Source organism: Haliotis asinina, chromosome 8, assembly GCF_037392515.1.
Source record: "Haliotis asinina isolate JCU_RB_2024 chromosome 8, JCU_Hal_asi_v2, whole genome shotgun sequence".
NCBI lineage: Eukaryota > Metazoa > Mollusca > Gastropoda > Lepetellida > Haliotidae > Haliotis > Haliotis asinina.
Window position 1 is genome coordinate 38,523,373 of NC_090287.1, and position 144,179 is coordinate 38,667,551.

The 144,179-nt window shown below is 39.9% G+C and overlaps 5 protein-coding genes across 7 annotated transcripts; 3 read left to right on the forward strand and 2 right to left on the reverse strand.

Moving 5' to 3' along the window:
- Nucleotides 1-3,202: 3,202 nt before the first annotated feature.
- On the reverse strand, nt 3,203-7,212 carry LOC137295266 (uncharacterized). Its single transcript, XM_067826583.1, has 2 exons — nt 6,202-7,212; nt 3,203-4,933 (listed from the first exon to the last, which is right to left on the reverse strand). Exons 1-2 carry the CDS (start codon nt 7,210-7,212, stop codon nt 3,203-3,205), a joined length of 2,742 nt encoding a protein of 913 aa, XP_067682684.1.
- Nucleotides 7,213-19,762: 12,550 nt separating this feature from the next.
- Nucleotides 19,763-35,984, forward strand: LOC137293845 (transmembrane protein 62-like). Its single transcript, XM_067824616.1, has 14 exons — nt 19,763-19,970; nt 24,019-24,130; nt 24,551-24,688; nt 25,103-25,148; nt 25,593-25,740; nt 27,810-27,934; nt 29,191-29,313; nt 30,227-30,382; nt 30,941-31,100; nt 31,926-32,036; nt 32,977-33,070; nt 34,046-34,159; nt 34,573-34,691; nt 35,244-35,984. The coding sequence occupies exons 1-14, from the start codon at nt 19,788-19,790 to the stop codon at nt 35,559-35,561; spliced, it is 1,947 nt and encodes a 648-aa protein (XP_067680717.1). The 5' UTR covers nt 19,763-19,787; the 3' UTR covers nt 35,562-35,984.
- A 3,137-nt stretch (nt 35,985-39,121) lies between these two features.
- Nucleotides 39,122-59,733, reverse strand: LOC137293846 (zinc transporter 6-like). 2 transcript variants are annotated; one of them, XM_067824617.1, is made up of 13 exons: nt 59,586-59,733; nt 59,130-59,167; nt 58,424-58,507; nt 55,867-55,951; nt 54,915-54,957; nt 53,984-54,049; nt 53,158-53,238; nt 52,659-52,694; nt 51,790-51,933; nt 51,224-51,343; nt 44,851-44,953; nt 44,312-44,428; nt 39,122-42,189 (listed from the first exon to the last, which is right to left on the reverse strand). In XM_067824617.1, exons 1-13 carry the CDS (start codon nt 59,647-59,649, stop codon nt 41,806-41,808), a joined length of 1,365 nt encoding a protein of 454 aa, XP_067680718.1. In that variant the 5' UTR covers nt 59,650-59,733; the 3' UTR covers nt 39,122-41,805. The 2 variants fall into 2 exon arrangements, with proteins under 2 accessions (XP_067680718.1, XP_067680720.1); XM_067824619.1 differs by lacking the exons at nt 58,424-58,507; nt 59,130-59,167; nt 59,586-59,733 and adding an exon at nt 57,750-57,789.
- A 659-nt stretch (nt 59,734-60,392) lies between these two features.
- On the forward strand, nt 60,393-65,990 carry LOC137294880 (protein CEBPZOS-like). Of its 2 annotated transcripts, none has more exons than XM_067826024.1 (4): nt 60,393-60,534; nt 62,092-62,225; nt 63,261-63,305; nt 64,429-65,990. In XM_067826024.1, exons 1-4 carry the CDS (start codon nt 60,506-60,508, stop codon nt 64,512-64,514), a joined length of 294 nt encoding a protein of 97 aa, XP_067682125.1. In that variant the 5' UTR covers nt 60,393-60,505; the 3' UTR covers nt 64,515-65,990. The 2 variants fall into 2 exon arrangements, with proteins under 2 accessions (XP_067682125.1, XP_067682126.1); XM_067826025.1 differs by having other exon boundaries at nt 60,424-60,528.
- Nucleotides 65,991-133,044: 67,054 nt separating this feature from the next.
- On the forward strand, nt 133,045-135,388 carry LOC137293757 (uncharacterized). The gene is made up of 2 exons (XM_067824470.1): nt 133,045-133,223; nt 133,740-135,388. The coding sequence occupies exon 2, from the start codon at nt 133,798-133,800 to the stop codon at nt 134,908-134,910; it is 1,113 nt and encodes a 370-aa protein (XP_067680571.1). The 5' UTR covers nt 133,045-133,223; nt 133,740-133,797; the 3' UTR covers nt 134,911-135,388.
- Nucleotides 135,389-144,179: the final 8,791 nt, after the last annotated feature.

Sequence of the window (144,179 nt, forward strand, 5' to 3'; positions counted from 1 at the left end):
GTGTCTCCAACCTCAAAGAATAAGAGGCAATAAATAATAAATGATATACAATAAAAAAAAAAGAATTTAACGATAATAAAGATATCCAAAAAGAAAAATACTTTTTAATACTCTTTGAATGAATTTACGATGTAGTACATATTAGAAACAATTGGTCGATAAACGTAGATCACGTTGACCTAAGTAAAGTAAAGTACTTTTTTCGTTTTTTTATACATTGCCTGAATGAAAACAACATACACTTTTTTTCTATAATCCCAATGGAAAGTCAGAGCGAGTGAGTGTGGGTGCGTGCGTGCGTGCGTGCGTGCGTGCGTGCGTGCGCGTGCTAGAAATGGGCTTCACACAGTGTACACACGTTTGGAATCTAATAAGAGAAAAACTAATAAGAATGTAAATAAGAGGACGGCAACTGCTTAATGTTTTCAGTTCTGTTTCAATCAAGGTTTAGTCATTGTACTCAAAGCCAGATTTGTCCAGGACTATTCCAAGACTTTTCAAAACTGACCGTCCGGTCGCCAAAGAGGCCGTCAAGGACGGTCGGGCAGGCGGGAAGTCGCAATGCTGAACTTATGAATCAAAAGGCGATCTAATATCAGTGATGAAGCATGGAGGCTTAGATTTATTACAGCTACTTTGAGGTTGCCTGTTAAAAATATGCTGACAACAAACGAACGAGTCAGTGCAGTACGGTAGCTCAGCGGTTACAGTGATCGCACTTCACGCACAAGGTCTATGTTCGATCCCCACATGGGTACAACGCGTGAAGCCCAATTCTGGTGTCCTACGTGATATTGTCTGAAGCTTGGTAAGACAAAACTCACTGATGAACTACACCCGGTACAATAGTATGTAATGTTCCCGGTTACCGAGCATTCCACTTAAACAATTGAGTTCCACAGCTTACCACATGTATTGATTGTAGGGCATTAATTTAAGCAAAATGTTTTCAAACTTTTGGAAACACAATTCACAAGGCATTAAAATATTCTACACTCGATAAAGTGATTGTTGCCAGGTTGTTGATTAATACTCTTTACAAGACATACTTGGTAAACAGGACGATACTAAATGTCTTTTGTTATAAAACCAGAATTAAAGATGCGTGGTGTTAATGATTAATGGATCTATTTGGTATTCTTTGACAGAAAAGAAGGGCAGTACATCATGCTTGCACCTGGTGAGTGAGTGAGTGGGCTTAGTTTTCAGCCACTTTTAGCAATATTCCAGCAACGTCACGGCGGGGGATACCAAAATGGGTCTCAAACAGTGCACCCCGGTGGGACACGAACCCGGCACTTCGGCGTTACGAGTGAACGCTTTAACCAGTAAGCTACCTCTCCTCCAGCTTGTGTCTGGAGCTGACTCAAAGTCACGATGTAGAAGGAATGTCGCTGGATGCGGTGTAAAATAGCATTCACGCTGTCAAAAAGTCATTGCCTTCTCGTTAAACCCTTCCTTAGAGTGGGTTGGGAACACCAGAAACGGGTTTTACACATTATATCCATTTGTGAAAACGAACGAGTTGTGAATGTCAGTACTAATTGTCTCATACAGACTATAAGAACCATTCAGTGAATTAAATATATCTTTATTCAAAGCACGTACTGAATATTTTACAGGATATAAGTAAATACGTATGCATCTACCAATCAAAGCTTTTCAGGATGTAAAAAGCAGGATGTAACGCTTTGACGCGAAAATGAAGCACATTTTACTTCAATTTTACTGTATTTCAATCGATCAAAATTCATCTACTTCTCAGGAAAATATCAAAATGGACAACAAACTTGCAATACTATTTTCATTTTCATACAAAGTGTCTTGGACACATAGAAGCTTACTTACATGAAACTGATGACATCTACACGCTATACATGTGTACAACCTGGTTCCCGGTGTATGCTGCGCTACGCTTCGGTACAAACGGAGCTGAACAAAGCAGAACCCATAACCAGGTTAACCAGAAGACGAATTTAATACACACTACAGAATATAGCATATCTACGTCACTGAAGATAAATGTCATTTCATATTTACCTGTCCATTAAACGAAGCTTACAGAAAAAAATCTATACTAGACAAAAATAGTTAGGGATATATGTCAATTTTGAAATTATGAATAATGATTTATGCATTCATTGACATGCTGATAAAATATCAGTCATTGAAATACCAATATCCTTAACTTATTTTGTTCAGTATATATGGATACAACTACCATAACAATAATAATACAATAATCAACATGAAACAATGGAAATTAGACATGAAAATCTGCAGCACATACATATTACAGTTTTGCCATCAAAAGTGAGAGAAAGAATGCAATTTAGATAATTTATGATTTACATAATTATCAGCATAATTTGTATTCAAATATGTTGTGATATTTATTGTATATATGACCGATTCATAATGCATGTACAGATTTAAACAACATATTTCTGTATTTATGATATCTATTATTGCGAAATTGTATGCTTGTACCACAATATGTTTGCCATGACTCTATTATTATGAATCTAAGTCAATTGTGAGATATGGGCTAGAAGGTCTACACTTCCGAATATAACATTGGTTGATTGAATAGCATAGTTGGAGTAATGATTCACTGGTTATCTAAAGAAATACATCCTAACATACGGGACACAGCTGGACCAGTTTGTCATCTTGCAGCTTGCAGTCAAGAGTTATGCCCCCTTGATACTACAGAAACCGGTGATCGTGGCATAGCGAGATACCGTTATATAAGGGGAAAGGTGTTCAAGGTGGTGTACCCACCACGTGTTGTTGTTGTTGTTGTTGTTTAACACAGGACTCAGCATTATTACCACTATGTGACTGCGGCCAGTAAATAATGGCGTCCGAGAAAGACAATCCGGTGATTGACATGATTTATGCAAAACAGAAACGATAACATATATTAACCAAGTAAGCAAACATGACCATCCGGACTCGTACGTCGCCTCTTACAAGCATGGGTTGCTGAAGATGACGTTCCATGGGTGCACCAACTCACTAGTCTTAATACAGCACAATACACCCTCGCTATCCCAGTGTAACATCTCCAGAGTCTGCCTCCCCTCGTGAATGTGATCTCACTGAAGGACCGATTCAGCGTCGTGTCTTCTGAATGCGGTTCAAACGAGGCAATTGCAAATAGTGAAGTGATGTTGATTAACATATGACTTACCACGCCCTACTTTGAGGTTATGGCTGAACCGGATGACGTGTTCGACGTCCCAGATACAGTATACGAAGTTGACCTGTCTCGTTTTGGACGACAACGAACAAGAACCAATTTAAAGACACGCTTGTTGAACACAAAGCTCAAGAAGATGAGAACACCCTGCCCAGCTGCAAGGACCACAAACGCGTATTTAAATGCTTCAATCGAAAACAATGACCCCAAAAGACCAAACACCCACGAGAGACCGGTGGCAGACGATAGCTTCACCAAATTAAGGATTGCATGTGTTTCTTTCTTCCCTACACTGGCCCGATCAGTGGAAGCCCGTCTAAGAGCTACGACTGTGCATGCGAAGAACGTCCCCGTACATACGACCGTAACGACAGCGGGGATACCGAACGCTACTAGAGTGATAACGCCAGGGTTCAGGAAACAGGATGCTTGACTGTCACTGTATCCAATGGTGGACATTCCAGACAAGAAATAATTCACCAAAATGGTAATGGTAACAACACCAGCTGGCACAACGTACGAAAATGTTCCATATTTCAGTAAAACTATTCTTTTGTCATTTGACAGTTTAACGGATGACAAAATATTTCGAAACACACGAAAAACGTGGAATGTGCAGACATTCATCCATGCAAAGGTGACCATCCAAAAATAGTGTATCATTACGCCGAGTATTTTGCATATCACGTGATTGCTAACTGCGCCTGCGCCAAAAAGAAAAAGTCCCTGTGCGAGGAAAAGGGAACTTATCAAAAACATCAAATTGTAACCTGGCAAGGTTCGTAACTCTGGTACCAAGACGTAAACAAGAAACGATAGGAACAAGAAGAACATACTAAAGACTAAGCAGACAGCAGTTAAAATGGTTAGGACGTCATACCCTTGCTCAATACTCGATTGCATTTCCTTTATGCGATCTTCGTATCTGCTCCTGAGTTCTTCCACTGTTGAGAGACATACCAAAACACCCAAATCTTCTGTAAGGGTAAAATTTTCCTCTGATATCAAAACATTTTCTTTAAGCAGGACACTGTTGTTCGAAATGAGTGTGTAATCTGACTGAGAATACAAAACCTGTGCACAGTTCCTTTTTACGTACTTTAGGGAGAATGGTCTAAAATCAATAAGATAACTAAAATTTTCACCCTGAAAGACAAACTCCGGGGGATTTTTAATATAGTGTACCAGCGGCAGCATTGAGGTATAAACAGCTCGAAAGGAGAAATTACGACCCTCAACAGAAACAGAAAATTCTTCAAAAAGCAGATTTGATAAGCTTTCAAAGAAATTGGCATAATCTTCACTTGAATAGGTTGCGTATAAATCAATGTCTATTCTGGAGATACTGTACTGATCTGGTGAAAGTGAAATGTTCTCGTGACCGTCGTCACTTGCAACTGCATCATTTTCCCCAAGTTGGGCATGGGTGTGTTCTTCGTTCGTTGTTCCATCGGCGGTAGATGAGTTGTCCCTGTACAAACTAACAATGAACTTGTCAAGGTACCATCTGTTAAGTGTCGCTTGCTGTCCGTAATAATCCCGAAGTCCTCTAGACAACAGGTCCAAGGTGCTATTTCCCAGGTGAAGATTGTCGGTGTCTGTCGGAATGAGGTGCAACTTGACCACATAGTACAGGGGCATATCACGGTCGACCATGCCCGTTGGAAATGTGCATTCTTTCTGATACAGTTGGTAAAACGATGGACACAGTATAGCGAGACACCTGCTCTGAAAATATAAAAGGGGAAACTGTAAATATTAGGTAACGTTTAATGCACGTCCCATATTTCATTAAATACCGTATTCTCAAAAATATTAGTTTCGAATATATTCCTGGACTTTGATTGAATGCAATTATACGTCTGGTGCCTTACGTGTGTTGAGTTCTCTATTGTTAACCCCTGCGAGAACTAAATAAGACTAAATGTCCCAGGCAGTTGAATTCGAGGTACAATCGAGCCCAGTTTACTCGGACCCCGGATATCGGTAAAAATCCGGACGAGTTTTAGATGAAACGAAACTTAATTCAGTAACTATATCCGCTTTACTGGACAACGCGCCCCCAGACGCGAGCGGAGAATTGTGAAATCAGTCCCTCTGATTTTGTTGTCGGACTGAAAGATCTGTACGCACGCGCTTGTGCATGTGTGATAGGTACAGTCTGAACCGACGATTATCGTAAAATCGTTTCGGAATTTGCTGCTTAACGCCGCACACAGCAGTATTCTAACTATTTGGCGGTGAGATGTAAATTATCGAGTCTTGACCAAACATTCCAGTGATCGACAGCATGAGCATCGATCTAGGAAGGGGATACGATGGCAGGTGTCAACCAAGTCAGCATGCTGATCACCAAACCATTTAATCGACCGTTTAATCTCATACAAACAATGCAATATTGCAATCCAAGGAAATAGCGTGAGGAAATATTTATGACAAGCCCTTATTCGTCAGTCACGCGAGTTTTGAGTACCAGTTTCAACACGCGTCTTAAAAAAAGATATTCAGAAACCGAAACAAACATTATGAGTGTTACAATAAACTTCAATGACACTTAAACCGCTTGTACGGACAGAAACCAGATTACATACTATTAAAAGTATGCATCATAAACGTTAAGGACATCCTGTGAACTGGCACGGACCGTTACGCCGAGTTATAAGGGGCGTCCGGATAACAAAGGGCCCGACATATTTAGCGTACTGGTAGACCAACGCTAAATACATATGCATCATTCTGATAGAAACAAAAAACTTCATTTAAACTGTGTAAGTGAATGTGGTTTTACGCCGCTTTTGGTAATATTCCAGCAATATCACGTATCACGGCGGGGAACACCAGAAAAGGGGCTTACACATTGCGTAGATCGATGCTCGTGGTGTCGATCACTGCACTGACTGGTCCAGGCTCGATTATTTACAGACCACCGCCATAAAGCAGGATTATTGCTGAGTGTGGCACTAAACAACAAACAAACAAAACATGGCCCTACTTACGGTGAATATGTCATCATATTCCCTTTTAGAACATTCTTCCCCGGACGATGACGTTCCGCCACTTTCGTCCTCAAACTGAAGTATTGCAGCAAATGAAACGAATGAAATGAACTCATAATCTATCATAGGACTCATGGACAACTGCCGTATTTCGTTCTCGTTACAAATATAGCAGAATACATTCCGGTAATAATCCCTGAAGACATGTGTGTACGCATGACAAGCAGCCTCAATGTCTGAATTATATTCTTGCCAGATACCCGTGACATTGCATTCTGATATCAGTTCGAGGACTGTACATGACCGAGTTGATATATTTCTGGGTTTGCGTTGGCCAACCATGCACGAGTATGAGTTCTGAAGCCTCGCAAAGATGACCGCCGGGTCGGAAACATCGTTTACCTCTTCTGGTAAATCCGTACAAGATACATCAACGGTCCATGTTTGAAGGTCCTTATATCCATGACACTGGGCGCAATACTTATTTCGGAACGTTAGGGAAGTCTGATTTTCTCTGTTTAAAGATACCAACACCTCTTCGTCGTGCTTCAGCCGGTTTGGCGTCGTGCATTTACGGGAAACTTCCTCCGAGTAGTTTTCATGCCCAGGCGTACAGTTTGCAACGAGAAATAATGTGTCTGATTCTCCTGTTCCCGAGTAGATTTCCTCACACTGAAATGACTGGTCCCCCTTACCAATATACAGATCGGAACAACAGTCACCAAAGCTTCTGCACTCGGAATCACAAAAACAAGTGCTGCAAGAAGGTTCAGGAGTATCAGGAGGAAAAGTTTCATTTGGAAAAGGATGAGGCATGTTTGTTGACGGAGTAGATTCCAAGATGTCTTCAAAGATGGAAGATGACGATGTGTTGTAGCAGGTCGAACCACAATACATTTCCTCGTAACGAAGGATCATTGAGGTGATATTCCCGGTGATGTTTACTTCTCCAGCTTCTAGAGTGGGACACAGAACTATCCACAGCTGAATCAGCAGCGTATTCAGCGTCATTGTTGTCCAGCTTTCTGTTGTCCTGCATTATAAAAAATGTTTGGTTGTCAATGGAAAAATCATCTTTGTGCCTAGTGGTTAAACTCATGCTGAAGACTCGAGTTCGATTCCCTACATGGATACCATCTGTGAAACCTACTTCTGGTGTTCCCGCCATGATTTTGGGGAAATATTTGTAAAGGCAACTAAAAAACAAACTCACCAAGTTCACAGAAAAGAACTTAGCATCTCTAAATCAACACCATCCCACCACCAACCACCACTTCCTCCCTCTCTCCTCCCCAATTAGTTCCTGGAACAATAGTGTAGCCACGGTGAGGTGTCCCCTAGGCCCTCTGAAAGGGAAATGATACCATAGCCCATCTTCGTTTGTGGGATTATCAAGACTCATTAATTCCCATACCGTTGTAATAACACAATAAGACTTAAGACTATTCCTCTCCATCTGATCCCCTTTCTGGTTCCTTTCAAGTGAGTTTGTTTGGGGCATATAGTGAGTGAGGAGTGTAGATGTTGTAGTAGCCTTTCTCCCACATGTACTTAACATTGATGATAAGTCCTGACAATGTATTACAGTTGGACTTTCAAACTTTATTGACCTGTCAGACAATGGGTTATGATGGAAACGTCTAAGGTATATGCAAGATTATATACAAGGTTATATAAATGAGAAACAATTGGAATATCCAACTTTATATACCTGTCGGACAATGAAATACAAATTGGAAAGACTAACACTCACAAACCTGTCACACATTGAGGCGTATCTGTTTTTGACGCGAGGAATATTTTTACCATCAACCTTGTTTTGTGTGTTTTATTATTGTGACGCGGAAAACGCGTGTTATGTTATGCAAATGGTTTCATCTGTATAAATCAGTCAGTGTGTTTGGTATCACAGCACAAGAGAGGTACTGTGACACAACTTACGTATAAATTACTATTTTATCGAGGTTTTTGCTTATGCATATGTGAGAAAATAGAATATCTGTCTGTTTGATAAATGTTCAGGCAGGATAAACAAGGCAACCTGCGGATGGCGTTAATGCAAAAATATTGTCATTCAGTGGAACTGGTTCTAATGTTAACGTTTTTCTCAAACACGACAGTGTCTGTGTTTGTAAATACGGGGTCGCTATGGGTATTGATTGACATTGTGCGTAGTCTTCGGACATTTGTCATAAATGTGAAGTTCCCTATATCTCAAGCTATAAATCGCGCTGTTGTGTTACATTTACACGAGATTACCTCGTCGGCGTTTTTCCCAACTAAATAAAGTCAGTTCAAATCTTGTTTCGAGGTTGACTGTTTGATAGTTGTTTTGGCATAAGTCTGGAAAACGTATCATCTCTGTTACATGTACTTACCTTTATTTCAGAGCAGCACTCCTTCCCGACCAATCCCTTCCTTTCCTTAAATGCAAGGCACACAGCAATAAAAGCAACAGTAGGTGAAATGATGTTTTTTTCTCATTGTAGAAACAATTCGTCGTTCGATGATTACATCTTGTTCAGTCAGTGTGACTTGCAAGCCCCTGATGGTTGTGATTCACCAATTAGTATAGCTGAAATATACACCACTATTACCAGGCTCAAACAAATACAGCGACTGCGGATGAATTACGTAATTGGCGAATTGTTTAAATCCTCAGCAGATTTTCGACTCTCTTTTCTGGAAATTATATTCAATACTCAGTATAATAAAGGAGAGTTCCCTTTGTCCTGGTCCAAAGCTATCATTATCCCACTTTATGAAAACGGGGATAAAACTTTACCTGCAAATTACCATGCCATATCACTTCTCGGTGCATTTGACAAATTAGTAATACATGTATCTTAAACAATAGACTTGTAGTCTGATCTGACTGCTGCAATGCAATTAAAGAGGAACAAGCTGGTTTCAGATCAGGATGCTCTACCATTCATCATATCTCTGCCTTACATGCCCTTATCAGGCAATACCTCTCAAAGAAGGGTGGAAAAGTCTAAATGCTGGTTTTGTGGATTTTCAAAAGCGTTCGATTCTGTCAACAGACGAAGGCTCTGGTATCTATTCGAAAAGATAAAAATGGATAAAGCTTTGTCTGTGTACCAAAACGTTAACGCGTATGTGCGTACATCGGATAACGGAAACACAGAAGTAGTTTCATGTGCTCTAGGGGTATGGCAAGGTTGTGTTCTTTGTCCGTTCCTGTTCTCATGTATCATTAATGAATTGGTGGAAATCATGTCCAGTTGTACAAATGGGGTTCAGTTATTACCTGACTAACTCGAGCTGCCCCTTCGTTTATTTGATGATAACGTTGTTCGACTGAACTCCCTAAGCAAATTGATATTCTTAGAAAATTGTACGAAACACCGAGTCTCCAAGTAAATTTAAACAAGACAAGTACTGCTGCATTTAAACAGACTTTCTATAACGGAAAAGTAGATTTGCAAATTGGCCGCGGCTAAAGTTTCATTATCATACAAATACCTTTGCATGTCATTTACCTGAAATCCCTGTTAAAGCTGTTAAAGCTGTTAAAGCTATGAAGGCCCTCATAAGTGTTCAGCGTAGTTCTTTAAGTTTGAAAATCCTTCATAGGAACCATATCTGTAAATCTTTGACAAAAGATGTTATTGTATTCTGCCAATTCTATGTATGGTTCTGATATGGGGTAATCAAAGATTTAATTGCATTGAAAAAAATCAGTTGCAAGCATGTAAACGTTTTCTGGACATCCGCAGATCTACAACTAGTGATACTGTATTAAGAGAATGGGAAGATAACCAATCTATATCTTGGCACTTCAGTTTCAAACGTTCCATCTTATATTGGCTGAGAGTAATCTCAGTCCGTCCTCACAGCTATCCCTTAAAAACCTATACGATGCTGTTGTGTTTGGTCGAAAATGCAAGTGGGGCTAGAAATAAGGATAACTGGGCTATGTTTGTTAAAATACATCGTTCCATCTTGGTCTTTTATATGCATGGTTCGGACAGGGAGTTGAGGATCCTAGAGACTTTTTGTCCATTGTTCATTAATGATCTAAGGATTGCTTCCAGCAAGAGTGGACCAGAATTGTTCAAACTGGAAAGGGTTTACTTTGGTTCTTTGTTTAAATAACATTTTATATGTCAAAAGTATCTATCAGTTGTATATGTAAGGAAATTAAGAGCATTGTTATCGCAGTTTCGATGTGGTTATTATGACTTCATGTACTTTGAAAGAATATGTCACGCTGTTAAGAACCAATCCTGCAAAACGTGTGACAGGGATACTGATACTGATACTGATACTGATACTGATACTGATTACTGATACTGATTACTGATACTGATACTGATTACTGATACTCATGATGGATATCATGTCCTTTTGATCTGCCCCCAGTATGAAGATCTAAGAAGGTGTTATGTACCATCTGAGTATACGTCTTGTCCCACATTTTACAAATTCTGTTTACTACTGTCAACCGAAAATGTGCAGCTCCATATTATTGCTACGTTTATACACCATGAACTGTTAAAACGCAAACGTGTTTGTACCACACAGCCATTATAAGCGTACCGGTACTAGGGGTCTCTGGTATCTCTTGTTCGACTGACTGACTGACTGGCTGACTGACTGACTGACTGACTGACTGGGTGGGTGGGTGGGTGGTTGTCCATGTACATTAGGTTTGGGTAAAATGTCAAAATTATAAGAGGGCGTCATGTGATATTTGCTGATAAGTTGTTTGATCTAGGCTACAACACCTCGGGACACCGGAAAGCTTTCATACGTTCGACGGTAAACCTGTTGAAATCATCATATTTGAGCATCTGTGGAGTGGTGACGGAAGAACAAGAAGCATATGTTCTATGTGTGATTTCTTGGACGCAACTGACTTGTTTCTTAGAGGTGCCTATTCGCGGACACCTACGTCGACACCTACGTCGACACCTACGTCGACACAAGGTTAAAGTTATTGGATGCTAACGTGTGTTACGTTGTCTCACGTTTTATTTCACGTTAATGGCTGAATAGTTTCCCTGCAGTGAACAGTACAAAAGAAGCAAAGCAAAATTTCACTTTAAAGTTTGTTCATCAATTTGCGTATTGTTTTGGTCGTGTGTTTTCTGAGGTCGTCGCTGAATAGTGAAAGAAAGAATCTCAAAGTCCAAAAGTTTTACGGACAACTCTCATGACAGCAAGTTTTGAGAAACTCTGTTATAACGCTGTGACGAGCCCAAAGCATAACGTTTCCTTAACGTAAATTTGCAACGTCTTTATTACGTTGTGACGTGATGTAAAATTGACGTAATACTTACGTTGTGACAACGTTGTCGTTGAGTCATGGCGTTACCAATCTACAACCTTCCCGCCACGTTTTGAACACGTGTAGTGTTAGCGTGGTAAACACATGATCGCAGCATGGACGGGCCATCAAAGAGACATTTCTTATGAATTCGGATTTCGTTATCTATATTTGCAAATGTTAGTGAGATATCTACCATTCATGGAATTTCCAGCGGAATCGTCAGGGTACACAAGAAAATGATATACTGTACCCACATGAAAGATTTGAATTGGAAATATCCTGGGAATAACTGTCCACTGTACCACCCCGTCACCATTAAATCGTACATTTCAAAGCTATATGGTCGAACACTACGAAAAACAGACATTCACCTTGCAGTCAATGAAGAAAGGACTATAGGGCCTTGAGTTATACGAAACGAAATACTGACTTTAAAATATAATCAATGAATAATTGTTCATACTTCTGAAGCGACATACCTTATCTCCTAACAAGACAGTTTGGTCGTCAGTGTTGTTGTGCGTACTCCCACCCAGGGTCTGATTTTATGTACCCGTTGTGTGGAGTTTAACCGAGTCCCGTTTCGTGACAGCTTTAATGTTCTACGTCCTCTCAGAGAATGAATACAACATACCAATGATCAATAACTGACGAGTTCCAAGTCGGATATTTAAACAGGATAGCGCTCTTTGTGCTACGTTCTTCAGATGGGTGTTTTTTAACAATGGACGACGCGGTCGAACGAATGTGCTTCATTGCAAAATTGCGTAATGACTCCACGGCCATAAAGTGTATGACCGACATTAATTACATAGACTCAACTATAACACTTACACCGGCATCACTACTTAGACTGAGTGGAGGCCCTCCTATCTATATAAAATATTATAGACATTCTGAATATATTTTCCATCGACTCTGACGAGCTGAGAACATACAAAACCATTTTTGGTACAATGTTTCAGTGTTATTCTTTTCTGGAATTTTGTGGGGCGGTGGCGTAGCCTGGTGGGTCAAGCGTTCGCCCGTCACGTAGAAGATCCGGATTCGATTCTCTATATTGGTACAATGTGTGAAGTCCATTTCTGGTACCCCTCACGGTGATATTGCTGGAATATTTATAAAAGTTGGGTAAAACTAAACTCACTCATTCTGGAGTTTTGTTCAGCGTATTTCAAAGGTTAATTTGGTCGGCTAAAGGGTTGAGTATCAACATCAATGACCTCGTCGATTGCGTGTCATCGCACTCTTTGGGTAAACTTTGCTCATAATATTGTTCACTGGTTTGTCTGTACTAGGACTACCATTTGCAGGTGGCCCTCATACAGTTGGAATATTCGTCCCAGATTTTCGAAGCTCTCTTTGAGCTAAGATCGTCATAAGTTAATGCTAATGACTATCTTAGCGCTAAGAGAGCTTCGAAAATCTTGGCCCAGGTCAGTGTTTCGGCGTCAAACACATAAAAGCAGCACGAACAAGTCACTGGCCAATGGAAAAAGAGGTTTCGTGTTGTGTGAATCAATTCAGGGTCTGGTATTCTGAGAGAATAACAGTTGCTGTATAAACATTTTATCATGGGGTATCAGCATGCAAGCTCACTTTTTGTACTGTGTTTTTAAACCGCTCCCACACAGTCTTTTTTGTGAGACAAGGCGTCAAACAGGGATGTATTTCATCTCCACTGTCATTAAATATCTACATCTCGTCCACGAGGAATTGGCGTGTCTTGTGTTGGCGACTCTATCAGTGGTCTTGTCTATTCTGATGAAGTGGTTCTAGGGAAATATGCGCCAAACCTATATGTTGATAGAGACACATGAAACGGCTGTGGACAGGTGTTGCTAAGCACTGGGCTATATTGACCGACACGAATAACAGAATCAATAAGATCATTTTTTCTGTTGACAGAGATCTCTTCAGCTCATCGATCCGAATCCGTAAGTTGGAAAAGGGACTCTTTATTAAAGCAGCACAGATGAGCGTCAAAAGTTAACAGGCATAAAACATGTCAGAAATGCATTGTTTTATAAATACATGGAAATATTTAAACAACGATATATTGCCGGTATTGCAGGGTTCATAAGTGGTATTGCCTAGTACTATTAAGCCAGAGAAGTCTATGGAGAGAAAAATACTTATTGCCTATGTTTTAGAACACGCGGACTGTTTCAAAGAACTGATTGTACCTGGATTCCTTGCTATCGCTCAACAGGGGAAAAAACTAGAAGCACGAATGACCTAGATCTGAATGAATAAACCTTAAAGGGGCACTGATGCGGAGCGAATAATGTGTCTCGCCAACGGTCTAATTACGAAATCAAACCGCACATTGGTCAGCGCCCGCTCCTTCGACCGTGATGGACGAAGGAAATGGGCTCCTGTCCAGATTAGCAGAATTTCTTCACCCTAAGAAAAGGAGGCCGGATGCCCATCATATACCATTATTTAAAAATATCCATGGTATTCCTTGTCTTATTGTAACAAAATATCCCAGCAGTGTATTTTTTTTTCCGGATGCTTGGATGGTATAGTGACTGATCCAATTTGATCCTGTCTTTGAATGTCATTTAGAAGTGAAAATCCTGATGATCATCCTATCATGCGTAATGTATCACCATTGGCTTCCATCCTTATCCCCCATCATGTACATCGTACTTACCCCGTATCTGTGTTATGTAAACATATCCAATCAACTGTAATGCATCACCATTGGCTTCCATCATTGTTATCTTAACTATCGGCTTCCTATCAGTGCTTGTTTATACTAGCTTTCGTTAACTCATTCCACTTGTTACTTTGTTATTGTTTTACCTGTACATATAAATACACCTCTGTATCCCTTTCTCTATCACCTGATGAAGGAGTAAGCATTAACTCCGAAACGTTGTGTTCTCTCATAAAGAAGTTGATATCCATAAAAATCTTCATTCTTATCAATTTGATCCTATTTCTGTGTTTTTTACCTCGATATTTAATGATGTCATGTGAAAATATGATCTCTGCAGGCACGTAGCAAGTCATTTCTTTCATACAAGTCCGAAAGATTGCAAAACTTTATGTTTAGATAGTTTTGAGGGTTGGCCGAGCTAGTGATCATACATAAATTTTGGTAGCTATGGTAGCTACACTGGTTTATTATTTATGACAATAAAAACACACAGTTGATTTATTTGAATTTTAAAACTAAAAACGACAACTATTTACCAAAGTACACAGCATGTATTTCTTATGTAACAACGAAGTTCCGTTGTTATCCTCAAAATAGTTTCGACCCATAAGTGTTTTCAGGCTGCATGCGACACAGAGATTACACCTTCCTTGCTGTAACTCGCGTTTGATGGTATAAACGTACACGTGTTATTTGTCATCATTCACTTGATGGTCAGTTAATGAATTTATGACAGGTATAATTTAGCTAGAATATTGCTGAGTGCGACGTTAAACAACAAACCAACCACTGTCCTCTACTCCTGGAAGCTGAATGCTCATTTAATCCTTCTATTAACGTTAATAGACGTAAAACAACAAACCAACCACTGTCCTCTACTCCTGGAAGCTGAATGCTCATTTAATCCTTCTGTTAACGTTAAAAGACGTTAAACAACAAACCAACCACTGTCCTCTACTCCTGGAAGCTGAATGCTCATTTAATCCTTCTTTTAACGTTAAAATACGTTAAACAACAAACCAACCACTGTCCTCTACTCCTGGAAGCTGAATGCTCATTTAATCCTTCTGTTAACGTTAAAAGACGTTAAACAACAAACCAACCACTGTCCTCTACTCCTGGAAGCTGAATGCTCATTTAATCCTTCTAATAACGTTAATAGACGTTAAACAACAAACCCACAAACAAACCAACCACTGTCCTCCACTCCAGGAAGCTGAATGCTTTACGAAAGTGCCTGTATGTCTCGCTTCTACCGTTATGTTTGAACATGTATACAGCTGTGTTATACTTTTACGAAAGTGCCTGTATGTCTCGCTTCTTAACATGTCAGTCTCTTGGACAAGATCAAGGTGTGTATGAAATGGAATTCGCTAATGGGATAGGTGTTTCTACTTCATACATGTACTTACAACGTAATCTTGAGGACATAAACCTATAGACCCTGAGGTTTATTGAGACAATGGAAACTGAACAATGTCCTTTAAAAATTCTAATTTATCAGAAACACTTAGTTAACGTGCTCCGGAGTCTGTCCCAGAGCGGACTCCAATCCTAATGATTGCGTAATCTAAAGAGCGGCATTTCAGAGAACACACCGATCCCAACACGTTACCTTATCTTACATGCATGCGTACATGGGGTCACGTGAAGGTCACCGACGCCACCCCATCGACTTCACGCATGTGCACCTGAGAAGAACGAGTCTTACTGGAGCCTTTGATCAGGAACATTAGACGTCTGGTCCTGGTGAGCACTCACTGATCCGATCACCATTACTTCGGCCATTTTCACACTTCATCAGTATGTATACCATGGTTGTAAAACCTCATCACTGAATTTGGGCTTCGAACAAATAATATGAACTCTTTGGCAGTTATGTCATTACGATATTTTCGTGTAACAAATTTGCACTGATTGTGTTTAATTTATGTGCATTTGTTTTAAAGAGTGTCATTACCGTTGCCCATTAAAGTATTCAACATCATTGTACGCCAGTAGCTATTTGAAGGGGTAGTGATTTCCAATTTCGCCTGTCTCACAGTTAAAGACCATATTATGTTCCTGACAACAAAACCCTTCCTGCAATGACAAGCCCTGAATGAGGCAAGTCTAGATTTCCCCTGGTTCAGGCTTGGGACTTTTCAGTTTAAATGGGTTTATTTGTTATAATCAATCAGAGACTAAGCGGTAAGTATTAGTCGTGCAAATTTGTTGCTTTGTTGCTGTTTTTTTTTGCTTTGTTTTGTTTTGTTTTGTTTTTTTGGGTTTTTTTGGTTCCATGTACACCCACATAGTATCACAGACATTTCTACTCTTTTACGATTTACGCTGGACTGGCCGTAAGCATACTAGAGAGAATAAGAGCATTGACTAACAAAGAACACATATACTTTGGTCTTGGAATGACAAGGAAACTGGCGATTGACTTGTGGCAGGCTGGTTTTTTTTCGCCAAATGGTCTTTGTTGTAACAAAAAGTAATGATTTCACCTGAACGTTGCAGACCTGAGATTGCGTGTAATCTGTAATAGTCATTTTGCAAAATGACTGAATTTGTCCGTTAGGGAATTGATGAAACGCTTTAATATTTAACATGTTGGTTAGAAACTATGTTAAGCTTGTTTATTACGTTCACGACACTAAGTGTCTTGAAGTTTAATTTCATCCCCTCTTGACTGAATGCGTGACGATAAAAAGGAAACAGAACTAGTTTTCAATATTTTTGGCCACTAATCTTAGCTTTTTCAAAAAAATGCTTTTGAACACTTTAAAAATCTTAGACATAATCGCAGGACGGAATAATAATTTACACGTAGATGTCAATGTGTTATAGGATATTCATTCAGTGTTTTGATTGTAACTAATAACTCCATGAAAAGGAGCCTCTGGAGACCAGAGAAGGGAAATCTAGACTTACTCCTATAGAGCTTTAAATAGCAGGGAGGCCAAGGCTGTAGGAAAAATAATATGGTTCAAGGACTGAGACAGTCTGTATTGTCTCTCTTGCTTCGAAGGCTTCTTTTCCATACTACAACAAATACATGAGAAACAAAATGCTAATATCAACACTGCAGCCGACAAAAATGCACCAATGATATCAAGAAGTTTACCTTTGTCCAGAAAAGCATCCATCAATATCCACATTATGCCATATGTCTGCATCGCGATATTAGAACTTTCATTCGTAACTGGTCAGGTAAGTTTCGTTCAGATGAAGTCTCATTGGTCAGTTTAACACACGTGACACGTATTGTTATGAATAGGTTCTAACGCAACCCCATTAAATTTGGTAACAATTAAATGTACCATAGGACTTTGAATAAAGTACTTTGTATATTTTAACTAATACTTTACTTCAGGGCATAACAATGATGCACATTGTAATGATGGGAGCTTGTAATGACAGTGGTCCCCTTGAATCACTATACTATTTACTATTTAATTTCAAAACTTGTAATGGCTATAATGTGATGTGTACACGTTGATCGTTATTGTATGCGATGTGAGCATAAAATAATCACTATATAATTCTGACTGTAACCTATTTTTAGTTGGGCAGACTATCTTACGGATACAGACTATAGTTAGTCTAATCTCCCGTTGTGTGGGGGATTGTCATGGCTGGGATTTCCATGCGTCAGACAATAGCTATTGGGATTTGTGTATCAGTCACAGACACGTGTACATTAAGCATTCAAACTTACTAAAAGGGTGTGATTTTACTACCCCAAAAATTAGAAATCGGTACGCAAATAAAATCTGTGTACCTGGGAGGCAGAATGGGTTGTGTTAGTATAATCCCTTTGTTGTGGTGGTAATGTGAGTTTAAGGGATTGAAACACTGAGTGATATACAAATCTGGAATGTGAAGCGAAATGAGGATTGACGTTTCAGTGAGCCAGTTTTAAGTTATGAGTTACTGCGTGATGTTCACTTGAAATAACTTATTTTCCTTGACTGACTGTATGTGAGTGGTCAGATTTAATTTGCACATTTAATTTACTGAGTTAAGGGCACATTGTCACTGAGTTAACGGCACATTGTTACTGAGTTAACGGCACATTGTTACTGAGTTAACGGCACATTGTTACTGAGTTAACGGCACATTGTTACTGAGTTAACGGCACATTGTTACTGAGTTAACGGCACATTGTTACTGAGTTAACGGCACATTGTTACTGAGTTAACGGCACATTGTGGTTCACCTTCACTTCTTTATTCATCGTATTACGATGCCTAGTTTCGATTCATCAATGCTTGAATATTGCTCAACACGGCATGAAAACCACTCACTCACTCACTCACTCACTCACTCACTCACTCACTCACTCACTCACTCACTCACTCACTCACTCACTCACTCACTCACTCACTCACTCACTCACTCACTCACTCACTCACTCACTCACTCACTCACTCACTTAGCATAATCAATGTTCACCTTCAGATTCAGTAATGAAATTTGCCACATCATTCTTCCATTTAACTAATAACACCAGTCCTGTCTGAAGCCACTGTTCTTCAACCACAGTCTTCACAGATATCCCTCTCTCTCTAACATTTCGTACTCCAATCCTTCATTCTCCTTTTGGGGCAGTGGGGTAGCATGGTGGTGAAAGCGAAAGCGTTCGTCTGTCACTCCTAAGACCCTGGTTCGATTCCACACGTGGGTACAACGTCTGAAACCCATTTCTGAGGTACCCTGTCGTGTATATTGCTGGAATATTGATAAAAAACGGCCTAAAACTAAACTCACTTATTCTATCTTCCACAGTGTTCAAGTGCCCGATTGAAGCCAGAGATTAAATTGTCCTTCTCAGCATTTAACTAACTTTGGTAAAAATATAATTTAATACCAAAAGACATAGTTACTGAATCACTTCTATTTCTAAAAATAGCTATATCCATATAAGATTCTAAGACAGACATGTTACTTCTTATTTTACAAGGATGCAGTATCAGGGAAACACCACTTCAAAACTTGGAATATAAATCGCTAACTTTGTTTATATCTTTGGAGAAATATACAATCAGCTACTTATGATACAAGAAACGCACACTCATTTAAAATTTTCGTTTCAGGACAGAAAGGAGCCACTAACAATGAAACACTGTAACATTAAATGTAATAAAAATATGCGTCTGTATATGTACAGAACTTCAAAGATAAGTAAGAGATTAAAATACCGGGGTCCTAAGGCGAGAGCCCCGAATGACTCCAGATTGGAACCTGTAGTGAAGACGTAACTGCATTTTGCCCCTCTCGAAAAAGTCACTGAAAACGATGCATTCAGACCTATATTTGTGTGATCTTTAGTGGTCAACGCGTGCATTTTTCACATGAGCCCAGTTTTGTGTGAAACTTATCTGTTTTATCGTGATATCGTGGCATGAGTCATAAAAGCATGAGTCATAAACCAGAGGTTGTTGGAATGTATGAGTGTACAATAATTCGGGACGACGACGTGTTTGAAACCACGTCATGTATTAGTGGCTATCACTTGTGTGTTCACTTTAGAATTACCGCCCTTTGATATGTTAGCAATGGTGTCTGCTAGACTCAGTTGACGAAAAATTAACCCATTAGCGCCCTCTCCATGAAGGGACTTACAAGTTGGAAATGCGACTGTTACATTTAATCGTTTTGTACTTCGTTGGCATAGCTGTTTTGTGTACGTTTATTGTGGATCTGATTGATTCAAGAACCGGCAACGACCACGTCACCAAACACAAACAGAGTGAGAATGAGAAAAATGAAGATAAAATGGGTGATAAGTATGACAGAGTATTTTGGATAGTACAGGTATGTAAATGAGACGTAATGCTTCAGAGCAGTTGCAGAATCAGCTGCTAAGAAATATGCGTAAAAAGTAATCATAAAACATTTTTTGTAAATAGAATTAACATGCTAAGCATAATGCAGAAAGAGAGTTAGTATCCTGGATGTTACTAAATAATAAAATATTGCATCAGATGGTGATGAGAGGAATAAAAGTCGTTTGACCAAGTCCCTCTTCAATAACTGCTAAGAGTATATATTTTTATCATTTATGGTTTAAACATACTTATTTTCTGAAACCTTGGTTGGTAAACAAGCATATTTCAACAATTCCAAGATCGTGATGGATACAAGTAAATGAATCAAAGATGCAATTAACAGTACAATGTGGTGACAAATGTTGTAATGATGGTAAACATACAGTTATAGATTTGCACATTTTTTTTGTTTAGATTTTGCAGTCACAATCATACGAGGCTTGCCTAAATACTTACAAATCGATTGCTTTTAGTTATGAAGTGATGAATAGATTTTAAAATATCAATTGCAACATTTTTGCTTAGACTCTTGTTATGATATATCCATGGATGTAAAGGACAGCATTTTTTCCAATTTCACTATACTTAGTACAAGTAAAGAAATAATGATATGAATTCTCGATTTGGTGCCCCCAAGAGCAGACCAGGTTTTCTGATATATATCTTTGAAATTTGTCCTAGTTAAAATCACTGTATCCAAGTCTCAGTCGACTGTGAATTATCTGATCATTTATGTACCTTGCTTCTTAAACCATATTGACATTTTATATCTAGATACTTCATTTGACACTATCATACAAAGTGGAGCCACTATAAAAAACAAGAAATACTTCATCATGTTTTCACATGTTGTTTTGTTAGCATATACAATGTACATGTAGTTGCATCTAATTGTTATTTGATAAGGTAGTTTTGATATCAAACTTAAAGTGTGGGTCTTTTGGTGGCAAATGTTTGCCTTAATCACAAGGCTACCATGCACCCCACAATTATAACAAACTAGAATTAATGGTCATTTTGGGTTCATTATAACAACAGTTAATTGTATACTTAATGCTTAACACTCTCACAATTGTAACGAACTAGAATTAATGGTCATTTTGGGTTCATTATAACAACAGTTAATTGTATACTTAATGCTTAACACTCTCAGTAATGTTATCATTTTCACCATGAGTAGGTGAAATTTATTGATTACATACTCAGAAAGAGTAATGGGTAATGGTATGTGTCTGATAGCATCACCATGAACATGTGTATGAGTTATTATGATGTATTGAATAACTTCTTGAAACTTATTACACATAGCAGTACAGCCATAGTAACTGAGAGGGTTAGGTAGCTGACTTTGTGCACTGGCTATGAGGAGCCCCAAACTGATCAAGAGTGTGGGTCCATTTCTGAATCAGATACAATATCATTTCTATAACTTAGTATTATGCTCCTGAGGTAGTGCTCATACAGTAGAACATGGATATAGCGAACACGGATATAGCGAACAAACGGATATAGCGAACAAATTTAAAAGTCCCGTCAATGGTCCCTTTATAATATCATTAAAATTATGCATGAATAACGAACTCAAGAGTAGCGAATTAATGGTTATAGCGAACTGATTTCCTGACCCCAAGCCCAATTAACGACATGAGTAGCGAACTCACTCAGTGTCAGCTCAGTGTCAACTCAGCGACTTAGCAGTATACATCAACCTTGTGGGCAGTGAATCAACTATTGTTTGATAGTCATTAATTAATTAACAAAAGAAACACATCGTGTTTAAAAGCTTGACTGATACACAGATCTTCAGTTCGCTCTCGTCGCTATGGCAGGCAAACGTAAAGCTATCACCTTTGACACAAAGCTTCAGATAATCCAGGCTGTAGAATCAGGAGTAAGATCGAAGACAAACATCGCTCTCGACTTTGGCATTCCGAAATCAACACTCAGTTCCATTATTAAGAATCGCGACTCGATACTGGCAAAATGTGTCTCTAGTGATTTCGGCCCCGCCCGCAAGAAGTTACGAACTGCAAATCACCAAGATGTGGAAGATGTGCTCTACAAATGGTTTCAAGGAGCGAGAAGTGAAAACATTCCCTTGAGACTGTTGCAGACTAAGGCAAATGAATTGGCATCCAAGTTAGGTCATTTAGATTTCAGTTGCAACAGTGCTTGGATTGACAGGTTCAAACAGAGGCTTGGTATTGCATGCAAATCAGCTCACGGGTAAAGTGCATCAGTTGACCCCATGTTAAACGCAGTTAAGTGTTATATTGTTGAAATTGTTGTGATTGTTAAACATGTTCTAGATAATGTATTTGAACAATGAAATCAGAATTTTAATGTCAATGTACAAGAATAAAAATATGTAGCCCATGTATATACGTGTCTCTTCATCTCTATAAGCCAATATGGCGGGCAAACGTGAATAACGAACAACGGATATAGCGAACTAAATCCCTTGGTCCCTTGGAGTTCGTTATATCCGTGTTCTACTGTATCTGTTTTCGCAAACCAAGATAAACACAAAAGCCATGGAGAATAATCATGTGATTAGTATTTTATTTCTGATTAGTATAATATTAAGCTTTGATGTCTGCATGAGTGGAAAGCCTTAGTGATTGACTGGATTAGGTTGTTGTTGTGTGCTGGTGATAGGTTGCTTTCTCAGAGAGATGTGTGTTTACACCCTGCATGGCACTCGAGCCCTAAAAGTACTTCTCATGTCTGTATTATATTTTGAGTCTTCAATATTGTTAATCATGTTTTCTTTGTAGCACCTCTATATATACCCCACTTGGTACTGCCTGCTATTCACATGACGAAGGAGCAAGTATACGCTCCAAAACATCATGTTATCAACAATAAAGAAGTTGACATCCATAAATCTGGGTTTAGTTAGTGCTAGAATTTCTATCAAGAAAGTGTAATCCCAAGTTTAACTTGTTACATTTTAAAACTTTCTTAACAGCATTAGTAAATAGTTGTGTCTGTCATTCGTCTGAAAATGTGTGCTTAGCATGAAATATTATAGTTAGAGTCATTAAATATTTTAATATTCTAACATTTTTAATAATATAACATGCAGTACTATCTTGCACTTTTTAACATTCAGAACTTTAGGTATTTTGAATAATTTGGGGAAAAATAGTAATTGTCTTTTCTCAAAACCATTTTGTACAATCAGCTGACCCTGTGATATTGTGGAAAATAAAAGAAAATACATATTGAAAGCTCCATTTTGTAATCATGTTCACATCAAAGATTGTCCATGCCAAATCAACAGATTCCATTGTCAAACCAATGAGCCAAGAGGAATAACCTCTCCCTACCAAGTTTCATAGTAAGACATAAGTAAAGGAACAATCTGAAATATATTTTAAAATGTTTTACCAAAGTATTGATCAATATTTCCCTCCCCAAGAAGTGAACTAAAGTCTGGCCTGATTGCATCAGAAAAGACTTGGCAATAACTGCAATGGGTTACATCAGGCATAAATGTACTGATGAAGGGTGAGCAATTTCTGCAAATAACACATTATATTATCATTATTCTCATGTGACATAACTTGAAGCATACAATCGTTGTAAGAAGGCTCAGGGTATATATTATAGTTGATCAACCCACGTCAGACTCCTGTATATATGTCTTCTAAATGTCAAATGTCTTGAAAGAGGGGGCTGATATGTTTGAAAAAAATGGTGCTGAAGCAGTTGTAACTATCAACAGTGCTGGTCAGTATTGAACCATTAAAAATGTATTTTCTAGTAGAAATGACACATATGAATGTATGACAAAGTAAACTAGTAACTGTAATCAACACAGTAATGCTTAATCCTTTTTAAGAAAGAGATATGAACTTTGATAACATGTGAAAGAGCATTAAATGCACTTATTTTCATTGTCAACAATTAAACTTGCAAAATATGTCCTGCAATAGTGTATTACATGTGTGTATACAATGATGTATACATCAATGCCAAGTTTGTTGGTAACCACAGTGCTGATGGTAAACACTGATGATTCTTTTTAGATTTCAGATTTCCACATAAGCAAGTTTTTTGATAAACAACGAGCACCAGATGTGGTGCGATTTTGCAAAGACTACCTAAGTGTGATAAAACCCGACATAGTGCTGGCAACAGGTGAGGATTTATGCTGGGGGTCAGACTAACTCTTCATTTCATTTATATCTTCATTTATATCTTGCTACTATACATATCTGCACAGACCCATGACGGTCTGGGGTTAACCTGGTCTTCAGCAACCCATACTGAGGCGACTGACAGGATCAGGTGATAAGTCACGCTGACTTGGTTGATACATGTCATCATATCCCAGTTGGGAAAGTTGATGCCCATGCTGTTGATCACTGGATTGTCTGGTCCAGGCTTGATTATTTACAGATCTCAGCAATTAGGCTGGAAATTTGCTCAGTGTGGCATTGAACCACAAATGAAGAAAGATATCTGTGCTGTTACACATTTTTCTTGCCACCCAGATATTGCATGAGTCAGTTGATCCATACCAGTAACACAGCTAAGGCACCATTTTCCATTTTGCAGGTGATCTTGTTGATGCAAAAGAGCGAAATGGCCGAGGGTCAGGCCAGTATCGGATAGAGTGGGAGGAGTATCACAAGACACTCAGAGAATGTAGCAAGTTCCACAACGCCAGATGGCTGGACATCAGAGGAAACCATGGTGATCACCACACATTGCAGTGTTGGAAGCTGCATTTGAATCTAGGCTCTCTCTCAGTCTTGACGTTTCACATGATTGATGCAATGAATTTCATTATAAAATCTATGGGAAATAAGATAACTCCTGTTATCTTAGCGCCATGTCAGAATGTTAAAATTTGATTGGTTCATCAATGTGATCTTGATATGTGCAAGCATGCCTCCTTTGAAGTGTAATACAAGGATAATGTTGAATATAACATTAAACCCTATTTCACCTTACCTCATTGGGCCATGGCTGCAAGTCAGAAACAGATTATGGATACATATATTACACATTATGAATGATGTTACCACAGAAAAGTGAACGATAAAGTGACTTTCTGAGTAAACATTATTGCCAAAAGTTGTTAAGTTTCAAATTTTCTCTTCTCAGATGCATTTGATGTACCAGATCTACAAAGTCAACAGAATTTGTACAGGTCAGTAAACATGTAAACAAATGTACATAGAAGGGACAATAGTTGGGATCATTTTTATTAGATTTCACAATTCCTTACAAGCCATGCACAGTAGAATACTACTTTGTTTGAAGATGAAGTCTGTGTCACAGTAGAAGAATCAGCTAGATGGTACCAGTCTGTAAGTAACCGCCTGGACCAGACAATCTAGTGATCAACAGCACGAGCATGGATCCACGTAAATGGAATGCGATGGCGTGTCAAACAAGTCAGCAAGTCTGACTCTCCGATCCCATTATTCGCCTCTTACAACAAGCAGCAGCTACTGGAGACCAATTCTAACCCCGAACTTCATGGGTGTCATCTGCAGGACTGTGCAATGATTAGTGCATGTTATGATAATGAGGCAGAGAGAAAAATGTAACAAGGTGTTTATTGCTTAATTTGTGAATTTTGTTGTTTCAGACAGTACTCCGCACAAGGCTTGGAGCATACAACATCGTACAAGTATGTTCACACCACCAAGTACGGCAAGTACTCCTTCATCTCAGTGGATGCATGCCCAGACCCGGGACCACGCAGGCCATTCAACTTCTTTGGTCAGCTCAATGATGTAAGTCTGAAGAAGCAGTCTGCTCAAGTACCAAGATTATTCAGGGACTGCTTGCATGAGCAAAACTTTATTCTTTTATTGAATGATTACAGGTCTAGTGTTGTTATTAGCATACCTACTGACGTTAATGTTAGGGGTGTGCAGGAGCCTATTGGTTAAGGTGTGCGTTCATCACACTGAAGACCTAGTTGCGATATTTGCCCCAGGTGATATTGTTTGAATATAGTTAAAGATGTTGTAAAACTAAAACTCATGCACATTAATGGTAGATTCAGTCAGGGTGTGAAGTTGAAGGGCTGTATGTAGATATGTTGTGTTATCAGAGGTTTGACAACCTCCAGGTTATGTGTGTACGATTGTTATGTAAGATCTTCCCATGCTGGCAATGTATGTTGACTAGCAATCAGCATGGTCACAAATCTTGACCACTCAATCTATTTTCCTCTTGTGACAAGTATGGGTTGCTGAACATTTAACGTGTTAAGGGGAGGTAATTTCTAAATGATGTGAGACAATTTACCAATTACCTGTACAGGTATCTGGCTAACTACCAACCGACAACTGCCCCCTGGCTATTTGCTCCGCCCCCCTGCATCAATCATGTAGGACAACTGCCCCCTAGGCTAATTGCCCCCTAGGACAAGTGACCCCGTCAAAACAAAAAGCTAGCATTCTATTTATTAAACTCAATCTGAAATTATATCCATCAACACAACCATGTGCTGAGTAGTGATTAAGATAACAACTTAATTACATAATATCAACTGGCTATCTAAGAACTGGCTTCCATCTTGATAGGATTGTTAAACTGAATTAAATGTGTTTCCCCCTAATGAAAAGCCTACAGTGACAGTGCCAAAAGACTTGCATGTGTTGTTGAAAAATATAACTCTATGGACATTTTGAAACTTTTAAGAGTAATCTCCCACAATCTGTCCTTTGAAGTGAAGTGAAGTGAAGTGAAGTGAAGTGAAGTGAAGTGAAGTGAAGTGAAGTGAAGTGAAGTGAAGTGAAGTGAAGTGAAGTGAAGTGAAGTGAAGTGATATTTTTGAAGTTTCTGATAAATGTGTTCTAACTGAATTTGAAGATTGATATGTTGTTTTGTATTATACTGCTTTAAAATTTAAAACTATTACTATTAGTTTGAATGTTTTTGTTTTGATTGGGGGCATTTTTCTGGGACCCAGTTGTCTGAGAGGCACAGTGGACAGGGAGCAGATAGCCAGGGGACACTTGTCACGGGGATGTTGTCCAGGGGTCATTTGTCCAAGGGGTAGTTAGGCTAGACCCCCTATGCATACTGTTAGCGAAGTTTTTCATTTTCTCTTCAATGCCATATCTAGTCGATGGAGGGTCTGGTTGTTTGACCTCATGCCAAGAGCCATTGAAAGATGCTACTTATTGTTGCCCTGCCTGTGGTGGGAGTTAACATGACTATGAGGCTTAAACAAGTATCCATGTTAACATGAGGCAAGGTATTGCAGTGCGAAAGCATTTTAAAACCAGAAGTGGTAAAAGAAACAGCTGCAATGCACACTAGTCATGTTCATCTTTGTGCAGTAATGCTGACCCCTTTTAACCCCATGCCATGTATTTCATCATGATTATTATTTTCTGTCATTGAAATATTGATAAGTCTAGAAGCCCCATTACACAAAACACCCTTGTGATAGTTGCAAGAACGAAAGACAAGACCATGGCACTTGCAGTTGTTCCTGTTTAAAGTACTGTCTTTGTCCTCTTTGCCTTGGAGGGGTAACCAAGTGGTAAAGCATTTGCTCAGCGTACTGAAGATATGAGCTCGATTCTTCACTTGGGTACAGTGTGAAACACCCATTCCTGGTGTCCCCTCTGTGATGTTGCTGCAGTATTGCTAGAAGCTGAGTAAAACCGAACTCAATTGCTTTGTCAAGGAGACAAATGCTTGAGTTCCACAAAAAACAGTACTTTGTTTCTTTCTTTAAACACACGACATAAGCTCCAGTGTAACTCTAGATGCACTGCAGCTTGGGGAGACAGTGACTTTGAGTGCACTATCAGGATTTAGATATACTCTGCTTCAATTTCAGGATCGTGTGACAGAGCTTCAGAGACACAGAGATGAAACAATAGACAGTAATCAAACAGTGTGGTTCGGTCACTACCCCACCTCTCTCATAGTGCAGGATCCACCAGGTCTCAAACATATCATGAGGTAACAGCAGCAGTGAGTGAATGGAACTCTAATTAGTTGAATTAGTGGAATGTACGGCAGAACCGTTGTAGTGTAGTGTGAGGTGGAATCAATGTAGTGTTAGTGCCGTGTAAGATGATATCGCCACAGCATTTGTGTAGTGCTTTATGGTATCACCTGAGTGTTGGTGCAGTGTAAGATGATATTGCCACAGTATTTGTGTAGTGCTATATGGTATCACCTGAGTGTTGGTGCAGTGTAAGATGATATCACCACAGTATTTGTGTAGTATAATATGGTATCACTTAGGGACCTTTCATTATTTATGTGGGGTATGGGGAAGGGGGCGATGATGATTTTAAAGGGGTCACCCCTTTTGTTCTGAGGAAATGCACTTATGTTGTACATAAATTTGTGTGGATGGTTTAATCACTTCATACATGCTCCTCCGTAAAAAATCATCCTTACCCTTACCCCTAGCAATAACTCATGAAAAATTATGAACAGTCTCTAATGTGTTACAATGTAAGATATCACTGAAGTGTTAACACAGTGTTAGGTGGAATCAACAAAGTGGTTGTGTTTAAGGTGAAACTGCTGATGTGTAGTGTATGGTGTAATGGCAACACTGTTTGTGAAACTACCTTAGTCCAGTGTACACAGCAGAAGATGAAACAGTAGAATCAGTAGAATCATCCTTTGATCATAACCTCATTTATGAACCTTCCATTACTATGCTCATTCTAAGACATTGTTTCTTTTAAATTTTTTCTTCATTGTGACAGTTCAAAACAAAAACTCTAAAAGACAGTCTTTCTTGAAGGCTTGAGTCTCTTTTTCTGTTAAATTAGATTTTGATTCTTCCAAATTCAGGCTTGAACATGTTTCTGGGTTTACTGGCACTGTAACTATGGTTTCCAAGATTCTGATACTGTACCACCATTGTTCTGTTCATTTGTTCCATAAGCAGACTTGCCTTACTATAATTGAGATCACATTTAAAGCAGCTTAAGTCTCTCCCACTTTTCAACTATAACATTTTTCACTTATACATGATGATTCTTGGGTGGGACTTTTTGATACCTTCATCCACATATACATATACTGAGGGAAGCACATAAGGGAACACCACTTCTTGTCAGTGTTCCTTTATTTATTCTTAGATTTCTTCCCACAGCGCTATTCATGATGAAAACTTGACAGTATGAAAGGAAATTTGAATTTTCTTGTGTTCCTTTATTTCTTTTTCTCAGTATGTGTTACTCTGTTGTATACAGGCAAGGTATTGTCTACCTGTGTGGCCACCTCCACACCCTGAATGGCCTGATGCCAAACATGTACACCCGACACAAGACTGGCATGCTGGAGCTAGAACTGGGTGACTGGAAGGACAACAGGATGTATGTACCAAACTCATGATGAACTTAGGTTGTAAATAATTAAATTTAAGTAAAATATTCTTTTTTAACAAATTTATATATATCCGATTAAAATAAGTAGTTAAATTCTTGAGAGGATATGATTTGATTCATGGAATAAACAAGTGAATCATTACAGCCCTATTGTTTATATATCTGCCTCAGCAAAATGTCTTAAAAATGGAATTTGATAAATAAACACACGTTTATACATATATTTGTTTGAAAGAAATGGGATAAGATATCCATAAAACATACTTTTATCAGTTCCCTGTATCATATACAATAGCTGCCTAACATAATTCTGTAGTCCAGATAGAAAGCTGAAGGTGGACTCTTAGACAGTGATACTAAGGAAATAGAAAATCCATTAAAATGATAATTACTGAATGTTAATTAAACACACTTATGTGGACGTTGCTATATGGGTTCTGATATCCTGCAATAAACTGCTGCTCAAAGGCACTTTTTAGTCATAGCCCTTATTAGGCTGATCTAAACAAAGGAATTCTTAGCAATGATTTTGAAGTCCTTAGTTCATTTGCCAGTCAGAGTTCTGGTCCATCAACAGAATATCCTGATTGTCTGATCGGTCTATTTTCCATATGTCCTTGTGAGTGAGTTTAGTTTTAGACCACACACAGCAATATCACAGCTATATTGCAGCAGTCTGTAAATAATTAAGAATTGAGTCTGAACCAGGCAATCCAGTGATCCACAGCATGAGTATTGATCTATGCAATTAGGATACAATGACATGTCAACCACATCACTGAGCCAACCACCCGATCCTATTAATCGCCACTTACAACAAGCATCTTCACAGGTAAATGTTACAGACTGTTGGTGTTGCTCTGTAATTCACAGTTTTGAATGCTGTGTGATTGTTGTGCAGATTCCGTATCTTGGTGTTCGACCATGACATCCTGTCCTTCCTGGATGCCAGCCTCGGGGAGTGGCCTCTCGTCATCATCACCAACCCCAAGAATGCCCTGTTCCAGTCCGAGTCTCACGAACCTTTGTACCGACAGAGGGAATCAACACATATCCGGTATCTTACAAAACCTGCTTTTTAGTCTTTTTCAATCATGATTATTGTGGAAAGAGACAATTCAGATGGGTTGTTTGTTTTTTTACACACCAAATTGATTACTTTACAATATTTCATAATGGCACAAGCAATGCCATTCACTCAATACAATGTGACATTAAATACTTTTTAAGCTCTCAAAACTGGCAGCACCCCCAATCTGACGCGGTCTCAATATCATCACTAGAATCTGATCCCGACAGAAGCTAGTTAATTTATGATCATTTACATGCCCTCTAACCCAACATCAGTCTACTTAGTATTTTGGCACAAAATACTCCCAACTGACTGTTCGTACAGTAATTAACACTCTCTAAACTGGCATCTGGTATCTGTATAAAAACCACCTTGGATTGCCATCAGCATTAAGCTCGTTGGTGTTGCCTGATAAATGGAGTATGGATAAGGATTCGGCAAATTAGTGAATGACACGTATCATTTGTATTATAAATTAATTGTTGTGTCAAAATTTGTCAGTCGCTCACCATGTCATGTTTGTTTGGTTCGTGTTTGTTTCAGGATTCTTATATTCCACACAGTGAAGATAGACTCAGTCGCAGTGTATATAGACAACCGTTTCCTTGGCAATGCCCATCATGTTGAAGGGCCTTTGTACGTCTTTCAGTGGAACCCCCTGTCTTACAGCACAGCCATTCACAGTATTAGAATCACAGTGGAGGTAAGGGCATCTCATGACTTCACTCTATTGATGCACATAAGAATATTAACATCAGGCTTAAATTAGTTCACCTGGCTAAAAGTCAAGCCAGTTTATGGAAGACTGCACCGTCTATCATCAATACATCTATAGTTACCTTTTGCATCTATAAATGTCACCCCAGAATTTACAAGGTCTGGAGCTGAAACTTTGTGTTGTATATTATTCATATATTATCTAAAAAGTGTTTCACAAAATTTGGATCGGAGTTGGCATAACTCAGCCCTTTCTACTGATATTATTATGTTGTTGTTTTCATATGAGGGGTGGTTGAAATATTCTGAACCTAATGATTGATGGAATTTTTTTAATTATTTGTGTTTGTAATAATCCCATCCAAGGTCCAAGTGCCTAAAACCCACATGTATAGAAGATTTTCTTGTGGCCTTTATCGGTAGTATTTACATAATGGTAGCCCATTTTGGAAGAGATGGGAAATTGACAGTGCCAAATATTGTGATGAGAGATTGTTCAATCAGGACAAGGCTAAACCTATACATTACAGCTGACAACTGGGGACTGCTGCCTTGTTGTAGGTCCTTATTCTGTTGGTGCCCTGAGCTTTAAAATTGTTCTGATAGGATATTCTTCTCATGCAGCTGCTGAGGCAGATCAACATCTTATTGGCTCTCAATGATGTGACGTTTTGAGAGGTAGTCCACCAGTAAGAAATTTCCTGCTTGACAATGGTACAAGAATCTGTACTGAAACATCACAGTCACGAAAGAAGTCGTTATGGATAAAGTTAATACTGAAAAATTAAAGGTGGTGAGTTTTTGTTTCTAGGATATCGAGGGCAAAAAGAAGAATGTTCAACAGCCATTTTCAATAGATGGCAGCCGGCCTGACTTCCTCTTAGCTCCTCGTTTTCTCCTCATGATGAATATATCATCTGTGGTGAGTCATCTCTAGATCATTGATCGTTTGTTTTCACTGTGAGATTTGAGATGCTCTTATAATATTCCAGTGCCTTTACAAAAGATGACACAAATATTGTCTATTTAATATTTGTGTCTGGGCACAGGTAAAGCTTACTAGTAAAGGGAGAAGGTGAATGAGATGAGTCATCGTAAGTCATAAATTATAGGTGCATGTCTCATAAGACTCAGTTCTGCTGTGTGGTAGTTAGAGTGTCCATCCGGAGAACTGAAGTTCATGGGTTCTATCCCCAGCCGCTTCATATCATTAGATGTGAAAATATGGTATTTGTTGATCCCTGTCTGGCACTCAGCATTAGTGGGTTAGCCAAGGACTGGTCAGCTTGGAGTCAGTATGATGTGTCTCAGTGGGGTATTCTTGCTTAGCTGCAACATGGTATCTCTGTGAGCTAGCACTATAAAACCAGCATATATCTGGTTTAGCACAAGCAGTCACACATACACATGCTTGTGCAGCGTCTTATGAGCATGATATTCTTAAGTACGGTGTTAAACCACATTGCACCTTACCTTAGGCACAATACTTTGATATCCAGTATGTTTATACCAAAACACAATTCGTGAAGTTCAGGGGTAGAATACATCTCCAGTAACCCATGCTTGTCACAAATGGCGACTATGTTTGTCATAAGAGGTGACTGTTGGGATCAGGTAGTCAGACTTGTTGTTTTGGTTGACACATCATCGGTTCCCAATTGCACAAATCGACGTTCATAGTGTTTATCACTGAATTGTATGATCCAGACTCGATTATATACAGACCATCAGCATATAGCAGGAATATTGCTGAGTGTGGCGTAAAACTATACTCACTCACTTATACCAAACACACTTATAATGAGCTGGATTTTAACCCTGTGCACATGCTGTATAGTTGAGTCTCTTTTTTGGTATTCCAGGGCAAGGTGGTATTTGCTGTTATGGTGTTTGTGTACATACTGTTCTTAGGCTTCCTACGACAATGCTCAAACATAAGGAACTTCTTTTTTGAAGGTGAGAAAACAGTCAAGTTTGTCATAACTTTCCCATTGATTCAATTTTCCAGAATGAAGTATCAGTTGCCTGTTGTCTAATTCTCCTCTGGGTTCTGTAATTTAGCTGTGCTAGGATCTACCACATTATACTTAATATTGTTATTAATGGGACAATGTTACACATTTTAGACAACATTTTAGCTAATATTATACATATTGGGGCATATGCTCTCACTTTAGCTTCCTATTGATAAAAAAAAGACTTATTATCCTTTATGACTTGCCTGAAATCGTTAATTGAAATGTCAAGGTCAACAGCTTCCAAACGGAAAACACTTGTATTACATGGAATGTACACAATTGCTCACTACACTGAAAACTGTCGCATGTGGTGTTATCAGTTTTTGCCTAACTGGTTTCAACAACATGGTTGTTGCGTTGGATAGTCATGAAGAGGGTTCCAAGGGAGATAACCTAATGGTGTTCACTTGCAATTATGTTCAGAGGGTAGAGGGCATGAGAGCCAATTTATTGCAGCATTTCCATAATTCATATGAACTTTTTCATTTAACATTGTAATCTGAGTACATAATTAATTGTTGTTTTAGTAAATTATATGGTAGCTTCTCTGAGAAAGAATAGCCATTCAAACAGTCAGTTGTGTGCTTGTTTCCTTCCAATGTATGTCATCATACTCGATGAAATAACTTCAGATTTGATTTTATGATCTTAAGAAATGCTGTGGATTTTTTTTATTGTGCTGTTTCAGGGATTGGGAAAGGCAGGGGTCAGGGGCCATTTTGCACATTAGAATAAAAAATGACCCTTTTAAATTTTGAAGCTTACTATTGATACAAGGGGAGTGGCCCTTTCTAAATTCCGAAAATGGCTAATAATCCAGAAAATGGACCATTGTCAGAGTTCTCTATCCCAATCCCCGCTGTTGATGTGAGTTTACAGACATGTGTTCATCAGATTGTGGTGTTATTTGCAGGGGAGTCCCTACTAGAATATTATGTGAACCGGTGGCTATGGAAGCTATGGCTGACAGCAAGAACTAACAGCATTTACTACCCTATACTTGGTGCTATTCTTTATGTAACATTTGGTAAGTTGTAACCTGTCACTTGCACAATGTAACATGTAATATTACAGGTACCTGGTTTGTGGGAATGGTATTTGACCAGTGTAGGATGTAATGTTACAGGTCCCAGGTTTGTTGGGTTGATCTTTGACCAATGTAAGATGCGATGTTATAGGTCCAAGGTTTGTGGGAGTTGTATATGACCATTGTAAGATGTGATGTTATAGGTCCAAGGTTTGTGGGAGTTGTATATGACCATTGTAAGATGTGATGTTATAGGTCCAAGGTTTGTGGGAGTTGTATATGACCATTGTAAGATGTGATGTTATAGGTCCAAGGTTTGTGGGAGTTGTATATGACCATTGTAAGATGTAATGTAACACATCTCTTATTTCTTTGAATGACATATGACCTGTGTGATGTTACTATGGTTACAGGTCCCTGGTTTGCAGGAGACTTCCTGGAGAACCACACCGGTGTGCTGTTTGTGTGGGGGCTGTTTGTAAATGGCTCCTTTATCCCAGGGAGTCATACCTACTTCTATGGCATTTTCCATGTGAGTTCAGACAACCCTTATGAAATACGAAAGTCTGCTGAATTACTTATTTACAACAGGACAGTTACTGATGAAACCCTCATAGTCACTGACCAGTATTTCAGTGTGGAAACTTAAGTAATCTGGGGCTTTCTTGAAGCTGCTATTCACTGCGAAGAGTTGCATTGTGCAGGCATGCCACATGCAAATGATCAACCTGTGATGATCTGGATTAGAACTGATCTTCAGTAACCCATGCATGCTGTAAGGGGCAACTAACAGAACAGCTAGTCAGGACTTTGCTGACATGATATTGGTATCCCATTTGTATAGATTGATGCTCATGCCGTTGATCACTGGATTGTCTGGTCCAGACTCAATTAGTTACAGACCGCTAGCATATAGGTGGAATATTGCTGAGTGCAACCTAAAATTAAATGCACTCACTCACTCAAATGATCACAGTACATCATCACATCACAATACATTGCAGTTGCACTCCTTGACAAATTCTTTATCATTATGGAGGAACAACAGGAATGATTATAACAATATTATTTCCCTGCTTTTCAGGTGATAACTTTCCATGTTCCCCTGCTCCTCCATCTAAGTCACTCTCTGGACCTTCTCTACATTGCAAGTGGAAACCTACAGGAGGTCAAAGTCCGCCGAATCACTCCATTCCAACGAATTACCCAGACATATCTTCCATTCGCTATTCTGTTCCTCTTCCAGTTATTTACGACCCTCACAGAGTTCCCTGGGGCGTACGGGACCAAGGCTATCACACTGGGGCCTGTACGGACAGGGTCATTGTTTCTTACCGCCTATCTACAGTACTCTTTGTTTCACATCCCCCTTCAGCGAGTACAAAGCGTTAACTATAGTTAATGGCGACTATTTTAGGGATATATTTGTGTCCATAGCAGAAACACTGAGGGACAGGTCATGTAGTTTCTACAATTGTGCACTGTTATCTCAGTGTTTTATACCTGATATTATGGAACATGTTTTTTAATTGTTAATAGTGATTTTGCTCAATTAATTTTTTTCATGGTTTGCAATGTTCTGAATTATCAGGGGATCCTTGAGATTAGCCTGTGTGTTTTAATTAAACGTTCCACTTATTGAAACCTTTTTAAAAGAAGAACTACGGCAAGGAGCCCCTGACTTCCATGGTGATTTTCAAACATGTTAGGGTGTACTCATGACCATACTGAAAGGGTGCAACAGGAGGACTAGAGGACTATGTCACTTCTCTTTAGGATCAGGTTTATGGATTTCCTTCTGTAGTGTTCTTCCTGTAAAATTTATCTAGACTTGGGTAAAACATTTCACAGGAAAAGTCCCTTTTGGACAATTTATCATCTGTATATGGTGATTTATGCATGTGTATGTTCACTGTGATCTAGCAAAAAGACAAGATGACTCTTTTTAGCTCACTCTAAATGTCAGATTTGAAACTTGTTGGAAACTTTTTCATACTTAATGGTTGACAACTTACATTTTTTCTTTCCATTTACTCCTCCATGTTTTAGATGTCTGTGTCTGTGTCTCCAACTTATATTTTTTGTATTAATGTCCTTGTATATACGTGCGTAATAGCTAATTTAACATATATTTACTACTGGTAAAAGATTACTTCCAACTTGAAACTAATCCTTTTCCCTAAGGTTTTCTTTCATATTCTGTCTTACCAAGAATGATTCATGCATCGACATGAATCTTTCTTTGTCAAAGGTTCACAATGGAATCACAACGATCAATCTCATTACAAAATCTTTCACTGTGAAATGAAACATGTCTGTGTTGAGATCTTAGGACTCCTCAATTAAGGTCAGATCAGGTGAACTTTTGAATCAGCCATTCAACATCATGGCTTCCAAAGTCTCGAAAAAAATACAATCTTGGAAATCTAAATGTGATATTCAAAGCTGTGCTATTTCATTGTTGTTGATAAATTCTAAACTACAACTAACAGGATCGGGTGGTGAGAAATGTTGATCACTGGATTATGTGCTCCAGACTTGATTATTTACAGATCGTCGCCATATATATGTAATATTGCTGAGAGCAAATCTAAATTCAGTCGATTAGTTGCATCAGTTGTGAACACCATGGTATCTACACCTAAAAGTTCACTTGTGGCAGGTTTCTTTTGAGGGACTGAAAATTCTCTATGGATGCAGAAATGATGCCAAACTGTGTTCTGACATCTGATTTGTTTAAGAACCCACAAAGCGTGTTTGAGCAATGGAACTGGATATTGTTGCTATACAAATGCGAGTATAGTAATGATACATATCCTTAAACTTGACTGCAAATATTGTATCAGATTAAAACAGTGCAAATAGATGAGATAACCATTTAATATCCATCAAGGCTATTGATGATGTAAACGTATGCCCCAGAAGAAAAATACACTATGGAGTTTTCTCTAATCTTTACATGCTTATATCTTAACTTAATTAACAAAAATACTGTCTCCCTTTATTTACTGTTTACAAGATGAATGAAAACGTTTTTTAACTTACCCTGCAATAAACTTGAAAGATACAAAATCTGTAAACTTAAAACCTGAACTTGCATTAAGAGGTTTGAAAGCAAAGCTCATTTTAAAAATAGAGTGCATGTGGATTGAATGATGCCATAGTGGAGCAAAACGTTGACCTTTGTGACCCAACACTGCCGCTGTTACAGGTCATTGACTCCCTCACTCTGCAAGCTGTCTGCGTTCTGCTGTTGTTGACAGTTACATAGACAGATCCTTCCATACAAATGCATAAAATGGATGATTTACAGTGTGATTAGGTTGTCTGACAAAACATCAACTTGCAAAGTTTGAGATCAGTTAGATCATGGGATGAAGAGTTATTTACAAAACAACGGGTCCACATGCATTTCATGTGAAACTATAGGTTTCACTAGCATCTTTAAGCACATTTATGAGACATGTAGTGCAGCCTGTAGCACCTTTTGCTCGCTCTCTCTCTCTCTCTCTCTCTCATATTTTGTTATATTGTTCTAGATGTAAGCAAATGCTGTAAACAAATGTTTTAATATGCTGTGCATTTGAGATGACTGTCTGACACTGCTTTTTGGCACTTTCACGTCGTCATATTTGTAAGGGGAGATAACTCTATCAAGTAGTTTCATCAAACTGAAAATGTTTACCAAAAGTATAACCATCAGCATAGCTTTCTTGAACAATGATCTGTGTGCAGAGATTGGGTGTTACTGAGTGAGTTTTAAGTGAATTCTAACACTCGAGGTTGACACTTGATATGTGCTGTTTACATCATAATATATATGTACTCAACCCCCAAAAATGCAAGGACCACCCAAGTTTCAATATTAAAGTATTTTATAATTCATATAATGTCCCATACAATACTGAAATAATGAATGTTGGGGATGTCCTTAACGTTGTTGGGTACCTTTAGGAATTCCAGGATCAGCCAATGTATTACACAGTACTGTATGTGTCATAACATTTTCTTTCTTTTTTGGTTTTGACTGCATTTCCAAGTCTCCTGTACCCTTATCCAGATCAAAACTGCAGAAGAACCCAAGCATACTGAGTATGCAAGTGATAAGGGTTTGCCAAAGTGTTCCCGGTACCTCATGTATTTTTATGACAATTCATACACATGTATATATATATTTATTTATTTATTTATTAATTTATGCTTTTTTTCAAGTGAGTTGAGATGTAGTGAGACAATTGAAATTTGAATTAACATGGTTGCCATATCTTTATTTTGTTATCTGTTTTGGTTGAATTTATATCCATTCCTGACTTGTAGAATCGGAGTTAACAGCGTGAAGCAGAGACCCAATTTCCAGTTTGTGTACCTATACCATTAAAAGAAGGAGGGGGATATTGGATGAAGGAAAGGATGAAGTCAAGGAGGAAACATATGATGAAGAGAAATTAAGGGAAAATATGACAATTTACAGTTACCTTTATAAACAAAGTCCGGACTTGCACATGATTGTATTTAAAAAGGTTGGGCAAGCCCTCAATACTATCTAAATATAAAGCTTTGCAATCTTACACACAAAAAAAACTGGCCTGATTTATTCTGTTTCTTTGGAACTGTTACATCTGTATGGATATATATTACTTTTTCTCATATGCATTGGCATTGGCTAGTGGTATGCTCGCAAAATGCAATATCCCCTACTCTTTTTATATGGTATGTTTTGGGAACTTAAAGGAAATGACAAAATGTGATAAGTGTGATAAAGTTCTAAAAGTAAAATGTTAATGCTGAGGAAAGACCTGTTCTTTTGCATGCATTGATTTTAAGACATGATGCAAGAAACAGTTTGGTTGTAAGATGACTTATGAATTATTAATTAAGATGACATGAATTATCAATTTAGGGACGTTGTCACTTTCAGTTGATTGTTCACCTATTTAATAATCATATCATATAATTTATAATTTTTGTGATCAGTGCTAGTCAGCACCAAACTTATCAATCATAAAGCACAATAAAAACAAACATAAACATCATGATTTTATTCAGTTTATTTTGACAAGATTGGCACCAGTATGTTGATGACATATCTGACCTGTACATCATACGTGCAGTCAATAAGCTGGGTCCTTATTCTCGAATCATTCTGAACTTTGAAGGATGAGGACAGTTTTTATGGATGTATAACTTCTTTATTCTGCATAGGTGACTTTTCCACATAGATTCCAGTGTCGTTGTCAAAACATCACTATACAGAATAAACAAGTTGTATATCTATAAAAAGTAGTCCTCATCCTTCATCTTCCCAATTTCTAGAATGCCAATCGAAGAAGTCATTCCTAACTTTAATCATTGCCAGTGTGTTGAGAATGGGCTTTAGAAGCTTTTAGGGATACAAACCTGTCGAGAATAGGTAGTCTGGTGAATATACATATGACATGCTTTCAAAATGATACCACCTAATGAAGAGGTGCAGTTTGTCACCATGAAGAACTATGTTCGATTCCCAGTACTGACTCATTTCTACTAAAATTCTAGTGTCCCCTCACTGCAGTATTGATCTCTCTGAGCAGACAAACCAGTGGTCAGTTGGATAAACAAGAAGAAATGATTTCATGATAAAATATCAGCCAGGTTTCACAACATAAATAACACTTAAAATGTTAATGTCAAATTAGTGCTTAAGGATCTATATTGTAGCTGAACTTGTGCATCATAAATCTGGAGTTATATCTCTTGACACCAGCTTTGCAGAAAATGATAACCTTATCTTTTGAGAAAAGCTGACATTTTGCAGAAGTTAAGAGATAAAAATGAAGGGTACCTTTTCAGACATGTTTGAGGATGGTATCCTTTCTCTTTTTTCTTTTCTCTTTGACATCCTCAGTTTATGGCAGTATAACATGAGTTTCAACAAATTCAGAAGATATTTTGCCATAGAAGATTGATCTCCACTTCATTATCACATAAAGGTTTACATCAAGGTAACCACACCTACAGAATGAAAAATGAGCATTTTGAGATAAATGCAATGTTTTCATATTGTCTTATTATATTTTTGCAAAATTTATCCATTATCAAACAGTAGTGTTTCCTGTTGCAGTAATGAGGTTAATTGCAGCACCTGATAGCTTGTGTTTAAGTAGAAGTCGTCTTTAATGAGTCAGAGAAGTGTTTTGTGATTGATTGTGCAATTGAGGAAACAGTAAATGTTCTTAAACATCCAAAAATATGTAACAAAGATACTACCTAAAGTTAAACATAGTGAACAGAATTATCATATTCTCCATTCCATTAGTTATCTTATGGCCTTCTTAATAAATTGGAGAAAGATGGGAATAATATTCCAGGTGAATGATCAACAGAGATTCCATCCCACCAAGGAACACATGTAATGGCAGACTAACATGGGGCCCTATGCCCACAGCCGACTGAAAGCCACCTGGGCCCACAGCTTTTCTTTTCTGCAGGTCCTTATGGCCAACACATTTTCATCCCCAATGACTAAGAGTGCTATTTCCATATCAAATTATAGGGCCTACACTTTCTGATCATGCCCTGATTTCACAAAGCAAACTTAGGTTTTGGGTTTTGACTTAAGCTCTAGTTCTTACTCAAATTTGAGAAAACGCAGGAAAATGCATTTCCCGGAATGAACTGAAATTGGTATTAAACTCCAGCTTAGTACTAAAATGAGTTCGGTAGATAGATTACTAAAGATGTTTGGGCCTTTATAATTCAGAATTTGCAGGTGAGTTAAAAATTCAGCTGTTTTAAACTGTCACACTCAGTTTGAGATTTGAGTAAAAACTTTGTTTCAAGAAATCAGGGCCAGGACTCACAGCTTCTTATGGGTGTAGATCCTTAAGGCCTGCAGCTTTCCAGGGATAAGGGAAAACACTGCATCAAGGTACACTGATGTAGAATCTGAAACATTTCAATGTTTGTTTCCTGCTAGAGCACACATCGAGTTCCATCTTGAACAAGACAGTCTGGTCTGCTAGAAGATGTGCAGATGGGTTACCCCATCGTATAATGGACATGATGCCGGTGACACCACTGACCTGCCTGGATAGTCTTCTGTCTTGTGTGGGGAGAACCAGTCCATTTTAAGTTCAGACAAGACTGTTGGAAGTCTTAAATGACAGTTATTTCACCCACAATCAAGTTATTTCACTCAAACTCCTCATCCCACATGGGTTGTGAATTAGTAGTTAGTGAATTCGTAGAGCAGCTAAGGAGCCGGCAGCGCAGTAGAAACACACATCCTCTTCAAAATCTGCACAATCAGACACTTGAAAAACATCCTCTTCAAGATGTTGGACATATGGTACATGAACAGAAACGTACAGATTATACTCTCCTCATTTGAGAGAGATCCTCTTCAAAATGTTTAAATGAAATCATCTACCAATCTTCCACATTCTCGAAATGGCAGACAGACCAACCCCTGACATCTAAGACCTTGTACCACACACATCCCTCTGAAGCTTCATCATGACGTGCAGAGGCAAGAAGTGACCCAATCCCCATGTAAAAGAGATCCTCTTCAAAATGTTCAGAGGAAAACATCTATTTATCTGCCGACTTCCACACTCACTATGTCAGACAAGCCAATTCCTGACACCTTAGACTTTGCATCACCTACATCATGACATGTGCAGAGACGAGAAGTGTGCAGCTCCCCGGCCTGCAGGGGGCATCGTGGGGGTAGACATCATGGATACACTGTCCCCAGCATGTAGCACTGATGGTGTGAATCCAACTGATGTGTTAGTCCTGAATGACTGAGGGGGGTAGGGCGGTGGCACACTGGGAGGGGACAGTGGCCGTGGAGGAGCAGAAGGGGAGGGTACAGGTGTATAGTTGAAGGATGGTGTTCCCATCATGGCATAAGCTGATGATCGTGTCCAGTCATCCTTGAAGATCTGTATGGTGAGGACTGACACTAGATTAGACAGACGGTTGTAGACATGTGCCAACACCATCTGCTCGTCAGCATCTCGCCGGACTCGGACTTGTACTGACCCAGCCTGGAAGCAGAAAAGCATAGTGAGTGACTCAAGCTGTCTGCCCTTGACAGCATTTTCTCCGCAATGTCAAGGTTCTACAATCAGTTGCTCCAATAGCTTCATGCATAGTCAAGTGCAGATAAAGATATCTAGCAGCCATGTTTGGGCAATATTATGTGAGATTACAAGAATGCAATCTAAGTAAACTTAGCCCCAGTGTTATTCATTACACTCCTACACTATTTCTAACAACACATAGTAGGAGGCTGCATCAGGTAACCTTTGAGACTGACCAATCCGAACAAAGCTTACCATATCGTGAAAGTGGACATTCGCACATACCTTTTGAACTTTTATCCGCGCAAAGGTTTGAACCTGAATGATTCCAAAAGCTATTTTCCCTACGATCACTTCCGGGTGATGCACATAGAGAACACCACAACAGTGAATAAACAATCGCTAAAAATTGCATTTTTGGCAATATTCAAGGATGTCACTGTCAGCTTGTGGAAATTTTAGCTAATGGTAACCATATCAACTGAAACCAAAAAGCGTACATACTGCAGGTCAAATACCAGTGTTATATGCAGACTTTCATTTGTTGAGAGATCATTGTCAGTGACCGGTGTATTTTATTTGATTGGACAGAAATAGGTTGCTCAAAGGTTACCTAGCGCGATCTCCTACTTGGTTTTGTTAGACCCAGTGTAGGAGTTTAACAGATAACACTTGGGCTATGTTTACTTAGACTGACAAGAATGAAGCCTGTGATCAGAACTGGGGATGTTACTACCTTCCTGTGTGAGAAACTAGCAAAGATCTACAGGTAGTTCAGTTTGACCAGGACTACTCGACATATGCATGTATGTACGCAGGAGGTAAAATGGCACAAATGGCTGGTCGAGTTACTTTCATTAAACAAGGGAGCAGAGAATGTTGTCATTGTTGCATTCATGCAAAACATGCATACATTGATTCGTAACAAAAGATGTCCTCGCAAACAACTTCTGAAGAAGAAACAATCATTTCATGTTTTAACTGAATTGTTCCTACAGTCATAAGCTATCGAGTTTGATATACTAACTTTACAACGTAAAGTCAGTTACTCCCAGAGACCAATTCACTGCGGCTACTCACTGCTGATAAGACCGAATATGAAATATTATACCATCTGTGGCTAATTGCTTAAAGAAAGTTAGGACATTGCTGACGATTTCTTGACACCAAGATATCAAACAGTGACCTTGTTTCGGCTGTTAAGACCCTGTCTCGGCAAGCTGAAAATCACCTGACACCTTCACAGTAATAGACCCTTCCAGTTGTGACACTCCATGGAATGCATAAGTGTTCACTTGATCAGGTCAAACTGAACAACCTGTAGTGGAGAGTTTGCTTACATTTTGTTTTTGCTGATTTACCTATGTACATGTAATTGATGATGAATGTGGAATTACTGTTTTTTTTAAATATATAATTTCAGAAGTCTATGGGAAATCCCATCCTTTTGAAGCACGGGAATAATTTCCGTGCTTCAAATACTCAACAACACCCAGAAATTGGGCAACACGTGATGTTTATCTCCTTAATGAATGTTTACCAGTATTACAGTTATCTATGAATACCATAAATCATAAAATCAATAAGCCTGCTAAGAACTGCTAAGAGTGCTAAGACCACATGTAATATTCATCACATGTCTAATCTTTGAAATTTAATAGCCTTACCTCTTTAACTGTAAAAATTCAAGGATACCATACACCATAATTTAGTTCTCAGCATTATAATGTGTGAGTCCAGTTATATTAGTTTACTTTTCTGACTGACTTCAGCTTAAAAGGACTGGGTACTCAGGCGCACTGGCAGCATTGACACATGTCATTGTATCCCATTTGTGTAGACTGATGTTAACATCGTTGATCCCTGGACTGTCTAATTATTTACAGACTGTAGCCATATAGCTGGAATATTGCTGAATGTGGAGTAAAACTAAACTCACTCACTCACTCACAGACTTCACCTTTGCTGTCCGTGATCTATCTTCCACCACAACAGCTGAAGGTGATGACTTCCATGTAATCACAAAATCCCTAACAGGAGGTAATGTACAGACTTTTGGGGAAATTCCTTCACCATGGTTACTTACCAGGATTCCAAAGGACAGTGTCCAGAAGTGCTCGTGCCTGAACTCCAAAACACCATCCAAGGTAGACGCCTCCCTTAGGACCTTGTCCAACTGTCCCAAGATGTGAGAAGGTGTTGTCTAAACAAGTAAAGAGAAGACAATGTGTTTGTTAATGCTCCACAGTTCATCAGCATCCACTTCCATATGTGTGATTATTTGTTTGATGACTAATGCCACGCTCAAATGCTGATTTTCAAACTGAATGATAGTAGCCTGTCAATAATTGAGTCTGGATCTGACTGGTTTTGTGAGTGATGACTGATGCTGTTTCACCATGATGACACGATATTAACCAAGTCAGTGAACATCACAATCCAATCCCATTTGGCCACCTGTTGTGACCAGCATCAGTTGCTAGGACCATTTCTTATCCAAATGCCCATGGATTGTTGGAAAAAGACATGTAGCTGGACGATGGAGTTGAAAACTGTTAATCTTTTAAAATTGAAACAGACAGGAGTAGATTACCTGTTACCATGACAACCAGTGATGTGACTTACCTGTAGCAGTATCTTGCCAGTGTAGACACTCATGGGGAACAGAGTGCCGCACGTCATGATGGCGATGCAGACAGCAGACCATGTGTCAGCAGAATAATACAGCCTGGAACACAAGTTAGGAATGTAAACAGAATTAGTATTGAAATACAGTTTCATGTGAACCTTTAATATATCAAAGTTAAAAAAATTCACTGTAATTTTAAGCGAATTATTAAAATCTAAATATTTTAGATATTTAAATACTTACCTTACCATAGGTCTTATGCATATTACCTCAAGCTTTGCTAGAAGAGATCAGACAGTCGTTGATTCGCCATTCCCTAGATGGCTACCTCATGTAATCTACGAATGTAGTCACGGAAGTGACGTGATCTCCCCACTCGCGCAAGCGCGAACAATCCAAAAATCACTTTTACTGGCAACAGGAAGGTCCGAAGAGTCCAGAGTGGGGAGGAGCATCCAGCGTTGGGAGGGAGTCACCGCCCTATGGTAAGGTAAGTATTTAAATATCTAACATATTTAGATTTTAATAAATTTTTAACTTACCTTACCATAGGTCTTATGCATATGGCTTCGACAGATGGATGGTGGTGTGGACTCCGGAGGACCATCCCTCAGCAACCAGTGCATATGCATTAGGAGAACCTGGGAGACCAATGCCAACAGTCACAGGACAAACCTGGAAGCAGGACAAAGAGTAACCCAAGGGAACGCCAAAGAAAAACCGACGCACCCTGAGGGTGAGGTTAATCTTAAGACCAACGGTAAGTAACAGTGTTATTACCTAATGGGCGGACGTCCGGGTAAGTTGCTGGGCAACCACCAACGGACTGAAAGACTGTAGTCCCTCCATGTCCTCAACTGCCAAGTCCCTCAGGTAGTGGGAAGCGAAGGCAGTAGACGATGACTTCCAAAAGCAGCCTTCCATAGTTTGTGGCACTGTGCAATTTCTACGGAGGGCCATGGTAGATGCCAACGCTCTGATCTCATGTGGGTTGTTCGCCACTGGATGAGGTAGACGCTTGGCATCAAAAGCCGCCAGGATCGTAGATCGAAGCCATAAGGCGACTGTGTTCCTGTTCACCTCCCCTTTGCAGGTAGTCGAAAGCGGGATGAACAGTCTTTTAGGGGAACGTCTCTTAGAAGCCAACTTCCGGATGTAACATCTGAGGGCTCTAACGAGACACAGCAGCTCCTCCTCCAAGTCAAGTTGTCCCAAGACTGCAGATGACACAGGAATGGAGAACAGCCTGTCTGGCTGTCCAGGGAGCTGATTCTTGGCCACAAAATCTCACAGGAGACCCAAGTGGGCTGGTCCATGCCTCGACTGATCCAAACGAACCTGCGTGACGTCCAGGGCATGAATTTCACTAGGTCTATCTGTGGTAGCTAACGCTAGAATGAAGACCGTCCTTTTTTTTTTTTTTTTTTGAGACAAATACACGAAGGAGGCTTCCTCTAAAGGCTTATACGGAGGTCCTCTAAGATGTTGTAGGACGATGTTGAGGTCCCAAACTGGAGGACGAAGCTTAACTTTCCGGTCCTCCAATTTGCAGGCCTTGAGTAGCGCAATAAGATCTGGTACCTTGGAAATCTGTTTATCTGCTTTAATCGAATAGAGTTCAAAGCCGACAGATAAGTCCCCAAGGTACTGCCTCTAAGATGCTTGCAGTTATGCAGGAACAGGAGGAAGTTCGCTAAATATTGTGGAGAAGCTGTCATAGGGTCTTGTGATCTTTGAGCGCAAAAACTCTCAAATGAGCGCCACTTGTCGTCATATAAGGACCTAGTGGACATTCGATGCGTACAAGCTAGGACGCTTGCCGCGCACGAGGAGTAGCCCTTAACTCTTACTGCCTTCTGCAGATGACCCAACTGTGAAGATGAAATCTCAGTGGGTCCGGATGCAGCTGCCGACTGTGCGGATGTCGAAGCAGACGTAACTAATCTGGGAGCTGGTACGACTCTCCGCTGGCGAGATGACGCAGGTCGGGGAACCATGACCTGGCTGGCCACCAAGGTGCGACCAAAAGCAGTCGCAGGATCGTGTCGATCGCCCACGCCTGCAGGTCCATAAAGTGACTGAGTGGAAACCCTGTGCTCCAGGGTGATTAATTTCGCCACTTGAGATGAGTACCCCTTGGCCCTCAAGACTATCACAGATGGTCCAGGCGCAAAGATGAAACCGTGACGGATCCAGGTGCAGTGTCCAATTGTGAGGATGGTACAACAATTGGTCCCACTCTGGAAGCCGATTATTTGAAACGTCTCTCGACACAACATATTCTCTGTTGGAGATAGACATAGGGGGCGAGATAAGGCGTCTGCCATGAAGATGCAGGCTCCTGGTATGTGAGATACTTTTATTTGGAGGATCAGACTCGACCACGTCGAAGGGTAGAAACGACAAGTGTAGTAGAGGTCGAGGCCTCCTTGACCCTTGTTTACCTAGAGGGCTACTATTGAGTTGACCGTATGGATCATCAGTAGCTTGTCTCTCGGTGCTGTCAACCAATAATAGACATGCATCACCGCTTTTATCTTCAACTGGGTGATGTGAAGAGATAGAGCTCCACTCCCCCAGAATCCTGCTGCAACCTCCTTGACTAGATAGGCACTCAATCCTGGTAGAGACGTGTCAACCTAAAGATGGTTGTTGAACGACGGCTCTAATATGCAAGTTCCAAACACTGACCAGCGAGTCTACCACTGGTGTGGAGTCAAGACGTCCAATGTCGTAAACCTGTCTTGAAATCATGATCAAGAAAACGCTGTCATAGACGTAATAGTAGACGTCTACGTCTGATCATATCCTAAGGTGACGTGAGCAAATCGAGTAGACATTATCACTGACATAGTGATAACGGACAGAGTACAGCTTGCTTTTAACATCGCCTTGAACTTCGACCCCCGAACCTGGGACGGCGATGTGATGAATCAAATCCCGCGGAGTTAGTTGAAGCTGACTTAACAGCCTGATAATGAAGTACAACTCTCTCAAGATAAGCTTGTATGCCATAAAAATGCGTCATTCTTCGACTTCAGAACAACCACGCTGTACATTATGAATGTGTTGACATTTCAAGAAGTCGACTTATAACTGGCCGTCTGTCCGATCAGAAACTGCCATACATCGCTGCACGCCTCCTGATAAGCAGCGTTGAGACTACTGTTAGAGGATTCCTATGCCGACTAGAGAAATCCAATGCCGCTGTAGACTGCTAGTCTAGAGTGTAAACGACATCTTTCCATTGTAAAATGACTGTAAGTCACTGCAGACAACTTCCTTACACTAAAATCATAACACATTCTGCGCAGGGCGTTGTCCCTCGATGACCAATCAAATTATAGATGTAACGACCCTGGGATCCTTTGCAGGGCGTTGTCTCTCGGGCACCAATCAAAATGTAGACGTGACGTCACCGGTGTAGCAGGTAACTGATCATCATGAAATCTTGTAAACGGTGATACCCTGCTAGCCTATAGGCTTGACCGTAACCATGCTGTTTGCGAGCACGTGTCCAAATGAGTAAAGCGCGCGAAAACCCTTCCGCCGCTTGAAACTGACGTAGACAAATTGTTTTTCAGATAGATGTGTTGGAATTTCCCCCGAAGATAAATGCCGTCCTCTCTTGTAATAAGAGGTGTAGTTAGGCGTGTCACTTTGTTGTTGTCTCGAAAAATCTTCGTGACGAAATGAGTAAAGCACGTGAAAGAAAACTTTCTCCGCTTGAAGTATATGTAGACAAATTGTAACGTAAGGATCTACGGGGATGCGACCAGTCCCTCCCACCTACCGGCGTAGGAATATCTGGTACGGTGATCGATCCTCGAGGCGTTGTCTTCAGACAAGTCCATCGCCGCCGCCGAGGTAGCTGACGCCAGCGCAGACAACGGCTTAAGCATCCGCTTGAGTTCAGTCTCAATGGCCACCTGCTTAGAATCCTGCACTCTATGAGAGAGCCGCGAGGAGCTCAATAACCGCTACAGAGATACAACCAAGACAGCCACGCTGTCCGCGAAAACCAGGCTGTCTATCTTGTAATCTGACTTCCTCGACTTACACGCTTAGAAATTCGGATTAGTTGACAATTTCGCATAGACCGCATGTAATACAACCATGGCGTCCGCCACCATAGGATGAGGCGGGATGAGTAGTTCCGGTGATAAATGAATTGCTGCAGGGTTGCTGGAATCAGCCGAAGGCGAAGGGCAGTCCGGTAACCTGTCAGCAATCCACTCGAAGACGACTGATAAGGGTAGTCAAGTGCCATCACCATCGCCGTCGCCTCCTACTTCCTCGTCGAAGTCCGGGCAAAAACCTTGTACCTCCAGGTCCTCCCAGGACATGGAATTCGAATCACGCCGCAGTGTAAGAGACGGAGTCGATGCATGAGCAGCAGATTCCTTGGACGGGATCCAAGGTGGTTCCGGTGACCGCAAACGCCGAGTTCTAGAGGAACGTCGAGGTGATATGGACTGGGAGAGCAAGTAACATCTTCACCTGGTAGTAAAGCGAGAGTCCACATTCAAAGGGCGTCGCGGGGACCGAGAACTCCGACAAAGACTACTGTGGAGGGTACAGGATCGCCGACTCCCAGGGAACCTGGAGCGCGATCTGCGCCGAGAGCTCTCTGCCTCCAAGCGCCGAGCGCGCCCTTCATCAAACTGTCGTTACAAAACCTCTTCCCTGGACAACGTATGCAACACCCTGGGTATACGGTAAGACGCAGGTGCTGGCGCTGGCACAGGGTCCGGCGTCGGCGCTGGTGTCGGGACAGGCGCTGACGTAGACATAGGCGCTGGCGTAGGCATAGGTACTGGCGCAGGCATAGGCACTGACGTAAGCGCTGGCGCAGGCACAGGCGTAAGCGCCGGCGTAGGCTTAGGCGCTGGCGTAGGCATAGGCGCTGGCGCAGACATAGGTGCTGGCGTAAGCACAGGCGCTGGTGTCGGCATAGGCGCTGGTGTCGGCATAGGCGCTGGTGTCGAGACAGACGCTGGTATCGCAGCAGCACCGGGTGTGAGGAGGGAGCGCAGGAACTTCTGGACCTCCGGATGAGACAAGCCTCCGGACGAAAACAGATCCACGATGGAATCCGAGCGAGGTGGTTCAGGGGACAAACGTACAGGCGTCATGGACGAACGCCCCATCCCAGGCGTCGGCACAGGCACTGAAGGCGGTTGTAAGTCAGGGTCGTCCGGCAGAGATCCCAACGACGACGCTGGAGACGACAACCTTCTCTTCCGCTGTGAAAAATGCTTCCTCTTAGCCGCAAAAGAAGCCTTGAAACCAGCAACCAACAACGCCTCGCAGTACTGGCAGCGTCCGTCAAAAGAGCAGGCCAGAGACGCACAATCCGGGCACCAAGGGTGGGGAAATTCGCCGATTCCTGCCCCTAGCAGATGGTGCTAAACTGGCGAGACATACACAGTTAAGTGCAACATACAAAACATAACAATGCGTTGAAACCAACGCTAGGCGGTAGAAAAAACACCCCTATACCAGAAATGCAGCACCAACGCACCCCCACTAAAAAGTAGGCACGCCCGTAAGCTCGTGACAGCGAAGGGCAAACAACCAAAAAGGTTGCCTGCGTACCTCGCAACGTGGCACGAAAAAACATATAAATGCAGTGAAACCTGGCAAAAATACTAATCGACATGGAAAACCACATGGAGGGAGAAAACCAGCAAGATATAATACCCCCACGGACGCCACGCCGCACTCACACACGACGCGGGCGAACCCACCCCGAAGTGAGAGAAAAAACAACACGAGGTAGCAAAGCAAGTGCAGTTAAAAGATTACTTACCTTAACACGCACACCTAAGGGATACAAACCATACCTACCCGTGAGAAAACAAATTTATTGAACCACAAAGTAGGTAAACTAAGCGAACCAAAAACGTCCGAACAGACGAACGCTAGAAGTAAAAGTGATTTTTGGATTGTTCGCGCTTGCGCGAGTGGGGAGATCACGTCACTTCCGTGACTACATTCGTAGATTACATGAGGTAGCCATCTAGGGAATGGCGAATCAACGACTGTCTGATCTCTTCTAGCAAAGCTTGAGGTAATATGCATAAGACCTATGGTAAGGTAAGTTAAAAATTGGTGTTTATTTACATGGATATTTTTCTGTTCACAATGTACATGCTTAGCCATAAAAATCATCATCACCCCTCTAGCTATAAATTCTGAATGTTTCTCTTTGAAACTTTCCAAGAACTAGTTACTATGAAGTATTATAAACTGCAGAAAATTGCAGAAGTCAATGAAGATGACATGAAAGGCATTGCCCCTGAGGAAAGCTACACTTGGTGAAAATCATAGGAACAACAAAAAGCTGGATATGATATGGAGTCATACTTGGTGTCGATGAGGATGTAAGTGATGACTAGAAAGGTTGCTCCAGCCATGGCGATCAGGACGAAGGGGTTGAGGCGCGGCAGCAACAGCTTACTCAGGCCCGGGACGATGTGGCACAGGCTGTAAGTCAGATCGTAGCAATGTACAGTAAATCAATCAGAAGTATTTCCATGGTATTTCATTGGCTTACTATGCAAATACCTTATGTTTCATGTTTCCCATGAAGCATGTTCATGCACATCACTGCCAATTCACAGTTGCATGTACAAAGAGTTTCACCAATGAAAACCAGTGGTTGATACAATGACAGCCTAAGAAAATACTGACACAACTGGTGTTCAATGAAACACTTCAACTTCAAGAACAAGCCCCTAAACCCACTTCAAGCCCTTACCACAAGCATTAGTAATGGGTCTACACATGATATTAAACCCTGGAATCCAAAGAGGTTATCATGAGTTTGGATATTGATAAACAGAAAAGATGAAAAATTTCATAAATATCAGTCAGAAAAACTATGACTCAACAGTTCCAGAGATATAATTGCTAAGCTTGTTGCTTCCTACCTCTCGCTCATGTCGGTCATGTGTTCCTGTAGCCAACTGGAGCTGGACGCAGCCACCACATGGTTCATGGCTCGATTGTTCACACCAAACGTCACCAAGAAGTGGATGACACAGGCCAGCACTGTGCCAACCAACATTCGACCCCTGGTGACAGAATGCATGTGCTGGTTGTTTAAAGACAGCAGAAAAATTCACCTGACTTATGAAGAAAATACATTCTAGACCCTTAAACCTATTTTAGTGCAGGGGCAGTAGGGTAGCCTTGTGGTTAAAGTGTTTGCTCATCATGCCATAGATCTGTGTTCGCTTCCCCACATGGGTGCAATGTGTGAAGCCCATTTCCGGTGTGCCCAACTGTGATATTGTTGGAATTCTGCTAAAAGTGGTGTAAAAGTAAACTCACTCACACAAACAAGAATCAAGTGCCATAATTCTGTGCCAAAGTGTAAGAAATGTCCATTGTGGCAGCCATGTTTGAATTCGAATTGGAGTGAGTATGGTCTTTTGCCACTGTTAGCAATTTTCCACCTACATCCAGAAATGGGCTCAACACATTGTAGTCATGTTGGCAAATCAACCCAGGCCTGACAAACAAATGCTTTAACCACCTGGCTATCCCACCACCCCAAAATTCTGTGAGCAGGTGAACTTAGATAAAATCCATTGACAAATAAGCTGTGATCATGCCACAACCACTAATGATGGAGAGACATCTAGAACTACATATCTTTCATGATGCATGTCTCAAATGACCTAAGTAAGATGAGAAATTTTATAAATAACTGAATGTCACTTAAAATATCTCAGAAAACAAATCATCAGACCTACCAATCACATGGTCAGGCCTCTGTCTATAATGGTGTACTTACGTATGTACTTCCTGTTGTTGTAGAAGGCACTCCACACTGAAAGAACAGGTGGAAAAATATAAAAAAGTGAGTAATTTCAACAACATAAATACAAAAGCCTAATAATGGTTAACATGAATTAATATTTTAACATAATGGTGGACTCCTTAAGAAACGTTTCACAATATAGCTGTTGGCTGTCCCACCCGATATACGAATGGTTCAACTGCCAGTTTGGGAGGAAAATGAAGAGTGCAACGGTGCCAAAAGTTCACTATGCACAATGTCCACAAGCATATACTCAGTATTGGCTTTTTGATACAACAGTTGATAACTTCTAACAGAACTTCTGCTGATCAATATCTAATGTCACTTGTATTTTATCCATTATGTCAAAGTTTGTGGTCAATTGTTCCAACATCATAGAATTTTTTAGAACTGAGAGAAATGACCTCACTACTGTTGATATAGTTATGCATAAACATGGTCAATGTAATGTCTTGTTACCATGGTTACTTACCTCTCCTTAACAATAAAAAATGATCCCAGCTGGGCCAGCATGGTACTCGCAAACACAGCCACAACCTCGAACCGTTCATACCTGAAAGTAGAACACAAACAAATATATCACTTAGTGGCTGGTTGAGCAAGTGGTTGAACAGGTGAGTGGTTGAGCAAGTGAGTGAGTGGTTGAATGAGTGAGTGGGGTGGCAGAAATGGTTTTATTCAGCTTTTAGCAATAGTACAGTGCTGTAGCCAGGATTTCCTTTAGAAAATGTGAGATAGTAACCAGAAGTGACAAACAAAACGATTTGATGATAAATTCTGTATATCAATGAAGCTGAAATCTGCACAGCAAAATGAGCTCCTTATTAAGTTACAGCCATTCACATTACAGTTTCATATGCAAACAGATGAAGCCGTGCAATCTGGCACTGATTTAGCAGGGAGCACCAGAAACGAACTTCACAGGTTGAACTCCTGAAGGAAATTGAACACATTTATTCAGCATGATAAGCTAATGTCTTGACTACTGGATATCACACAGAGGTTCTTGAGATCAGTATATATGTATCCTCCAGCCCAGCAATCATCTTGTTTTCTTACAGGTGTTACTAACCAATCAGCTTTAAGTGTTGTAGAGAGAGAGTAGCTTTACTCCACATTTAGCAATATTCCAGCAATGTCATGTCACCATAAATGAGCTTCACACATTGTATGTTTGTGGGGAATTGAATCCAAGTCTTCAGTATAATGAACAGTCACTTTAACCAACAGGCTACACCAATGACTATAATAATCATGCTCATACGATGATGGCATGAATGCTGATGTGTAATACTAACCCAAACGAGTAGGCTGATGAAGGCTGCTGTAATTGGACCCATAAACTCAGGAGGCATGTGAGTAAGCTGGAAATAACACCACCATCAGATCAAAGTAGGAAATCTACAAAATACTGTCATTTATAACAAATTGAGTGAGTGAGTTTAGTTTTACGCCGTACTCCGCAATATTCCAGCTATATGGCAGCGGTCTGTAAATAATGGAGTCTGGACCAGACAATCCAGTGATCAATAGCATGAGCAATGATCTGCACAACTGAGAACCGATGACATGTGTCAACCAAGTTAGTGAGTCTGACCACCCGATCCCGTTAGTCGCGTCTTATGACAAGCAGAGTCGCCTTTTACGGCAAGCATGGGTTGCTGAAGGCCTATTCTACCCCAGATGTTCACAGGTCCATTTATAACAAAAGAAACTGGATCAAATGAAGATACACAAACATAAATGATAATAATATGGCCACTTTTATGGCACTGAAGTCCATGCCTCAGGGTATAACATCGATGATGAACATTATTATCCCGGATAACCCAAAATCTCTGTCAGGTTAGTAGATAGGTAAGTACAATGAGCAAAAGCGCTTTTGATATTAAATCTTCCATGAGTTCAATAAAAATGGTACTTTATGGAGGCAAATTTAGTATTCTATTTATTACTCTTCAACATAATTTGATAGAAACTGCCTACAGTGTGATGACACTCAGTGACATCATAACTGTAAACCATTACGAGAGAATACGACATCGTATACACCCTGCAGTATAACACTAGTGTAATATTAATGTAAAAATATCACACTGGAGTGTCTTCCACAGGTAAGTAATAAATCATATGTACCAATCAGTGGTTTGTAGGGTCAAAAATTAATTCGAATTGACGTCATCACATAGGGTTTGTTGCTAAACAAGTAGTACCTAAGGGGGAACTTACCTGAATATGTCAAATATGGTCAGGTATGTGAAGGCGGTCAATGCTGGAAAGAAAAACAGTTTTTCAAATGGCACTAATTTAAGTGATACAAATAGGGGAAAAGATTTATGGATGTCAAATTCTTTAAAACATGGAACAATGTTTGGGGTATATGCTAACTCATTCATCAGGAGAAATAGAAAGAGAATCTTTCTCATACAGTCAAACATCGTTATGTTGACCAACACAAGTGTTTGACTCCGGGCAATGGTCTTTGTGTTATTTAAGGGAACAGTGTAAGTCTCCTAAACCAGCATTCATTGGGATTGGCAAAAAGTGCAGGTGTAGAGTTTGACCCAGTATAGAGAACTGTTTCCTTTTTCAACCTGATAATGATCTTCCATGTGCTGTAAATTAATCCCACTTGACTGGTTTTTATATTTTAACATGGTGAGCAACAGACAAATTGTGACAAATTAATTTATAGTACATGTGACACGTGTCACTCATCAGTTTGCAACATCAGATAAGGACAAACTTTATTGATGAGCAACTTCTTTTCTTCAGGTGAAGCGACGTTTTGATACAGCTTCTTGTATCATTGCCAAGCTAGTATGAGGCAGAAAAGACAGGGTGTGTGTGCACGCACACACGCATGCACACACACACACACAGAGTCTTATCCGCCTCATACTTATATATATAAGGCTGGCTTCTGTATGCAATCTCATTAATATACAGATTGCATACAGAAGCCAGTGGGATCTGTTTGCAATCTATTGACACTGGTTCACACATGCTTGATTATTTTACAGGCCACTGTCATATAGCTGGACTATTGCCGAGTGCAGTGTAAAACTAAACTCACTCACTCACTCACATCCCTAATAAACTCTATACATAACCTACATGGTACACTGATAGATGTTTATGCAACTTTTCAGTATACTGAGGATGAGTTTAAACATCGTACCCATGCTGTTTGTAGAATGGCACCAAAGCAGTAAAATCATGGTGCAAGCCACATTGAGAGTCAGGAAGAGAGATATCTTCTTGCCCTGAAATATATAATTAAAATGATGATCATTGATAGTCCACCATTCTGATGCACTGAATGAACTGAAGATTTTCAGTACAGAAAGGCTCCCAAAATGTATTATCTGTTGATGAAACATTGACAGACATATGTTCTCTTAAATTGCAGAAGTAAAACTGTGTCCAGAGCCCTGTTCCTCAAAGCAATCATAGTGCTACAACTGTCTATGTTAAAGTAAGGAAGTTACGATCATCTTAGCTCTGGGATTGCTTTGAGGAACGGGACCCAGGGCTAAAAACTGATATAATAAAAACTTCACCTCTTGATCGTACTGGTTTAACAGGCTATTACAAGTTACCGTGTGTTCGCAAGTTTGATATGGAGATATGTCATGTGTCCAAGTCAAATATCAAACAAGAACAAAGTTCAAGTTTGACATTTAACTTGGAGACATGATAAATCTCCATATCAAACTCGTGAACACATGGTAACAAATTTATGTCGACAAGCACCCTCACTAAATGCTTCAAATCTGGACTCTGAAGGCCCGTCCAATCAAACGTTCAAAATCCACACTGTCATTCATTGTCAAAATTTTGTATATTAAGGAACTCTCAAGTAACACATTCGAAGGTAAGCAACTGCTACTCTGTTGCCCCACAAATTTCATCAACTTGGGTCAACTCAAGGTAAGGTCAACATGACCTGTATTGAAAAGCACAGGCCTTGAAGACGGCACTTGCATCAGACCAAGCAAGAGGTTACTGTAGACGTGCTGATATTCTACAGCAGGTAAACACATAGACACAGCTGTAGTGAATGTAAGGATTGTTCATGGTAGACTGCTACAGAAGTGTCATTTGTGGCTTAGAAGTTATAGGTGACCCCTCTCAAATGGAAGTCAACAGATCGGTCATGATCGCCTTTTGGAAGTGTCATGACAAACTCCGGGACCACGCAAGAAAGCGAGTCATTTTGGGTAACTAGCACTGAGAGTAGAAGATCAGAGAAGAGAAGGTGAATTTGTGCTAGTTTATTCTGAATGGCTTGTCCCATATATTCTTTCTCAGAATCGTCAACTCACTGATAAACAGAGGGAGACTATATGCATACGCTCTTGTGGTCAGTGACAGATTAATTTGAGCTGCACTGTAGTGACACCTCGACAATACTGTGACCCCTGCGCATAGATTTCAACTCTTGCTTATTGATGGCATGGGTTTCTGGAGCATACTGACTCCAACAGGAGCACTGCAATGCTAAAATGCTTTGTCTACTGCTTGTATACAAACAATGCAAACAAGGCAGATAACTCTTGATACATTGTTACTAGGGACGCACATTGTCCAGGTTAACATAGAAAATTATATCTACGGCACATATCTACGGTTTTGACCAATGGGTAGCTGACATTGCTGTGCAAATCAAGATAAAATGTGTTATTACCATTCTATGTCCCTCCTACTGACCAACCATATTAATTTCCCCTCTCATATTATTTGCAGCTGCTTCAAACAGAAATCCTTGCACACAGTCAGGATCATCTGACCCTTACCGTGTTTACGGTAAAACAAAAGATCTTAAAAAACCCAGTGCACTTAATCACATGACAACCTAGATCAAAGACACAGATCAAGAAAGTACCTGTCCATGTACAGCCAATACATGACATGTAAAGTTCAGAAAAGGGTGAAAAAATTAGACAGTCAGCTGACATGCTTGCCTCAGAAAGATGGAGTCTAGCCTCTGGTGCTGAGAAACTATGTATTTAAATATGCACATATACCATTGAGCTCATGAGTATTGATCAATAACAGTACCTCTTTGAGTGAAAGAACTGTTGTCAACTCTTTGAAGAAAGTACCTGTCCATGTACAGCCAATACATGACATGTAAAGTTCAGAAAAGGGTGAAAAAATTAGACAGTCAGCTAGCATGCTTGCCTCAGAAAGATGGAGTCTAGCCTCTGGTGCTGAGCAACTATGTATTTAAACATGCACATATACCATTGAGCGCATGAGTATTGATCAATAACAGTACCTCTTTGAGTGAAAGAACTGTTGTCAACTCTTTGAAGAAAGTACCTGTCCATGTACAGCCAATACATGACATGTAAAGTTCAGAAAAGGGTGAAAAAATTAGACAGTCAGCTGACATGCTTGCCTCAGAAAGATGGAGTCTAGCCTCTGGTGCTGAGAAACTATGCATTTAAACATGCACATATACCATTGAGCTCATGAGTATTGATCAATAACAGTACCTCTTTGAGTGAAAGAACTGTTGTCAACTCTTTGAAGAAAGTACCTGTCCATGTACAGCCAATACATGACATGTAAAGTTCAGAAAAGGGTGAAAAAATTAGACAGTCAGCTAACATGCTTGCCTCAGAAAGATGGAGTCTAGCCTCTGGTGCTGAGAAACTATGTATTTAAATATGCACATATACCATTGAGCTCATGAGTATTGATCAATAATTAGTAAAATATAACAGTACCTCTTTGAGTGAAAGAACTGTTGTCAACTCTTTGAAGAAAGTACCTCGCAAAGGCTTGGAAGCAGAAAAAGGATAGATTGTACCCTGAAACAAAATGTTCATTAAACATATGAATATCTGTTAGCTGCTGAAACTCTAAGAGATCTAGACAGTGTTGAATACAAAATCGATCAAGCTGTGGCTTGTTGTTGTACATTTAGATTTTTCAGCGAGTATTTTCTATATTTCTTCACATGATATAAATGCAAGGATTGTGATCATGATCATGATATAAAGGCAAAGATTGTAATCATTACCATGATTTTAGAACAATAATAATCAGTGTAATGCTGAGTACTAACACTGATCCAGAGAAAATGATTCCCATTAAACCTATCTACATAAAACAAGTTTAAAATGTTCATATGACATCTCCTGAGAAAGAGTGCATTTCATTTACATTAAGTTGCAGCAAAAAATAACTGTTAGCAAATATCAATAATTAACACATAAAACAAATGTTGTTCAACAATTGTCGGTGACACTACAAGTACAAATCAAAACAATATTCATCTGAATCAGTATGATAAAATCACATAAAATCACAATTTATGTTTAACAATTATTAACATGTCAAAACGCTCTTATTATCTGAGACCTTTTTATAAGAAGTGGCATGTACGACATAACAATGAAAAGAGTTTTGAAAAGTGCATGATAATCTTACCGATGTGTAGTACTTAGTTCCATCTTCCCTTGTTGGACCTGAAGTTCAATTAACATGTTAAATGAACAGTGGTGCACCTCTCCTTGTGTTACCTGATATAAATATTACTAATGATCATGATGAATAACCAATAATTAGAAACGTCGTTAAAATAATTTGCAATCGTATGACCATGAATATGATGTTGATTTTAACAAGAGATATCCAGTAATGCAGTATATCACTTTATCTGGAGGTGTAGGAAGTACATATCTCCTCGGCTGATTTTAAATATGTTTGGTTAATACAATCTGGAAAGTCAAAGACTGTTGACTGCACTCTCATATCCCCCTGAAACAGAAAGGTCTGCACTCATTGATTGTGTGGACACTGGTCAGTCGGGGATGTCAATGTTTTGTTCCCAGCTAACATAACAAGCTAAATACAAGGGAAAATAAATACAGAAAAGAAATCAACCTTGTACTCCTTGCATGGAGACGCTACTACTGATCAGGTCCGGCATTGAACCGTAGCCAGTCATTTTCAGAATGACCTGCTAACTTATCATTCATTCGTGGCACACATGCGGAAGTGTACAGTTTGCGTTGTCGGAAGCGACCTTCCGCTCTGGTGCTTGCAAAATTAAGATCTATGGTCGAATTGGGTACATTTAAGAATGACTTTTCTTGTACTTGTACGTCCCAATATTTATTCACTGTAATAATCTTCCAGTGTTGTTAACCAACATGTACATCTCAAAGATGTCTGTATGTCTTGTCTATGAAAACAGATTAGGTGTTGAAAACTGCACTGTATCACACTATTTTTTAAAACTAAAACAGTAGAAACAAAACAAAATACAGCTAGTAAAGAACATGGAACATGTAGAAAAGAATGTTAGCGGATTCTGATAAGTGAAGGTATACAGACCATCCCTCAAATCAGTAAATTTTGAATTCCCACACAATTCTTCATAATATTCCATACCCGACTAATATAAATAAAAAAAAAACTTTTCGTAATTTCTTTGAGTCTTCTCTGCAGACGATGTGACATTCGTTGCATCAGTACTGGCTCAGTAGGGCACATTTTTATAATCTATAATAAGACAACCCTCTATGTGTTTCTGCCTATAGTTACTCTCACATCACACTGGTTTTCGATCACAATAAGTTCGTTTTCTTTTTCAATGAAATCTTTCTTTTATAAACGACCCCTACAGCAACAATAAATGTCACTGCTACACAACATTGGAGTTATGCCCCCTTAACCATCCCTGGGCTTGTTTCGAGAGTATTCTAGTCGGCCTGTAGGTGAATCATAACTTGTTGATTGCTTGATTTAAATTGGCAGTCTCATTGCAGCGTGCGACATCGGTAGATCTGAGAGATTTACATATGGGGGCGGAAGTTTCAAGCAGGTTGAAGTAATGTCATCACACCCCAACCAATAGCACCAGTTACTGTTTTGTTCCACCACTAACTAACACTACGTCTACGACTTATGTGTATCGGTAACAGCAGGGCTTACATACGTTATTCCAGACAGAGGACTTTGACCCCACAAGGTCAAGGGGTATACAGTGAACAAAATCTGTGCACACCTGTGAAAATGTCAAGCAGAGTTTCCAAGTTTCAAAGTATATTTTCAATAAATGTTCAAGTGTAATGGTTCATTGTGTTAAATGATGCTCATCAAACTATTGGTGTGTTAACTGGACATGTGAAGAAATGTTGCTTCAAATGTTACTTAAGGTGCAGTCAATGTTATGATGTTAGATGATGATTTTAAGGTTGCTTCGCCCACTTTGTGCTGAGGAGGTTGGGGGGCATCAGTTTTGTGTACATGTTCTTGGTGGGGTCAGCAAGTTTTACATTGTATATTAAAAAATTGTACCTGAAAAGTATGTTAAGAGGGGACATGCTTCTCCATAAAAATCATCATAACTCCCCGTAGCTATAAATTCAGAGATGCCAACCACTCTGATTTTGGAGGAGGTACTCCGATTTTCAAACACAAAATCTACTCTCCCATTTGTCTGTAAAAAACTCAGATTTTGAGAAAATACAAATATGTTTATAAATTTAGAATGTTTTAAAGAATTTCAGTAAATAGCTGTTTGAATATGTTCATTTGAGTTAAGTATTATCTGGTTAAGTATGCCCAGAATTGCTTATTTCCAGCAGACTAAATCTATTTTTGTAGGGGTGGCCCCCCAAGACACCCACCATCAAAAGGGTCCCAATCACCCTCTCACACTCACCCCCAACTTGCACCTTCCGGGGCTCGACAATTGCTTTCGGCAAGGCATGACTCCCCTTTTCTTTGATGTTGAAACAGTGTCCACATGTTCATAGACAAACTGCTTGAGAATTGATCACATTGTCTAATGGGTGGTGACAAGCACTGGTGTTCAACATGGTCAAGATGGCAGTATGGGTGATAAGGCTTGGTGTATCATATTACCTGATTTTGATGCCATCTCTACATTTGGCCTAGGAGTATAGATTCAGGGTTGGCATGTCTGTAAATTACAAATGGACCCTAAATGCTCAGCCAAATGTGTCAAGGTGACATTTTCCACCCAGCAGTATTTCTCTTGCATCATAGGCTATAACCTTCATTCATCAGTTCTACAAACTGCTTTCATGACATCCTAAATATAGTACCAAGTTCCAGCAGTGTGCAGAAATATGTAAATCTGAGAAATATATGGCATTTAGTATTAGTTACTAAATGTTTTTATTGCAGGTATGCTGTCTTATGTTTACATATTGATTCCCTCATATCTGGAGTGCGCACGCTTATCGCAGAAAATTTACGTCCGTCATGCATAACATCTCGTGCATTATGTCACCAGTCTAAGGGTAATTCTTAACGCATCACTTCGCGTCAGCCATTCAAGGCATACTCATACCTTATACTATTTAATGATCTCTTTTGCAAATATATGATGGACTGACAATAGAAATGGTCATTTCAGGAAAACCATGAAAAAAATTCCGAAGAGAAAACCCTGGGGTGGACTGGTTGGTGGAATCAAGATCTTCCTCGGTGCTGAGTTGGCATTTTTTGCAGTGTCATTGTACTATTGGCGCAAGATGAACTCTTCTCAAGGTATACATGATATAGCCTTGTTTAAATAAATAAATAAATAAATAAATAAATAAATAAATAAATAAATAAATAAATAAATAAATAAATAAATAAATGCAGTAATATTATATTATAAAGGGCACTTTTTAAATTTCCATTTTTAAATTAGACTTTAACTTCATTGTGAATGATAGCTGTAATAAAAAATGCATAACTATCATGCTGAAACTATTAAGGATGTAGCTACCATGGAGTTTCACTATCTTTATAAAAAGAAACAGGTAGGAGGCATCATCTTAAAAGCAAAACCAGCACAGGTATTGCAGATGATGGTTTTAGTTGGCCGGGGGTTAGAGATATCAGCTAAGATGTTATAATCCTTCAAGGGAATTTAGCTGGGGAAACACTGGGCGTATCATAACAGTTTACAACCAATATCCAGTCATGTCAATCTCCAAATGGTCGTGGCTTTAAAATCTACAGGCCCTGAATGAAATCTGCAAGTCAAACCAGTAAAAACAAAATAGATTACATTGTACACAATTTCACACTGTTTCTACAAAATTATGCATTTTTTATTTGAGTTTTTATTTGTTAGACTGGTGTTGACATTCCTATGCCAAAGTGTAAGTTATCATAACGTGATGGATCATTGATGATTCCTGAATGTTATGAAAGTAAATAGGGTGAAACATTCCAGTTGAAAAATAATTGACAGATAATTTACTGAAGGCCATAAGGGCCCGCACATATTTAAAACTGCCAGCCCAACATAATAACAACTGGCTCTGGGCCACTGGGCCAGCAAATGTTTCGAATGCTGCTACTCACCCACTACTCAAACTGGATTTCAGTTCCCATGTATGAAAAATATTGCAAGGCTCATTCTCGGTGTCTCCTTTGGTTAAAAGCAGTGTAACACTAGCTTAGCATGTGACACCCACAGTATTTAACCCATCTATACAATATCTTGTGTTTTGTATCAGTGAATTTCTCAGACACTGTCATCCAGTTCACATGGCAAGGTCAAAAACTGAAATATCTGTGTTGTTTTAGATTTCAGGTACACTGTCCATCAGAAGTATCCCTTCTTGCTAAATGGTAAGCCTGGAAGATAGTAGTTAGAATAGATATTGAGTAGTTTGTGCTTGTTGTAAGATGTGACAAGCAGAATTGGAGGGTCAGTCTCCCTGACTTGGCTGGCACATGTCATCATATTGTAGCTACTTAGATCAATGTTCATGGTGTCAGTCACTGGATTGTCTGGTCCAGAATGAATTATCTACAGATCTCTGCCACAAAGGTGAAATATTTCTGACTGCAGATGAAAACTAAACTCACTAACTCTACTCGATGAATGTGAGGTTAAAAAAACAAGCAAACAAGCAAACCTGCACTGAGTGAGTGAGTAACACTACAGGTGTTTCACAACTGCTTCTAAGTAAGCGAATTAGACAAATAGTATGGTTGCAAAATGAGCACAAATGAAAACACTCCATGACTAATCAGTTGACTTTACAGTGAAGGTTGTCATACAAAACATGATGTGCTACCCCTTTTATTTTAGACATGCACATTCCTCTACTGACCAATGACCTTCTGATGACATATCTATGATTTGAATGGTCATAATATTCTGAAACATTGATGCCTGGAATCTTTACCTACTGCTTAACAAGTAGTAGATGCGCCAGGGCACTGAATGTGTTTGTGATGAGCAGGCAGGGCAAGTATTCTGGACGAATACACTTGGTTGCTACAGGTAGATAGGCGATTAAACATGTGCTATACATGCTGGCCGTATCGTGGAATCAATACCGCTACTGTTTAACACTTGTCTCGTAGAGCTATTTAGTTCAGCAATAGACCATCATGACATGATTCACACATGGAAATTAAACTTTCAATATTTAGATGACAACCTGTTTCCCTCGTTTCAAATGGAATGTTCTGGAGGGTGTTCTCATATATGCAAAATGGTGTCATATGTCAGGTCGTGGCTCATCTAATACTTGTCACACAGTAAGCCATCTGAAAAAAACATTTTTGTCACACCAAAGATCTGTGTTCAATTCCCCACATGGGTACAATGTGTGAAGCCCATTTCTGATACCCCCAGCCATAAGTTTGTTGGACTATTGCTAAAAGCCCACTCACTTGTTTCTATAAGAATATACATGCATATTTTCAGACACTAAGCCTTAGTTTAACATATCTGTTACAGGGTACTATGAAATGGGTGAACGGTTTGGGAGTCTGAACACAAGGAAAGAAGACTACCAGACGTGGGGATTACCACTGGAGAAGTAGAGAGAATATTGCCCTTCAACATATTACAGAATTGGTGAATATACAAAAGGAAAAAAGGACATTTGTCAGGAACAGGGAAGGTATATTTGTATTACTACAGGAAAAGTAGTGAGTCAGTATCGTCCTTCAACCCATGACAGAACTGGTGGATATGCAGAAGGGGAAAAAAGACTATTTATCATGAATGGTGGAGGTATTACAACTGGAGAAAAAGCAATTCAGTATCATCCTTGAACTTAGAACTGATTTACACTTTTAAAAAGGAAGAATCATCTTTGAAGAACTGCGGGATTGTCACTAGTGAAGTAGCAGTTTATGATGAGTTTAGTGTCAAGGTACTTGCAGTGGTAGTGTTTCAGGTGCATTACAGTATGAAGAAATATGGTGACATATCCCCAGTAGGTTTTATGGCCGACTGTGCAGAGTTGAATCCCTGTGATATACCTTATGATCATGCCCATACTATGATCATTTCTTGTTTATCAGTCTAACACCAACAATGGGGTGTGGAGAGTGGTGTGCCTTGGGCAAGCCAGGAACCAAGGACTATGGGTATGAATCCCAGTTTGAGCTGTTTCTGAGTTTGGCTCTACAATGCCCATGTTCATGATGTTGAATTGATCTTCAGTAACCCATGCTTGTCATAAGAGGCGACTAACAGGACCGGGGGGTCAGGCACTGACTTGGTGGGCACATGTCATCATATCCCAAATGCATAAAGTAATGCTTATGATGTTAAGCACAGGATTGTCTTGTCCGGACCAAAAGTTTTAGAAACCAACACCCTATTGCTGGAATATTTGCTGAAACTAAACTCACTCACTCAACAGAGTGATAAACATTTGAGACCTGCAGCAGTCCATCTCTTCTTCCTGGAATACTGTTCAAAACAGTATTAAAACTCACTCACTCACTCACTCACTCACTCACTCACTCACTCACTCACTCACTCACTCACTCACTCACTCACTCACTCACTCACTTGTAGTAAATATCAAAGAGCCGTATCACATTGGGCTTTTATTCCCCATCACCCTGTGCTATGGCTGAGGTGCTAGATGGCTCTAAAATCTAATGAAAAATGTACAAAACTTGGAGTGTGATAGCGACCTGATGGTTGAAAGTATGCTGTGGAGATAAAATACAGACTCAGTGAGTTTGTTCTCTGAAAGCTGTGTGTTTGTGTGAAGTGATTAGTGTGAAGAAATAAAATAACTTTCTCTCTGTTCTTTATTTACTATTTAAGTATTTTCACAATCGCGGTGATAAATCTCCACTTGTTTACTGTATATATTATACAAAGTATACCCTGGAGATTATCAAGGATTCCTATCCATTGCACTCACTTTGTATATACCTTATTGTATCTGTACAAGAAGTTGTGAATCCCCTTATTTCATTTGGTTCATTGGAAGCATCTGTGTGGTGTGTATTGGCACACAAATGTAATTTTCAGAATAAAAAACATGTCTGTTATTTTCACTCTCAAACTCGTAAGAGGCGACTAAAGGGATCAGGTGGTCAGGCTCGCTGACTTGTTTGACACATGTCATTGGTTCCCAATTGCGCAGATCGATGCTCATGTTGTTGATCACTGGATTGTCTGGTCCAGACTCGATTATTTACAGACCGCCGCCATATAGCTGTAATATTGCTGAGTGCGGCGTAAAACTAAACTCACTCACTCACTCACTCTCAAACAAACCTGTCAAATGGAAGCAAGAATACATTTCAAATGGACACTTAATCACTATATATGATTAAGTGTGTTTGTTGGTAAATATAACATACATTTGGTTATTGTATCCTGTAGTTATGAGGTGTGGTGGGGTAGCCAAGTGGTCAAAGCGTTTGCTAATCATGCCAAAGACCCAGGTGTGATTCGCCTATTTGTGAAGCCCATTTTGGGTGTGCCCCACGGTGATATTGCTGAAATATTGCTAAAAGCTGCATGAAAATAAACTCACTCACTCAGTAGTTCAGAAGCATGTTAGTAAAACACACATATACCGAGGGAAAGAAATAAGGGATTGCATGAAAGCACCTGTGATCCATTCTTTTTTGTAGTGTTTTTCACAAGCTATGTGATACAAAGCTCGTGAAGAAACCTGGACAAAAATAAAGGAACATTTGTCCTTTCATGTGATCCCTTAATTTTTTCTGCCAGTATATATTTGAAGCATCTATTTTCATGTGTAGGAATAAGTGCAGTCTACATCAATACAGATACCAAAAGGAATGTTATTAAATATTGCACTTATAATCCTCAAGAGAATTATTTATCATTATTACATAAGGCAGGACCAATTCTATTTCTTCTTTCGTGGATTTTTCATCCTCGCGAAGCCTTAAGGCCGGAGGGGAAGAACTAAAAATCTCCTGTCAAAGAAAAAACCTTCATGAGTTTTTCAAAGGTATTGTTTTTCAAGTTTTTTCTTTGTCTTATGTAGTGGAAGTCACGCTCCCGTATATGTTAGCATTAGGATTATATTTTTCGAGCCTTGTGAAAAATATTTTTCAAAATTTGTTTCTATTTTTCTTCTTATTCTTCAAAGATACAACTGGCAGATTCGTAAGACTAAAACTGGTCTGTCCTACATATCAAAAACATTATGAGAGAAATATTGTTAAAAAAAATATTGTATCAGATGCTGCCCACCCGCTTTGGAATTGAATTGAATTAAATTTAAAACCATTTAAAACTTTTTATTTTTCAGAAAATTAACTATGTTTAGTGTTTGAATAACTCTTAATGTTCTTAACTGTACGGGCGGTGGCCTAACGGATGTATGGTCCAAGGGAGATAACTGCGACGGTACTAAAGTTGCTCTAGTCTGCGCTGTCCATGATGAGGTAAATGGTACGCGAAATAGTGATTATCATCAGCATAAGACATGCGTGTTAAATCTCATGAATATGTTAGGAACTAATTTTGGTAATGTAAGATAATTTGTTGATTTGATTTTTATTGTTATAATTACGTTTAGTTACATTTATCAAAACTGTATATATGCCGATTTGACATTGCACAAAATCACACCCAGGACCTTTGCAGACGACAGATTATGACCTCTTGGTTCACATCCGATTTTCAAACGGTCATGAAGTGGTCACTTCATTTCACAGAGTGAGCGGGGTTTTATGCCGCTTTTAGCAATATCCTCCCAATATCACGACTGGGGACACCAGAAATGGGCTTCACACAATGTATCCATGTGAGTTTTCGAACCCGGATCTCTGGCTTAACAAGCGAACGCTTGCACCACTAGGCTATCCGCCGCACCTCTTTTGAGAGAAACGGTTATGATCTGAAATAGGAATACACTGCCAAATAAATCATATCGTTGGTAACGCCAGTCGCGGCACGGATTTTGGAAAGTAACTATCATAGTCATATTTCAGGAAATTTACATTATTCATTTATTTTAGAATGTTTTGTAATGTATGGCTGTTAAGAAATGGAAACAACATGAGCACTTTCAACAGTACGAAATATCAGATTATATGTTGATGGAAATGTTCAATGGATCGGAAATATCAACCGACGTCTACACTAATAGCTGTGGAATACGTGATATATAAAAACTCGGTTTCAAATTCAAACAAGAATGTAACGACTGTACAATGAGGGCCTCAGATTTCAAAAGGCTGAGGGTTTATCTCTTAGTAATCCGCCATGTTTACTGGTAAGTAAAAATGGAGGGGTGGGGTGGGGTGGGATGTTGGTTTATTTTAGGTTTTAGGTTGTGTTTTTGGTTTGTTTTGTTTGGGTTTGGGGTTTTGTTTTGAGTTTTGTTATTTCTTTTCTTTCTTCTTTTCTTTCTTTTTTCTTTGTTTTGTTTCTGTGTGTGTGTGTTTTTGTGTGTTTTTTTGTTTGTTTGTTTTTGCTTTTTTTACGAATAAATCCTCGTATCTCGTTGGGTATTCTTTGCGTTACGCGGTGCGATGGGGTAGTCTAGTGGTTAAAGCGTCACGCCGAAGACCCGAGTTCGATTCCCACATGGCCCTGGCGTCCCTCGCGGAGTGTTGCTGGAATCTTGCTAAAGCCAACCTTCCCCACTCACTCTGTGTTACGCATTGGTATTTTGCGGGAGTATTTTCAGAAAACACGTTCCAAATGCTCTCCCTACAGAATAACTTCGCACACTCCAGGCAGACTATTGTTCAGGTGAAACATTGTTTGATTGGCATTCTAGACGTTGGCCAGTCAGTCAGAGAGTGAGTGAGTGAGTTTAGTTTTACGCCGCATTCAGAAATATTCCAGCTATATGGCGGCGATCTGTAAATAATCGAGTCTGGACCAGACAATCCAGTGATCAACAGCATAAGCATCGATCTGCGCAACTGGGAACCGATGGCATGTGTCAACCAAGTCAGCGAGCCTGACCACCCGATCTCGTTAGTCGCCTCTTACGACAAGCATAGTCACCTTTTATGGCAAGCATGGGTTGCTGAAGGCCTATTCTACCCTAGCTTGGACCTTCACGGGCCTCAGTCGTTTCGATTATTGCATAGACTGACTATTCGGCGACAACAGTATAAGAAATCGCTCAATGCAGTAAGCAATATGTTGTGATGATCCGTAAATACTGAAATTATTTTCAGATGCCACTAACAGCGCATAGGCCAATCACTTCTTGATTTTCTCAACAAATGAAGCACTGTGACGTCATATGGCTTTGAACAGTTGACCGATCAGCATGGAGCATAGCTAAAATACCAAGACAGAAGAATTGGACAGTTGTACCCATGATATTTTTATGCTTGTTCCGTTTTTATATTATTTTGTGTATGAGTATATGTATGAGTTTTTGTACGAAACGAGAGCATGTGAAATACTTGAATATGAAAACGAGTTAAATCTGGATATCACGTACGCAAGGGCAACAATTTCTGGTCATGTTTTTTTTTGTTGTTTTTCGGAAAGGTTTTGAGCTTTCCTTTGATCGTAATCCTTTTAGTCTGGTCAAGACTGATAAGACTTCCGTCTTAAATTATCACTATAACTGCGAAATGGCGTCAATATTGACCTCGCATTCACTTCAGTTCCTGTATGACGTCACTGCGACGTCACATCCCAGTAAGATTCTAATACCGTAAACAATACCGTACCGATGACGTAAACAACACTGTTGTGCGTGAACTGTTATTTGCAGTGCATATTTATGGAATAACCCACTAGGTACGAGCTATTAAGGATTATGCGTCACAGGTGACATTAATTCTTTAAGTTCCGATCGTTAAAGACATTTGCGATATTTATAAATTTCGGCAATTCCAAATACCGTGGGTAATATTTGGTGAATCGTGTGTTGTCAACCTTTGAAAGTGAACTTGACGCAAGGAAGAACTGTCATTACCTTTGTGAAGTCATAAATATCATACGTACCTCGTGGGGATTCTATATGACAAGATATGTAGCACGTGTCGGGGTACAGACATGGGCGACCAGTTCTTCCTGCAGAGTTATACCCCTTTGCCCCGATCCACAAGGTGTTCGTAACATTACGACCTGTCATAACTTAATAGTTTATCATAGGCTTACGAATGGCGTAGCGCTACGAATGCATTGTGGATTGGAGCCCGGGGTCCCGAACTACAAAGGGTTCATACCATTACGACCTATCGTAACTCTTTTCACAGGCTTACGAATGACGTTGCGATACCAACACTCTAAGGATCGAGGCCCCGAAACCTACTTTTGTGGGTTTTAATCACGGTTTCCCCAAATCATGTATTGGAATATCAGCTCAATCAATACCTTTGCTCACATGCTCGGGGAAATGTATGAGACATGAGATTTGGGTTTTTCGGATCGTGCAAAGAGTGTCGTACGGCACTACGTTTTCAGGGTTTGGGATACAGTGATAGTTCGATAACCATATTCGGAACGCGATGGTCTTGTATGAGTCAACATTGCCTTGAAACCTCTCGTATAAAAGATAAGTCCTTATCTTAAACGTGAAATGTTGATGAGATAACTTTCATAACTGTTTGTGGATGAGCGAACACCCCCTAGCACTTTTTCTATTATCTCAGTTCTTTATTGTGCTCGATCAACTATTAGGTATCTTTAAGTTTTTTGTGTGAATTTATGAAGAGCTGACTGTGTAGCATAGCATAATCACAAAGACGGAGATTCACCATATAAAGGTGCATATACTGAACAACAAAAGAATCGCATGTTTCGAAAAAACGAAAACTCACAAAAGTAAGCGTTCATGTTTATGTTTTCAATTTAAAAACTTGACTAAAGCCAGACTTGCGTTTCTTTTTCTGTATACATATGTTTGGGATAAGAGTGGACGCAAATAGACAAACATTTTATATCAACACATTAATCGAGTCTGGAGCTGGCAATCCAGTGGTGGGCGACCTGGCTAAAGCGCCAGGCGAGTGATCCCGCGAGGTGGAGGGGTCGGGATCGAGGCCACCTGTGACCGGATGTAAAAACCTTGGAGTCAACTTTGTGTGCAGACTCTTTCCGTGTTGTCATAACCCCGAGTGTACAGTACACAACCCTGTCCACGTAAAAGAACCCACGAATCCGCTGGTAGATGACCAGATGGTGGCCGTATGAATACGTGCATACAACTAGTTGCGGGTACAGCAACGTGTAGTAAACTTGGACAGAGTACTGTGACCATGTGTCCCAGTCCACCCAACTGTGAATGGGTACCTCGGTAGGATGAGACAGCTACAAATACCTCCGTGCACCTAGAGGCAGCAAAAGTTGTATACTCCCCAGGGAGCGGAGACTGATAATACGATGGGCCGTTATATTAACATCCAATGATCGAGGGGAATATTTGTCAGCGCCTTGAGCAAGCACTAGTTGCCTGGATATGAGCGCTATATAAATATCCTATAACATACATAATATAATCAAACATATACAATGCGACATAAACATGTTCACGATATAATTATATATATGCATTATATAATTATAGATACTGGATATCTCCATATCTTGAACATCCGGTGAACATCCGGTTAGAATTGATCTTCAGTAACACGTGTTGTAAGAGATGACTAACGTGACCGGGTTGTCAGGTTCGCTGATTTGGTTGACGCATGTCATCGTATCCCGGCCACCATATAGCTGGAATAGGGCTGAGTGTGGCGTAAAACTAAATTTACCCAAACTCACACCAATACTTTCAGACCCACACCATTTATAATCAACATTCTTTCACATAATCTAAAACATCTTGTCTTACAGCCTTCTCCAGACCCTCACCGTGGTACGGCAAGGAAAGAGCATTTCGCTTACCAGAGACTGACCCTAACCTATATGAAAGAGGTTTAGATTGTTACGGTAGAAAGCGAAGTGTCACAAATGAGATCCCTTCATCAATGTGCATGGAACCCTAATGGAACACTTTAAAGGGGATCTTCCTTAGATATGGATCCAAGCCACTTCATCAATGTGTTCTCAGTGGGCTCGCTTGCACAGGAGATGACTCTATTAGCTGTCAAGAGGTCGAACCGCTGCCTTCGTACAATTAAGATTGAAGAAGTATTTTATGACTGGATAACTAATTTTTATTTCATAACCAGCTATTTTTTATGCTTGATTGGCATTTTAGACGATGTTATTTGATGACCATTTTCTGGGTTTCATCTTCCTTTTCACGGGCAAAATTTACAGTTACTGTTCATGAGGTTTTTCCTGATGATTGGACCAGAACAAGGCCTGCAACGTTGTATCAAAGAACATAAAGATAAACTCAGAAAATGCTCTATGTTTATACAAACGTAATAAGAAACTTAAAGAGGTGCCAGAAGTTCATATCTGAATAGACACCCCCTTCGTTACGTTTGTGGCAGTATGTTAAACAACCTGGCAATATATAAATATGATTAACATTTTATTAAGACATAATCTTGCAGGATTTAAAGATGTATTATAACTTAAGGAGTCGGAAAGAGTGATATATTTACAAACTGATCCCATGAAAATGCACTAGCAAGTCAGGACAGTGACTGTTGAGATTTACTGGCTTGACTGGATTTATACCACCCACGCGCTAGCGGTCTACAGACTATTTAGCACACTGTGTGTTTGACTAGATGTACCTAGAAATGTTGTGCCTTGTGGGGTTTTTGGATCAAATGTCAGATGACTATTCCACCCCTAGCCCACACTGCAATGCAAAAGTCCTATATACAGTATGGTTCAAAATTATTGAGAATAGCTAAAGCATTTCATATTATTAAACGAGAACAAATCAGATAAAATTGAATGTATTGTGAAAGTGAACTGACCTTTTCATGTTGTGTAGGTAACAATTTAATATTTTATCAAGTCTCCTTGAGCTTCACGGCACAGTCTAAGACGGGTAGGCATACTTCCTATCAGAGAGGTTAGTGTCTCGTGAGTTATGCTGTCCCAGTATCGGACCACTTCTCTCTTCATGTCTTCAATTTTTGTCAACCCCTTTTGATTCACACATTCCTTCATCATCCCCCAAATGTTCTCAATGGGATTTAAGTCAGGACTATATGCAGGAAATGGTAATGCAGTCACATTTTTCTCCTGAAACCACTGCTTGGCATGTTTTGCGGTGTGTTTAGGATCATTATCTTGCTGCAAAATCCAGTCATTTCCATAAAACACATGCGCACTTGGAAGGAGAAAATTATCTAATATGTTAGTGTAGCGTTGACTTGTCAGATTTCCCTCAAACACACACAGCGGGGTCGTTCCTAATAAGGATATCCCTCCCCATACATGAAACTTTGGGCTGTATTTAGGTCGTCGATACAACGGTGCTGACGCAGACTTTGTCCATATTTTCACATTATTGGGATATACCCATATTGAGCTTTCATCAGTAAAAATCACATTTTCCCAGTCAAAGTTTTCATGTACCAAACACCACTCAACACACCTGTCTTTATGTTCTTGTTTCATGAGAGGAGAAGGAATTCCAGTCTTTTTCTCCCATTCAAGATCAATCAAATTTCTTCTAACTGTAGATATTGATACAACTGTTGATCCCCTTTCTATCATTTCATACCTGATGTTGGAGATGCTTGCCCTTTGCTTTTTAGACGCTAAAATTCCCAGCCGGACGCGATCTGAGAAGTCCAATTTTCTGGGTCTCCCTGCTCCTTTCTGGTGCCCAAAATCCTTTCCCTCTTTAAAATTCTTCCTAATCCTATACACAGTAGAAAGAGGAGTTCCTGTTCTCTCTGCCAATGTATTTACATCATCAATTCCTTGATTACACAACTCAAAAATCAACCTTCTTTTATCTTCAGCAGACATTGTTGACAGTGCTGAGGAAAATGACGTCTGCTACAAATTCAGGGGAGGTGACTCTAATTGTACTATACTCAGTAGGCCAAGATGAGTTACCTCCCTTATACCATTACTTAGTTTTAAGTATCAGTGAATCAGTTGTGGTGTTAGGATAGCTCAAAGTAAGAAGAAAAATTCTCAATAATTATGAACCAGACTATATGTATAAAGCAATCTAGAATCCTTCTGGTCTAGTGCACAGTTTCAAGACAAGGCGTCTGTCCATCCATGGAGCTGCTACTTTGCTTCTTCGTGAGGAATTTCTGAGGTAGTGGAATATATGGTGAAATAGGAAACTGAACGGACAAATCGACGCTCGTTTATCTCCCGCTCGTCACCAGCACATCACGTATTCTCTCGCTCATTCCTCGCGTTCGTGACGTCACAGCTCTTCCTGGACAAGGTCCGTCTTCTAACCTACCAGGATTAGACTCTTCTTGATATACTTACATTGTCACTTCACGTTCCTAAAGGTTGGGCATTTCCCACAGGCCAAAGACTTGTTTATTCATTAAATTGTGGAATTGGCTCATCAACATATTTCTTATGTCACGCTCTTACGACAAAACTGATAAATCTTACACCCAACTGGGTCCATGTGAAAAATAAAACATTAATTCAGTTAATTCATACAAATAGGTCTGAACACATGGTGTTCAATGACATTTCTGAGAAGTGAATTAGGAAATATGATTTGGCTTCAAGGGGTTTTAGAAACAGGCTAGAAGCTGCGGTCCTTGGATGTAAAGGTATTTTATCTCTCTCGGGGACTTTAGCTCTTCTCATGTAAAAACATCACTGATTATTATTGTCTTTTGACAGTTTGATATTCTCGCAATACCCTCGAACAAAGAACAAAAGAATTCCCTAAGTCCAAAAATACAAACAATTGCATTACTGTAATGTGTACTTTCCTTGCCGCTTCTAAAGCGTCCCATAATGTAATTTCTCACACTCGCATTTACGCTAATGTCATATATTGCCTCGCGTGGCGGAAAATCCCGATCGTTGATGAACGTCAAACGACTGTCGCCAAATTTCCGATTTGCTTTGTAATCTCCGCGAAGCGTTCATCTAAACGGATGTAATATTACTGGGATCATGGCTGGGGCGATATCTCGGACAAAACGTCGGACTTGGCCAAGTGGCAGTAATCGCCAAGAAAGGGGACTTCCAGCCCGTGTCGGCAATTCCAACCTGAAGCAATTGTTCCGTGAAGGCTGGCGCGCGTGACGCCTTTGTGGCATGAAGTGCTCGCTTGTGTCATTTTGTCTCACGTTACCCGACGTTATTTGTCACGAGTCACGAGGGCGTGACGGAGACGGGGTTGGGGGGTAGGACCCCACCCCCAGTGATAGATCACGGCATAGCTTCGCGCATACCTCTTAACACTAACCCAACAAATCATTATCTCATGCAGTTTTTAAAGGGGTGTTTGAATGAACCTATTAGGACACATCCACCGGCTCTAGTTGCGATGGCCATTCCTTTAAGGGCGGGCAGGTGTCCGTCTACCCATAGTACCAATAACTACAACCAACCCCCCCACCCCCACGCCCCCTCCAAATACCTTTCTCTCCTACCCCACCTCATCATTTTTTTTCTTCCGTCCGGCTGGGGCAGATGTGGACATCGTCTTCTCAATTATTTTCCTCTTTTTCACTTTTATTTCGGTTAAATGATCAGTGTGACGTGAAAACCCCTTGATGTCCAAAGAACCAAGTGACCGGTCACTCTTCAAACAGGGGTGGGTGGGCAGCTGGAGACTTAGGGAGGTCATTAATATATTACTGGCTGGGGAAAGGTAATAAAACACAATGGTGAATGTTAGGTAGGGCAACGAATGAAGTGGACAGCAATGTTCTGTAAGCGATGTTTTCATGTTATAATTTAATGTTTTCATAAAGGTAGGACTAATAAATGTGGAGATGATCCGCTAATCCCCAAATATTACACATGCTGAGGCTGGTGAAAGCTGTTGTGGACGCGTGAATAAAAACTTTACCCAATAACCTCAATGATGTCTCGTCCTCCATAGGCAATGAAAACAAAAAAATGATCAATGTCTGTGGGAGTGCTATAGAACCTTCCACTTTGATGCACTGTTCATCTTACCAACATGGCAGCTACACTGCGCACCTGTTACCGGGTCCCCATTAAGGTTGTTTTGGTTTCATTCGCAGTTTATGTATTTGGGAATCGTAACCAAATCTTCAGTGTGACTTAGAATGAAACCCCCAAACCCCTTAATATTAGGAGGCCTGTTCTTCGTGTATCCTTTGGCCATACTAAAGGTAAGAGCAGTGTAAAATTTCACTCACTCACTCGTCCATGAGAATGTTTATGCACAGGACGAGGACAATCCCCAACCCCAACCCCAACCCCAACCCCAACCCCAACCCCAAAGAAAGAGGATGACAATACCGTTCAGAGCGGCGTAGAACAGCTGTCAACCAATAATTGTTTTATTATACACAAAATACTGGAATAGTATGAACCTAATAAAGTAAGTTTTACGTTCATGCCCAGTATTTGATTAGATTAAAATAAAGCAGAAATGTATATCTTGGACTAAATCATCTAGTGTTCGATTTGGACCTTTTACCCCCAAGAAGGTAGTTCCGATGTTCCATCAACTGAGTTTATAGCGAAACTGTCCCACTTAAAGTCACTTCGGTGGTTTCTGTTAATTGTACTTGAATTAAGAAACATTTCGTAGATCATTTTGCCGGAATACAATAATGTATATAGACTTTAACAACCCAGTCGAGTGTACCGTATTCCCCTGTAAATGACGTTTTCCTTTGTGAATACTGGTCATCTGGTTCAAAATGGTGTCCTGAAATAAAAAACTGACCAGTCCAACGGTTGACAAACTGATGTGATATGGTCTAGTGATCGTCTTTCTATCCCAAGTAGGTCACTGACACGGAACGCCAAGATGGCAGATAGGCCAAACTTCCTCCAATTAGACGATTTCTGTATTGGGGACAAAGCTTTGAGGTGGACAACGTAAGATTAGGAGTGGAAAAGACTGACCAATATGACCGAGATGAATACCCCCCGTGGCATCCAGATGTACGTCGTCATGCGTCAAGGTGACTCCGGGGTCAAGCTTCACATCCATTCTGACCTCATCATTCAAAAGGCTTCTTACTCTTTTTGTAACTATTCCTCGTCCCTGTTTAGGCCTATGTATGCTTAACTGATTGGACCATTTCTGATTCGGTAGTGAAAACTATTTCATTTTCAAAAGAAGGAATGTGTAAATCTTAGAAGTGGAACGTTTTAGTGAACCATCAATGCTATTTTCGTGAACATTTACTTCAGGTTGAGATACATCAACACCTATCAGCACCTTTAGGATTTACACCCATCTTAATTCCATCAACGTTGATACAACAGAGAAGAAGCCATTAATGACATTAGCTAATCTCCAACGCAATTTATCATAAGATTATGGGTTTGGGTAATCTGCCGCCGTTTTAATCTGTAATGGGAAACAACAAACACAATGTCTTCTGAATTAAGTAAATTTTACTGAAACCTATTAATGTTTTTATTAGGTATTTACTCAACATGTCTAGTGTAGCAGGTGTATGCAATCCAGATATTAATCTTCCTTTGTGGCCCTCGGATAATGTGCTTACGGAATCCTGTAAGAGGATTGTGTCGTTAAGTGCTGTTTAGTCACGCGTGGTAGCTGCACGCTCCTTGCAGCGATAGACCGATACCTACAAATTTACAAGTATAATCATTGGTGTGGGAAGTTTAAGAAAATTATTGAAGCACCCTGTAAATACCTTTCACCGCCGATGGATTCTTGTTCTAGAAGAATATCTTTGTTGTCAACTGGAGAAGTGGATAACACGGCTGTTCGTTTGAACATGCTTTCCTTCCAAATACACGTCATACGAATATTGTAATAGTTGATACAACATAATCACAATTTTAGGTTAGGTTGTAATAATGATAAACAATGATGATAAACAAATGTTGTTTGGTTGATTAGTTTAACTGTTGTTCACAGTGTACATGCAACTCCATAACAACCCCTAGCCATAAATTATGTACGGTCCTTAGACAGCCGTAACTCATATAGTTCTCAGACCCAGGACAGACATAACCGTTCGGTGTCTTTGTGTCACAGGGGCCCTGAAGAGGTGGCTAAATTGACCCGGTGGTCAAGGCCGGTAATTTGGCCCATTGCTTGCCATCGGGACCCGACTGATCGTTTCTTATAATATCAATAATGGATCCACTCTAGATGATTTATAAGCATTATATTCATATATTGCATTGTGTGGCTATTCCGCTGACACCCTCAGATGCGAAATGAAATTTTCTACACCTTTTCTAAGTCAGCGGGTAGACCCAGTAACGCGGGGCAATAGATCTTGCATCATTCCTTTCCAGAACTTATAAAATCCCACGTCATAAGTAATATGGGGAGATTTTAAATATCAATCATCATGATCGATTCATCTTCTTCATCATCCTCAGGTGCAAGTATTATCTACTTGAATAATCGATGTTTAAATGAGCCGATATAAAAATATTACAAGAGTAGTGAGTCCCACAGTTCCTGCACCATATTCATGTCCCTTCTTCCTTGGTGTGCGTGTTGTGCAAACCTTCAGAATGAAGCAAGTCTAGATTTTCCCTTAGATTCGTGTTCTGAGTCTCCGATCTGACTGTAGCTCTTTTTCATTTTAGATGTAGTTGTTACTGTATATATTTTCAGGGATTAGAGAGGGGGGGGGGAGAGAGAGGGAGGACACAAGTGACATCTCATATGGCCTACTTCTTACCTCTCACGCCTTGTGTCACTAGTGACTCATTGTCAAGGGGAAGATGACAATGTACAAGGTGGTGATGATATGAAGCCTATGTAAGATCAAAGCACACTCATCAAACACACACAGCATAAAGACGTTAAACTTTAGGGCTGGACAGAGAATAATGAATTCGACTGAAGCAGGGGAAATGTATGAAAATTCAACAATCATTTTATTGTCTGTGATGCTCGTATGGGTATACCTCCCCCCGCCCTCTCCCACACACTTCCTCTCCGCCCACCTCTCCAACACGTGTGTGACGACGGCCCTGTGTCTAAACTTCGTCGCGAGTTCTGAAATAAATAAATACAAATAACACTACAAACATGTCAAGAGGTAAGTCCAACCCTCCTGCAAGATCAGCAAACAGGTGTATGCTCCTCGCGGTGCTGGATTCAGTACAGGTGCACTCGGAATACCAGACCCACTACAGAAATGGGCTTCACACTTTGTGCTTATGTGGGCAATCGAACCCAGGTCTTTGGTGTGACGACCACCAGGAGTGAGGCAATGGCATTGTCCGCGACAGGGTTCAAATTGGCTTCCGAGACAAAGGAAAGCACACTCTAGAAAACTAACCTTGACAAAAATATTGCAGACGGTTATTCAACCGTTTCTAGGCTGGAAACAGTCTCCGAAGCACTAGCAACATAGGTCAGGTTGGTTGTTGTTTAACGCCGCACTTAACAATATTCCAGCTCTACGCTGGCAGTCGGTAAATAATTGAGTCTGAACCAGGCAAACCAGTGATCAACAGCATGAACACTGATCAATGCATCTGGGATACAATGATGTGTGTTAACGAAATCGGCGAGCCTGACCGCTTAATTCCATCAGTGGCTTCATACGACCAGCATAGTCGCCTCTAACGACAAGCATGGGTTTCTGAAGATCAATTCTCACCCGGATCTTCACGGGCCACATAACAACGATATCCTTGACGAATACATAACAATCAATAATCAGTTCTTGTTTGCTCACCTTTTTGCCACTTTCAGACAGAGGTATATAGATTCTTTTGCCTTGCAGTTTATGAAGTAATGAACCGTGTGGGCAAAGGCGTATTCAACATGCAGGGATTACGGTATGACAAACTGTCCTGGGTCCTTATCAACAAAACGTTCGTAGCGCTACGCCATTCGTAAGCAGTGTTTGCTCGTGACTCTGAAATGTCCTAAGGACCCAGAAACATTAAAAGTTTGTAGGTCCTGACCGGAATTCGTAGACTCTGTGTTTTAGCTACAATATATGTAATTCCCAACAAACAAAACTGTGACAATCAACAAAACACTGTCGGCTAAAAAGACTGGCAGAAAACAAAAACTGTGGGTCCGAGTGGTTTTCAGTTGGCTCGGGCCCAAGCGGCATGCGTTCATTTCGAACTTTGTTCGATAAACTAAAGCTGTGACAAAAGAATTCCTAACATTACGACCTGTCGTAAATCTATAATCTACCAAAAGCATACGAATGTCGTTGCGCTAAGAACGTTTTGTGGGTATACCAGGTACCTCCAACGCTGTATTATTCAATACCGCACTGACGTGACAAAGTCGGCTAATTGCACCGAACAGATTAGTCTTTCGTTTTTGAAACACAGTGCTAATGAGTGTGCAGGGAATAGGGGCTCTATCAGCAGTGTTGAATTTTTTTAAGTTCCTACTGAGGAATTCAAAAGGAATTGAAGACAAACGCCCCATTGTGAGATAAGTCTTTCGTCACAGCAGATGGACTCGAATAAGATCATAAATGGCCATTATCCAATAGTCTCTTTTCTTTTCTTTTCTTTATTACCTTGTCGCTCAAAACCATACGAAGTGGTTCATGTTCACCATGGGTGTTTGTTGTTGTGTTCTGAAGATGTTGTCTTCCTTCCGCAAGAAATCAGCTTGTACATATCGAATCGATATTCGAAGAAAGGAAGGTATTTTCCTTACATTCATATTTGTCCCATTGAAGCTCTTGGTATCAATACAGAACAATTTGCTATTCAATAGAGCACAAATATTAACACCATGTATTGAGCAACACATTTTGGGGATGACCTTAAATTCTTTACATCGTAAGTCAATCTTGGCATTTGTTTACAGATGTGATATTTTATTTATTTCCTTTAAAACACACAAAGTACTATGGATGTCTATGTTATGTATTGTTACTTTAGAGTATATACATTGTTTGGGAACATTCTATCTCACCAAGACTGTTTTGCATGAAAGATAAAATAACCAATATCTGCGGGGAGGTGGTTTTAAGAGAATATGAGATCTTTCAATTTGAAATCGTTTCAACTCAATACATAGCCTACACATCTTCAGTGGCATGCATTAGTTCTGACTAAACATCTTTGAACTAACGCGCTATCCTAATGCAAAAATCGACTTACGGGATCGGGTAGTCAGGCTCGCTCACTTGGTTGACTCATGTCATCGGTCTTCCCCGTTGCGCAGGTGGATGCTCATTCTATTGATCACAGGATTGTCTGGTTCAGACTCGATTATTTACAGACTGCTGTTATATAGCTGGAATATTGCTGAGTGCTGCGTAAAACTAAACGCAATCACTCATTAATGCAGAAATGTTTTGGGTATTTTAAGTGATGATAAATCCATATCGCCTTCTAACACACACGCACCATACCTCTTGTTCAAACATTATTATTAATAAATATAACAACACGCCTAATAAAGACCGTCCACTCTAGACATCTAAACCCGAGAACAGTCTGATCTTTTGCGACAGTTTGCGTCATTTGGGTGTAATCCTGCATCGGGCTGTTTGCCATTAAGAAATGATTAAGAAACACGAGACTTCCACGCCTCGAGCGTCTAATGAGACAAAATTACTTTGTGCGATGGGGATCCGATACTTCGACGACACACAGCCGTAGTCCCAGCCGGAGACCTAGGTCTGATTATGAAATGATGCCAATGTCGAAATTTCGGTGCGAGACGACATTGGCATTTCGGAGTGTAGACGTCAGAACGTGACACTCACGAGGACGGTCATTATCTACCTATTCGTATTATTGATATACAACCCCGGTGATGGATTGGTTTTGTTGCCGGATATTGTTACTTATTTAAGATGTGTACATGTATTGGGGTGGTGTGATAGTGGTGGTCAGGGATGTACAAGGAGGTCTATTTGAGTGAAGTGGTAGTACGGGTAGACATAGGAAAGGTGTTTTGGTGGGGTGAAGTGGTAGCACGGGTAGACATAGGAAAGGTATTTTGGTGGGGTGAAGTGGCAGTACGGGTAGACATAGGAAAGGTGTTTTGGTGGTGTGGAGTGGTAGCACGGGTAGACATAGGTGAGATGTTAGGTGGGGTGTTGTAGTACGTTGAAGTGGTAGTGCAGGTAGACATAGGTGAGGTTGAAGGTCTTTGTTGCAGTAAAGGATGGGATTTGGATATCGGAAATGAACTTTGCCGAAGGAAAAGGACGGGTATGGAAGAGTGTATACGGATGTGGTAGTGTGGAGGAGGACGGAAGGAGAGCACACAGATGTTTTGAAAGGAATGGACTGTGCAAAACGAAAATAATGGGCAGTGTAGGCATTCTACGGAATGTCAAATGGTGAAAGTAAGTGAGTGTAGTTTTACTACAGTGTAGTAAAGGAGTATTCGGCGTGATGAGCGAACGCTTTAACCACAAGACTACCCCGCCACCCCACTGTGATGTTGCTGGAATATTGCTAAAAACTCACTTACGCACTCACTTACTCACTCACTCACTGCAAGATATAGGAATCAAGAGACAAATACGATATCCTCTCAACAATCAACATGTAATGATCAGAGTATAACGATCACTGATGTTTGCAGCCACAATCTTCACAACCAGTGGATGCGGAGGGAGGAAGTTGGGCCCCCTGCCGTACTCCATCAACGTGACACGTACCTGATGTGGACAGTCAGGACACGGGTATGAATCGGGTACAGTAGGATTATAATTGGGTAACTATTCAGTCTCCCCAAACATCCGCGCATATTTCACGCCCGACGGAAAATGCCTGACAATTGGCATAATACCCTCTACGACGCCTTGATAAATGAAGAACTAATCTCTTCATATGCTCAGGAGCTATTCAGGTGTTTCAGTATTTATTCGGAACTGTTGACACACCCGTATTGCAGTTCACTGAAATGTTCGAAAAGAGGTCAATTGGGGTCACCGTCAGCCGATGACCCAACAGACGAGGCCTCGGACAAAAAAACCCAAAACAGTCGAGGTCTTCGAGAATAAACTCCTTGTTCGGTAAAAGGATTCGCTTGTGAAAATCAATGTCGGCAACATTAAATAATTGCGTAGATGACGAGTTTGAATTAATGTTTAATGCCAGGACAGAGTATGGTATAGTTCTTTGTTCAACATCTTTAAGTTTAGTTCTTTAAGAGTTCTTTATTGTTGGAGAGAAAATGTGAAGCGTGTTATTTGTTAAAGGCCGTCATACTGTGACATGATTGGCGCACATATCATAAATACTTAATGTGAGTTGATTGAGATTGCTGTAATCAGTGGACACAGTGACATCAACAACAGGCCTTTATTACAGCGTGGATTAAATATGAGCGAACACAAACATAACTCGAAGTTGATTAGGGCGGAGGGGTTGCAGCGTCCGCTCGTCACGCCGAAGATTCGGTTCCATTCTCCACATGGGGGCAAACTGTGAATCTCAGAAGTCAGAAGTCTCCGTAGAGAGAGAGAGAGATGGGGGGGGGGGGGGGGGGGGGGTAGAGAGAGAGAGACAGAGAGAGAGAGACAGAGAGAGAGAGAACCGGGGAGTGGCGGAGGAAGGGGGGTGGGGAGAGGAATTGAGTGTGCGCTGAAGAGAGGGACAGGAAGAGAGAGAAGTAAGAGAGTGAGTGTGTGTTGAGGAGAGAGGGAGAGAGACGCACAGATGTTCAGTTTTCGAGATTAATATGAATTATAATAGTTAATATAATCGACAAAGAATCGTTATGCCTGAGTTAAGTGCAACATTAATGGTGCTTATTTGCTTTTCGTAATTATTTTTCTGTCAAACAAAGGTCTTCCTGTATCGATCGTTACGTGTACAAATTTTCATCATTCAGGCATAGTAGGGTTTGAATCTCAGTGGACATTGAACCTTATTATAAGTGCACAAAATTGCCCAACCGCAGAGAATTGTGTTTAAACTGCTACAAGAATGATGGCACAGCAGCCTAAACCAAAGAAACCCATTAAAACATATGATATTATTTGTTATTGCTTATGGCTATGTGGCTATGGAACCTGAGTTTATAGTACTGACAGTGACGCATGAGAGAGAGAGAGAGAATGAGAGAGCAAGAGAGGGAGAATGAGAGAGCGAGAGGGAGAGAGGGAGAGTGAGCAAGAAGGGAAAGGAGAGTGTGGGAGAGTGTGAGAGAGAGAGAATGAGAGAGAAAAAGAAGGGAAGGGAGGGAGGGAAAGAGGGAGAGAGAAAGAACTCGCAATGTTCACAGTTTCGTGATTAAAGTGAATAATAACAGGTATTATGATAATCAATGAATCGTTGTGCACGAGTTACTGTCACTATCGTGCAACATTAATAGTGATTATTGCTTTTTGCAGTCATTGTTCTGTCACACAAAGGTCTTCCTGTATCGATCGTTACGTGACAGTTTTCAAAACATGCGTTAAAAGCCCACAACAGCAATTAAAGGATGGAACACTTACTGGATCCAGTACAGCATCAGCTTCTAACACGACGTTGCTACAGGTCTTACATCGACGCTGAGGCTGCTAATGATTGTAGACAATACAGGCCACAATTACATCGATTTAGACCTTGTACAAGTCTCTAAGGTAATGCTTTATAGTTCACATGATGAATTCTACTAAAATATAAAGATGATACACGGGAGTCCTTGCCCTCGCCGCCGCCCCCCACCCCCCACCCCCACCCCACCCCACCCCACACACACACGTTCACACCTTGGATCCGCCAATGAATTACTTACTATACATGCATGAGCTCAACACTCAGTTCGAGTTTGGCATTATGTCATGTTGTAGAGGCAATAAGTAGATCAGTTTGGAGGATAACTGGCTTGTTGCAAAACCGTTTTCCTTTCATGTAAACGCTATGAAAAACGAAGGGAACCTTCACACGGGTATTTTAGTTTGTTTGTCTTGTACTGCGAACTCATATTATGAACTGATGACCAATTAATGTCTCCAGTTTCAAGGATATAATATTGTTTAGCTCGGTGTTCGGGTCAGAAATTCTTTGGTTCGAGATGAATTTCGTTCCACAAATGAAAATCTATACCCCATGCTTTCGAAACATGTACAATTAAATGACATGTGATGAACCTTCGTTGCTATCGATAACTCACACTAATGAAATTGATCATTAAAATACGAAACACGTATTTTAATTTCTTTGATGTAAAGCTGGTCATTGTCCGAGCGAACTGACCACGCGGCGCAGACCCATGTGATAAGCTCCCTACAGCGCACCTACTCTTCGTTCACGTGTAGATAGGCATGTGTTGTTGACACGCCGGTCAGTGCTAGTGGTCAGCAGTGTCCAAACAAATAGGTCACAGGGCTATTGACATGCTCACTACTGATAATGCGAGTGACAACAGCCTGTTGGTATTTCTCTCAGGCCTTCCGCTTTCCTACATAACGTGCTCGCGCCGTGGGGAGTACGCGGCCAAAGATATATAGACAATGCGGGGCTCTTGTTAGTGACTTCAAAGGAATGAATCTTGTCTTGCACAAATGTATTTCTGGCGAATCCGTGGATGACAGCATGAACAATGCCTACGTTGTTAGCTGTCGTCGTCGAAACATCATGCAGGTACCTGGTGGTCGTTGAAATACATTGGGACATGGTAACTGCTGACAGTACAGTATGACGTTTTTCACCTGGCAACCTGGTGACTGTATCATGTATACAGTACAGTATGGCGTGTGTCCATGGCGACTTGGTGACTACATCATATATACAGTACAGTATGACGAGTATCACATGACGACCTGGTGATTGCCTCATATATACAGTACAGTATGACGTGTATGACATGGCGACCTGATGACTACATCATATATACAGTACAGTATGACGTGTATCCATGGCGACCTGATGACTACATCATATATACAATACAGTATGACGTGTATGACATGGCGACCTGATGACTACATCATATATACAGTACAGTATGACGTGTATCACAAGGCGACCTGATGACTACATCTAATATACAGCACGGCGGCCTCGTGGCTACATCATGTGTTCAGTGACACCACTCAATATCTCAAGGTACAACACAATGGCAGAATCATGCCTTCTACAATATTGAGAAATATCACAAACATATTGTGAAATATCACAACATTTGAATAATTAATATATGCCATTATGATTCAAGTCAAACCTGACAAGTGGTTTTATGAACAGAATCCAAATAATGTGTAAACTGTTTCACAACGAGTAATGGATTCGGTATTAATCGTAGTTATAGCGCAGAGCGGTCAAAAACATGTTTAAGTGCCCATTACATTGAAGGCATCCAATATTTATTGTGTTAAGTTTCCGTAGCAAAAATAACATTTCGTTGCGAATATCATTTGTGAAATGTTACATATTACTTGAAATTACTTGGAACCTCGTCACAGGACTTGTTTTATTATTTTTACACAATAGAGAATGCTAGTGAACGTCCGCACCAGAGACTACCCTGTGTCGGTTGTAGAAAGGGATTCCGTTACGCACGTACTCTGAAGTAACGAGTAAAAAACATAAAAAGATGAATGGACACCTTATTTCTGTCTAATTGCAGTCTCTAATAAAAATATTTATGTTTCGTTTTAATGAAAGTATATGCAAAAAATTGAAAATGGGACAAAGAAATTCATCTAAATATTGACATATGAAGATTAGATGTAAATTCAATTAAAACCAAACGTTCCAGCTGGTGTTTTGGAGGGTTTTTTAAAGATTTAAGGATAGATAACAATAATTGCTATTAACAGCTGTCAGCGAATACAACTGATTGTGACATTTTCTCTATTGCAGCTTATTTATGTGTCAATAAATCACGGTGTTCTCCGCTAGGTGGCGCATGTGCCAGGCTGTATTTAACAGCTTATCTAGTTATTAACTGTAATAAGTTAGGTCACTACCACAAACAGGTGCATGAAGGTCAAGACAGTTTGTCCGACTTGCAGTAAACCCAGATTCGAAACAGTATGCGCATGTAACTTAAGATCAGTACCATTTCACCCTCAGATCTCCATCCTCAAAAGACGCTCGAAAGCAATGCATATCAAATCAATGTATTTATTCTCCTTATGGCAACCGCAAAGTACCACAATTTAACATGTGGCATTTCACAAATATGCCCCTAAGAGCAAAAACGTTCTGGAATTAAACGTGAATCGGTTAAAATAAACCTGTACTGAGCTTTCCGAACTTCATGTATGTCTGTATATTCAGGCTATGTTCAGGACACGCATCGTAGTTAATGTGTGTGTAGCGGCCACAAAATTTCCCAGTCCCGTGCTGGGATTCGAACGACGGACCTTCTAATCCGAAGTCGGACGCCTTGTCCACATGACCAAAGAGGTTAACCTCGTCAGCATGTTCACGTCCTGCTACATGTGCACACTGTGTCCTTCAAAAGCTAGATGTGTTTAGTTGTTTGCATCAGAACTTTTCCACAGCCCGTCGTGATTTTTGTGTATTAATGATATAAAAAGTCCGAAGAAAAGTAGTATGAGCCAGTGTCGTGTGTTAACCTCCGGCCAGATAAAGACATGCGGCAGTTGTGATTGGTCTAAATTTGTTAAGATTGTTATAATTTTAAGCACTCCCATCCAGTAGTTAAAATTGATCACAATTTAACGTATTTAATGTCTAGTCATTTTTAATCACCATGACTTATGCTTAATGTGGGCACAGATATCTTCCAGTAGTTGACATTTGGTGCAGGACTGTGGTTGATGTGGTCAGCTGTCTGTGCTGGGAAAACAAACAGGATAAGTTAGTATAACAAGGTGTTTTGTTGAGTCGCTAGAGCATACTATAAGCACATGGGATGGCTGTTGTCAGCTGGATGTTTCAATATATATCATTTGGTTTGGTGTACGTAACATATCTTGCCAACAAAATATGAAAGCATATATGGTTTGGTCTTAATATCCGGGGCCATGGTAGAGCCCCGGTAGAGCGCATCTGTTACCAGGATTAATCTGGATTAACCCGATCAGCTGTCGGGTCGCTGGTCCCTGGTGATGGTTAATAAGTTGACAAGATAATATAAAGGACATTTTTCGACCATGGCAGAGGTAGATGTGCAGATGCTTTGACTGACATTTTGAGAATATGCATCATTGTTTATCGGAAGTTGTTCTTGTGCATTACAGAATAAAACAGTGAGTGGAGCATGGTTTTGCGTCTCCTCAGAAATATGCCAGTAATATGTCGGCGGGGCACACCAGAAATGAGCTTCGCATAAAGTACCCTGTTGGAGAAACGAACCCGAGTCCTTGGTGTAACGGGCGAACGCTTTAACCTGTAGGCTACCCCGCCACCACATTGAAAGGCAAACCCGAGGTCCTGCGGTCGTCGACCCCCTATTACAAACACTACGACAATATTATGCACTGATAGGCTTTCTTAGATATATTTGTTTCAGGGTCTGACAGATTACGTGTCACACATAGAGACCAGAGACAGTTACAAATGTAGATTTCGTAGAAATAAAAACTCGAAACAAGCTGATACAAGCCCTCACCCCACTTTTAAAAACATATGCAAGAAATCCATCTACCTCTTTCTCAGAACGTCTGCATGGTTTGTTTGCCAAGTTTAAAAGGCGAAAGTGAGTTGTGACTGGTTCGCCCAACTTACCAGCGTAAACACCTGATTGGATAAAAAGCCAACAAATTTATTGGACTGAGCCGTAGATGCATCCTGGGTCTAGTGGAGACTTTTCGGAACGTATACCCTGGAGATATCGAGGATGCCCTATCATATGACCCCCTAACGTATCTTCTCAGATTCAGAAGCAGTAGCAAATAATATATTCAAAATACATAATACTCGATTGATTGACATTTCACCTCTGACGATTCCGTTGCAGATCGTATTTCACTCACGAATATGGGAAACTGTATGTTAATATAACGCTCTCGGTTGCACAAATAACCTCGAAAACTGAAACAAAACATGACTGCGCTATACATGCAGTTTTACAATGGTGAATACACTACCTCAACCGTACAGGCATGATGATTTTGACAGTAGGTAGAACATATTCTCGTGAAACAGAATATCTGTGTGACCTAAATAGCTTGTTCCTTAGCCGTAAAACCCATCTTCAATAACCCATGTTTGTCGTCAGAGACGACTAACGGGATCGGGTGGTCAGGGGATCGGGTGGTCAGGGGATCGGGTGGTCAGGCTCGCTGACTTGGTTGACACATGTCATCGTATCCCTGTCTCGTTATCGATGCTCATGTTGTTGATCACTTACTTGTCTGGTCCAAACTTAATTGTTTACAGACCGCCGCCATATGACTGGAATATTGCTGACTGCGGCGTAAAACTAAACTCAGTCATTCCTCGGTAAGTATTTATGCCCAACGGTCATCAAGAATAACGTGAAGGGTTTTTTCACAAACATTTTGCTGTAATATATGTTGACGAAATCTCCAGACAAACGGTATGTGATAAGAAATCAGTCAGACAAAGATTTCGATCGCAGGAGATCCAAATTATCCAACAATCTCATCTCTGAGCAATGAAATGGAGGCGATCAGTTTGTGATTCGGGATCATCACGCATAGCATCCATAGAGCATCAGACCAAATCCCTCGGGGGTGGTGCATGGAAATGGAGCGAAAGACAGTAATATTGTTCTCCGTGATAATGTTTGATTGGAATTCAAAGACGACGATGAAATGTGTATCGCGTAACAAATGACAGTTGTCTTGTTTCACCGTAGCGTAGGACAATATTTCAACGTTATCAATATGAATGTAGAAATGCCTGAAGTGACGAAGAACGTTTAGCTCTTACGGATCCCAAGTTCTTGGTGTTCCCTATGAAATAATTATTAACATAGTCTGTTTGCAAGGAAAACGTTCCGATGAATTTCATTTAAAACAAAAAATAGATCAAATGAAATGAAATTAAGATTGCGAATCATTATTCTTCTACCTTGCCAAATGAACATATAAATCTAGTAGGATAAACGTTCTTTAACAAAGGACCTTCAAATCACCGTTGTTGACTTGTATTACATACAAAGGGGTTAGCGCTGTCAGTTGAAACAATGACACAAAGGCAGAATGTGCGGGATGCGATGAGCATCAACTTAGACCAACCTTACTTGTTCTCGGTGTTTCATTTAATGTGCATACCCCCTTGCACAGTGAGCAACAGCATCGATCTTCGCAATTATGATACGATGACATGTGTGAACCAAGTCAGCCAGCCTCATCTCCCGATCCCGTTCGCCACCTCTGACAACCTGCCCTGTAAACATCCGGGTTAGAATTGATCCTCTGCTGAAGAACGTGTGTTGTGCCTAAGATCACCCGAAGCTCCTTGATATTGAACGTTATTGACGTCATATTATCTTAGTTGACGTTAATTATTATACTGAGGCGTGGCAGCGCCTAGTATCAGGAAAGAGTCTGACAGGAATACGAAAAGTCGTGCGATCACAGGTATAAAAATGTCGTACCAAAATAAGGTATTTTAACAATATATACCATCAGTGCTATCAACCTCTTCTATTCCGTAAAAAACCTCATTTTTCGACATTAGTCGAGTTGGGAAGTAGTCCAGTTGGAGAGTAGTCGTATTGGGAGGACACCCATTTTTCCCTCAGCCTCATCTCCTGTATAAACAGCTCATGTATATAATCACCCAAATTACTTCAAATCATATACATCTTACTTGACAATGACATTAGAATCTATGACTAAACGTCGCCAATACAAAAGTTCTATACCCATACAAACATATGCTTAAAATGTCCACATTGTTCATGGTATTTGTTGTTGCCTTACCTTCAGCTCGGTTAACTCTTTGTGTCTGCGTGGTGGAGAGGCACTGTATTTTAGTGGGCTTGCTCTACAAAACCGCCACACATTCCAATATCAGATGCACACACACACACACACACACACACACACACACACACACACACACACACACACATGCACGCACTCGCGAGTGCACACACATATACATGACTATACAAGTTCAGTGGTACTACAATGAAACGCTTGACCTCATGTCACCTGTCCACAAATCTAACACGATCGCAACTTCATCACTGACGGAGCACGTATTGACGTATTTCTATGGTTGTTAATACTGATCAGAAATAAATATGCAATGCACAAATCGTGGATCATGACGGATGGGCAACCCCAAATGTTGTACATTTCATTTACAGGTAGAATATTTCAATATTCGTAAAATTATTCACATCCAAACGTGCCAGTATAAAACGCATTTGCTTCGCACAGATATCACTTTTACATGTTATGACATGACAAGGCCATGCTAAATGCACACTCATAAATGAGTTGGAAGTTCACATAGCGAATTCATAATCTTCTTGATAAAGCTCTTGAATGGTTCATAAAAACACGTTTTAGATTGAAAAAACAACAACAAAAGCACCACAGATGTGAATATGAGTCACACATGGAATTACACCACTTATTATTTTGTTTTTTATTTAACAGTTTCAATACGGCTTGTATCTGTTTTGATTGTTACACAGAATACGTAAGTAATGCAGCAATGTGACGCATATGACCTGCCATAAAAGATCTCCAATATGAAAATATTTGTTATATGGATGTAAACTAAATGTGCATATTCCGAAAAAACACGAATAATTTATACCGCATGTGTTGAAAAAATATGTAATAAAAACAATTTTGAAAGCCTCAACGTATATATTGAAGGTTTAAAACAGATGTAACAAAAGCATATTCCGGAGAAAGAACGATTAATAAACTGCACATTAAAAATACTTTTAATTTTAAAGAAAAATAATTTGTTTGTTTTTCTGCGTAATATAGATACTTTTAATTTTAAATGAAAATAGTTGATAAAGGTATCAACATATAAATGGACTTTACTCTACATGGCAACGAACGTCAAAATGTAAAAGCAGGCAGGGAAGATTGTGGTTGATTAAGACGCATGTTGCAATAGCGACATGTCAGTATCATGATGACCACCAAAGGCCATATGTCGATCAAAGTTCATACTCTGTCTGTCTCATTATTATTCTATCGGGTTTATCAATGCAGTACTGCATATCTTCATGAATGTATACATACTTGGGGGTTAGACGTTCTGTGAGTGTGCTAGCTGGGTTGAAGTTTGTTAACATTTGAAGAGAGGCCACTCAGAGGAAGTGAGTGAGTGTATTTTTTCGCCCCGCTCAACATTATTCCAGCTATATGACGGAGGTCTATAAATGATCGAGTTTGGACATGACAGTCCAGTGTTCACCACCATGAGCCTCAATCTACGCAATTGGGATTACAAGCCTGGCCATGCACTCGATCCCGTTAGTTGCCTCTTATGGATATACAGTGGAAACTGTCTAATGCGGACTCGACCGGGCCGACATTTGTGTCCGAATTACGAGGAGTCCGAACTGACTAGGAGATACGCATGCAGGTTACTGAAGATCAATTCAAACCCGGATCTTCACGGGTCGCAGAGAAAGATTTTTGCAGAGAATAGCTTTATGCTATTACAGAAAGATGGTTACAGCATAATTCTTCCTTTACTTCTTTTCCTTCTTCTGTGCGTTTGGTGTAATCTTCCTCTTTTCCAACCTTCTATCAATCCAACACCGTCAGTCCATCCATCTTCGTGTTCCAACGAATGCTTATGTCCTTCCATCGGCCTGTCTAACGATTTCTGCTCTCTTTCAGCTTCGTACTCCATCATCTGTCACAATTACTCAGCTCACATCCTGTATAGGTTGTTTGTTTGTTTGTTTGTTTGTTTTAAAGTCACGCCCAGCAATATTTCTGCTATATGGCATACATCCTATCTCTCATAGTAATACAACCGCTTAGCTCCGTAACCATTGGAGGTGACCCCTGCAACTGCATGGAGATTCAGTCTCTGATTCTGCCTTAGTTGGTCGACAGTCTTTGCTTTGCAGGCTGAAATGACTAGATGGCAAAATAAAATGGTTCATGGACTGTGAGACAGATGACGCTCTTTCACCAATCTGTCTTTTATTTCATCTGATTACTGATGTAGGAGTTTACTCTTGTAATGGTGCCACTGCCCCATTTTACAATTTTCTCATGCACATGCGAGCGCCAGTATATAGTACATGAAATACAAATGATGAAATTTTGAACATGTTGTCATTGGAGATATAATCATTATCAGCTGATTTCCAAAATGTAAGAAAATTCTGTCTCTTCTTTTGGGCCAGGAAAAAAAATAATGGATTTGTTGAGGGAAATTATTGGACACACTTTCTGTCTGGTTGGTAATCCCAAAACAATTTAGGTAAAATAAAAAAGTCAAAATCCGATTACCGGTCTGCGCTTTGAGGCAAGGGCAGTTGCACTCCCACACCCACACCACCACTGTTCCCGGCTGTTATTCGGACACTGACAAAATCAGATGTTGTAGGTTATCGTGTAACCGATAGATAAGTGCTTTTCACACATTTCACTTATTTCCGTCTTTGTATGCACAGTCAGGTTCAGGTCAAAGTAACGTGTTATTTACTCAATCATGGTGTCCCTACAACTCGACGAGACAAGATGTTACAGACATCATAATAACTGCATGCAATATGAGATATTACAGTATCAAATATCGCAGAATATACCTACATATACGCTTAATGAATTTCATTCATAAGGCCAAGTTTGTTTTCACACATTCGCCTGACACTTGCGTTCATATTGTTATTTTCGGCAAAGACAACATAATTTCGTCTGCAACAGCTGCAGCAACTACGGCAAGCCATCATTGACATTACCTACACCTAATAAGACTACACCTACTGGGATCTGTCATAAAAGGTTAACTCGTTATGGATAGGGATATGAACTGATATTATATATTATATTATATTCATTCGATGCGAGTTCATATAGACCAAAGTAATAATTCACTTGGATACTGTTACTGGTGTCAGCTGTTGTCCAATGCCGCGAGAGCATGGACAAAGGGCCACGCGTTTAGCCAGGGCTGGTGTTGACACCAGTTGTTGCGTGTTAAACGACTAATAACAGTAATATATACAATGTGCATATATAATATGTTTTAAGCAGATTTGGGTGGAATGTTCGTGATGGGAAACATTTCATATGTAATTTTCTTTTTCAAGCTGTGCCTGCGTGGGTGAGTGGTGTGTGTGTGTGTTTGTGTCAGTGTTAGCTTTGCTCTAAGGCTGCACTGAAGGCTGATCTTACTACTGCTGCTGCTGCTGCTGCTGCTGCTACTACTACTACTACTACTACTACTACTACTAGAACAACTGCTCCTGCTACTACAACTACTGCCACTGTTACTACTACTGCTGCCACTACTAGTACTGCCATTATTACTACGTATGTTACTTCTGCTGTTACTGCTACTACTGCAGCTCCTCCTACTACTGAGTGAGTGACTGAGTTTAGTTTCACACCGTTTTTAGCAATATTCCCGCAATATCACCAGAAAAAGGGCCTCACACATCCTACTACTACTATTGCTGCTGCTACTGCTGCTGCTACTGCTACTGCTACTACTGCTACTACTGCTACTACTGCTACTACTGCTACTGCTACTGCTACTGCTACTACTGCTACTACTGCTACTACTGCTACTGCTACTGCTACTGCTACTGCTACTGCTACTACTGCTGCTGCTGCTACTGCTACTGCTACTGCTACTGCTACTGCTACTGCTACTGCTACTGCTACTGCTACTGCTGCTACTGCTACTGCTGCTACTGCTACTGCTACTGCTACTGCTACTGCTGCTACTCCTACTACTGCTACTACTGCTACTGCTACTACTGCTACTACTACTGCTACTGCTACTGCTACTACTACTACTGCTGCTGCTGTCGCCATACTTAAATATCATCATGGTTATGAAAATAAAATTCTTAAACTGAATAATGATAGAAGTTTGAGTGACATGTTATGTGATCGAAATCACGGAAAGTAATAATTACCATGCTCCACCTTCAACACTATCATGCACGATGATAATAATAATATTCCTTGACGAACATGTAGTCTCTAAAGTGAACACATTTTAAGGATTTTCTTTCTTCTAAACTATATGCTAATAAAATCATATAAAACAGCTTTTCTTCAATTTCAGAAACTCTCGTACCTAGACTTGCGACGTACTCAAACTTTGTATGTTCTAGGGTTGGGACGGGTAACCCGGAAACCCGGCAAGGGTGGGTAATGAGATGGACCCGGGTGCCCGTCACAGTTTCCGGATTCGCTATGATTATATGACTAATATATCAATAATATGACTAAACGGTTGTATTGTGTTTGAATATTTAAACATTATTTACAGTCACTTATTTTGAACACAACACATTGCTGAAAAAGCCTCCGATCTGAAGAATGTATTGCCACTTCTTCCAAATTTGGTGTCAGGAATTAACGGGTATCCGGGATATGTAGGATAATAGGGGATGGGGTATCCGGTTAAAAACTTTGGACTCGTCCAAGTCCTAGTATGTTTGTTCCAGGGTCTTGTATGACTAACTACTATAATAATGATTGTCTTTATCTTCCTACTTCCCACCTTGCCAACAAATCGTTTCACGATGACTCATCAAATCTGGCATTTGGCACGCAAGGTAATATACTACTTTCCAGCACTTTTATTTGGAAGGGACGATCTGACGTCACACACAGGCCTGGTATCCAGTTCGTCTGTATGGCAACGTGTAATGTCGCTCACAAAAGCCTGGATGCTTTCTCTGATTACATGGCAGGGAACAACGTAATACGACCGTTAAGAGAGCCATACGGCGCACGGTATTGTCGTTCAATGAATACCCAACACACGATTTGATTTCGATCGAGGCCCATATTGTCGTAGTCTTAAGCAAGCACGTAATCTTATCAGCATGAATACTGTCGCGGCCTAACATGTCACGCCAGGTCGAAGGTTATTGTTGTCATATGAAAGCTGTCGTAACGCCAGCAGTGTGTTACCGCACGCCACAAATACACATTATCAGGTAACAGCACAACTAATCTCAATAAGTGTAGGGTGACTGCTTTTGTCCGCACTGTCGACCCGTACACAAACAGGGGTAACAGGCTAACGGGGACTCGATAATGGTTCGGCTGTCTCCATATCTATCAATATTTCAACAAGAAGGTTATAATCTCCCACAAGGATTTGTTAACGCGCTCATGCAGCCATGTTAAATACTCAATTTTTGACGATTAAATTGAAATGCAAAAAATGTTGTTTTTTGTATATCTTGCGTCTGCAGAGGTTCAAATCTAGAACAAACCAAACAAACAAACCAATATTTGATTGCGGTACAAAACAACCTTCGTTCAATTTATGGACGTTAAACTTGGTTTCGATGTCAGGGTCACTGGGATTGAAGATCCTCCACCCTAAACCGATTTTCCCACCCTTAGCTTTACAACGAAGTCATCACACCTGATGAATTCGGTTGTGACACATTATATTTCCTCGTGTTCTAATTAGAACATGAATGGGAATAACATTAACAATCGTTTGAGTTAGTTTTCGTTTGTTTCCTGATAAAACTGTATCTGAACATGACCGAGATTAAAAACAACAACATCATTCAACGAATCTCGCCGAAGAGCATCCGGCGTGCAACACGTGTTGGTGGTGTTAGAAGCGCGACAGGTGTTTCCGGCCGTTCCAGCATGGATAATGTTACGATGGAACGTCATGGACGAACTGTGAAATATAGCTATTTTAATCTCTATCCACTAATTGCCCTTGCAGCTTGTATCTTCATGTTAAGTGACGGTGGGATAGCTTAATGGCTGAAACGTGCGCTGATCACGGCGAAAACCGGGTTTAGCCACCCACGTGAGTTTCAAGGTGTGAGGACCATTTCTGGTGACCCCAACCGTGTTGTTGATTGTATATAGCTAAAAAGAGGAGTAAAACCGATCTCACTCACTCAAGTCTCGCTGATGTGACCTTAAATATACTGACAGAAACAAATAAAGAACCACAAGAAAATTCAAATGTTCCTTTAATATTTTCCAGTTTTCTTCATCAGCTTTGTTCCCTTATAGGAACATTGACATGAAGTGGCGTCCATTATTTGTTTCTCTTAGTATATTTAGTGAGACGCGTTGGTGTGCAACGCCGCCATCGCCAATATCGTTGTGGAATGACTGCTAACTTAATTGACGCATTGACGACTGTAAAATGCGCTGATCAGTTTTGACCTTATGCAAAATATGTTCCAATCTCCGTTTTAGGCGTTTCTTCGTTGCTGTATGTTGTCGTGTCCCCAGTCTGAAGCACTCCAGCTACATGACGTAAGAAACAATCGAATCGGGACCAAACGATCCAGTGATCGACACCAAGAGCACCAATCCAACGAGCCAGACCACCCTATCCGTTAGGCGACAAAATTGTGCTGCTTGAGATCAATTCTAACCTGGATTTTCACTGGTCAGATGTTTTTTGTGACAAACCCGCTATACTGGTTCCTCCCTGGCCTAGAATTCACGTGGTGTATATGGTAACGAATGAATAAATCAGTATACAATATGCATTATTGATGTTAATGTCTACAGTGACAATATATATTCAAATGAATGTAAAGTGTTTTGAGGTCAAATATGTAAGCGCGTTTTGTTTTGTTTTATGTTTGTTCTTTTGTTTTTGTTTTTTTTTCTTTCTTTTTTTTAACCTTTATTGAAGAACATTGACATATGTGTTATCAATACACACTCAGTTGAGATTCTGTCTATAGTCCAAAATCCATCTTCCAAATTTTCCATTTTGTAAACAGTAATAACCACTGTCTTCTGCTATATATTTGTGCTTGTGCTTCAGAACAGCTATCTTGGGCGGTGGAGTGGCCTAGCGGTTATAAGGTTCGCTCCTTACGATGAAGACTCGGGTTCGATCCCCCAGCCGTGGTATTGCTGGATTATTGCTAATAGTGGCATCAAACTAAACTAAATCAGTCACTAACATATATCGCTTGATCTCACTCAAACCGTATCTCCTGTTTAAGTCAGTTTTGAAAAATACATATAACGGATATTTTTAGTTGTACAATATAACCAAATACCAATTTAACGTAGTATCTCCCTAGAACATCAAGTTGATAAACAGTTATCTTCACTGCTGATCCCGCAACAGTCACTCGTGAACTCCCCGGTAGGAAGAAATACACTGAAACCAACAATCAGTTATAACTTCTTATGTTTTCTCTTGGCGCATTAACTCTATGGTGACGTCCAGAGGCGAATACAACTATTTTGTTGGTTCACTCCTGCGCTCCTGCACTCCTGCACTCCTGTTCCCCTCTCTGGTCACCCCTGCACCCCTGTCAGGATCGGCCTATGATGTCGTATTGGTCAGGGTTGGTCTACTCATGGCTGTATCCGCTCCAAACAGATGGAGATGAAGCTCTTAAGTGAGTCTCCGGCGATGAAATGTTCGCCAACTAGCATATTCTGCTTGCCTGTGTGGTCTTTCAAAACCAAGGAACTCACATCATTAAGCAATAACTTCTGTTACCTGCGTGAGCGGGCATAATTGTGAACGACTTTGGTCTACAACTATTATGAGTGGTGGAGTGAACTATTTGTAAATTTAGTGTTATGACTAGTTGCAAGTAGTAGTGTAATAAGTGTATTTCAAGAAACTAGTATTTACATTATAACTGTATTGCGGATGTGTCTCGAAGCTATATGGGTGAAACAATGCCGATGCAGATTAGAATTTCAACTCAGATCAAACCCACATCAAGTTTAGTGACTCATGGACTATACTGAATCAGTGCCGCTGTTCCTATTTCAGAAACGTGCGAGCTTTTAGTAATATTCCTGCAATATGACGACGGTGGACACCAGAAATAGACTTTACACTTTGTGTCCGTGTGGGGAGTCGAACCCGGTTCTTCGGCGAGACGGGCGAACGCTTTAACCACTAGGCTACCACACGGTCGCTGTCCACTAAAAAAGTAGTTAATTATATCATGCACATATGCATATCAATAGACATAGTCAAGAACCCATCTTGTCAGTTTAACTTAGCATATACTGTTACAACATGTTAATCGTAGTTGAAAAAGTTGATTATGCTGACAATAGTAGAATTATATGACACGCGTACTTCCACGATAAGCCCAAGCCGTGAACCACATAGATTACTTCACCTCATCACAATGAACATACTCGCAAAATAGTACATTTCATCTTCTAGCATGTATATATAATGTTATTAGAACACCCACATTAATAGGACATCTGTGCTTAGCGTTTCTATTTACATAGATATGACGCGTGCATCAGTCCTCATATTCCAGCGCCGTGGGTTAACTTAGTGATTATGGCCGTACGTTGTAGTTCACCAACCTCATGATTTGGCCGAGGTTAGACCAAAAGCTTTTCAACATGTTCAAATATACTGAGCCGCAAAAGAAACACAACCGTCGAAAAAATTAAATCTCTTAAAAGTAAGCGTGTATTTTTTAAACTTGACAGGCCAGAGTTGCGTTTGTTTTCCTGTTCAGTATATATCTACGCTAAACTTCAATACCAAGACCCAAGTGTTACCGTATTTTGAACGTGATTGACCCTAGTTGACCATACTTGACCCTACTGCACTGCTGTGTTGACCGTAGTGTAGCCTGACTCACAGTCAGTGAACCACTTTATTTTCCATGTGGTCATGCCCTCCCTGAAATGCTAAGAATCTAAATAAAGCAAGTCTAGATTTCCCAAGTTCACGATCTCTGGTCTCCCTGGGGCTCTTTTTCAATTTAAATGGGTTTTTAAAATCAAAATTGTTTAGAGAAGGAGCGTTAGTCTACCTGAACTACAGCGTGGCACTACGATCAAAGTGCGGTTTACTGTGTTAGTCACTGCAGTCTAGTACAACAACGTTCACGGGCGTAAGATGTGACACCCTAAGTCAAACATGCTAGCCCTGCCAATGTCCCCAGACAAGCCCACATCCCTGCCTCCCTTCCCCCTCCTCCCCTTCAATATTACCTGTTTTCTGCTTTCAAACTGTTGTTCATATAGGACATATATTGTGATCATCCAATACTACATCAGCGGGACTTGAAATGCAAGGTATCCAGTTGCCCGCTAGCCATACAATGATCCTCTGATTGCTGGCTCGAATCCCTGAATTATATGATTATGATGCCTGCTCTGTGAGTATCCTGTACTTGTTGACGGTTAAGACCGAAGACTAACATAAGCAAACAATTATAGTTATCTAAAAGGATCGATGTAAGTAATTCTAAAGGAAGCGGAAGCACACACTAGTTGTACGATCCCCACTATAAATTCAGTGAGTAATATTTTATGCCACTTTTAACAATAACCAAGCAATATCATACCATACACCAGAAATGGACTTCACACATAGTACCCATGTGGGGAATCAAACCCCATTCTAACGCGTGACGAGCAAAGGCTTTAACCACCAGGCTACCCAACCTCTCCAGCATTAACAGGAGGATGATTAGGAGTGCTAGAGCCGAGAAGGAGGTATGATTTGAATAAGTGACTTGTATGAAGTGTATGAATATAATCTGTAAGCTCAGGTATATAGTTGGCTCAGGTGTAGGTGTATCAATAGTTTTCCGTCGCACTGAAACGAACAAGGACACAGCTGAAATACTGACTGCGCGGACCGGATGGGTAACATATCAATGTGTTTAGGGAAAAAACACAGGCAGGATTGTTAAACGTGTTTGTATCTATTATCTGTTCAGAGAGTGTTTATTGCAGTGTGAAATGTATACATCAGCCAATAGAAGTGATACTGTTTCAAAGCATATATCATTTAAGCTGTATTAATTCATTTATGTGGGCGTATATTTTCATATAGAACGATCGAAGGGATAACGGCTGCTCTCCGGTGTGTCCTTATCGATTATGAGAAAGGGTATCTGCATTGTCAGAGTAAGACGCGACTTATATTTAGGATAGATATAATGTGTATCACATTACAGTATTGCTGACAACCACACTACGCTTTAAAGCCTTTGAAATATTATACAGTTCGGCCACCAAGGTAATAAATACTCTTTGCTCCTATACACGTGGTAGTACATTGTGCACACACTAATGTAACTTATAAAACCTGCTACAAGCTGATACAGATGTTCGTTGAATCAAGATGTGTATTAGTTACAATATATGAATGGAAAAAGTAGTCATCACATGATTGATTCAATACAGCAGAGTGACACTTTACAGTGATGAGACAATGCAGGCATGACGAATGTAACAAATTTGCCATGGGCATAATACAAAGATGAGTGACTGCAGCAATGAGTCAGTGACACAACACAAGGATTAATGGATGTAACATTGAAGCAATGACAATGCAAGGATTAGGGAATGTAACATTGAGGCAATGCCAGTAAAGGGATTAGTTAATTCAACATTGAGTTAATGCCAATACAAGGACTAGTTAATGTAACACTGAGTCAATGACAATACAAGGATTAGTTAATGTAACACTGAGTCAGTGACACAATACAAGGATTAGTTAATGTAACATTGAAGCAATGACAATGCAAGGATTAGTTAATTTAACATTGAAGCAATGACAATGCAAGGATTAGGGAATATAACATTGAGGCAATGCCAGCACAAGGATTAGTTAATGTAACATTGAAGCAATGACAATTCAAGGATTAGGGAATGTAACATTGAGGCAATGCCAGCACAAGGATTAGTTAACGTAACATTGAGTCAGTGCCAGTAAAGGGATTAGTTAATTCAACTTTGAGTCAATGTCAATACAAGGATTAGTTAATGTAACATTGAGTCAATGTCAATACAAGGATTAGTTAATGTAGCATTGAGGCAAGGATTAGTTAACGTAACATTGAGTCAATGACAATACAAGGATTAGTGGATGTAACACTAGGTCATTGACAATACAAGGATATGGGCGAATGTTACAAGAGTCATGGACACTTAAAGCCATAAGTGAATGTAACATTGAGGCAATGGGAATATACAAGAACTGGCGAATGTTGCAATGAGTCAGTGACACATCATCTCCCAACCCTCAGTCCACGAATATTAACTTCATAACATATACTCTTCAGAAAAAGAAACTTGGAATAGGAACGATTTGAATTTTAGGGAAATATTTGACACAAACAAACCAATGCTGAATTCCAACATTTGGGGGAATGGTTGCCAACGACCAAATGTTTTAAAAAAGAAACGTTGAACAAAAACGTAACGTAACACTCACGTCTGCAGTCCGTCGCTAAAGCCCACGCTACATGATATGCAAATGCATCATGAAATTGTGTATCATCCCGAACTGAAGCCTGCAACTGACATTGAAAAGCCACATGAGTGGTACCCCACATGCATTGCTTTGAGCCACTATAGGTGACACGAGAATGAAAAGGCAGAAACTCAACGTCACAATGACATCGTCCCTTTACAATGATTGGCATCGTAGCGTGAGGCCATCTCAAACATATGGGACCCGTACAGCAACACGTGTAATGTTAATGACAGGCCCAGATCAAGTCAACATAGAGTTACCACCCTTGCCCAGGAACGTTAAATCCGGGTGAGACATCTTCGTTCAAACACCACTGTCGCATTAATCCCTGGACTGTGCGGTTTCTCTCACCAGACAGTGCGCACTTGGCTATGGGAAGCCCGACTTTTTACCAGAATACCACTTCAACGTGACGTCGTTCCCTTCATCAACGTCAACGGTTGATATTTGGAGCCTGACAATGCTCGGCCCGACGTTGCACGTGTTTGACCAGGCTTCCTCCAGCAAAACAATGGTCAGGTGTTACCTTGGCCTTTTCGATCAATCGATTTGGCCCCCACTGAACATGTGCAGGTTACTCTTGATCGACACGTGCGCCAGTGTAATCCGCCACCTCAGACACTGTACAAGAACTGTACACAGCACTTCACCAAGAGTCAAAACATTCCTAACGACGGCGTCCGGCATCTCCTGTCCAGTGTGGGTCACCGCTGTTGTTATCTATGCTGATGGTGGTAACTCACATTTTCCCCTGACCAACTAGGTTTATTAGTCCTCTGTGGTTTTACCAAACGCTTTCTGGATAATCATGTTTTGGAAATTTGTAAAGTGATGATTTTACTGTAATTGAGCAGTGATGACATGTTTGAATTAGCTATATGTACTCAGTATGTAACCTCAAAAACAGCTTATCAAGTTTCTTTCTTTTTTCTTTCTTTCTTTCTTTTCTTTTTTTTTTTTTTTTGAAGAGTATATTAATCATCACCCTAGCAACAGGCACGTTATGTACTCTATCTGGTATTACGTAACACTATGGAAACAGGTTAGTGGTCCGGCGGTATTGCCGACCCGAATGACCTTATCAAGCTTGACCCACAGATATCGACCGCCAACTTGCATAACTGACCAACTTGTCAATATCAGCTTGCCGTGTCCCCATCATATGACCGGGACGGCATCTCACGTTGGCTGCTAATATACGTCGGATGTCTCGTTCTGTCTGCTTGGGCGTCATTAAACTTCCGCCCAAGATTAAAACCTAAATTGGTTTGCTGTTCGAGGATGGGAATAACGTAGTTCATTCTAGACGTGATATACATAAGTGTAGATTTCTTTGTGAGGGTGGTGGGTATCCCTATCAGTAAATGGTTCTTTTTATATCTATATATCTCGAGTCAACTGTGTATTAAATATTACCTAGCTCTGTTCTTCAATACGGCAGTGCCACAATGGTAAAACTATGAGAACGTATACGACTGACAGTTTTAGGGGTGGTAGTTTGTCACTGTCACTGTCACTGTCACTGTCACTGTCACTGTCACTGTCACTGTCACTGTCACTGTCACTGTCCTCGAACCACAATAGTTTCCCTTCCGCTCAGTCCTACCTGCGATGCTAAAGCCTTTAATGAAGCAAGTCTAGATTTCCTGATGTTCGGAATCTCGGGCAGTTATGTGTTTCTTTTCTTGTTATACGTGCTCGGAGTGTGTGTGCGTGCGTGCGTGCGCCGGTGTGCGCCGGTGTGCGCCGGTGTATGCTGAGGTTGGAGGAGGAGAGGGGCTAGTACAGGTGTCAGAGCAGTTTCGTCAGCCTCGTAGTAATGCAGTTGATGTCGACCGTGGCTAGCAATAGTAAAACCAAGCCATGACCCTTCACAAATCTCAGTCTTGTCAAATCTGTTATTCGGATCATTGTTCATGAGTGAGTTAATTTACTTTTTACCCCTCACAAGGCATAACTCCAGGTATATGGCGGCAGTCTATAAATTGAAAACCAGGACCAGACAATCAACAGCATAAACCTCGATCTACGCATTTGGGTACAATGGCATGTGTTAACCAAATCAGCGAACCTGACAAACCGATCCCGTTAGTCGCGTCTCACGACATGCATGGGTTGCTGAAGACCAGTTCTATTTCGGATCTAACCCACAACACTTCAGTTTGGAAAAAAATACTTCGGAATAATGTGGCATGAAGACGGCACCATCCGCAAAACGTTACGTGAAATCAGTGAAATCTCATATCAAACAATAAAGTATTTTCTTTAATTATTCTGTTTATATTATATTATATTATATTATATTATATTATATTATATTATATTATATTATATTATATTATATTATATTATATTATGTTATATTACCTTTCTTCCGACAAAAACTCTTCTGGGCGTAAAGGGCAAAACAGTGGCAAAGATAAACTGCGTCCAAAAGAAACCCCACCAAATATCTTTCCGGTCAAAAACAAAATAAAAGCGAATTATGGTAACATTAAATGCTTTATTGTAAAAAAAGCAATCATTTGGTATTTAATGGATGGCAAGAAGAAAAACCAACACAGCTCGTGATCTAATGGCTCATGAATGACCTTGGAGAGCATTATCCAGTATTCGACCAGCAAAGCAGAACAGGCTAGGGACCTTTCACTACTTTCTGGGCAGTACATATTGTTCAATACCGGGTGTGTCTAACCCTGGCAGTGATGAAGACTTTAACCCGGCCTCGTCCTGGGTATGTGAGTCTTCTGACGTCATGATAAGGATCCGACGCCATTCTTCTTGCATTTGGCGCTTCCGAATACGACGTCCCTTTTGGTCCCAAAGGTGCTTAACTGGGGACAGATCTTGAAGAGCCGGAACCCGCCTTCGTCACTAACGAGCACTCTTCGCCAGTTTTGCTGTGTGACACAGTCCTGGTCCGTCTCAGTCTGGTACGTCGGTGCTGGCACGTCAACGTCATGCCCTTGAAAGGTCGGTAGGCACGTAGATCATGATGGCGGAGTCGTCTGGCCACAGTCTATCTGCTGATCGGATGTACGAGGCCGTTGGCGTTTGATGGCGTCACATTGACGTATCGGTTCCTCATGTGAAACACCCGTAAATACCGGTCTTCCGGTTGGGGAGTGACTTTCCTTAGTGGATTTGCAGCATCCCATGATCCTAGCCAATTGTTCTTGTGTTGCTGCTATCTGTGGCATACCGATTGCTCTCTCCCTCTGCTCTGCTGTTAAACGAGGAATGTTCCTGGTTGTCAATCGTTTAACATGATGTGAGAGAATAAACCAGGTCAGCTTTTATAACCTATTTTGATACGGGCAACTTTGTGCACAATTTCTATGTAAATTCATTTTCCCCCACAAAATACGTGCAAGTATTCACTGGGAATAGGTATGTTGTTTTCGCAGTTTTCAGACTGACAATTGGTGGCGTTTCTTTTGGACGCTTTATAATGTCACGGATCCCTGAAAATAAGCGATGACACCAGAAAGTCTGTGAATATGTTAGTTAATTTGGTTTAGCTTATTTTCTATGTTTAGACACTTATCTATCAATGGCGAAACGAAAACATAACGCCATTAGCTTGATTAAGTTTGGATTGCTGTTGTTTTACACCACATTCGGCAATATTCCAACTATATGTCGGAGATATGTAAAGAATCCAGTCTTTGTCAGACATTCCGGTGATCAACACAATGAGCATCGATCTACGCAGTTGGGATATGATGACACATGTCAACAAAGTCCGTGAACCTGACCACCCGATCCAGTTAGTCACCTATTATTACTAGTTAGGGTTGCTGAAGATCAATTCTAACCCGTATCTTCACGGGCTATGAGTTTAAAAGGGACAGCAAACAAACAACTACATCCAAGTGCAGACAGGCATTAAAATATTAAATAAAATGTCATTCTCATGCGGGTTATTTAAAGCATGCGGTTGAAACGATTTGTTAGGAGTTGATCAATAATGATTAGAAAGGACAGGAAATCCCTGTTTTGATATTAATTCTATGACTGGTGTTATTGTTGTGGGCGCTTACCATAGAATTGTCTTCCCTTTGCCTAAACATCCCCTGTACGACTGTAAACCCGCCAGCGTGTCAGGATAATGATTTGGGATGGAAAAGAAAACGTGTTTCTGTGAGGGCTATAATGTCGTGCCGGTTTTATTTTATTCCTGATTATATGTATCATATATCTTCTGATCTAACACATTTTTGGACGGCGCTGTTTAATGTATGTGTAGCACTTGCATTGCTTACACACTGTAAATACTGACATACTTCTGGAGAAAGCAATGAATGTTTCTTTAGCGTCCGAAAACCCACATTACGACTGAGTTTAGTTTTATGCCACTTTTAGCAATAACCCATCAATATCACGGTGGGAGACACCAGAAATGGATTTCACATTGTGTACTCACGTGAGGAGTCGAACCCTGTTCTTCGACGTGACGAGAGAACGTTTTAACCACTAAGCTAACACGCTAATCCACACAATACGTGGACAGCATTATCTGTAGTCAGTCGTAGACCATACTGTTCATCACTGGTTTGTCTGGTCCAGACTAAAATATTTACGACCGCCGTCTGTTTATCTGGAATATTGTTTGGTGGGACAACAAACAACAAACAAACAAACATCAATAATGGAAATCTGGAACCTAAACACGTGCATCGTTACGGAGTTCCAGCTTATCAGCTCTTGTTTTTGAAAATGAAAATCTCAGGAATTGAATACTGCTGTAATTGGGCTTTTATCGTATTAAGAAGGATGATAAATAAACACCGTCAAGAGAATAACGATTTTTCAAGCTGCCTTGAAAAGGCCAAAATAGTCGTAAATCTCACTTTTTGGTGCGTGCGTGCGTGCGTGTGTGTTCTGTTGCGCCACGGGTTTGCCTGACTGCGTTACGCAATCAGAACGGATTGTAATGCGCACATACCACGTGCCAACACCAACTTGACGCATTCACTTGACACAATCACCACAAGTTTTTTAGAATACGTCACAAGTGGTGTATTATTTTGAAGCGCGACCAGTCAGCTCAGTTCTGCAGAATGCAAAGAAAAATTACGATTTTTATATTACATATACTCACCAGAAAAAGAAAGTATTCACCCATGTGTGATAGTGGATACAGATGAAGCAAACAATTATTCTGCAGTAGGTGTACTTGAGGCGGGTGTTGTTGATGTTTTTTAACCTTACACTTGCAGTGCTACAGCAACTGAATGATTTGATTCAGCCTTACTTATTGTCAAGTTTACCTTTTCCTCTGTCCTGCAGTCTGAGACTATTGGCGGCCATTTTGAGATTAAAAATTGCCACATACTTCTCAGTGCCCTGTTTAAAAACATCATCATAACACTGCGATTGTCGTAAAATCACCTCATCAAAATCTCGTGACTGTCAGAGCGCTACGATTGCTCGATTTGCTACGATCCACAACACGTTCGTAACACTACGGCATTCGTAAGCCTATGATAAATTACAGAGTTACGACAGGTCGTAACGCTACGAACGGATTAGGATCCAGTTTCACAAAGCGATCTTTGTGATACGATGAGCGTAAATATGTGGTATCGTGTGGAACATTCGAACGCGTTTGATAAAGTATCGAGTATACGTCGTAACGTTGCGAAAAGTTGTGCGGATTGGGACCCAGTTCCACAAAGCGAGTCTAGTGTTTCGACGAGCGTAAGTGTATGTTAACGTATGAGGGTTTTAGTCACTATAATCGCTTTGTGGGTTTGGACCCAGATATGCAAAGAACCCAGACTAAAGAGTGTTTTCAGTATCCATTTTAGTAGCGTGCCAGTTCACGGAAACGGACTGGGTTTCAGGCTTAACTATGCATGTCATACCCATATGACTTAGTTTGCTGTTTTCACTCACTTGCCCTCTCGTCTGTTTACGACTCGACGTCATACAGCTGACTGATTACAAGTTTGTGTGGATAATCAACTTCATCGTGACGGTTACTGTTGCTCGCTCGTGTCAGGCTAGAGATAAAATAGTGCCCGGCGTTGTATCAGAATGGTGCTATGGTTATCTCAGGCGGGCGGAGGGTGACATAAGACTATGCCAGAATGGTCTCCGAAAGGCGTCAGATAAGTAACGGCCGATATGAGAAAGGATTCAGAGGGTGTTTGATTTTATCAGAATCGTTTTGGTGATGTCAGAATAGAGTCAGGTCAGAATGAATAATGTCAAAATGGTGTGAAAATATAGTGCCAGAATGGTGTCTGATTAGTGTCAGGTTGGTGTCAGAATGGTGTCATAATGATGTTATAATAGTTTCAGAAAGGTGGCATAATAGTGTCAGAATGTGTCAGACTATTTCAGAATGATGTCTGAATTATGTCATAATAGTTTCAGAATGTGTCAGACTATTTTCAGAATAATGTCTGAATGATGTAATAATTTCAGAATGATGTTATTATAGGTTTAAAATGTGTCAGAATGTTCAGAATGGTGTCAGAATGATATTAAAGTAAGGTCAGAATGTGCCAGAATAGTGTTAGAATGGCTTCAGAATAATGTGTGTGTAGATTCAGACTACTGTCAAACCAGTGTGAAAACGGTGTCACCATAAATTTACAACAGAGTGAGAATATTGTCAGAAAAATGTTTTGATAACGTCATAATAGTGTCAGAATGCTGTCGGAGGAGGTTCAGAATAGTGTCTGAAGTTGTAATGTCAGTTAATCAACCACATCAACCACATTTACCCTCCATCAGTTAGTTACAAATGATCGTTCAAAGATCATTATATACCTCGAATATTGCTGAATTTGCTAAATTATACACCAGCCACTCGTGCATTCGTGAAGAATGGGTAAAGAATTATATAAAGTGTTAATTCTATTCCCATCAAGTAAGTCATTGTCATGCATTAGCCTCTGGGAAACGCTTTTCTACACAATCCTGATAACGAAGATACCCATACGAATCATGACTGGATATTGATTTATGTCAATCTCGACGACGTTCAATGGTCTATAAAACGTTGTTCCCATTTTACTGAGCATTTCACACGAACACATAAATATTTCAATTATTAACTCGGTCATGAAATACATAATTAATATTCAAACCTCGTTTCAGTATCATCGCAATGGCGTGTCAATTATTTAACGATTACGATTGACTTAATTAAATCGTAGCATCGTTGAAATATGTGCATAGCTCTAACGGTTGAATTTAAATTACGTTAATAATTATTTTTAATTCGTATAACATGTATGTCTGCGCTTTGCCCTGATATTACTCTTATTTGTTTTATTTATAAAATCAGAAATGTATATGAACATTAAGGCAAATGGCCACATATAAAAACAGGGGCGGTGGAATATTACACATTCGGATCAGTAACCACAAGATCGTTTAATTGAAACAGCGAATATTATGTGCGTATGTGTGTTGGAATATTAATGAGGCTTTAATATACTAGATATCAAATTATATCAGAATAGCATGTTGTACCAATGTTATCGAGCGACTTTTGGGCCCCGATCCACAAAACGTTCGTAGCGCTACGGCATTCGTAAACCCGTGATAAACCCGTGAAGTTACGACAGGTCGTAAAGTTACGAACGCTTTTTTGAAGTTTGAATTCCGTTTCGCAAATCTATCGTAGCTTTGCGACCTCATTTAACCGTTACAACATCATGCATGTATGAAAACCTTTGATCATAAAATTATGCAAGCATCTAACCTGATGATCAAACGGATTTGTAAAAAAAATGTGCAAGTATTGTAGTCTGAATGTGTGAACAAGCATTAACTAATTATATCGCATGCACTGACAACACCAAACTATACTGGCGGACTGATCCAACTGTTGATGATGATGATGATTTTGTCAAATCCAGTTAGCAGACCTGTAGCTTCCTTTACTCTGTGGGCGGTGGGGTACTTTACTTAAAACGTCACGCCTAAAAACCCGCGTTCGATTCCCCACATGGCTACAGTATCTGAAACCTATTTCTGGTGTCCTCCGACGTGATATTGCTGGAATATTGCTAAAAGCGGCGTAAAACTCACTCATTTACTCTGCAGTTTCTTCAGCTAGTGAATCAAGCATAGGCAGCAAAATTCAATTCATTTGTCACTTGCGTCCTTTGGTTGAATTGGTCGAATTCCATCATCCGGTTTTGGTTTTGTTGTACCTAGAATACGCTTGGTCAATAAAAGTATACTATAGGCTTCGTACCTCCTTGTCATTTACACGCACGCACGCACGCACACAGACATACATACAGACACACACATACACACACACACACACACACACACACACACACACTGAACAGTTGATCACGACTTATACATGTTGAGATTTCCTTTTGATTTTAAATATATATATAAATATCAACTGTCCACACACATTTGGTCCATTTTTACTTATATTAGCCTACAAAATGTCACGTTCAAGAATAAAAGTTGATTCAATACCGTGATTTTAATTCGGTAAATGTTCCTTTCCAACATTTAGAAAATTGTTTAAAATGGCTCATTTACTACCTATATACTCAAGTGCATAAATCGATGTTAATGGTATTGATCAATATATTGTCTGGTCCAGACTCGATTACTTACAGATCACCGACATATAGCTGAGTACATATGTTCATACCTGTGTAGGTCGTAGCAATGTCATGACATAGGGAATGCCATAAGGATGGCTTGACGTGCGCCCTGCAATGGATGCCGACAGTAAATAATTTTTCTAGCTACAATATTTTTACCCAGTTTGATACCCATGAAGGCATTGTAGTGTAAATACCAACAGGATATTAGAAAGCAGTAAATGTGACAAGTATTAGACTTGTATTGTAGATTTGTATTATACCTTGACCAGAATTAACAAACTGGATTGCTTGGAATTGTTGCCAATTGTAGACCGAACGATACTGACCCAAAACTAGACCAGTATTTACAATTTGTACTGCTCGATATGGTTGCCAATAAAGACAGAACAATACTGGCCTTGAATAGAACGAGTTCCTGGTCAGTATCAACAATCTGTCGAGGTCTGAATGGTTACCAAAGTAGACTGTACAATGCTGACCTTGAATACAGAAAAAGCTAGGCCAGTATAAACAATCTGCACTGAAGGGGTCAGTTTAGACTGAACGATATTGACCTTGAGTAGTACCAGTACTAACTATCATACTATTGTCTGTATTAATTGGGACTCCATGCTCTGACGTTTGAGTTGCATGTTGACAGCGCTACACTTGACTCGGGGTTATAACAGCTAATCATACAGCTACCTGCGGCGACAAACAACATACACTCATCTGAATACCCGTGGCAAAATTTTCCAGGATCCAAGAGATGTCAGAGAAATGTAACTAATGATAATTAACTGCTGGCGACATGGAGTATGAAACATGGGATATTTACCCACGCATCAACGCTACAAGATAATCAATATCGAACATAGCGAAAACATATTCTTTATGCCGTATTTGTCACGTCACGTATCTTATCCGTAACAATACGTTATAGATTCGTCAAATGGAACATCACCTGGGCTTCCAGTGGCACAATGTCGCAACACTTCACGACCTCACTTTCAGTAGTATGTCTCGCTACACTGTCAGTGTGTGTTTGGCATCAACTTCAAGCTGAAACCATTAACAAACAACAGCGACAACGATAAAGATTACCGTCATGAGAGACCTTGTCTTTTCGGAATCTGAATAAACACTAGCTAACAAATGTGGTCATAGCTGCCAATCTGTCATCTGTTCACTAATGCATTTTTATGACATACTTCAAATATTTCGTGTAAACGGACAGTTTATGGTCAAAGAAAACGGCAATAAACCATCGCGGTTCATTCCGCATCCGAGACAACAAAGGTCGACCGACTGATTTCTGATTGTAATGTCCATTCGGAAAATAATTGCCCGCTTCCTTTTCATCTTCAGTTGAAATTAAAATGGCAGGCCCTCTCAAATGCAGTGGCTGACCGCTACTTTGAGATTTTTTTTTATTCTTGGTATGCGGCTAGTGTATGTAATTAGTGAGTATTTTTAGCTAGTTTCGGTTGAGCCATGGGTACAACGATGATTGAAAGCCTTTGCAACCTCCAAATGAACTCTCCCTACGCCGGCGCTGTGTAATCTATTCCAGGGTTTATTTGCAATGAAGGTTTTTTCCCTCTACTGTTAGACAATACGCACCTCACCCGCTAACCTCTTACACTTTGCACACGCTCGTCTGAGCCCAGGGGTCATTGGAGTTTGGAGGGAGGGTCACTCAAGGGTCAGTTGTCTGATAAAGGCAAAATATAAACTGCAGATGGTGAGCTTTTGGCAGATTTGTGATAAAATACACGCTGGACGCACATGTACATGATGGAGAAGAGCATTACAATGGGCGGATCGAAATGCATTCTGTTCCTTGCATCTGGCACATGTCGGCACCCCCGGGCAGGCGGTGGGTGGGGATGCTCCAGGGATGAGTAATGTGACATTCAAAATTTAACAAACACAAGGTTTCAGTTTGTCTAAATGTTACTTTTATTCTTGTCCGTTATGGTGATAATGTATCTAAATCGTGGCACGAGCGCTAGTATCTTGTTACTGACAAGTTAACCCCACCCTCCTCTACAAAGGTATAATGCTATGAATTAGCACACCCTAAAGGGTTATCCCAAGGCCACGTAAAAGAGAATGTTTTTCCCCAGCTATCAAATAGATGTGTATATTTGAATATCAGACAAAGAAGCGGCTCGCGCATGACAAAAGTACCATTATACTTCGTACTTAATACTAGACTCATACTAAGCACACATCTGTATCCAGGCATATAAAAGCAGCAATTAATGTTGTATAAAGCTTAAAACTATCTTACAGAATTTAGTAAGGATGAGCTGTAGTTTGCTCATGTCTGTCATTGTCAACACATTCAGATAAACATGTACCGTCTTCCTGGAATCGGAAAGCAACGCTGATTAAACATGAACAAACATGGAAAAATAATTGATGGCAAAGCATCGGGAGGATGGCTTGTTTCGTGATGATGATGATGATGATGGTGATGTGTACTTCTGTAGCGAAATTCCATACTCCGAGTGCATGCTAAAAAGCGCATACAAATTACAGATCATGACATAGTCTGTGTGCTGTATGAACCAGCTGATAGGAATGAAGACTGACTGACTTCATTAAAGAAAGCGCATTGAAACGAATAAAAAGTTAAAATCCATGAATCGATAACACAATTGTAATTCCAGCTATAACATGCGTTATATTTGATCACTTTCTAAATGACATTTAGCATTCGTATGAATCTGTGGTATCTCTAGTGAGAAAAAAATTCAGAACACCACCCAAGGGCAACCACTGACAGTCCCTTGCACGAATGGCTTTGGGTGTAGGTTTTGTTTTGCAAAACCACAGGGCCAATTACGGAAAAATATGGTTTTACGGGAAACGTTCAAACTAAATAATGTTCTGGGCTGTACATAAAGGGAATCGGTGTTTACGTATTTGGGGCTGGTGCTACTTTGTATCTTGCAGCTTTTCGTGCGAGTCGATGCCTCCCTTGTTCATCTATGTCAATACAAGTAACGGAGTGAAACGTTACTGAACAAATGCGTTGTTAAATCAACCCAGTTGTCACGGCTGAATTGTTTACAGGATGGACAAATGTATGGAGATTATATATTAATCAGCCAACCATCTGGTTATAGCGTCTATTGTAGTTGATGGGTTGACCACTGGTGCGTGTGTGGGGAAACGAGGAACTTTCTGTGTTGGGGCGAGGAAGGAAGGGGGTTGAGGGATTTGCTGGCAGGAGAATAAAACGTTGTTGGTTGGGTTAGCAACGGGTACGAGAAGTGTGTAATGTGTGTTATATTTGAGATAAAACTCGGTAAAGTACAGTTTCTGGTTACTGTACTTTTTAAGTCGAGTCCCATTCGGTATTCGAAAGCACACTCTCAGAGTCAGGCAACTAACCGCTTACACACGGTCAGTGCTGCAGCCCAATCAGCCACCGCGGATTCCAGAAAAATGGAATTAGGAACTGGAATCTAGACTGCCCATCACTTTAAGCACATATGTTCGAAACAAGGAGTTAAGACTGGAATGGGTGGCTAGTGGTGGCTAGATTCCCACGGACGATTCCAATATGTCCAGAAGTCTAAATGCAAGCGGACAATGTAACACAAGACGAAAACGGAAGACGATCTGTTGAAAGTATGACTATATCTTACAGCAATAACAAAAGGCACTACTCTAATTCAAATTTAACATTATCTCTCACATGAAATGTTACACCCAGATATAATATATCACATTTCAGCCTCAGAGCTAAAAATACTTAGAATGCACACAGATCAGACTGAAATCGTCCGGTATAACAAGTATCCACTTTATCGAATCATTGTTAAGGAGACACCTCCGGTGAATATCCTTACAACAGGCGTCTAAAATTGGTGTTTTCTGGATTAACGAGGTTCGTGCTACCAGAAATGACACAATATATACATGTGTACATACATTTTGTTTTAAAAGAAAAATCCACTGCCACAATAAATTCCTGATAAAATCATTTTCAAGAAAAAAATGTGAAAAATGGAGAATTCTTAACAATTTTCACAAACAAATGTCCAGGAACAATATGTCATCATATTTGGAATTTCAGATGAATTCCGTAAATTACTTACCATGGCCTCTTCATATTGTTACCATGTCATGATACAACATATGATTTGTGAATTTGTTAAAATGTACATCATTATTGTGAAATGTATCTGTATATTTCTATGGCTTTGTACCTAGTGTGTTGTGTGTTTATAATGCTTATATTTGCAGATTATAGAATATTGCTATAGAATGCTATGCAATAAATTATCTTGTCGCATCTAAAACCAAGTGCATTATACGGCTCCGAACATACGTTAAGGTTATTGTTCAGTATCAAATATTTAGAAAAAAAGGGCGGACGCATGACTGGAATGGAGATCTTCATAGGTAGCGTCTTGTCGCTCAGATTTGTCGTGGGCAGATCCAGATGTTAAATACTGGGGATGTCCTCCAGTGCACAGTGGACGCCATTCCATGGACTTAACACTCCTGATCAACTGACGTGGATATCACTAACGGTTTATCCTTCCTTCATGGCCATTCAACGTGATGGCTTTATTCACCTAACGGAGTGTGACTACAAAGGTGAAATAAAGCGTCATTAATCATGAATGCATGTAGGATATTTGCATAAACAAAGATGGTGACGTGCTCCAAAACACAATGAGCATGGCATGATTAGTTTTGAGACTGTTCTAAACATTTTGAAAGTGACATTTGCGAATTATTTGCGTTCATCGAGTCGATTCCTATATGAAAAGGGAGAGTGTGTTTTATGGTGTGATGTCGATTTCCAGTACAGGTCAAGACGTAGTTTACAGCTCCCCGTGTGAACTGAGACAACGCCTAAGGCGTTAAAGTAACGGTCTATTTGTTGAGACTGATTTTTATGTAAGTCGTAAATCAATCGTTCTTGTACTACAACATGCCAGATTTTACGACCCTCTTATGATTCTTAATGTCAGCGGAATGCACTATGTAACATACGCACACACACACACACGCACACACACACACGCACACACAACACATAACACACAATCACACACACAATCACTCACAAACAACACACAAAAACACAAAACACACACACAACACAAACACACAGACACACACAAAAACACAATACACACACAACACACAACACACAACACAAACACACACAAAATCACACACAACACACAGACACACACACAATCACACACAAAACACAAAAAAAAAGAACACAAAAAAAACACACACAAGGGGCCACACGCTATGTCATTTAGTGTCTAGTCAAAACCTTTCTTGCTCGTATCGACGCTACACAGTCTTCGACAAATTTAATTAAAATTTGGTTTCGCAGAAATTGTATCAGAAATTGAAATAGTCTTTAATACAGAATGTGCACTTGCCATACAGAACACTGAACAATGTCCATAGCATTCTCATCCAATATGCATACTTGGTTTATCTGGCCGGCATCATGTGACAAATCTGATTGACCAAAATATTATATACCTCTTTAGGTTTATCTTTTGCATGAAAGTAATCACATTGCCTTTAAATTAAATATACCAAATCCTATATTCATTTCCTGATTAAAGTCAGCTTGAATATTTTATCGACAGTGAAGGTTTTGTAGAATTTTAGATAAATAAACGTGAGATTAAGTGAGTTTTTACTGAAAATGTTATATCTTTCAAAATCTTTTGATTATGAGGATACATCCTTTATTCTAGAAAAGTTTGATCCCTAACATCGATGGCAGCAAATAAGACGGTGACAACATCGTAGCTTATGCGGTGGTGAAGGCAGCTTCTGGAAGAGTAGCTAAAAGGTAACCGTCCATTAAAAAACATCAACTATTTTTCACAGGAATACAGTTTGTGAGAACAATTTCTTTCATTCCCCACCACGGTATTTTTGTAAAGCTGTCACGTACATATGTGTAAGTTATGATAGTCATACTTTCGAAGCAGAAATTTATGTTTTGCTTTCCTGTGGGATATAGCTCTTTGATATATAATTTGCTGTTGTAAACATGTCCTTTAGAAGAGTAAACATATTGTCACCATTCATTTAAATATGTCAAGATGGTTTGATATATTAGATCATGGAAACGATTTGTAAATATTGATTTTGCTAATAGCGGTGTAAAACCATATTCATTCGCTTAGTGATTCATCGCTTTTGAACATATTTTTAGAGATGCTGTACAAAGCAATATTCATTTATTGATTCTGTAACGGGAATGTGATCTAATGATTGGGAGGGCTTTTAGCCGTATACTATTAAATATCACAACGAATAATGGCGGATAACCCAGAGATATAGGAAAGGACCAATCTGCATTATTTTATCAGAACTCTTTTACAATGACATATATGAATAACACATATTACGTTATCATTTTGTCGCATTTTTCTCTGTTGGGTATATTTGGATTAGAGTGTTATATATACATTGCGACGAGAGGGCAAAAGCTTCCTATTTCCACATGTGAACTCGTTAGTAAGAGCGCGTTTGCCTGAATGCCAATGCACGTGCATGTGTTTAACTGACGATAATTCTAATTGAATTTCGAAATTAAAATTTAAACTTTACCGTTTTCGTTTACCCTTGCTAATGAAGATTGGTTAAAGAGCAATATATATATATATATATATATATATATATATATATATATATATATATATATATATATGCCATATTTTTCTCTTAATTAATGTTAGTTGGCTAACTAAGAAGAGTTATATTAAGGAATATTTTTCATTTCATCTCCGAGACATTGATCAATCGGCAATATCGGCGATCTCAGTATACTCAGAGCCTGATCTCAGTATACTGCAATTTATCTTAGCCCTCTTTAAATTTTCATTTCTCATAAATATAGTACATAAATTTAAGTCACCGACACAAACTACTCACATGTGAACTGAATCTGTGACAAGGTGATACGTGTTCATAATTATGTACCACCACAAATATGCAGGCGCGAAGTAAAGTGCTTAATTCCATGAAAAAAAACAGAAGAAACCTTGTAATGAAAAGAATTTACACATTAACATCTCAAACCAATTTCTCATGTCCACAACGGCGTCCTCACCCCGTCATCCCTGCTACCTATTCTCGACCCCGCTCGTTTCTTTCGCCTATAGCTCATGCAAGTCAAAAGTTCATCCGCAGCGAGAGGATAGAATTTCCAATAAAAGTCGACGTCTTATTGATTTTTATCTGTCGCCAAGACAAAAAAAAACACTGGACGCTGTTTTTTTCTCCTTGGCTGGAGTACAATAGAGATGACCGGATGTATCACAGAGCTAGTGATTGAGGGCAGTTATGGAAGCAAGTGCAGCTGCATGTCAATATCACATGTCAATATCACATGTCAATAAAACATGTCAGTCTTCTCAAACTGCAATTTCACGGCTGATGGTACTTTTGTGCTCTGAATACCGATGTCATCGAAATAGAATTCCCAGACAAAGCATTTTCCCGAAATTGGCGGTATATTCTATTTGTTTCCACCCGGTCAATTTCATTATGCATTATACATGCATTTGAAATACCACAGGACTGTCCATTTTCAATAATTCAATAACTTTCCATAAGAAGTCGGTTCTACCGCACTGTTCGAATGACTACAAATATAGTGAGCATGATAATGTACCAATGGGGTCACACACAAGAGGCTCTGTCAGATTCTGTGTCTTTATGGCCCTGGTGTAAATAGTGTAACATACAAAATATGAACGGAATGGTGTTAAATCTCATGTAATAATACCATCATTAAAATGTTAAATTTAAACTAAAAATCGTTGTTACAATAGAGGTTAATGCTATAAATGTAAAAAAATGGGAAACATTATGTTTCGTTGATCACTATTCAAATGCCAGTCGTGCATCCAACGTACTGTAGTAAATCATTGTACCACCGTTGTCGGTATGTTTGTGAAAATAACTCATAAACATCTAACTTATGTATTTATGTAAAAATGAATGATATACATCTATGGACAGTGTGAAAGAATACAGCATCCAAGCTAAAATGTTTCCAAGCTATATTTGACATAACTTCACTACCGTCCATATAACATTTGTAATTGCATGCTTATGTAAGTAAATCACTTAGATGAATTTTGTTGAACAAACAGACATAGTGATTTATTAACACGCGCTTGTAATATAGTCATCAGCTTTAGATATATAGCTTTCACAGAATGGAAAAGAACAAAACAAGACGCAGTAGTATACAACACAATGTACATGTATTGCACAACACACCCGTTGGGAAAACACACACAGACGAACGCACGCATGCGCGCCCCTTCGGATAGACATGCAACACAAACACACACATATGATAGAGCAAAGAAATACACATGCATGTTTATTGTTATGCAACAGACGTAGTAATAATGCTTAGTTTGGTTTCTCATTACACTACGCGGCCTTTACGTTCCTTTTATGTTTTGGTTTGTTTTGTTTTTGTTTTGTTTTTGTTTTGTTTTTTAGGGGGGGGGGTTGTTGTTGTTGTTTTGTTTTTTTTTTGTTGTTGTTGTTTTTTGGGGGAGGGGGGTTCTTGCAACTTGCTTTGCGCATTCTTTAGGGGGTCCATAATAGATTTTAAAATTGTAATTTTATGACTATTGATTATTTCCTCGTTTTTATTACCAAAATTATTAAATACCGTGTATCACTATATTAGTTTTAAATATGGCAAGTCTGATATAGATTCTGTAGGTTTTATTGCACGGCATGCCAAATAAATATTTCATCTAAAATGCGTTGGGAATATTTCAGTGGCATTATTCTAAAGCCATCTTCATCCCTCCTATTGCAGTATTGTACTAGTTATTGATCTGTGAATATTTGATCTGAAATACCTTGCATTTCACTGATCCAAAATGAAAAAATATACATATACAATGTTGCTAGTCTACAGTAGACTATTAGTATGTTTCATAGAATTGAAAAATGTAGAAAAAAGCATGTAGCTATGTTTTTTGCTATTTTAGTGCGACATATGTTTCAGTTTATCAAGAACTAGATCTTTTAAAATAATGCACTTGAAGTACTGAAAACAAGAACTACATACATTGGAATCGATACTAGTTCTAGTATGTTCCACCCTCCATCGTGCCCATTCTTGGCACAACGATGTTCCGCATGGAACACCAGCTGTACAGACTGCGAACACTTCATGAATACTCAAGTTCAAAACAGTAGTACTACCATTACCACAAGTCGCGAGTTGTTTTAGATAAAGTCGCAGCTTTTTCCTCTCCGATTCTTTTCTTTGATATACCAGCTGGTTCTATGTATAATATCCTCAAATTAACAAACACATTTGCATTATTTATTTCGGTGAAGACGTTTGAAATATATGACGTAACGAAATGGTTGACATATACACAACGAAATATACTGGCGTTTGTTGGTGAGACGGGAATAGTTGTATTAGAGGTCGGAATCAATGAAAATGAGAAATATTTGGTCTCACATTGGCGCATACAATGACTGTCTAAAAGAGGAAGAGTGACATGTTAATAATTTCTTAATCATACATGGAATAACACACGCACACAATATCACTTTGTTCATAGAGCACACGTGAAGATACGCGCACACACACACACACACACACACACACACACACACACACACGCACACAATATCACTTTGTTCATAGAGCACACGTGAAGATACGCGCACACACACACACACACGCACACACACACACACACACACACGCACACAATATCACTTTGTTCATAGAGCACACGTGAAGACACACACACACACACACACACACACACGCACACAATATCACTTTGTTCATAGAGCACACGTGAAGATACGCACACACACACACACACACACACACACACACACACACACAAACACACACACACAAACACAGCCATGCGTTCAGGTTATTTGTTTAGTGTGCAGGGTAAAGACATAGAAAGGCACACACAAATGCATAAATACTCTCCAAAATATGTCTTAATTACGACACAAAAATCAGGTAAGTTCGGTGTTGTTAAGGTTATTTCCCAAGCCATGGGATTCGACAAACATATTCAACATGGAAATATTTTATTATATCTTATTGATGACGTTATTGATTCATATAATTACATTTATTTGATTTTACAGTAACGTCAACAGAGACGTGGTCTATATATTATAAGTAAGAAAGGTCCATTAATAATTCCAAAAACACATCAATTGCCCGACGAACGTTGTTGCAGTAGTATGCTTCTATAATTTCTATAATGTTGATGTTTACTTCCATAAATACTACGAAAACAGTTGATGAATGCCTTGAATTATCTTGACTCACGTTGCGAACAGTTTTACCGTTACAGTGCAACGATGATGACAAAACAACAGATAACAATAGATGACCTTGTACAGACGTATACCTATTATGAGAATGCAAATGCTGATTTGTTTTGACATTATTGCTTGGAATTATTAAATACTGACCTTTTTTAATGGTCTTAAAGCATAAAAGTGTATAGACATGTCGTCAGCCGCTAGTTAGCCTAAAAACGTTATTGTACAGGTCTTGTCTTTCCACCCAGAAAGAAAGAGGGGGGGTGGAGAGAGAGAGAGAGAGAGAGAGAGAGAGAGAGAGAGGGAGGAAGAAGCCCACAACACACCACCCCCTTGTTAAATTAGGTGGTTCTTTATATGGCAATTTTTACCATTCAAATAAATTATGGGTGAGTGATTTTAGTTTTACGCCACACTCAGCAGCATTCCAGCTACACGGCGACGGTCTGTATACAAACAAGTCTGGATCGGACAATCCAGTGATCAACAGCATGATCGTCGATCTGCGTCGATCTGCGTCGATCTCCGCAAGTCAGCGAGGCTAACCACCTGATCCCGTTAGTCGCCTTTTACGCCAATCATAGTCCTTCTGTGGCAAGCACGGATTACTGAAGACCCGTTCTACCCCGTATCTTCACGTGTCTTCAAATTATGAAAACAGTGATATTTGTAATCTGGATTCAAGAGGAAACAACAGCTCCAGCGTAATATCGAAAACGTGGCGGTGACGCTGTACAAGGATACTGATGCGGTGATACAGCTGAACGATATTGTTTCATGTATAACATTATCATATACGAGCATATCGCACGTGTTTATCTATACGCGTGTACATTTCAAAATGTGTCAATCAAAAAGTGAAATGTGTTCGGGATATGATCACATGTCTTGGCAAAAAGATTTCCCTATGCGTTGAGACGTATACGAAGAAAATAGGCGGTAGGAAAGATCAAAAAGATATCTGGTGGTGTTATCGATTTCTCTCCGGTGTACGTTCACGTATATCAGCCTTTTGGTTTCCCCAGCTGACACGTTGGAATGCGTGTATATCATACGTAGCTTTGAGCTTTGATTATATATACTGGCATGAGAGCGTCGTTTGACATCGACTTTCAGTTTACAGCTATTTAGGATGGCTATTGGCAGTACTGAATGTTGTGCGATGGATGTATAGCAATACTAGGCAAGTCTAGATAAGCAGACTAAGGACCTCAATCAATTATTTATCATTGTTCTTTTTAAAATGTATTTGTGTCATTTGAATTATTAATGTTTACCTTACAGACTTGTGCAAGTCTAGATGACTATTAGCCTTGCTCCAAGACTGTATTCAAAGCTGAACCCATGGGTGAAAAGTATAATTCTATCTTTCGAAGAAATAAGTCTAGATAAGCGCACTAATGACCGCAGTCTGTTATCTGTTATATTTTAGAAATTATCGTTTAAACTGTTAATTATTACCTCAGTGTTTGTTCAAGTCTAGACGACTATGTCTTTCAGGCTCCGTCTTTAGTGTTGGTGGTGGTGACGTGAAGATGTGTCGCCTTTAGTTTGTTTTACACAATCCATACAATAAATATGGGTAAATAATTATTAGATTAATTAGTTCACTGTTAGATTAATTCAAGCTGGTATTTTGGACAAGGGAATATTGATGTGGCTATACTACCTATTTATGACAAATTATGCAATGTTTCTGTGTAGATTAAGCAATGGATATCGACCTAATGATACAACAACGAGTGGTGACGAGTACGACCACATTGCTTGATAAGATTCTTGATAACGATGGCATCATCTACACGGAAACGTCGCATACACATCCCCTGGCGATTGAACTAACCCCCTGTTGTTCATCGCACCAACGTCTAAATGCATCTTAAACTTCGAAGTTATACGGGTGTTTTCTTTAGTTTTTTGACGTATCTGATGGGTTTCCCGACTTTTTGGTAGAAGTTGTTGTTTGTGTTATTATTTGTTTGCTTGTTTGCTTGTTTGTTTAACTATCTATTGCTTAACTATCCGCCCGTCTATTATCTATTATGTATTTACCGTTCATTCATTTTAGTGGGTGAGGTAATACTTCGCATGTCTCATTAGTCTTTGTATTTGGTCGCTTCTTATAACATATCTCTTTATAACATGATACGTGTGTGTGTGTGTGTGTGTGTGTGTGTGTGTGTGTGTGTGTATGTGTGTGTAAATAGGTGATTTCCTGTAAATAAGTGTATAAATAATAAATACGTATAGAAGAAATATCTGGAGTCATCATATACATACTTACATACATACATACATACATACATACATACACAAACATGCACGTATGCATGCATGCATACATACACACATACATGCATGCATCCATGCATACATTTACATACATACATACATACATACATACATACATACATACATACATACATACATACATACATACATACATACATACATACATACATACATACATACATACATACATACATTGGGTAGGAAGTAGGTCTTGTGTTACTCCTTTGTTCAGGTGTTCTGTTATTCAAATAACAGTGGCCTGCCCAACGACTCTAACTGGGTCACATTAGTCACGTTACGTTAGCCAACACAAATGTTTGCTTAACGTGCTCCACAGCAATGCCCATTACGACCAAGGGTGTGACGGCTTATCAATACCTGGCTTCATGACTGATGGAAATGGAAATATTTCAAGCATTCCCCATTCTCCAAAGCAATAGCTACATACAAAGCCACGTATTGAATACCCAGCCTCGTAAGAAATACAGCGACATAGATAAGAGGGACGTCCGGTATTGTATAACAGCTTTACAAATATGTGTGCATATATTGATTACAAAAACAAGTACGGACAGATGTTAGACGCCGTATGGACTCACGTCTTGAATCATGTCTTCCCAGCGTTTTGAAACAAAGACATCGACTCAAGGAGAACGTTGCGCGTACTCGGTTGCTGGCTGCCATATGAAATGAATGCTATCAACCATGAAACGTCATGGTCCACCGACTTCCCTGAAATAAACAGGGACAGAGTTCGTCACGCAATCCGGCTCGAAATTCACGATCAGCGTGATCTTTGTTCGGGCAGCCTTACGAAACTAAGTGACGTTTATCGGGAAGAGTCTCTGAGCGTCATTAACGTGGGATGGAATGTTTCACCTACCGGTATATATGTCATATTGCTAAATTGCGCCACTGGCTGAGTGATATAAATAACAGTTGTACATCAACACATGAATTCCGTGTAGATTTGTACGCCGTGGTGTTTACCGACTTGCCCGTAACATCAATGTCACGTGGATTGATTGCAGATCAGCGCTTAGGAAGAGAAAAAAGACATCGACCGTGACGACAGCTTATACCTCCTCTCTCTCTTTAAAAGGGGAGAATGGATTTCACTGAAAGCGTAGGTGTGAGATTAATTCGCTGTAATATCCGGTATGACAAGGAAGTCAATCAAGGATATCGAGAAACTGCGTTAACGTTGTCTTTTCCTCCAACTCCCTCTCCTCCTCCTCCTCCTCCTCCTCACCATCATCATCATGACCACCACCACACCACCACCATCACCATCATCTTTATCATCATCATGATTACCACACCACCACTACCATCATCGTCATCGTCATCGTCATCATAATGATCACCACCACCACCACTACCATCATCATTATCGTCATCATCATCATCATCATCAGCAGCAGCAGCAGCAGCAGCATCGTCGTCGTCGTCGTCGACATCATCTTTTTGCTACAAAGCAAAACAGCAAAGGGCGATTTAGTCGATACTGATGAACAGGCATGTGTATTTTTTTTAATTGAGGTGGGCATTGAATGGTCGCCGCTTTTAGCAATATTCCAGCAATATCGAGGTGAAGGACACCAGAAATAGGCCTCACATAATGTATCTTTATGGGGAATCCAACCCGAGTCTTCAACGTGAGGAGCGGACACTTAAACCACTAGGCTACCCCATCCTGTTGTGTAGTAAGTTGACACAGTAACAGGAAAACATGTGGAGGTGTTCTCGGTTCAGGCGTACTAGAATTTTTTATATGCACACTTGGCGTTGGGGTAGCCTATTAGTTAAAGCTTTCTCTCGTCGCGCCGAGGATCTTGGTTCTATTCGCCACATGGAGTGGAGTGCGACGCCAAACAGCAACTTAACCAAACCAAAACCTACGTGGCTACAATGTGCGAAACCCATTTCTGGTTTTCCCCGTCGTTATATTGCTGAAATACTGCTAAAAGCGGCACAAAACTAAGCTCACTCACTCACTTAATATGCACGTGTTATCGAAATAGAGAATACTGGAATAGTAAATGTGTGTATGTTATCGCACATGCGATACCTATGTTCTGCACTTGTTATCAGAAGTTAGGTTCCGGAGTAGAAAAACTGTGCGTTCCTTACCAGTATCGGTAACGCTATCGTATTAGGATAGTATATTATGCACCTGTTATCTGCAGATAGGGTCTGAAAGAGGGATAAAATGATATACTAGTAAGTTGATGCCATACTTAAGTAGTTGTATATTTGCAAATGTTATTAGTTGATGCACTTCTAGAGTTTTATATATATCTATATGGTGAAGAGTAAGTAAGTGAGTAGGTTTAGTTTTAGGCCCTTTAGCAATATTCCGGCAGATTACAGCGGGATAAATCGGAAATACGCTTAACACATTGTACATGGTTGGAAATCGAACGTGGGTCTTCGACGTGACGAACGAACGCTTCTGTCGAAATTATCCATAGTCAGAGACAAAGCGTTAGTCTGGGCCCGAGCTACGACGATATTAAGTCAATTTTGAGAATGGGGTAATCTGTCTTACAGTCCCTGAAATACATTATATTCCTTACAGCCAAGCCCTCTCTGCAACGCTAAATGAAGTAACTCTAGATTCCCTCTGAATCTCTTGTCTCCCTGGGGCTGCTTTTCAATTTATATGGTTTAGTTTGTTCATTATCTTTATTGGGGAAAATATCATTAACATCCCACTCTCATTCTCTTTCATAAGAAAACTAACATTAACATCCCACTCTCATTATCCTAATAGGGAAAATAGCATTAACATCCCACCTTTGTTCTCCTTATTAGGGAAAATATCATGAAAATCCCACCCTTGTTCTCTTTATTAGGGAAAATATCATGAAAATCCCTCCCTTGTTCTCTTTATTAGGGAAAATAACATGAACATCCCCCCCCACCCCCCACCCCTCGTTCTCTTTCACATGGAAATATCAACAACACTCGCCGTTCAAAAAAAAGATTGAAAACCAACAATTGTAAATGAGTATAAATACACATTTATCAAATCATATTGCGTTTTTAAAAATACCTGGTTAATATTATGTATAGTTTCCTTATTGGATCTTCGCCTATCAGCGCCAGTTCAAACGTGGTACATTTCATTTGTATGTGTCCTGTGCCAAACATGATGAACCGTAGTTAGATGAAATATTACTATATAACTGAAGTATTGTGGGAAGTTACGCTAACAATACAGTTACACGCTCCAACCTGCATATGTTGTCTGTAAATATGGTGTTACGGCGTTAGAAATGTGTATATTTTTTAATATTTTCAAAAAAATACGGTTCATAAAAAACGTTCAATACAGTGTGGTAAACCGCCGTGGCCATAGAAACTACCAAATGTCACCAAACCAAACACATTTGCTGCATTTCCAACTAAATTAAACTTATAATCTTGGCGACTGCTATAGATTAAACTAGAGTGAAAGCATAAACTCTCAACACAGACGCTAAGATAATAATTATAAATTATTGATAATATTAATATTTATAAATAATTAATTATGAAATGCAGCAAGATGTCATCTTTTGTCGGAGAAGCTTGATCAGCTGTCTCTGTCGAACCAAGCTATCCTTAATTTAATACGAAACTCAATCAATCACCTTATTTGAATTTATGTGAAATAATGATTGTAACCCTGCTTTTTTCAGAAGAATGAATGAGCGAGTAAGATTTAACATCGCTTTTAGAAATATTCCAGCAATTTGACGGCGGGGATACTAGAAATGGGCTTCACACGTCTAGGAAATCGAACGAAGTCCTCAGCGTGACCAGCTGACGCTTTAAACACTAGGCCACCAGAAAATGAAGAAGGGGAGGTCCAGATAAAATTAGATCATGAAATGTAAGGTGAAGCGAGACAAGTCAACAGTTTTGAGGCACCAACACGTGCACACATCAATTTATCATAAATAGTACAATAAACACATGAGTCACAAACTATTATAGCTTTAAAATCAAAAGGCCATTTGTATTTTAACAATTTGTATGACCACTTGCCTGACCACTTGTCCAACTGACAACTTACAAACTGACCCGAGACATACCTACCACCTGTGCAGTTTGATGAAATTCTTGTCAAAAGAAATTACTTCTTGTATTTCCGTTAAAAATATTCCGTCCAATAAAATGATTCATACAGTTCGCATAGATTATACAAAATCCAGAAAACACATTAATCCAGAAAACAAAACGTAATGGCACTGGAAAAAAACATTAGTAGTCATGGTAACTGAGTTAATTTGATCTGGTCATGTTACTGGACACTGCAAACTATATCTCTGACCACAGAGCATCGATGCTCATCTCAACAGAGATACTCGTCATGTGATACGTGCCACGTGACACTCATCGTTCGCCCCTTTCCAACGTAGCCTGCGAAGCATTTGACATTAACAGGACAAAAGAATACCAAAATAACAAACTCAAATTATATAAACTGGCACCCGCACTATCAATTTACTTTCAGAAAAAAACTAATTCAAGGCGTTAAACCATGTGTGTGTTGCATGTGTCGTCTACCTGAGTTGGTGAAGCGTATTTCTTCACTGGCGAGCAATTAGAATAAAACCACCAGCGAGGAAATATTGTTATCATTATAAATGTTGCATCGTTATGTGTTTGGTTTATCAATAAAGCACACTGTCATACATATTAGTATACTGTTTTGCAAGTCCAAAAAAAATAAAACATGTATAATGGTTACCATTTAATCTTCTGTCGGAAAAAAATAACACATCCGGGTAATTTCAGTTGACTTCACTTATATACTTATATATATACTGACTTGACTGGATATCTATTGTTAATGTACCTTACTGATGGGTTTCTCCTTTTATGACGATTTTAAGCTAATCGACAAATGAACGCATTAATACCACTTAAACCCGTAATTAAGGGATGGTCACGTATTGAGAGTAAGAGAAAATATATCACTGTATCACTGTATCAATACATACAAGTTTAGACAGATACAGTAAGATAAACATTAAAAACAAAATGAGAAATTTTGTCATTATCCCGTGCAGTGCCATCATTTTCAATTCCGAATTCGTTTTTGATATTATTTTCGTTTCTGTTCTATTTTAATTTGATCGTGTCATTATTGTCGTTGAACTGTAATTGTCAGTTTCATCCCATTGTTGTGTTGCTGCGGACGTTGTTGCTGTGCCACAGCTCTTATCACATGACATTACCTCGTATTGTCAAATCAAGTACTGCGATTTCTGGATGTGTTCATGAAAATGTAGAAATGAGGCTAATGATGACTGAGACGATAATGGTGATAATGATGATGACGATGATGACGACGACGACGACGACGATAATGCTGCTGCTGCTGATGATGATGATGACGATGATGACGACGAAAACTTATAGAAGTTACATATTTTCTTCATTTTCTCGGTAAAATAAAATAATACATATTTTCTAATTCAAATGTAACATCCTTTTAAGTGGGGCTTTACGACGGTACTACTAGTCTGTCAAACAGGCCCTAAAACCTATATATTCGGTAGAAGCCCCCGCAAGTCTAGAATATGTGTCAAGTCTAGATTTCCACAGTTTATGGGTTCCGTTTATTATATTTATGATTATTGTTTAAGTGTTATCTTTTTCGGTATAATATGTACATTTCATAGATAGGTGCGTGATCTACTAACTGAGTTGTATAATGAAATACACATCGTTGTACCAGACTTTGACACGATCTGGTTCTCGCTGTAACACACCTCGAAATTGATAGTACTGTACAATGTGATTTGGGCTTTTGATTCGACACATAGGATTCTACTCTTACAATTTCCTCATAAAAAGCCTACACGTTCGAAATATATGTCTGCCCTCCCCATTCCATCCTCGATATCGTTTCTCAATTCATTCGACCTAAACAGAAGCGACAACACCCTTCCCACGACCAGGAGAAATCTCTGCTAGAAGCAGAGATTGTACACTTGTGGCGGAATCGTGTGTATGTGTTTGTCCCAGCAGTATCACAGCTGTTTGTGTTTGTTGTTTGTGAACAAATCGAGTTTGGACCAGATAATCCAGTGTTTGTCCCTGTCCGAAACGATGACAGAGCACGGGTTTATGAATCACAATGCAATTCATCCTATTTTTAACATCAAGGAATTAGGAGTCTTGAGATTCCTCTAACACTCATGAGCGCTGTTGTGGAATATTTTTGTTTAAAATCATACATAACTGTGTATACGTAACTGTTTGATGCGTCTGTATACATGACAGTGAAGCATTCGTTCTCAGAATGATTAAAGCTCTCTCCGTAAACACCTGACCCTCTGACCAATGTCTTGACCGCATATGCTGAATCGTATAATGGTATAAGTAGGCGCCATTGCAAGCTCGACAAAACTTCACTCTGCTCTTACTACAACAAATCGATAATGGCTTTTGGTGACGATGAAAGATGACCAGACATGACTTATCCTGGTTGAGACACACGCCAGATAACTGTCTTTCGCGGCCCGAGAATATTTATCAAAAATCGAAATGTTAACAACAACCAGCTGCAGATAGTCAGGGGGAAACAGTTCTAGTTACAACACACGTAAACATAAACACATACAAATATGACACATCATTAATTCATTTTCATGGCCACACACACACACGCTCGATAAGGGGAGATAACCGAGTTACATCCGTTATCATTTAAACCCGTAATTAGCTGTTGTCACTATTTGCTTATACTGGTAGTGTGTTTATTGCTCGCTTCCGAGTGTACAGAATGATGCGTGTTGCGGGAGAATTTATGAATCAGAGTGGCCGAGCTCTGCATACAAATATTTGTTTCATAGAATGATAAGCTGTTGTCAACAAACATATGGTGATCAATATCTGCCTAGTCGATGAAGGTTACGACGAATATTGATTGTGACACAGATGTTAAATACATTGGATAAAACAATTGACCCATATGTGCTGTCGTTATTGGTAGCTGTAAGGATCGTTATTTTTTATTGGTATCTAAGCTACACTTGATAAAATGATCGATCCAATGTATGTCTTTTGATTCAAATATATATCGTTTAATGATAATAATTACTTAGCTTCAATAGCCTACCCCTTGATATTAGTGGAAACACTAACACGACCATTTTGACAGCCAATGAAACTATGTTGTAACGTATTCAAAACATGTGGTTTTAAATTTTCTTTTTTAAATTTATTAAACAGTTATCAAATTACATTGAAACAGCAAAAAACATTCTGTTTGTCCTTGTCCAAGCTTCCACGCCTTTTGTAACTCCCCTCTGGCAAACTGGTCTTTGGGAACCATTACGCTCGCATCCGTGCACTGTGCAAGACTGGTCAGCCGGAACGCCAGTGGTCAGTGAAGCGTCCGAACTCTTACTCTTTGAAACCCGAGTGGATATCAGCTCACTTCTCTTTCTCACACAAACACTATTCTTTTGTGTCCGTTGTCATTTCTCTTAAGTTTTCACGCACATTAAATGTTTATGTACGCTATATGAGAGTGCTAGTGCACTGAGCTTACACGTCGACACAATTTTTGTGAGATACAGTTCATTGTTTACACACAAAAATTGACAGCAATTTATGAATAAAGATTTATCTATTTTTTTTATTATTGTCGTGCTTGACATGTATCTAAGTTTATTCAATAATTATTTGTTAAATTATGTGCTACTTTAAATTTGGTAAACAAACAAAAGCATTTCATTTCCTTCTTGATGTAGTCAATAACGCGCCTCTAAAATTGCACGCGCATATTACAGTTGTTGAGGTTTTTTGGTCATTATAAGTGAGATAATTATCAAGCATTAGTCTATGAAATCCACAAGTATATTTTGTAATATCGTAAGGAATGAAAGGGGTGACTATTGGTGATTGTTGCGATAAACATATTTCGGAATGATTGACCCGTACGATAAATGTTAGTAGAACTGTCCTTCAACTTCGTACCGAGAATTATGCGAACAACTGAAAATTCATATAACTCCAGATTTGCTAATTATGTTGAAGAATGACAATGAATCAATGACAAGAACAATGTATCCTGTATCAATATTTATCAAACAGAAACAAATGAACGTGTAATTGTACATATTTGTGTTTTCTACATGCTTTGTAAGTTATTCTTTTGTAATTGCTGGCCCCGCTTTGAAAAAAATCGCGCCCGAATAAAAAAATATATAGATGAGCGACAGCAAAATAACTATCACTGCTTCATTGTACCCTGACATGATGTATTAAAAGATATAGCTACATATAAGTATTGTTCATGAAATGATTAAAAACGTTGATATGTCTTCATTTTAAATATTAACAATGTATTCAGTATACATTTGTGAGATGTATTGCGTAAAATACATTAAGATTGGTTTTTAATCCAAATTGTTTAACCTAGTAAGATGATCCCAAGGATTTCAAACAAAACAGAATTCTTAAGTTTTCAATTTTCGTAAAATTAAACATTATGATAAGTTCCTAAATTAAAAATGTCGTTTGTTTGTTTCGGTCGTTTATGTTTTTCTGTCGATCTCGAAATAGAAAATGCAATCCTTGGCTCATATTTAGATTTATGTGCTGTATTATATTTATTCATTTAGTTATAATGCAGACAACAAAAACGTATATATTCTGAACCGCAAGTTTTTACATGTTGTTAACGATTCATGCAGATCAACAGAATGTGGCATAAAATATACAATTGAGTTTCATCGCGTACAGTACCACAATGTTTGGCCTTGCTGTGAGCATAAGCATGGGTCCGAGCAGGTCAGCTGTGACTTCATGCTGTGTTGTGTTATTCGTTCAAGTCATGGTTGACTTTCACTGGCCGGGGCAAGAATTTGGGCCATGCTCGATCACCCCCAACAATCTCTTACTAGAGCTGGTCGTGTCTGACGCTACCCCTGAGGTCGCAACGAATTCCCACTCTCGCTATCTCCCGGTTATATTTTTAACTGTTAGCCTGTGGTATAACTCCCCCCTCCTCCTTCTCGCCTCGCGTGAACTCTGCATGCCCCCGCGATACTGACCAGTCCGCGATATGCAATGTGCGGTTATATGGTCAGTGCAATGTAAACACACAATGACACTGATATATAGACAGCTCACATCGAACAGTCATAAACGTGTATATAGTTACGCCGGAGCGTCATGCGAACTATCCTGTATGTCCATCGCACGGCCAGTCACGACCTGGTCAGAGCATGCAAAATCGCCACTGACCGTTCTAACAACATGAGGTAAACAACCCGCTGGAATAAACACAGCGGTCAATACAGACGTACGTCTCAATCACAACACAAACTTCACACAAACACCTTTTCTTTATAATTCATCACCACTCCTTCCTCTCTCATAATTGCGCAATACAAATAGAAACGATAAGTGTTTTCGATCTCCGCTATGTAATAGGGTCACTTCTCTGAAGTCCAAAACGAGGCTGTCACCTTTTGGCCTGTAATGCAACCACTCTGTCCTTACGCAACCTTGAAGTGCGGGACCCGTCAGCCAATGAGCGGCCTGCCCGTGATGTCAGCGGGCTTCGGCTGGACATGCCTCGTTCCGAGAAGGCCAACCCGATTGGTTAGCTAATTTTGGATTACGTGATCCTCACTGAGGGCGATTTGCGATTTGCATACATGGTACACCCTCGCGTCATTTGGGGTCAGAGAGCCAACGATAATGGACCTGTATTCACGTACATTACACCACATTGTATGGCTAACATTTCATGGCTGTGTGTGACAGAGCGATCCGGCGAAGAGGGCCCAGCGGCTAACAAAGGTACGATACAGCATTTGTTGTGATACAATCTGTCTGTTCTGTGGGCAAGCGGCCAGCAGCGCTGTCGACTAAAAGTACACATCAACTGACCCTCGTCCTGAGTGAGCCTTGAGGACGGAACAGTAATCGCTTACATAGCCTCTGATACCAGTACGTAACAACCAGTTAATGCCTCTATTTTCATTTCCCTGTTCCTACTCGACCTCTCATACATGTGGTAGTGTTTATCGTTATTCCACGTAGTGGAGCGGTGGGAAAATCCTCTTATTCATTGATCACTACTATGAGAAAACTACGGCCTTCACTCGCTGCTGATGTAGTCGTCATTACATAGTGTTATATCTCGCCCACATTCCAGTTCTTTAGACCCGAATAAAGGCAGTTTTATCAGTGCGTCACCGTGGACGGATAAGGACTGTGTGAATTGAAAAGCTAGCGTGATAGGCGAGAGTTGTGTCGTGTTTATTACGTACTGGCGCTTGAATGTATCACCATCTTGGTATGTTTTGGTTACAGCGTGAAGGCCACAAAGCTGTGTACATGGCTGTTTGCCAATAGGGGAGTGCAGGGGGAGATGGCGGAGTGCGGGAGTGATGCTGCTACGGAGGAAACGATACTGCAAGCATCACATAAATACGCCACGAACGGACACTCCCACGGAAGTAACGGTGTCGCTGATAGAGAGACATTTTCGGAGCAGGAGAAGAACATGGGAGGAGAGGACGAGAAGAAGACAATCGTGCAGGATATTCCTTTGGATTTTTCAGTGAAAAGGAAAAGTGTAGAGTCGATCTCAGAAAGTCTGACAGACGATTCTCAAGTGTCGTCAGTGAGCCCACCTGCCAGTCTTGGGTCACACGAATCGGGCCCAGAACATAAATCCAACGAAACTACCTCCAATGGTTCCCATCGGTCTTCAGACCTCGATTCCCGGGCATCATTAAGACTGTCCCCCAACTCCCTACCGATGGGCCTTGTCCCTGGGATGGGATCAGGCATGGTGCCTAATGGACATTTGCCAAATTTGCCTGGCTTTATGGACCAGAGACTGTTGCAAGGGAATAAAAATTCTCGTCCATTCAAGAACTACCCCAAAGAGGCGTTGTCGATGCCGCTGGGGTATTACGGGGTGGCAGGGATGGGTGTGCCGCAAACAGACGGACAGACATTACAGGGACTCAATTTGAGTTCCGACGAAATTATGAACATATATCAACAACAACTCCAGGTGCTTCGGGAACGAGATAAACAACTTTTAACCATGGCCAAACAGCACATGCGTGTTGAACCAACGAGCCCGACACGTATGGGTGCCAGCAGCAGCGGCAGCAGCAACAACGGAACAACGACATCGCCGCCTCTGCCCAACTGTGTGTCCCCTAAACCCCGTCTCCCCCCTCCTACTAGCCGCCCAAGTCCAATGGTATCGAGTACATCTGCCCTCACAGCGGCAGGGCGCAAGCGGCCAAGGTCCTTACCAGATGATCAAAAGGATTCCGCGTATTGGGAAAGAAGAAGAAAAAACAATGATGCTGCGAAAAGGTCTCGGGATGCAAGGCGAGCAAAAGAAGACGAAATTGCAATCCGCGCTGCCCTCCTGGAGCAAGAAAACCTCAAACTCCGAGTGGAGGTGGCTGCACTGAAAACAGAGACGGCCCGACTTCGGTGTATGTTGTATAACAGTTAGTGGATTCCTTGACCACTGGTCATCAGCCTATCTACCTCAGCAATGGACACAGGTTCGTCAGTCTACTACCTCCATCCTTGTCACGCTTTGTAACCTACATTTTGCAGGGGGTTTCATAGATATGTTTTTTGCCAATTTTATGCAAATGTCTTACGTGTTTGTTAGTCATCGCTGAATGTTTACGCAGCGGCCCCTATCCATTCATACCCTGCTGTACGAGCCGCTGAGCACTACCGGTCACGTGACCTCTCAGCTGTTCATTCATCTGTGTATGCTTCAAGACTCGACATGCCCTCTCCTGAGGTAGGTTCATCGACAGGTTGGGACACCCACTACTGAACAGCACGTGCCACCAAACTGCCGGTGGGTTTGGCACGTTGTTGTTGCCCATGTACATATAATGCATAACTACACACGATTCTCAGGGACTGGTAGACTGATCCGTGTTAAAGTCCTCAGGTGTCACACCCTCACGAAAAACCACGCCCAGTTATCATGCCCCAGCCAGCAGTGCAGTTCGTAAGAGCCACTGCGGTTCATATAATCTTGTTTTTTCTTGACTCGGGATTGAGTCACAATGAATAAGAAATAGGGCGCAACACGCAACACAAAACCAGAACCCATCCCTCTTTCTCCCCCATTCATCCGACAGGTTCATCTGGTTCGATAAATTATCTTTCCCGGGTGCAGCCAAGTGCATCCAGAACGCTTAAAATGTTAATAAGTTCGGCTTGATAGATCCATGATTCTTGAAGCTAGGTAATCTAATCGACAGGTGTAACGGAGGAAATCGACTTTAGCTAGCTATTGCCATTGATTTGTAATTTGATGTCTTTGCTTAACACGGACCTGTTGTTCCTTCCTATTTGTTATGCACGTAGATGTTCATCGTCAATCATTAACTATGCCATATTACTACGTGTGTGTTGTCATGTCCCATTTGTCCATGCGCCCTTTTGAGGTTTGTCTTCTCAGTGTCAAAGTCTTTTTCGCAGTTTTTACCAGATCAAGTGCTCCACAACTAATAAGTTTTGCGAAAATTGAATTAGTGCTCGAAGATCTCAATTTCGGTTCTCGTGTAGTTGAATTCACTTTTAAAGTGCGATTTTTCTCGAAAGGAGGACCGTTTATTTGATAAGCTTCACATCAAGTGCTAAGTATTTCTGTTTCCATTTTTTACTATGTGTATTGAGTGCTGTTGAATCTATTAGTGCTAATCAATGGTGTGTTTTGATGTAGTGTTCAATCGAATAAAACATATTCCCACAAGGTCCTGTACCATGAACAGCTGGCTGTTGCACACGTTGTAAAGTGCCACGAAATTAGGTGATATCTGATACCCCCTATAAGATGTTTAATGTGTTGCAAGACTATGCCCTTCTCCTAACAAGGCCTTATTCGCCACTTCTGTCCCCAACCATATGACAGGAGAGGTTTTAACACGGAACAGTTTATCGAGGTTTTGCATTGCAGTTGTCATGAGTGCGTAATGTTAGTATGTTGTAGGTGAATTAATATATTGGCTGGCGACCAGTGATTCATTTGTTCACATAGACCTTGTTGGTTGTTGTACGCAATCAAGCGAACAGCCATGATTATTGACGATACGGGTGTATTTTATTACGATGTTCCCAGTGCTCAACCACGGAAGCAGAACGGCACCTTGCCCACTTCCAAGTTCCAATCCAATATTCATAATTGTACACAATTCACGGTCTCATGAAGGAAGTGTTTTTAACTCAGGGTTATTATCCGAAATATACAATGTTGGATAAATTCGGATAGATACTGGTATATTTGTGTGGATACGAATAGATTGTGTTAGACGCAAGCCAATACCCTGTTTTCAGATCTGAACTGAGTAGTACTGTCAGGTGAATTATAATATTTGTGTTTTATGTAACTCGTGATGAACAGATTTTTTTCATAGATCGGTTTGAATGAGTGCTCCTGGCGACCAGCTGCAGATGTGATAATATTTTCAGAGTCGCAAGCTAAAGCACGAGTTGATTTGGTTACTCGAAACACAAGTATTTTTGGACCATCGATTGTATAGTTATTGAAATTCACTCTAGAGTAACACTGTTGTATTTATCGTAGATGTTGCTGTGTAGGTTGTTAAGGTAGCTTTCATTGTTCACATTTGTGTTTTTATAAGTGTATTGTAGTTATTTGAAAGAGAGTGTGTGTGTAAGTACTAGTGTTGGGAATTGGTTGAAATCTCATAATTGATAACTGGTTCATTACCAACGAGCAATCATCGAAACAATTTGCTTAACGTCATCTTTTAGCTTTTCCTATTCAGGTTGTTATTGTAGATATAACGTGGCACTGTGATTATTTCTTATATTTTATTTTTAAACAGCGCAAATTGCATTTGCAAATTTCATATACAATGATGCAACTTGCTACTTAAAGCGATGACTAATATATCATGAGCATTAAATTTCAGGAGTCTTCAAGAAATATTGTCATGACTTCTCTCTGAGCGAAGTGAATTTTTAAAATATTTAAACATGTTTTCAGACCCTGACAGCTTCAAAGATGTGTTATATCGTGACGTGTTTCAAACACTAAAAGATTGGCTCAAAAACCGTATGTGTTCGATTATGCAAAAGTGCGATCGATTGCTTCTTTGGTCACTGTGGCCAGTCATCGATTATTTCAATTATTCGGAACGTCACTAATAAGTACATCAATATGTGTGATTGTATGATTGGTTTTCCTCTGTTTCACTGTAATATATCATAAACTGTCGACCTGTGCTTGTCTTGTAGACCGTTCATAATCGTTGCCACACACAAGAAACCACCAAGGGTTGTGAGGAACGGTATTACGGGTAAATCAATGCATTTTATTCCAAAACGTCATATTACTTCATTTTAAGTCATACACACACAACATAGTGAACGTGCTCAACGTTTCCAACGCTTTCTAACGTATCCCTGGTAGTTGTAATAATCGAAAACAGCTGCACATGTCAACTGGTGAAAATCATATCAGTGAATTGAAATGCATAACTAATCAATAGTCTTCAACCTGGAAATCCGAGGTAACTCGTTATACCTTCTGGTCATCATAAAAATCGTTATTCTGAAACACTGAAGATAAACTTCATCATTAGTGAACATGCCCTGAAGGTTGTCATTATGACGATCCCTTCACAGCGGTTGTAACAGTGATTGTCCTCCGGGATGATACACTGCATTTATCTCTGGATTGGTTTGAAACAAACATTCTATTTCGGGGGCGTTGGGTGCGCTTTGGCTCTTGTATTCAACGTCATACTTGATTACCGTAAATGGTATTTAACTGCAACATGCTTCATGGGAAGCACCAAATGTTTTTCGAGAGATTACATCTTTTTAGTTTTTGCTCGTACTTTTCCTTTAGTAATCAGTCTGTTAGACAAATCATGTTTACCCAACTGCGGTCTGTCACTGTGACACTTGTCCTCTCGGCAATTCATATTGTTAAGCACGTACATTCGTACAGAACAACTCCCCTTCTAATATTTTCTGAAATGGAGATGCTATTTTGTATACAACTTGATTACTGATGTACCAGCATTCATGAGACTAACCACACCAAGGGGCCTGCGCTAGTTACTGTGTTTGTGTCGTTGTAGTACTGTTTCATTGCAATGGTTATTTTATTTGTGTCACTGCCAATTTGGGCAATTGCCTGTGTTAATTAGTATAGTAGCAGTGGTAAGCTCTGCAGTTGTAATAAGTTGTCTGACTGACAGCTTCTGTCGTACACACTATCTACCTCACGACTACACCCATGGGCAGCTGGTGTTGGGGGCTTTCAAAGTAATATTGTTATTCCACCTGCTGTCCATGGAAATGTGTCACAGTCCCAATGTCTGCTCGCTGTCCTCATTTTGTTCTCAGGGAATTACATCATATGTAGTGATGCTATGTACATTATCATTGTGTGTATCCACTCGCACCAAGGGCGTGAGAATTACACACCACTGTGTTTATTATGTATTCATTGAATGTGTGTACATGTATATTGCACTGTCACTTTGAATTTCAAGGTTACTACTTGTTTTGTACATTTTCTAAAAAATATCCACGTTTCAAGTTATTGTCCTTACTGTTATGGATTTACCGATGACATACAAAATGCTGGTTTGGTTTTTCAAATTTATTGCTCTAGAAAACCATTTCCCTCGTTACCTAGGAAACCGGCTCACCGATGTGTCCGCATGTTGTCGTGTTCTTGTTTTGTAATTTTAATCTACGTCACTTAATATCCACCACTGACGCAAACGAGTCCACAAATATCTTCTTGAAATGAATTTGGCTGAAAGCATTCCAAGTTAAATGCGGCATAGAAAATAGATATTAAGACTTTCACCGACCCATAAAGGGATGTATTGTGATTGGAGCTTGATAAGTTGTCGTTATGAAAGTAGTCTCGTAAACAACTAAGTAAAGAAACTTCAAAACATGTGTCGTCATATGATAGGTGACGTCAACTAAATATTCCCTATACATCTCCCTCTTTTGAATAATATATACGTGAAATATTTTTCGTCTCCAGTCTCTGCGTATAAATCGATCAATCCTATTGATGCATGTGGTTCATTAACAAAACGCATAATTCGACTTGGAATTTTAAAGTACTATGGATTTGTATTGGCTGCTTGGTCGACTACTTGTGAAAGGTCATAGAAAGTTCATGTTAAGGATTCATGCAGCAGTACTGAAATGCAAGATAACTGAACACATGTGTTGAGAAAATCAATGTCAGCAGGTGTGATATCCAACACATGGTGAGTGTTTGCGGTCATGGAAGTTAAGTGTTGCAGAATTGGTTTAATATTATGTGTCAAGAGTTCATTTTAAGACAGTGAATATAAACACTTGAGTGTTTAAAACCTCGATGTTAAACCGCATTTGTGTGTAAATATGAAGTTCAATCTCATGAGTACTATCATCAACTGATACCATTGTTGTGTTTGAAAAATGTTATGTCTTCTAAGGGTCCGTCATCGTCCTACTGAGAACACAGCATGGTGTTTGTTAGTGTCAATACAGTGCTCAAAGTGTTGTCTATTGGGCTACTTTCTACTATTTGGGTGACAATTACATCACATTATGTCATCCAAACTTGGTGCACTTCTGACCGAAAACCGTTTTATAGAAATCCACAAGTACATTATCATAACTTGGCCCTGTTCATTATATGAATTAGCTGCGTTCTGAAGGGTTAGATAAAGCTACTAAAAAGTGCTATTGTGTGTAAGCATTTGAGTGTATATGTGGTACAAATCATTTGAGTGCTTTAAGGCCATTGGTGCATGCCCTTATCCATTGATAAATGGCTTATGCTTCTCACACACTTCATCTAAGAAAACTGTTTTTGTTTGTAATTAGCGAGGCTGCAAATTACTTTCAAAAATCATTTCTTTTTATTTTTCGGTGTATCATTGATCAATTTTTAAATAAGCACAAACATGTTTGAAGTTTTCGAGTAATTTAAGTGTATGTTTTCATTCATTAAAATTAAAAAGAGATGCAGTGTTAGTTGTTTTGACAGAGAAGGTTCGTTAACAGTGATTAGTTTAAAGTCTTTATGACTACAGTTATATTATTAGCTTTCAGTTTGAGTTTTCATGACACATTTAATTCAGAAGCAGCACGGAATTAATACGCTGAGCATCGTAACAGATAGAACGAATTAAGCATACTTGGTTAAGATTGAATTTATAAGCATTAATGTTTTTTCATTTATGCGTTTTGCAAAGGAAAACGGGTTTATTGTGATTTTACAGTAGATTAGACATTGTATATTTTCATCTTACTGTCATTGATTGCATGTTCATCTATCACAACAGACAGGCGGTTTGCCGTTGAGTTCGTAAGCCTAAGTATATGTACAACATAGTGTGCGCACGCTCTGCGGAAGTGACGTAACTATGGATGACAATGCAGATTTAATTATAGTTTGCATAGTTGCTGTGAGTCATTGACCATGCTGTTATTGAGCAGATTTTCTGAATTAAGAAATTATTTTAGTCTGCAATGTGTAATTGTAACCACTTTGTTCTAATTTCAGTTGTACTAGTTTCTTTCCTGTTAGAGTATTTTAGTTTGATATGCAAGCTCACAACTGAGCGCCACAATGTGATCCTGCAGTGAAGAGATGGGGGCAGTTATTTGTGAAATGTTGTGTACATTTATTATTCCCAAAAGTATATTTTTGATGTATTGGGAAAATGTGCACATACTTTCCATTTAATGCTATATTTCTGATATTGTTATTTTTCATAAGATATTTGCGTGGATGTGATGTATGGTATGACTTAAAATGATAATATTTACCTTCTTGATAATATTATTGCCTATGTATATGTCAATTGGTCGTATAAAAACGACCATAGTTTCATTCATTGATTTTCAACAATCATATCCAAAATCGAGTATCCATGACCGGGGCCGACGAGTGATGTCACAGGGCCCTAATGGAGAATAACATATTTTTGAATTCTGGTATATTCTTTTCGCACTAAGAAGCGTTTCGGGTAATATGAAATTCTTTGGTATTTATCACGAGAAGCCTTTTCACTTCACATCGATTTTTCAAACGCGTCCATTTCAGTGCTGTTTCCATATTCAGCACTTCATTGCATTTCATGCTCAGAAAAGAAAAATCAAAAGTATAGTCACATGAACATTCGCGTATCTCATATTTGTTGACCTTATTAGTGAAAGGTTAAACAAATTTCGTTAATCAATTTCGTTGCTCACCGTCAGCAACGTCCATAACGGTTCGTCTTTCATGTCCACATCCTCCTGTTGATCAAAACGTTGATTGTTACGGGTGAATGGTCATATCATAATATGCATGCCTTGTCGGTCCATCTACCTCGTAAACATATCCATTCCCGTAAGTATTCGGTAATGTCCGTTACATAACGGAAACGCCGAAGTGTTCCGAATGGGGAACTCGAGTGCCTGTTCTCAATGCACCCATCTCTTCACTTGTAATATTATATGCGAGTCTGCGGTCCCTATGTAGCATTCTGATATTGATGAGCGGGTATGTTTGTTGGGTCAACCATCAGCGGGTTTTTTAACCTACCTCACTTTCTCAAAACTCTCACATATATATAGAGTATTGTTATTTATGGAGAATGTTTCGCCATGAAGCGAATTTTATTAAAATCTGTAACACGTTGATCTGTGTTTGTTTTGCTTTTGTCAACGCATATGGTTAATTGGACACGTTTTAATAAGCCTGGCGGAGATTCGAACGGTGAGTTCAAAGTCTCACTTAAAAGACTCTCGTCCTTCGCAATGGATATTGGGTCAATGTAAACCATCCTTGTGGTGGAGTCATCTTAAGTGGTCCACCCGAACCGTGGCGAGTATTTTACATGTATTTTTAAGCAGGAGAAATGGGTGAGGTATTTCCGTGATCGATAGCCAAACGGGAAAATGGCTTGAAAGACATTTCTATCTCGTCTTAGTAAATACCTGTCGTTAACGCCGTAATGAATTATGGAAAGGACCTGGTCACGGCAAAGACAAGGAGCCACAGAGACGGGTCGACTTCAGAATGCCAATTTCGATCTGTTGATTCCTAGTTTTTGAAAACCCAAGTGCGGAAGCTTGGAGAGTTCTTATTTATAACTTGTGAAAGCTTTGATCTTTGATAAGCTTTAGGACTGTGAGATAACCCCAGGTTACTGGTTAACAAGATTTCGAGTATGTGATATGAGATAATACCAGTATTACCTTTAAACTGTCAAAATCAGTGCAAAATGTGTGTACTGTTTGCCAGTCTTTGTGAGATATTTACGAATCTATGTGTAAATATTATGTTGCCCTCAAAGCATGAAGCTATCAAAAGATCCGTATGGATGGTATAGTAATGTCCTCAAAACATGAATGACCCCAAGTGACCGATAGCTTAGGCCAGCGACCTGATAATACGGAGCTGGAATTACTCCACCGGTTATGTAAATCTCGCGGGAACCCGAGACGCCATTATGCGAACTGACCAGCAAGGCAAGTAGGCCATACACCACGTAATGGCCGAAGCGGTCAGTGATGATACTATGTGTGAATCACGACCTTGGATGACCACTGACCCCAGTCTGCTAACATAAACAATAGCTGGACAAATACGCGCCATCTTTTTGTCAACTGGACCGAATGTCTGGCAAATTCAGACATATAACAAGAGTTCAGGACGAGCGTAGAGGCTCCAAATGTAACAGATGACAGCGTGAAAGTTGTAGATGGTGCCAACAGAGTGACCGGCTATTGATCGTAGAGAGAATATCCTTCGGCCTTGAGCGGTCAGTTGGGTCGATATAACGCACTGTGCCCGACAAGCAAACATCGCTGGACACTTCAAGCTTCTTACACAGATCATAATGGCGTCATTCCGGCGGGCGCTTGTTGAAATGTGCCGCCATGTTGAATGCTGATGTTTAAACCTCCGTGCACATGGTGGAGAGGCAGGGGGTTCGAATGTGGGAGTAGGTTTACAATCACTTGACCACAAATATACTATGAGGATTGCAGTTCGGATATTGACGCCATGCATCCGCCAGCTGGTCAGATGAGCATATTTGTTATAATCCTGAAGGTTAAATCAGACTATTGATCAGAGGCACCTGGGTCCATCTGACACATGGATGAACTGGCCGTGCACTCGTGGTCAATAATCATATAATAGTTGCAATGACCTTGGTATTGAGCCACGTAACGCCCAGTGGCATTTATGACAAGTGACACTATAACGCCCTATGCAGAACAACGCCTTGCCTTTAGTAAGAGAAATGTTCATCCGCGTATAGATCGAAAGACGAAAGTCGATCAGCTTGTCCGAAACCGAGTGTGTTTCACTTGAACCACGAATCATTTAGGGCACGTAACGTAAAACAAATCCATACGTGACCATTCGAATTTGTCACGTCGGATCGAGATGATTATTCAGGGCATAAAATTAATACCTCAGCAGCTGTTTGCAATATGGTCGTGTCCATGCAGATTGCATTATTCTTCTAACAAAGACAGGTATGTTGATTACAGAATGGCGACACGATCAAAGGTAGATGTGGATATGGAATTGCGGTGTTATATTTCCCAGTTAATGCTTGAGTACACTCAATGATAGACCAGTCATAGCTGAATTAGCATAGACTGTCTGTCTGTGTGGGAGTGTTTAAATTGATGTGTCAACGTGTGCGTTGTTAGGATGTCAGGATATTGATGGGAAAGCGTGATTATCGATGAAAGGTG

Bases quoted from the DNA above. Each gene is read 5' to 3' on its own strand.
- LOC137295266 (XM_067826583.1), bottom strand. From the start codon at position 7,212: ATGACGCTGAATACGCTGCTGATTCAGCTGTGGATAGTTCTGTGTCCC. The intron at 4,934-6,201 runs GTAAGTAGGGCC...TTATATTTTCAG, and splicing joins AATATGATGACATATTCACC to AGCAGGTGTCTCGCTATACT.
- LOC137293846 (XM_067824617.1), bottom strand. From the start codon at position 59,649: ATGACTGGCTACGGTTCAATGCCGGACCTGATCAGTAGTAGCGTCTCC. The intron at 55,952-58,423 runs GTACTGTTATAT...TATATATTTCAG, and splicing joins CAGTTCTTTCACTCAAAGAG to GGCAAGAAGATATCTCTCTT. The intron at 51,344-51,789 runs GTAGGAAGCAAC...TCTGACTTACAG, and splicing joins ATGACCGACATGAGCGAGAG to CCTGTGCCACATCGTCCCGG.
- LOC137294880 (XM_067826024.1), top strand. From the start codon at position 60,506: ATGGGGGCGGAAGTTTCAAGCAGGTTGAA. The intron at 60,535-62,091 runs GTAATGTCATCA...TGGTCATTTCAG, and splicing joins GAAGTTTCAAGCAGGTTGAA to GAAAACCATGAAAAAAATTC. The intron at 62,226-63,260 runs GTATACATGATA...GTGTTGTTTTAG, and splicing joins CAAGATGAACTCTTCTCAAG to ATTTCAGGTACACTGTCCAT.
- LOC137293757 (XM_067824470.1), top strand. From the start codon at position 133,798: ATGGCGGAGTGCGGGAGTGATGCTGCTACGGAGGAAACGATACTGCAA.
- LOC137293845 (XM_067824616.1), top strand. From the start codon at position 19,788: ATGCGACTGTTACATTTAATCGTTTTGTACTTCGTTGGCATAGCTGTT. The intron at 25,149-25,592 runs GTCAGTAAACAT...TTGTTGTTTCAG, and splicing joins AGTCAACAGAATTTGTACAG to ACAGTACTCCGCACAAGGCT. The intron at 25,741-27,809 runs GTAAGTCTGAAG...CTTCAATTTCAG, and splicing joins TCTTTGGTCAGCTCAATGAT to GATCGTGTGACAGAGCTTCA.